The sequence below is a fragment of the Bos taurus genome, chromosome 23 (genome assembly GCF_002263795.3).
Source record: "Bos taurus isolate L1 Dominette 01449 registration number 42190680 breed Hereford chromosome 23, ARS-UCD2.0, whole genome shotgun sequence".
Lineage (NCBI taxonomy): Eukaryota > Metazoa > Chordata > Mammalia > Artiodactyla > Bovidae > Bos > Bos taurus.
The window spans coordinates 30379955-30520501 of NC_037350.1; the positions used below are offsets into that span (position 1 = coordinate 30379955).

General features: G+C 41.9%; 7 protein-coding genes and 2 non-coding genes across 15 annotated transcripts in view; 1 reads left to right on the forward strand and 8 right to left on the reverse strand.

The window, feature by feature from the left end:
- ZSCAN31 (zinc finger and SCAN domain containing 31) overlaps nt 1-193 on the forward strand; it is a 9031-nt gene extending 8838 nt beyond the window's left edge. The window contains 1 exon segment of the mRNA NM_001046237.1: nt 1-193. This exon segment is cut by the window's left edge and continues 913 nt beyond it. The gene's annotated coding sequence lies outside the window, so the exon portion shown is untranslated.
- A 21342-nt stretch (nt 194-21535) lies between these two features.
- Nucleotides 21536-21612, reverse strand: LOC112443904 (small nucleolar RNA SNORA31). The gene has a single exon (XR_003032309.1). It is a non-coding gene; the product is annotated as a small nucleolar RNA SNORA31 (small nucleolar RNA).
- Nucleotides 21613-29530: 7918 nt separating this feature from the next.
- PGBD1 (piggyBac transposable element derived 1) lies at nt 29531-32833 on the reverse strand. Its single transcript, NM_001076174.1, is given in 2 exon segments — nt 29531-30862; nt 32557-32833. A coding segment is annotated over 1 exon segment (462 nt). The 5' UTR covers nt 30811-30862; nt 32557-32833; the 3' UTR covers nt 29531-30348.
- A 3346-nt stretch (nt 32834-36179) lies between these two features.
- ZSCAN26 (zinc finger and SCAN domain containing 26) lies at nt 36180-47431 on the reverse strand. Of its 7 annotated transcripts, none has more exons than XM_005223719.5 (5): nt 47332-47431; nt 44096-44172; nt 41949-42430; nt 41522-41639; nt 36180-38061 (listed from the first exon to the last, which is right to left on the reverse strand). In XM_005223719.5, the coding sequence occupies exons 3-5, from the start codon at nt 42366-42368 to the stop codon at nt 37160-37162; spliced, it is 1440 nt and encodes a 479-aa protein (XP_005223776.1). In that variant the 5' UTR covers nt 42369-42430; nt 44096-44172; nt 47332-47431; the 3' UTR covers nt 36180-37159.
- A 6284-nt stretch (nt 47432-53715) lies between these two features.
- NKAPL (NFKB activating protein like) lies at nt 53716-55046 on the reverse strand. Its single transcript, NM_001435246.1, has one exon. It carries the CDS (start codon nt 54993-54995, stop codon nt 53796-53798), a length of 1200 nt encoding a protein of 399 aa, NP_001422175.1. The 5' UTR covers nt 54996-55046; the 3' UTR covers nt 53716-53795.
- Nucleotides 55047-58354: 3308 nt separating this feature from the next.
- ZKSCAN4 (zinc finger with KRAB and SCAN domains 4) lies at nt 58355-70287 on the reverse strand. Its single transcript, XM_002697448.7, has 5 exons — nt 69537-70287; nt 67866-68007; nt 66582-66664; nt 64665-64788; nt 58355-63403 (listed from the first exon to the last, which is right to left on the reverse strand). Exons 1-5 carry the CDS (start codon nt 69957-69959, stop codon nt 62544-62546), a joined length of 1632 nt encoding a protein of 543 aa, XP_002697494.2. The 5' UTR covers nt 69960-70287; the 3' UTR covers nt 58355-62543.
- Nucleotides 70288-78268: 7981 nt separating this feature from the next.
- ZSCAN9 (zinc finger and SCAN domain containing 9) lies at nt 78269-89715 on the reverse strand. Its single transcript, XM_015459942.3, is given in 7 exon segments — nt 78269-78955; nt 82837-83500; nt 84876-85015; nt 86323-86335; nt 87069-87176; nt 87179-87215; nt 87421-89715. Coding segments are annotated over 6 exon segments (1335 nt in total). The 5' UTR covers nt 87841-89715; the 3' UTR covers nt 78269-78955; nt 82837-82883.
- Nucleotides 89716-105853: 16138 nt separating this feature from the next.
- TRNAS-GCU (transfer RNA serine (anticodon GCU)) lies at nt 105854-105935 on the reverse strand. Its single transcript has one exon. It is a non-coding gene; the product is annotated as a tRNA-Ser (tRNA).
- A 7471-nt stretch (nt 105936-113406) lies between these two features.
- On the reverse strand, nt 113407-133112 carry LOC104975673 (pre-mRNA-splicing regulator WTAP). The gene is given in 7 exon segments (XM_015459939.3): nt 113407-113910; nt 113913-114891; nt 117951-118118; nt 119881-119986; nt 121459-121606; nt 122125-122573; nt 133012-133112. Coding segments are annotated over 3 exon segments (1452 nt in total). The 5' UTR covers nt 118044-118118; nt 119881-119986; nt 121459-121606; nt 122125-122573; nt 133012-133112; the 3' UTR covers nt 113407-113530.
- Nucleotides 133113-140547: the final 7435 nt, after the last annotated feature.

Consider the following 140547-nt stretch of genomic DNA (forward strand, 5'->3'; position numbering starts at 1 on the left):
GTCTCCTGAGTGGATGACTGTGGGTGTGAGCATGTGGGCACTTGCTGGGCAGCTTCCTTCTTCCCTATCCCTTGGTTCATTTCTAACAATTTCCCTTAAAGCACCAAATCTTACCAGGCTTTATTCCTGGTCAGGGAACTAGATCCCATGTGCCATGTGATGAGGCCAATAATAATAAACCCTTTGCAATGTGCCTGTTTTATTCATAGCCTTTTCTGTCACAGGCTTTAGAAGTTTAGCCATGTGGAAGGCCACTGTAAGCAGCATGATTGACATTATAAAGAAACGGAGCCTCTGACCTCAGGCAGCTTACGCTTACCTGGGGAGACCAGCAGGTCCAAGCCATTTACTGTCAGGGTTAAACACACAAGTCTGGCACCACACTGTCCAGGTTCAGTACCTGCCTCTCCATCTGTGAGCTCTGTGACCTTGGGCAGTTTAATTAAATGTCCCTATGCTACAGTCTCCCTATCTATAAATTTAATAGGGGGTAAGAGTACCTTTCTCATAGGATACATGAGATTAATACAGATTTGTAAAGCACTGAAAATATAACTCAATAAATGTACACTGTGATGTACCTAAGAAATAATACCATCTAATGAATGTAGGTGGAATTTTAAGTATCCTGTTTGAACTAAATGGAATGTTAAATGCCTCTGCTGACAATCTCATTATACTTTTCTCCACCGTCAAAATGTTAATCAGAATTTCAAAAGAAAGGAACTATAAGTTCAACTTAAAAATATACCGTGCTAAGTATGTCTTCAAAGTTTGTTTTAAAAAAGTTAAGCCTATATATGTGTGTATATATATATATTTGGTTTTCCTTATAGCTTGGGGACCATGACAACAACAAAAACTAAAATTCCTTGACTGTTTCATTTGGAAACAGAACATTGGCTAAATGCAGACTATTTAAAATAGTGCTTTTTTTTTTTTTTTAGCCTTACTTCAGGGCATGCAGGATCTTAATTCCCTGACCAGGGATGGAACTTCATGCCCCCTACAGTAGAAGCACAGAGGCTTAAACACTGGACCACCAGGGAAGTCCCAGAACAGTGCTTATTGAATTTTAGAGTACCTACAAATCATCTGGAATCTTGTTAAAGTAGATTCTAATTCAAAAGGTAATGGTGGAGCCCAGGAATCTGCATTTTCAACAAACTCCCAGTGATGCTGATGCTGCTGGTTCATGGAGCACATTTGAATATCAGGACCCCAGACAGTCCTGATGGTCCTTCTACAGCTAGAGGTGTCAGGCAAATCCATTTCCTTCTCATCCTCCCATTGCAACCCCTATGTCTGCATGCTCCCCACTGCCAGCCCCACCCTCAGAGGAGTGAGATGCCGTGAAGTGCAATGGGCAGGTGGCTGAGGTGGTTGGGAAACCAGGCGGCATTCTCTGCTCTGCACAGGCAGATTCATCACTTGGGAAGTCTAAGTGTTCCTGTAAATGTTTGTTTTAGGAAAAAGCCACTGCTCCAGAGCTTCCACGATGCCTCCTCTCTCCCCTTCACATGAACTCCCAGGGTGAGGGGAAAGGAACTGTCCATGTTTTACAGGCACAGTGCGGATCTGCAGTCCTCCCTGCCCCTGCCCCCTGCAGCATCTCTGGACACAAGGACAAGGACTCAGCGGCCTGTCCTTAGCTAGGGTGCTACTACAGACCACACTCACCCTCAACACAGACCTTCAGTTTGGTCCCTCTGAGATTCCAGCCCCAGGGCTCAGCCCTTTCCTATCTCACCTTTCCAGAAAGGCAAAGAAAAGCTCACAAAGGAGAAAGCAGCCATAAAAGAGAGGCCCAAGGCATAAAGGAGAATAGCACAGGGGAGGAGAGGAGAGATGGGAGGAAAGGGCCTGAAAGGGCAGGCCTGCGACCTAAGGAAACCAAAGGGAGAATTGGGGAATGTTGCTTTTTTGTTTTGTTTTTTTCAGTGTTTCTCTTTCATCAGTCTAGTCCAAAGTGTTCTAGTCGTTGATAACACACTCTGGCATTCAGCCTTAAGACAGTGACATGAAGGATTTTCAGTGCCTGTGAGCATAGGAGCATCTAGAAAAGAAGGGAAGTTCAGGCAGTAAGCAGAGCGCTCAGCCAGTCAGCAGCATCTGCTGAGCACCACTTTGGGCCAGTGGGCACTGTTGCAGGGACTTGGGACACATCAGGGAACCCTGCTTGAGAAAAACAACAAACAGTAAGTATAATAAATGAGGTTTCCCAGGTGGCGCAGTGGTAAAGGATACATCTGCCAGTGCAGGAGACAGAAGAGACACCAGTTCAATCCCTGGGTCCAGAAGTTCCCCTGGAGAAGGAGATGGCAACCCACTCCAGTATTCTTACCTGGAAAATTCCATGGACAGAAGAGCCTGGTGGGCAACAGTCTATGAGGTCACAAAGAGTCGGACATGACTAACGACTAAGCACAGCACATAATAAATAAATGACAGTGTAATAAAGGGTTTTGGAAACAGAAGACAATGGAGCAGGATAAAGGAGTGGGGTTTCATTATCTCAGGTGGTCAGGGAAGGCTTCACTGAGAAGGAGGCATTTGCGCTAAGATTTGGAGCAGGTGAGGGAGTTGGTGCTGCGTGGGAGGGTGACTCAGGAAGGGGTTGGGCTGGTGCAGAAGCCTTATGGTGTAGACCAAAAAGCTTTCCCCTGGGGTTTCACAGGTGCTCCTCACCATCCCCCTAGAAGAAGAAGACATGCTATTTACCATTTACATTCACTGGTGAGTGAGCTTGGTGACATAAAGTGATTGTCACCTCCCAAGCAGGCAAAGTTGAGCAAAGTATTTGGGACTGACTGACTGTTTAGTGCTCTTTCCTACTGCTGCTGCTGCTAAGTCGCCTCAGTCATGTCTGACTCTGCGATCCCATATATGGCAGCCCGCCAGGCTCCCCCGGCCCTGGGATTCTCCAGGCAAGAACACTGGAGTGGGTTGCCATTTCCTTGCCCAATGCATGAAAGTGAAAAATGAAAATGAAGTCGCTCAGTTGTGTCCGACTCTTTGCGACCCCATGGATGGCAGCCTACCAGGCTCCTCCATCCATGGGGTTTTTGCATCCAGAAACTTTGTCCTCCCCCAATCCCCCACAGCTGGGAAAGATTGAGGGCAGGAGAAGAGGGAGACAGGATGAGATGGTTGGATGGCATCACTAACTCAATGGACATGAGTTTAAGCAAACTCAGGGAGATAGTGAAAGACAGGGAAGCCTGGCGTGCTGCAGTTCATGGGGTCAAAAAGAATCAGTCACAGCATAGCGACTGAACAACAACAACCCACCCCAGCCCCCAGAAAGTTGTTCTCCCTTATCCAGAAAACGTAGGTGAAACCACTTAAGCAGGTGTCAAGTATTTTGTGTGACTAGCTCTGTCTTGAAAGCAATGGGAATGGGCATGGCGCAGATACCCTGGTGGTGCACAAGAGGAAGAAATGGATGGATTCCTGGAGGTCAGGAGATGCTAATGGTGGGGCGGGAGACCCAGGGAGTGATTACCTTATATTATTACATACCCAGTACGTGTTTGCATTCCAGTTCTTTATGTTAATATATATGGATGGACTCCTGGAGGTCAGGTGATGTTAATGATGACGGTGATAGGACGGGAGACACAGGGAGTGAGGGCAGCCAGGTGCAGGACCTCTGCAGGTGGCCAGAGCTGGATGGGAAGAGGAGCGGGGAAAGCTGAAGGGTGGGAGAAGGAGAGACACACTTGCTTCTTGGTGTCAGGGCGCTGCTGTGCTGTGGTTGGTTCCTGTCCACTGGTGTGGCTGTAGGTGAGTTACTTCACCTCTCTCTGCCCAAGTGGAAAGACATGAAGGGCATGTCTTTAAATGTTTGCTTAAATCAGGACCCCCATGATATCTGCCAAATGTGTTTGACTGATAGGTCTTGTCTCTTTCAATTAGATTTCCCCTTCATTTCTTTTTTCCTATTGCATCTTGTTTGCTGGGGCTCCCCAGGTGGTGCAATGGTAAGCACATCTTGCTTATCCATTCATCTATTAATGTACCTTCAGGTTTTCCATGTCCTGGCTATTGTAAATAGCACTGCAGTGAATGTTGGGGTGCATGTATCCTTTCAAACCATATTTTTTCTCCAGATATATGCCCAGGAGTGGGATTGAAGTATCATATGGTAGCTCTAGTTTTAGTTTCTTAAGCAATCTCCATACTGTTCTTCATAGTGGCTATACCAGTTTACATTGCCAACAACAGTGTGGAAAGGTTCCCTTTTCTCCACACCCTCTCCAGCATTTATTGTTTGTAGATTTTTTTGATGATGGCCGTTCTGACTGGTGTGAGGTGATACCTCATTGTATTACCTGTGTTTCTCTAATAATTAGTGATGATGAACACTTCATGTGCCTTTTGGCCATATGTATGTCATCTTTGGAGAAATGTCTGTCTAGATCTTCTGTCCATTTTTTGACTGGGTTGTTGTTATTGAGTTGCATGAACTGTTTGTTTATTTTGGAAATCATCCCTTATTGGTCATGTCATTTGCAACTATTCTCTTGCAGTCTATAAATTGTGTTTTGTTTAAATCATGATTGCTCGCTTCATCAAAATCCCCAGGGGTGAGCATCAGCCACGAAACAGAAATCACAGTGTTTTTGGTCACCTAGTCACAGAAGTGACATCCCCTCAACATTACTGTATATATTGGTTGTGTGTGCTTAGTTGCTCAGCCGTGTCTGCCTCTTTGTGACCCCATAGACTGTAGCCTGCCAGGCTCCTCTGTCCTTGGGGATTCCTCCAGGCAAGAACCCTGGAGTGGGTTACCATGCCTTCCTCCAGGGGATCTTCCCAACCCAGGGATCAAACCCAAGTCTCCTGCATTGCAAGCAGATTCTTTACCGTCTGAGCCACTAGGGAAGCCCATTCTGTTGGTTAGAAGCAAGCTATTTAGAGGTTGTGGGGATTATGTAAGGTTTTGAATACTGGGAACTGTGGTCACTGGAGGACATCTTAGAGCCTGCCTACTACACTTTCCTCCCAGGTTAAGACGTCTAGTTCTCAAGGACAGTGGGATGATAAAATTAACATATCACATCATTTATGCATTTAAATTTTTGATATTTAGTGCATCCAGATTGGCTGTGCCAATTTACATTCCATATCCCTGCCAATATTTTATTAAACTTTTAAATACTTGCCAATCTGTTAGGTGTGTAATGGTATCTTGTTTTTATTTTTAATCTCCAAATATTAATGGAATTATGCCTCTTTTTATATGTTTATTGGTCATTTGCATTTCTTCCTTTGTGAGTTTTTGATTCATATCCTTTGTCCAGCCTCCTTTTGGGCTTTTTAACTTTTTTTTCCCCCAGGCTATACCATGTGGATTGTGGAAGGTCTCTGTTCCCTGACCAGGGATCAAACCTGGACCCTGAACAGTGAGAGCATGGAGTCCTAACCCCTGGACTGCCAGGGAATTCCCTAACTTTTCCTTACTGATGTGTAGAAATTCTTTATAGTATATCTATTAACCCTATAATTAATATGTGTTAAGTAATCCATATTAATATGTGTGTACATTTGTGTATATGTATACATGTACGTGTGTGTATATATATGTGTCATTAAAAAACTGGACTACGTCTGGAGCATAAGATACTGAATGGGTGTTCTGCTGAATCCCAGACTTCAGGTGGAGTGCACCTGCCACTAAATTATGGACTATCTGGAGAAGCAAGAGAAGTCCCAGTTGTGGTCATGACAGTTCTGGAACAAAAAAGGGCTACATGAGTCAAAGTGGAAAAAAACAGCTTCATATAGAATCAGGAATCTAGCCTGCTAGGGAAGAGTCCCTCACAGCAGGAAGTCTGCAAACAGCACTTCTGCTACCAGGATTTCCTTGGGCCTGACTCTGACCATCTCTGGGAGATATAGGGGTAACAGAGACCCAACCTTCTCTCTCCCCAGGAGCAATGACTTCACCAAGATATAAGTTTAGGTCCTCACGTGTAAACTTTGGAGGAAGGTGATTGCCAGGGTTCTGTTCCAGCACTTAGGGAACTAGGTTCCTTCTAGCTTATTTCTCCATCACTTCCTGAGCAGGGACTGGTGTGTATAGCTAGCCTGGGCCAGTTCTGCCTTAGTCTTAGGACTAGAGTCCCTCACCATATCCCTTGGATCACTGATTGTTCTTAACTGTGGAGCCACTTTGAGGGTCATGAAAGAGTGTAGGCCAGGCTCAGAGAGGGTAATCTGCCCAAAGCAAAGACTTTCCAGTGCCACATTTATGCTGCTTTATAAATATTACTCACACTGTCTCTACCTCCTGCATAGCTGGTGCTGATTTGCTCTTTAGAACCCTCACTGTGGATGTGGTTCAGAGAAGGGCTTGGGTGGGGGGCATGGTGGTGGTGGAGGGAGGCTGTGGTGGGCAGTCAGGCCACATCACAGTGTCTGTGTGTGTGCGTGTGTGCACACGTGTTCAGGCAGCCAGGCTACATCACTGTGTGTGTGTATGTGTGCACGCGTGTGCTCAGTCCCTCAGTCGTGTCAGGCTCTGCGACCCCATGGATTATAGCCTGCCAGACACCTCTGTCTATGGGATTTCCCAGGGAAGAATACTGGAGTGGTTTGCCATTTCACCCTCCAGGGGATCTTCCGGACCCAGGGATCGAACCTGTGTCTCCTGCATTGGTAAGCAAATTCTTTACGACTGCACCACCTGGGAAGCCCTTGATATCACAGAACTGTGATCTAAATGATAGTCAGGGAAGCCACGTAGAGAGCTACAGACAGACTCAAGAGAGATTAAGAGGTGGGTGGTAGGAAGGAATCACAGATGACATCTGTGGTCCCTGGGTGGGTACTGAAGTCATTTATGTATTTAATTATGGGGCCCTTGAGAAGAACACATTTGGAAGGGGGAGATAATAAATACAACCTTTGATAACTGCCAAGTAGAGGATGGACAGAGGGCTCTAAAGATCAAGATAGAAAGTGAAATAAGAGTTTATTCTGTAAATAATTCCTGCCCACACTAGCAACCACTATCTGTACTAGTCATTTATCATTTATTTGTTCATTTATTGGCCATGTGGCACAGTGGGATTGAACCCATGGCCCCTGCATTGGAAACAGTCTTAACCATTGGACTGCCAGGGAAGTCCCTTATCATTTAATTGAAACCCACATTCTATTAATACTCTTGTAAGTGGGTATTTGTAGATACCAGTATTCTTGCCTGGGAAATTCCATGGACAGAGGATCCTGGAAGGCTACAGTCCATGGGGGTTGCAAAGAATTGGACACAGCTGAGTGGCTAACACTTTCACATAGATACCAGACATTCCACTGAAAGCAGGAGCCAATCCACTTTAGTGATGTATTTCACAAGGAATAACAGATTAAAGAAAATAACATTTGAGCATCTGAGTGTGGAGTAAATGAATCTGTTACTGTTATGCATGGCTTACACTTGCACCTCAGCATGTGGGTAATTTCACGCCTGTTGAAAGAATTCAAGTAGGACTACTTGCCATCCAGCCAGAATTGGGAAGGTACAGCTTAGGGTGAGAAGGGAATGCAATGTATGTCACACAGAAATGAGTGAGGTCTGTCTAAATCATCAATACTAAACTTCAGCACTAAAGAGTCACAGTTCACATCATTCACTTCCCGCCCCCGCCCCCGCCCCCTGCAAGTATTTCTCTTTGGTTACCTGCTCTGATGACTTGAATCCCGGACTCGTTTAATCTCCTTAGTAGTTTTCACCATAGGCTTTATGTTGACTTTACTGCTACCCTTGCCTTTCTTCTCATGATGATTCTATTGTTACCCTGATTTGCTCCTTATTTACTGTTTTCTTGACTCCTTTGGCTTCTGCTGCCAATTTCCACAGTCACAATAGGACACACTTTTCACTTCAGTACTCAAAGACACTGCTTCACCTCCAGTTTTCCCTTTACAGAACACTCCTTCAACATCCCTGCCTACACACAATCGGAAGTGGGTATACCAATGCTCAGGTCATCAGCCTCTGACACCTGTTTTATTTAGATCTTCCTGACCTCATGGGCTCTGTTTTGATTTTCAGCTATGGATTCAGCGCCATCCTGTGGTTATTTTTATGTTCCATTATCATTTATCTTGATATTGAATATAGTTCCCCGTGCTACATACAGTAGGACATTGCTGTTAACCTGTTTCATATCTGCTGTCTGCGTATCTGCTAATCCCAAACTCCTAATTTATCCCTCTCCCACTCTCTCCCCTTTGGTAACTATAAGTTTTCTGCATCAATGAGTCTGTTTTGTAAATAAGTTCATTTGTATCCTATTTTAGATTCCACATAAGTAATTTTGTGTTTCTCTGACCTACTTCACCTAGTATGATGATCTCTAGTTCTATCCATGTTGCTGCCAATGGAATTACTTCATTATTTTTTATGGCTGAGTAGTATTTCATTGTATATATGTAACACATCTTCTTTATCCATCCATTCAATGGACATTTAGTTGCTTCCATGGCTTGGCTACTGTAAATAGTGCTGCTATGAACACTGGGGTACATGTGTCTTTTTGAATTAGGGTTTTCTCTTGATATATGCCTAGGAGTGGGATTGCTGGATTATATTTTTAGCTTTTTAAGGAACCTCCATACTGTTCTCCATAGTGTGTACTCAGTTACATCTGACTCTTTGTGACCCCATGGACTGTAGCCCACCAGGCTCCTCTGTCCATGAAATTTTCCAGGCAGGAATACTGGAGTGGGTTGCCATTTCCTCCTCCAGGGGATTTTCCCAATTTAGGAAAATCTGCCCATGACTTCTACATTGGCAGGCAGATTCTTTACCACTGAGCCACCTGGGAAGCCCAGGGTCCATAGCGGCTGCACCAATTTACATTCCCATCAACAGTGTAGAAGGGTTCCCTTCACCCCATCATCTCCAACATTTGTTATTTGTAGTCTTTAAGATTTTTTATTTATTTTTGATTATGCTGGGTCTTCGTTGCTGCACACGCTTTCTCTAGTAGCAGTGTGTGGGCTTCTCATTGTGGTGGCTTCTCTTGTTGCAGACCATGGACTCGAGGCATGCGGGTGCTTCAGTAGTTGTGGCCTGCGGGCTTGAGAGCACAGGTTCAATAGTTGTGGTGCAAGGGGTTAGCTGCTCTGAGGCACTTACCAGACCAGGGGTCAAACCCCTGTCTCCTGTATTGGCAGATGGATTCTTATTCACTGTGCCCCAGCAAAGACCCATTTGTGGGCTTTTTGATGAAAGCCATTCTGACTGGTGTGAGGTGATACCTCATTGTAGCTTTACCTTGCATCTCTGTAATAATTAGCAACGTTGAGCATCTTTTCACACGTGCCTTTTGGACTTTTGTATGTCTTTTTTGGAGAAATGTCTATTTAGGTCTTCTGCCCATTTAGCAATTGAGTTATTTTTCTGTTACTGAGTTGTATGAGCTATTTGTATAGTTTGGAAGTTAAGCCAAATCTGTGGCTTGTCAGTCACATCATTTGCAAATATTTTCTCCTAGTCTATGGGTTGTCTTTTCATTTTGTTTATTGTTTGCTGTGCAAAAGTTTGTAAAGTTTGATTAGGCCCCATCTGTTTATTTTTGCTTTCATTTCTATTGACTTGGGGGACTGACCTAAGGAAAAAGTGCTATGATTTATGTCAGAGAATAAATTGTCTAGGTTCTCTTCTAGTTTTATGATGTCATGTCTTGTGTCTTTAAGCCACTTTGAGTTTATTTTTGGATGTGGTGTGAGGTATGTTCTAACCTTATTGATGTACGTATGACTGTCCAACTTTCCCAGTACCACCTGAAGACTGTTTTCTACTTTGTATATTCTTGCCTCTTGTCGAAGTTTGATCATAGGTGTAGGTTTATTTCTGGGCTCTTTATTCTGTTCCATTGATCCATGTGTCTGTTTTTTGTGCCAGTATTACATTGTTTTGGTTACTGTAGCTTTGTAGTATTGTCAGAAGTCTGGGAGGGTTATGCCTCTAGCTTTGTTCTTTTTCCTCAGGACTGCTTTGGCAATTCTGGGTCTTTAGTGGTTCCATATAAATTTTGGAATTATTTGTTCTAGTTCTGTGAAAATTTTTAATGAGTGATTTGATAGGGATTATATTAAATTCTGCCTGCATTTATAAATGGCATTCCCCAGAAAAAACCACCAAGAAAAAAAAAGGCAGGATTTCATTCTTTAAATGGATAATCAATTCAATGCAACTAATAAAGGGTTTCCCATATGTTTATATCAAAATTAGACATACACAAGGTACCAATGGATTTCAACATTTTTACAGATCATTTGTTCTAAGTTTTTGAAACTCTACATTTTTAACAGAAATATTAGTTATTTAATTGTATACATACATCATGTTTGCTTTGGGTACAATCTGCTGTATAGCTGTGACTTTTCTGTGTTTTATTAATGTCTTCATTGTGTCTGTTTCACCTGCCTTAATCTGACATATTCGCATTATGCTCCAAGTAGAAATGTGCAACGTATCTCCGAAAATCCCCGAGGTCTAGAGAGGCGCCTGGGTTACAGGCTCTGTGTAGCTGCCATGCGTTGCTCATGGCTATGTCAATCATATAGCTCACCAGAACTGAGTACCATTTCTTGCTTCTTATTCTTACCCTGTATTTGGAAGTGATCTGCTCCATTTTAGCTACACCTTCCCTGCATTCATCATACAGTTTTACTATGGATGGTTGACTTATCTGAGGGATCTCCTTGTCACTGGCAAAACAGTGTATCTCATCGACTGGCTCTATGCCAACAGCATTGGAACACAGACTGATAATACCATCACCATGCCAACGACACAAAATTATCTCATCATTTTCTTCTACTCGGAAATCACAGTACCCCTTCTTCATTGTTTTCATATGTTCTGCACTCATAAGGGGGCATTTTTCAGTCCTGCTCTCACGAATTGTCCCTGTGGCCCTCACCCCTTTCTTCTTCAAGGCTGACACCAATGTGACACTTGTAAAGAAGCCATCGAAGCACAGGTGATATGGATACTGACCCCTTGCTAAAAGAACATCAGCAAAATTCATCACGAGGTTTCCACCGAAACCAAGATCAGGATCCTTACCTGCCATCAGAGTTGCTTCTTCTTGATGAGGCTCAAACCAAACCAGATAACCCTCTGTGGTAGCACCACACCAGATTTTATAGCCAATTCTAATAGATTTACCATTCAGAAATTGGTCACTATCAAAGCACTCACACATTGTCTTATCAAAACAGTAGTATTCTTCGAGGGGAGCATATAGGAGAAAATTTTTATTCATTTGCTTTATGAGAGGCCTCAATTTTGTGAACTTATCATTCTGATCTAGATGGCTATTATCTGCAAAATGCAGGTATGAGAAAATCAATTCAAATCTATCCCTTCTGATTGCATCTCTAACCAGGTTCTGGTCAGCATCAGACGTTTCCCAGTACATTCCCCTTCTGGGACGCCGCACGAGTCCACTCAAAAGCAGGACACCAAACACACACCTCACTTCCTGAACTGTGACTTCCAAGTTGACATTTTTCTGAGAAGCATAATTATTGGTTTCACTGACAATCAGGTTGAATGTTTCATCATCAAAAAATAACTCAAAGAACTCTACTGGGTTCAACTTTTCACTCTTGAGATTCAAAAGTCCAGAATCCAGTGCTGACCAGCATGGAAAGCTGGGTTTAATATCTCTTTTGGTCCAGTGCTTCTCTGGGATACCTGGCCCTTTTGGCCGTTTTGGAGCAGGCTGGGTCTCAGGCCCGTTATCCTCCTCCACATCTGAATCACCAGAAAATGCAAGCCCTTGGAGCAGTTCACTCACTCGAGCTTTGTCTTTCTTCCTCCCTTTCCGGGTGATGTCTCCTGCAGCATATTCCAGGGAGGAGATGTGCATCCGAGCCCACAAGTCCCCCGGATGACGGTCCTTGAGAGTGTTCAAATGCACAAGTGTCCTTTCAGCAGGAACAGGGGTATCACAAGGGGTCTGGGGTACACAGTCTCTGAGAAAGAAAAAACATAGGCTGTAAAAATTCTCAGTCTTATTTACTGATACAGGATAAATCCACTGACACCTAAAGATTCTTCTGTGGGGAATACTTCTCACTCGTGTTTCTGTGGGGAGGGCTCTGGCCAGACTGAGCATTTCTGGCCTCCCTTCTTCCAACTCATTCCTCATGACTTAACTGTTGAATCTGGGAGAAGGAACTGGGCTGTCCTCTTTCTGAGCAGGCTGCAGACATTCCATGTTCCTTCCCCCAGCCAAGATGGATCAGGAAGGCCTATGCGGAAAGGATGCAGCCACTATGCATCCATTTAGCTCTGCCTCTGAGCGGCTTTATTGGTCTAGCTTCTCTCAGTCATAAAGCTGAGGTTTCTAGACTATCTGTTTTACTCCTATGTCTCTATCAATTGGTTCTGAATTTAGACAAAGAAATGGGTGATTATTTAACTGAGCCCCCTCATCTCTAACAGACTTTCTGAACAAAGAAGGATTTAGCCTCCTCTAGTTCTGCATTCATCTGGTGGATACACTGTTTTGGGGAGAAACAAAAGAGAAACTCAGACTGATTGCCCTTGAACTGATTTTTATGGGTTTCTCAAAGAAGTGTGCTAAAGTTACTAAGATGAAAACTATTACTTCATACAAGCTTCTTAAATTCTAGAAATCTGCGTTTTATTTACTAATGTCCTGTTGGTAAATGGTCTAATTTAAGAAGACATAAGGGAGAAAAAAGCAGTGAAAAACGTATGGTGTAATATAATTTACAGTACATATGTTTATCTGCTTAGAGCATTTATGCTCAGTCGTGTCTGACTCTCAGTGACCCCACCGACTTCTCTGTCCATTGGATTCTCCAGGCAAGAATACTGGGAGTGGGTTGCCATGCCCTACTCTAGGGGATCTTCCTGACTCAGGGATCAAACCCAAGTCTTCTGGGTCTCCTGCATTGCAGGCAGATTCTTTACCCACTGAGCCATCTAGGAAGCCCAATATAATTTACAGTATATATATTTATCTGCTTAGAGCATTTATCATCCTGAATGTCATTAATATGTGTGTATGATCCATTCAACACATCCATCTTAAGAGTTCCCTGACATCCTCAACTTCAGGGATCCTCCTTGAATCCTGTCACTTCACTACACTGAACTTTCCATTGCTGAAAACTCCAAAAGCTCACTCTCTGGTCCCAATTTCTTTTCACTCTAGGCCCCTCATAAAGTTGTCCCATGGTACTGGTTCTTCCCTCTCACTCTGGCTCCTCCATTCCCTCCTCATTTTACCTCTCTTGCTCTTCCATCTAGACTTCATGATCCACTGCCTTAGTCCCTCTCTTGCCAGGATCATCAGTCACCCTGCCCCAGTGTCTGTAGTCTGGACTGGCAAAATTCAGCACCCGATCAACCCCCTCCTCAGTCTTCTCTATTCCTCACCCAGGAGTGAGCAGTGCCACAGAATCACACAATGAGGTAGACTGATAACAGCTAATAATGATGGTCTCTGAAGTTCAGCTAGTTACTCAATACTGCCCAGAAATCCTTCTCATGTCCTCTTGTCCCTTTATTCCCAGTTCCCCACAATGGGTGTTTCATCACTCTTCTCAGATCTTCTTTGTACTCAGTTCTTGGTATCTCCAAACATGATCTCTTTTCCTACTCCAAAGAGGACCCAGAATTTTTCAGGCAGAAAGTTGCTCTTCAAAATGATCTGTGACTCTTCTCTCCCAGTTCTTCTAGCCTCTCTAGGCATTTGCATTTTCTTTCTCTCTCTGATCTGCCTCCTCTTTATTTGGTAAATGCCGGCTTACTCGTCAGGTTTTGTTTCAAATGTTACCTCTTCTGGGATACCCTCTCCAGTACCCAGATCTCAGTTGGGTTCTCTGCCGCAAGATCTATCATAGCTACAGGGCACGAAGTCATACCGCATTGTGTTCTGTGTTCACTTATCTGCTGTACCCTCACATGACTTACTGAAGGTAGGGTCTCTGTATTATATATGATTCTGAATATGAGTGATACTATGCTTACTGAATGAGTGAGGATGTTGGGGGTCACTCAATCTCTGATATCATGATGGAGCCTCAAACCTAGAACAGCCTACCCCTTCAGACTTCTTGTCACATCAAACAGTAAGATACTTTGATTCTCAGAGGCACTGTGAGTCATGGTTTCAGTTATCTGATGTAAATGTACCTGACAGACACATGAGCAGATTTGTATTATCTAATTATAGTCCTGAGCTAAGTCACAGTGTTACTTCTCGTTTAGTACAGCTTGGCTCAGACTTCACAAGCTTTATGAAAGATTTCACTTCTCAAGCTTTAAGACGTTTCTCTTTTAACTGAGATTGTGGTCCCTGTTTGCCTAAGATGAACAAATGTCAAGAAGAATTCTCATCCCCTGCCCTGCTCTTCAATATAATTATCCCAAGCTGTTTCCTTTTTCTTCTTTACTCAAGTCTCCAAGGAGTTGGTGGTCTCACCAGAAGCCCACCTTCTGCTCATGATCTGGTCTTTCTGCTTCAGGAGCACCTATGCTACACACTCATTCATTCCACAACCAGCACTCGTGTATGTACTCTTTTTTTTTTTTTTTAATTGATATTGGAGCACGGTTGAGTTACAACGTTATTAGTTTCTTTTGTACAGTAAAGTGAATCAGTTATACACATATCCACTGTTTTTTTTTTAAAGATTCCCTTCCCATTTAGGTCACTACAGAGCACTGACTACAGAGTTCCTTGTGCTATACAGTAGGTTCTCATTAGCTACCTATTTTACATACAGTAGCATATACATGTCAATCCCAATCTCCCAATTCATCCCACCCCTCACTTTCCCCATTCCTAACCATAAGTTTGTTTTCTACATCTGTGACTCTCTTTCTGCTTTGCAGATAAGTTCATCCATTTTTCCTGATTCTACATATAAGTGATATTATACAATATTTGTCTTTCTGGCTTACTTCACTGTGTATGACAGTCTCTAGGTCTCTGCAAATGGCATTATTTCATCCCTTTTTATGGCTAACATTGTATATATGTATGACATCTTTATACATTCCTGTTGATGGACATTTGGGTGTCTTCCATAACCTGGCTGTTGTAAATAGTGCTGCAGTGATCACTGGGGTGCATGTATCTTTTTGAATTACGGGTTTCTCAGGTATATGCCTGGGAATGGAATTGCAGGGTCATATGGCAACTCTGGTTTTTTGAGGAACCTCCATACTGTTCTCCATAGTGGCTGTACCACTTACATCCCCACTAACAGTGTAGGAGGGCTGCCTTTTCTCCACATCCTCTCCAGTATTTGTTGTTTGTAGGTTTTTGGATGATGGCCATTCTGACTAGTGTAGGTTGATGCCTCACTGTAGTTTTGATTTGCATTTCTCTAATACTTAGTGATGTTGAGCATTTTTTCATCTGTTTTTGGCCACCCGTGTGTCTTCTGTGGAGGAATATCTATTTAGATCTTCTGTCCATTTTTTCATTGTTTTGTTTTTTTAAAAAACTTTTAATTTTATATTGGGGAATAGCCAATTAACAATGTTGTGACAGTTCCAGGTGGACAGCAAAGGGACTCAGCCATACATATATGTGTATCCATTCTCCCCCAAACTCCCCTCCCATCCAGGCTGCCACATACCATTGAGCAGAGTTCCACGTGCTATATAGTAGGTCCTTGTTGGTTACGTTTTAAATATAGCAGCGTATACATGTCCATTCCAAACTCCCTAACTATCCATTGAGTTTTTTTAAAATATTGAATTGCATGAGCTGTTTGCATATTTTGGAGATTAATCCCTTCTCAGTTGCTTTGTTTGCAAATATTTTCTCCCTTCCTGAGGGCTGTCTAACTGTAGGTTTGCTGTATAATGGCCTTTTATTATGTTGAGGTACATTCCCTCTAAAACTACTAGAGTTTTAATCATAAATGGGTGTTGAATTTTGTCTAAAGTTTTTTTTTGCATCTATAGACATGATCATATGGTTTTTATTCTTCAATTTGTTAATGTGGTGTATCATATTGATTGGTTTGCATATATTGAAGAATCCATGTTGCATCCCTGGGATAAATCCAGCTTGATCAGGGTATATGATCCTTTTAATATGTTGTTGGATTCAGCTTGCTAGTATTTTATTGAGGATTTTTGCACCTATGTTCATGTGATATTGGTCTGTAATTTGTGTGTGTGTGTGTGTGATATCTTCGGTTTGGGTATCAGAGTGATGATAGCCTTGTAGAAGGAGCTTGGGAGTGTTCCTCTGCAATTTTCTGGAAGAGTTTCAGAAGGGTAGGTATTAACTCTTTTCTAAATGTTTGACAGAATTCACCTGTGAGGCCATCTGGTTCAGGACATTTGTTTGTAGGGATTTTTTTCCCACTTTGGGGCCGTTTTATCTTTTTATAAGATAATTTTTTATTTGTTTTATCTTTGGCTGTACTGGGTCTTCATTGCTGCATAGGCTTTTTTCTAGTTGCCGTGAGCAGGGGTTACTCTTGGTTGTGGTGCACAGGCTCCTCACTGTGGTGGCTTCTCTCGTTGCTGAGCACCGGTTCTAGGACACACGGGCTTCAGTAGTTGTGGCTCCTGGGCTCTAGAGCACAGGTTTAGTTGCTCCACGGCGTGTAGGATCTTCCCGGACCAAGGATCCAACTCATGTCTCCTACATTGTCAGGTGGATTCTTTACCCATGAGCTACCAGGGAAGCCCTGTTTGGAGTTTTTTAATTGAACTTTGTTTCCGTACTTGTGACTGGCCTGTTCATGTTTTCTACTTCTTCCTGGTTCAGTCTTAGAAGACCGTACCTAAGAATCTGTCCATTTCTTCCAGGTTGTCCATTTTATTGGCATACAGTTGCATAGTAGTCTCTTATGATCCTTTGTATTTCTGTGGTGTCAGTTGAAACTTTTTCATTTCTTTTTTTTTTTTTTTTTTACACCATTTTTAAAGATTCCACATATAAGCAACGTCATGGTATTTGTCTATTAGTTCATTCAGTGTGATCATCTCTAGGTCCGTTCCTGTTGCTGCAAATGGCATTTCATTCTTTTTATGACTAATATTCCATCGTGTATGTATAGATACACACACATATACATATGACATCTTCTTTGTCCATTCACCCATGGATGGACATTTAGGTTCCTTCCATGTCTTTGCTATTGTAAATAGTGCTGCACTGGGGTGAACATATCTTTCCAAATTAGTTTTCTCTAGATATATGCCCAGGAGTGATATTGCTGGATCATAAAGTGAAAGTGAAGTCGCTCAGTCGTGTCCGACTCTTTGCGACCCCATAGACGGCAGCCTCCCAGGCTCCGCGGTCCATGGGATCTTCCAGGTAAGAATACTGGAGTGGCCTGCCATTTCCTTCTCCACGGGATCTTCCCAACCCAGGGATCGAACCCGGGTCTCCTGCATTGCAGACAGACGCTTTACTGCCTGAGCCACTAGGGAAGCACTGGATCATAAGGTAGCTCTAATTTTAGTTTTTTAAGAAATAGTGCAAATTTTTTTTAATTGTCTTGGCCACATTGCATAGCAATGTGGGATTTTAGTTTCCCAACCAGGGATCAAACCCTTGCTTCCTGCATTGGAAGTAGTCTTAACCACTGAACCACCAGGTAAGTTATAGTACCGTAATCTCTTGACAGGTGATTGTGGCCTTAGCCCTCTCCCAGTGAGCTACTCCTTTGGATATTTGCTTCTTTCTACAACCTTTAACACTCCACTACTCCAAAGGAAAAGTCCTGGAGTAAAGGAGTTCAACATACGCAAGTGAGTTGCCTGGTATGAGTTCTCATTTCTCCTAAATGGTGAGTCATATATGCAAACGCACAGCTTACGGTGCTCCCCCTCCCTGCTCTACCTCAAAGCTCAGAAAAGTGCACCACGCATATATAAAGGAAAGCAGATGTCAGGTGTGCCCTGGAGCAGGAGTGGGGAGGTCATTGAAGGAAAAACCTCTGAGCAAGCAGTTACTTTGGAAAGAATCCCAACCCCTCCCCCAGGCCCATAGTTGGCATTTTTCTCACTAAGTTGTATGGACTCCTGCTAAAACCACATCCACTTGAGGCTTTCAGTGCATTTTTAGCAGCACAAATCCACAATGTGCTGTGCTTAGTCACTCAGTTGTGTCTGACTTTTTGTGACTCCATGGACTGTAGTGCTCCAGGCTCCTCTGTCCGTGGGGATTCTTCAGGTAAGAATACTGGAGTGGGTTGCCATTTCCTACTCCAGGGGATCTTTCCGATCCAGGGATTGAACCCAGGTCTCCTGCATTGCAGGCCGACTCTTGACCATCTGAGACACCAGGGAAGCCCTCAATGTACAAGCTCTCAAAAAATAAACTGGAACTTGCTGGTAGTTGAAAACATGCCCCCACAGTATCGGAAATCTGCTTTGGACAGCCAACAAGCATGCAGTCCACCAAACCACCACTGAACCAAAGGATGGACCTGAAGGACTTCAATCATTTTAAACTATCTGCAAAATCTATCAAGATGGCTGTCACAGCAGCTGCTTTAATTCAGTGAAAGGTGCATAGCATCTTTTTCTTGTGTATGCTAAAGTCCTTTAGTCAAGGACTTTTCCTTTGGAATAATACAATGTTAAAGGTTATAAAAAGAACCAAATATCCCAAGTAGCGCACATTTTTATACAGTATCAAAAGAAAACTTTTTCAATGCAGTGATTTTTAAGTATCCTCCACAACCCCAGAGGGTCATAAATCTAGCCCCAAAGCAGCAAGTTGGGCCCTCAGTTCTTATGGACAAAGTCTGTGGTAACAGGCACCAATTGCCACAAAATGAGCTTTTGCAAGAAAAGGCTTGTGGCCCATGAGGGGGTATTAGCCAGACTTTTCTCATAGAATTAAGAGTTGTATGGTATGACCTAAATGCAAGTCACCAGTCAGTAGGATGTCGTGTCAGTTAATTCAAGTCCCCTGGTTTACATTCTGTTACTGAGAGGGTTCTGGCTGCTAGCCCAGGTCGCAGCTCCAAGCACACGCATGCAGATGGTCAGAACTTTACAAGGAGGCTTTGTTTTCAGGATTGTTTTCAAGTTGGTTGAGATTTTTGCTGCTCTTCTTGGTTTTGCCAGTGTAGTTGTAGTTATTGGTTAAACCCTAAACCCTGCAGTTCAGATGGAACTTACATCAATGCAATGTTTACCAGTGACCTACTTAGGTTATTTTTAATATTTATATGGCTGCTCTGGGTCTTAGTTTCAACATGTGGGATCTTTAGTTGTGGCATTCGAACTCCCATAAGACGTCTGGGCCACCAGGGAAGCCCACTATGTACAAGCTCTCAAAAAATAAATTAGAATTTGCTGGTAGTTGAAAACATGCCCTCACAGTAGTGGTGACGCCACTTACGGGATCAGCTTCCCTGACCACGGATCGAATCCAGGCCCCTGCATTGGGAGTGGGGTCAGCCACTGGAGCACCAGAGAAGTCCCCCAATTAGATTTTAAGAAAATCATGTCTAATGGCTTCAATGAGTTCCTTACGTATCTATAGTTTAAGCAGAGGCACACGTAATAAGAACATGTACTCCTTGAATGATTACATCTCACGGGCAACGTGCTGCCCATGAGTTTGCTCTTCTCTTGAGCCAATCTCAAGTTTTCTTCCCTACAGCTGAAACCCACCCCCTGCCAAGTCTACCATTCTGTCACCTTACTTGACTCATTTACAACAGGCAACCCTGTGGACTTGCTCCTTCCCAAAATGGGTGTCCACTGGGCCTCCAGGCGGCCTCTCCCTTGGTTTTCCTACATCAAAGGCAGTTCCCTCATAATCACTTTGTAGGTTTTTCATGTTGACCAGTCTCCACGTTGGAGGGCTGAGTCCATCCCATCTAGGTGACCTCACTCCGTGTTTTAGCTTCAAATATCATGCATTTGTCCCAGCAGACATCCTTCTAGACAACTTTGCTTTTAGAAAAGACATAGCTACACTAGTACCTGATTCCACAAATCGAACAAAATCCAGAGAAAATTTCTTCTATAGAAAAAATAGGTTACAACTGAAAACAGCATTCAGCATTTCTTTTGCAGTGAGCCCTCAAGAGACAGCATGCACCCCACAACTACACTCAGCATCTCTGTATCAAGCTGCCATAGTGCTGATATATGAGCATCTGTGCTTATCTCAATTTATTCTATGCATCCATTAACAAGATGCAGCTGCCCTGAGTTTACTGCTTTGCTTTATACCATTTCTGCTCTAAGAAAGGTTTCATAGGAAGGCCCTACTTCAGAGCATGGGAAACCTGTATCTCTGGACAAATTCTCCAGCTCTCTTCCTGATTCACCTGAGTCAGCTTCCCAGTCTAGCCTGTTCAAAACTGAACCCTTGATTTCCTGTACGGTCTTCCCTGTGTTAACTCCTTTCTTCCAGATGATCAGGACAAGACACTTGCCATCCCCCTTGTATCTTTCACCTCATTCAACACCTTAGCAAATCCTCTTCTCTAACTTCGAATCACCTGTCCAACTACCACCTTAGACTAAGCCACTCTCTCATATTGTTCATCACTGTTCTCTTTGCTTTTACCTGGCCACCCAGCACCCAAAATGACCCTTTAGATCAGATCACATCACCCTGCCACACAAAGCCCTCTTGGGGCTTCGGTGTGATTTGGTTTCTTTTCCTGTGCACTTCCTTCTCTAGCTCAGGTCCTCCTGCTATCTTGGGCCCAGCATCCCGGCCACCTTGTCCCCTGAACCTGTCAACCACACTCTACTTCAATTTACTACTCTTTTGCCTGGCATGCTTTGCTCCCAGATACCCACATAATCTCCTTCCTTTTCAGCTTCCTCTTACTAGACAGTGACACAAAACACATGCCTTCTGATGTGTACAGGAAGTAGCTACCACCTGTTAGCCTCGCAGTTATCTTGACCCAGATGACACTAACTAGAAAACAATCCAAAATAAGCCTTCTTAGGCAACTCCAGTATTCTTGCCTGGAAAGCCCCATGGACAGAGGAGCCTGGTGGGCTACAGTCCACGGGGTCGCAGAGTTGGACACAACTGAGCTACTAATAGCAACCCACTCCAGTACTCGTGCCTGGAAAATCCCATGGGCAGAGGAGCCTGGTAGGCTGCAGTCCGTGGGGTCCCGAAGAGTCAGACACAATTGAGCGACTTCACTTTCACAGGCAACTACTTGGCCTCTCTTCACTCCTAGTCTCTGTATTGCTATTCCTTTCAGCCTTCTGCATGCAAGCTCACGCTATCAGGTCACAGCTTATGCTACTTCTCCCACTGTCTTGTCACCTTCATAGCACTGACCCCTGCCTGAACATTCTCCCACTAGTTTCAGAGGTGAGTGGTCTCCTGTATCACTGGCATGTTGTCTACACTATTTACAATAGAATGTCTAAAACTGCCTTCAGCATGACTGCGGTTTCCAAACAATCATTTGGACTGCCACCAGGGGGCACTACCAACCTGAGGCCCTGCACCATCCCATGGACTCCTTGTGTCCCTTGCTTGTAGGGTTCCAAGTTTGGCCCTGTGTTCCCCCATTCAATCTGGGCTGCCACAATCAGACAGGCAGAAAGCGCGAGGATGTTTTTCTTGCATCTGTAGTTCATTTCTAATTTTATTGAGTTCTCTCCTTTTTTCCTTGATGAGTCTGGCTAAAGGCTTATCCATTTCACCTTTTCAAAGAACAAGCTTTTAGTTCTTTGCTCTTGTTTTGTCTCTATTTCTGCTCTGATCTTCATGATTTATTTCCTTCTAAGTTTGGGTTTTGTTTGTTCTTCTTTTTTTAGTTGCTTTAAGTGTAAGGTTAGGTTGTTTGAGATTTTTTTTGTTTCTTGAGATAAGACTGTACTGCTATAAACTTCCCTCTTAGAATTGCTTTTGCTGCTTCTCATAGGTTTTGGATCAACATGTTTTCATTGTCATATGTCTCCAAGTATTTTTTAATTTTTCAGTGACTCATTGGCTATTTAATAACATTGTTTAGCCTCATGTGTTTGTGTTTCTTACAGGTTTTTTTCCTGTAATTTATTTCGAATCTCATAGCATTGTGGTCAGAAAAGATGCTTTTATGATTTCAATTTTCTTAAGCCTCAGTAAACTTGTGGCCCAAGATGTGATCTGTCTTGGAGAATGTTCTGTGTGCATTTGAGGAGAAAGTGTACTCTGCTGCTTTTGGATGGAATGCCCTCTGAATACCAATTAAGTCTATTTGGTCGAATCTCTCATTTAAGGTTTGTGCTTCCTTTGTTATTTTCTGTCTGGATGATCTGTCTGTTGTTGTTAATTGGGGGCTTAAAGTTCCCTACTACTATTGTGGTGCTGGTGATGTCCCCTTTCATGGCTGTTAAAGTGCAAGTGTAGTCATCTAGTCGTGTTTGACTCTTTGTGACCCCAGGGACTGTACCCTCTGTCCATGGAATTCTCCAGGTAAGAATACTGGAGTGGGTAGCCATTCCCTTCTCCAGGACCATGGCTGTTCAGAGCATCTCAATATATAAGGCAAATGCTATGTTGGGTGCATATGTGTTGTCTTCTTGTATTGATCCCTCAGTCATGACGTAGTGACCTTCCTTGTCTCTTGTCTATTTTGTCTGATATGAGTATTGCTACTTCAACTTTCTTTTGATTTCTATTTGTATGGATATCTTTTCCCGTCCCCTCACTTTTAGTCTGTATGTGTCCTTATGTCTGAGGTGGGTCTCTTGTAGATAGCATATATACAAGGCCTTGTTTTTGTATCCATTCAGTCAACCTGTGTCTCTTGGTTGAAACATTTAATCCATTTACATTTAAGGTAATTATTGATATATATGTTCCTATTTCCATTTTCTTAATTGTTTTGGGTTTGTTTTTGAAGGTCTTTTTTCTTCCCTTCCTCTCTTCCTCTTTTGTTCTTGTGTTTCCCACCTAGAGAGGTTCATTTAGCATTTGTATAAAGTTGGTTTGGTGCTGCTGAATTTTCACAGCTTTTGCTTGTCTGTAAAACTTTTGATTTCTGTCAAATGTGAATGAGAGCCTTGCTGTGTAGAGTATTCTTGGTTGTAGGTTTTCCCCTTTCATTACTTTAAATATATCTTGCCACTTCCTTCTGGCCTGCAGAGTTTCAGCTAAAAAATCAGCTGATAACCTTATGGGGATTCCCTTGTATGTGCTGCTTTTCCCTTGTTGCTTTAATATCTTTATTTATATTTAATTTTTGTTAGTTTGACACTGTGTGGTCTCAGCTTGTTCCTCCTTGGGTTTACCCTGTATGGGACTCTCCTTTCTGTGCTCCCTGGATTTGGGTGACTATCTCCTTCTCATGTTCAGGAAGCTTTCTGTTATTAGGCCCTTTCTCCTCTGGGGCTGTTCACCTGTGGGTATGCTCTGTTGTGTCCCCTTTTGTCTACTGTGCGAGTCCACAAACTACACTATTGTTGGTGCTGCTCTCAGTCCCACCTTATTAACCCTGGGTATGTGGGCAAATGGCTCTGGTGACTCTCAGGTGGTGTTTTCACCAGGTCACTGGTGCAAATCCTACTATTACCTTTAATTTGTCCATTATCAGCTTCACTCCTTTTGATTCTTGCTCAGGACTCCCCTAATGGAGGCTGAAAATACCCTACCTATCTTCCTGTCTTAAGTCCTTTTCCAGATCTGATATTTCTTTAACCATCATGACAACAGCCTCATCTGCAGCCCTCACTCTCCTATCTCAATCCTCTGCCTTCTCTATCTTCTTTTTCTGGCTTCAGTATCTATAGCTCCACAAAAACATAAGGGAGCCAGGGGAACAGTGATCAGGCAAGGAACTGAGAGGATTCTTGAAGGCAACCGTGTGCCAACTGAAGGTTTTGTGTAATTATGATATACCGACAGGTCAGTGTCTTGACGTGGGGCCTCCTCTGATCATAGAAGTGAGTGTTACTTTTTCTGTATTATTCCAGGGAAGCAGACGTTTACCAACTGGTTTCTCTGGTTTCATTCCAATTTTTTACTTTTGTAGGAGCTATTCTACGTGGACACTCACCTGTTCACTATTCCTGAGGCCTCAGCACCTCGTTCCATTTCTTCAGAAGTTTCTTGCTTTGCATTAAAAAATCCATCTTTAGTTACAACTTCTTCAGCTAAAATAACACATTGATAATTCAAATGTCATTGCCACCTGAATCTAGAAAATATCTCCAGGGTAGGGAATAGGATGTTTCAAATTAAAACCAAAAATCAACAGGTGTCCCAGGAACATACTCATAGCAATCCTAAAAACGTGGTGGAGTGTGGGAAGATAGTAAGAAAGGTCAGTTTCCAGGGGAGAAGGCCTAATGGGACAAAGACTATTTAAAGAAAATTACACATAACTTTTAGTGTTCTCAGAGTAAAGAGAACTTCCTCTGATGTGAAGAAGGAATAAGGCAGAGGTGTTTGTGGAATTTCCAGATATTAAGGGATGTGTGAAAATGACAAATTATATGGGACCCTTGCAAAGGGGGAAAAAAAGGAGCAGAGGAGGAGACATTGAGGGAATCAGGGAACACAGACGGATGATCAGAGAACAGCAAGAATCAGTAGGCTGAGTGTCTAGTAATAGAAGGTACTGTGATTGTGAGGGATACAAAATGACAGGCTGAGAGAAGTGTGGAGATCGAGCCCAGAAGAAGGGGAAAGAAGTGTGTGTAGGAAATGTGGGTTCATGATGGCTGAGTCAGGGTTAATGACGGGAAAGGTGGACACCAGTCAGAGGCCTGTCCTCACCCATGAGACTGACGTCTGTAGCCTCCTCCTGAGCCAGACTCGGAACTGGCCATTCCTCTGAGACAAGGAGCGGCGCTGCTTCCTCAGTCTTCACTGATGTCTACAAGGACAACAAATGGCCTCTTAGTCTTCACTGTGGTAAAGATAAAGGGACTGGTTGTGAAGGGTGCTGACTACCACACTGCACACCAGTAGGACCAACCAGCAGGGCCTGCTCTCTGAAGGTCTAGAGTAGCGTCCTGCCTCTCCTACCTTCTGAAGGTTGTCAGCAGTCCTGTGTCCCCTGGATGCATCACTCTGGTCTCTGCTTCTGTCCTTACATGGCCTTCTCTGTGTGTCTCTGTCATCACATGGCCTTCGTACAAGGACACTGACCACTGAACGCAGGGCCCACCCTGATGCAGTATGACCTCATCTTAACTTGATTACATCCACAAAGTCTATATCCAAATCAGATCAGTCACAGGCACCTGGGTTAGGACTTTAATATATCTTTTCCGGACACAATACAGCCCATAACTTCATCTTAGCCCTACTTCAGTTAATATGAATTTCCTCTTTCTCTGGCTGGTCTTTCATTATTTGACTCAACACTACTTTCATTCTACTGACCACCCATATCTCTGCCCTTTCATTGCCCAGACTGTTGATCTTCTTACTCCAACTTAATTCAAACTTGATTATGGTGCAACATTTAATTATTTCTTGGAGTTATTATGTTCAAATGTTTGCATTTTTTAAATTCATACACACACGGCTTATGGGATCTTAGTTCCTCGATGAGGGATCAAACCTGGGCCCAAGGCAGTGAGCATGCAAAGTCCTAACCCCGAACCACCAGGGAATTTTTTCTTTTCTTAATAAATTATTTTGTTTCTCCATTATGTTACATTTTAGGATAATTACATTGATTTAAATATACATAAGGGAAGTTTTACTTGCTATACATTTCACTTGCTATACACTGGTTTTCAGGAAGGTAAAGTATTAAGACTAGGAGGCCCAGGGTCTGACAGAGCCAATTAGAAATCACAGGTGAAAACAGAGAGGAGAGGACTGCATGAAAACCTGTCTGGAGGAAATGAACGCAGAGGAAAGGGCTTCAATGGGAGAGTTAAACACTTACAAACTAAACAACTCGGAAAATGACTGGACCACTAAAAATAAGGGGAAGAATGAACAAGAGTCCACTCTGTGAAGAAGATACACAGTACTGCCATTACCATCACCAAGTATGAATTGGGCATGTGCAGAACACTGGGAATATAAAGGAATATGAGAAAGAGGTTGGTTCTCAGACTGCGGAGAGAAACCAGAGGTTCCCCAAAAGAGAAAACATCTGTCACTGGGCATCAAATGAGTGGAGGCACTTTCGGAAACCAAGGGCCTCACTCTATCCCTTATACCTGAGATTTGGATGTGCCTTCTGCATATGGTGCGGAATGAGGCAACAGCGTGTATGTGTGAGCTCCCGGATGAGGCGCACATAGTGTGTGGTATTCGGTGACAAGGTGAAGGCAGAGGGATTGTGCCACCTGAAAGGCTCTCAGAGTGACCAGTGTGAGCCAAGAGAAGGGCCACGGATGGGTGGGCGGGGGAAGGAGGGCTACTACTGAGGTTCCCACAGCCTGGGCACCCTGCTCACCTGGGACCTGGCTGAGTTCAACCCCAGTACTGCAGCCTGGTCTCTGGGATTCTCTTCCTGGAGAGGGTCTGGTCTCTGGGGAGCTGGCCTTGTGGACGGAGCAGACAAGAGTCCTGAAGAGAAATAGTAGCTTTTACAAGAGCCCTTTGTGGGGGACCCAGACCCTAAATCTTATGTTTTTTAAACATCCAAGAACTAAGATACAGATCTTAAGCTAGAACATCACGTCTGTTTTCATTGTCAGGAATTCTAGAGCTTTAGCATCCCCCACCCACAGAATAAGTGGTGTTTATGAACTCATGAGATGCTTTCCAGTGATGCACTTTCACAGACATAAAAGAAAAATCAGAAATCACAGATGAAAAATAAGGAGAGGGAAGAAGAAGTTGGTGATTAAAGAAACATTAACCAGAGAACAAAGAAGAAAGGTAAGAAGTGGAGAACAGAGACAAAGCCAAGGGGCAACAGGAAAGCAGGTAAGAGAAAGATGAAAAGAGAAAGTGAGGATAAAAAAAATTGAGTTGATAATGGGGGAGGCTGGGTATGTGTGGGAGGCAGGGGGAGACGAGAAATCTTTCAATTTTGCTGTGAACCTAAAATGGCTCTAAAAAAGTCATACATGTACACTTGAAACTAATAGCACTGTAAATAAACTATACTTCAGTAAAAAATGTCAGACACACAGTCATACATAGAAGAGATGCTACCTGCAAACTAGGAGAACTTTTGAGAATCTGCTTCCTTGGAAACCATAATCCAAACAGTGATAATGACTGCACGTCACTGCACTGTTACTTAGAAAGATTCTTTCCCATTCCTTATCTGTATAAGGGGGAGAACACAGTCCACTTTACAGGGGCAATGAAGACTGAGATAACATAAAAGCCCTTTGTAAAGCCCTTTAAGACCCCATGCAAAGTAATGTACCACTGTTTGCCAAGACGGTAACAATAGAGGGAGTCCAGAATTACTAAACGAAGTGCACAGGGGATATTCTAACCCAGAACATAGCATTACTTTTCTTTGCTTCAACAGTGAATCACTGTGGAATCTTCTTGGTGCTGTTCCTTCATACTAGAGAGAATAAAGCTTGCTAGGAAAATAAAATAGCCTAGCCCATGATTCACTATTACCACCTAATCTCCCCGCAATGCATATATGCCAGAAAACCAACAGCTTAAAAAGCACAGTGTGAAGCCGGTCTGCTGTCAGAGAAAGGGCTAGGCTAAGGAGGGGCAGGATGGCAACAGAAAATGGAAGAGGGGCAAAGAGATCAAGAGCAATGGGAAATCTGAGCGCAAACGTCAGACCAGACTCTGTGATTGCTCCTTATCATCCTCCTGAGGTGGAAAAGCTTTAGGGTTAAGACTGGGAAGAAGGTAGAAGAATGTTTTCAAACATATTATGCTCACTACACACACCACACTGATCCCATTGCTCTATATTTCTGCCAAAGACAGAACAAGACAAAGTGGGCTTAAGTTGCCATGAGTAAGATGATACCAAGGTCTTTTCTACTTCTCCATCAACATATCTAAAATTTAACAATCTGTCTGACACTAAGAATCACAGCTGAGCATTAAGAGGCTAGTAAAACTCAAGTACTCGGTAGTTTTCATTTTAAACTAGTGTTCCATGACTTGTGGGAATGAAATACCAAATATACACAAATAACAGTCACTGTAAATCATACTTTTTACGGAAAAAAAAAAAGGCTTCAATGGTACCCAACTTTTTTTCAAGTCTGAACTTCCTGGTTTGAATTTAAACACCCCATAAAATGGCCCCAACTAACCTTCCCCCCCCGCCCTCCGCCTTTCCCCTAATAAACCCTACCCTCCAGCAGGAGGGGAGGGAAGGCAGGTAGCCTGGGGAATTGTTCTTCCGTTCATTTGGTCTCTGGTACCCTGGAGAAATGTGCTTGGGTTATGACTAGTAGGCACACAGGTCCTTGGCTAGAGCCTCCGGAATATTTGGGAGGGCCTATGAAGGTATAAAAAGCCCTTGTGAATGACAGGGAGTGCATCTTGAAGGAGGCCACTGAAGAAAACATTACCATGGGGAAAAAGACAAAGTTATGGAAAGCTACCAAGTAAATATTTAAATTCCAGGTGTGGAATTAGAAATGTAGAGACATATAGTAAAGAGAATCTTAGCCAGAAGGTCAGGTGACAACGCTGCCTCTGCTGACCCTGGGCAAGTCATTTAAACTCTGAGTTTTGGCTTTCCTAACTATTAAGGGTGTTGAAAAGATCTTAGATTTCTAACATTTTACAATTTCAGGTGTTCTTAAAAGCTTGCTTAGGTACAGGGCTGCTGCTGCTGCTGCTAAGTCGCTTCAGTCGTGTCCGACTCTGTGCGACCCCAGAGATGGCAGTCCACCAGGCTCCGCGATCCCTGGGATTCTGGGATTCCCTGGCATCTCCTGGGATGCCATTTCCTTCTCCGATTCATGAAAGAGAAAAGTTAAAGTGAAGTCGCTCAGTCATGTCCGACTCGTCACGACCCCATGGACTGCAGCCTACCAGGCTCCTCCGTCCATGGGATTTTCCAGGCAAGAGTACTGGAGTGGGTTGCCATTGTCTTCTCTGAGGTACAGGGTTAGACAAAAACAAAACTTGAGAACACAGATAAACAAGCTTTCACGTAGAAGGCCACACACCTGTCAGTGGCCTGTTCCCAGTATCTTTACTAACTTCGCCCTCTGGCACTCACCACTCACTTCTTGGGAGGTCTCCTGGAGGGACTCTGGAGGCTCACTCTTCAGGGTGGTTGCCCCCAACAGGAGCTGGGCGCTCTGACACTCTGAAGAGGTTCCTTGATATTCTGTCACCAGGAGGTGCAGGTCCTGTCCTACAGTGTAGACAGAAGCCTGCGGACAAAAGATTCACTTTGAAAAGGTGTCCTGGTGGGAACTGGACTGAACAGCAGTTAGGGACATTCCCCAAAGGAACACCAGACAAGCTTCATTTAGTCCTTAAGTAGCGAGTAAGACAAAGTAGCAAGACACAGACATTCACTCATTTGGCAAATATGGACTGAATGCCTACTAAAGCCAGATTCTGTTCTACATGCTAAGCAAAGAAGAGACACAATACAGGCAAAGAACCCCTACCTGGAAAACAAAACAAAACCCCAGATTGATGCTTAAACCAGTGTGTGGAAATTTAATGAGAAATAGGATATGTATACCATCTCCAAATGTCTCCCACAGATTACTAATTACAAAGGGAAAATGGTAACTTGATAGTGGAGAAATCTGACATATACCACCTTAACCTCATCAGCAACAGGATGATCCACCACCGTGTGCCTCCTGAAGTGATGCACTGAGGAGACCACAATGTCACTGCTGTGGTATTCCAGCCAAAATGTACTACCTGGGTCTTATCGTGAGAAAATACAAGACAAACCCAAATTGAGGGGCATTCCAAAAAGTAACAGATCTGTACTCTTCAAAAATGTCATTGTCATGACAGAGACTGAACAACTGTTCCAGATCTAAGAAGACTGAAGAGACAGCAACTAAAAAATGTGTGATGATGGAATCGGGGCAAAACTGTCATAAGGAACACTATTGGGCTATCACGGATACATCTGAACAAGGACTACTACTGAGGTGATAGTATCATAAAAATTTTAATTTCCCAAAACATGATAATCTATAATCTAGTTATACAAAAGAATGTCTTTCTTCTTCAGAAACACACTGAAGTGTTTAGAGATAAAAGGTATCTCCAACTAATTCCATTTTCAAATGGTTCAAGAAAAAAAACTGCATAAGCTGTATGGGGGTGTGTGCGTGCACACACAATATGTATGCATACAGAGAGAGGGAACACTTGCTCACACAAGAAGGGTGCACATTCCTGTAACAAATGTTAACATTTCGTTAACATGTGTGTGAATCATACACACAGTTCTCTGCACTACTCTCCCAAGTTATAAATTATTTCAGAGTTAAAAATTAACAGACAAATGTTCGCCATTACATCTCCCACACCACCACACACATTCTCTTCCCACCTGTTCTCCTGAGTCTCCTGTGTCTCTCTCTAGACTCTCCAGCGCTATCACTGCATCCTCCCCACTCTCCAAAGAACACGCCTGCACCCTGGCCTGGAGCTCCTCGGGTAGGATGGTCAGGAACTGCTCCAGCACCAGCAGCTCCAAGATCCGCTCCTTGCTGTGGGTCTCTGGGCTCAACCACTGATGGCAAAGTTCTCGGAGCTGGGCCAGAGCCTCCCGGGGCCCAGGTACCTCCTGGTAGCAGAAGTGCCGGAAGCGCAGGCGGCAAAGCTCCCGAGTATTGGGGACACTCTGCTGTGAGCTGCATGTCTGTTCCCATGTGGGGTCTTCCTCCTTCACTTTCACAAGGCCGTCTCCATTTTCAGGAGCGGAGTCCTGCAAAACTTCATCCATGGTGATCTTAAAAGCTTCGAAAACAGTTCACTTAGCTTTTCCAAATGTACACCTGAGGCGTAAGTATTGATCAGTAACATGAGAATAACAAGAGCTTCAAAAATCTATGTAACACATTTATCTTTTTGTCCCCACTCTAAGTGATGCTCAAAAACTGGGCCTGCTTGCCTGTTTTATCAATAAAGTATACCTTGACTCCTAAGGGAGTAGAGCCCAAAGGGAGGGGATATAAGAGAAGAAGGGTTAATAAGAATGCCTGAGCAGCTTATACTTTAGATGGAGGGTCATCTATCTCTGTGTCTTTCTCACAGAATACTTTACCTTAGGTGAAGCAGACTTTCAAAAGTCTCCAAGTCTCCATCGCCTAAGATCTGTTGTGATGAGATTTTGTTACTTTTCCCATTATGGGGTGGAGTCTTTTTCCTTCCCTTGAATCTGTGCTGGTCTGTGACTTGCTCTGACCGATAAAATATGGCAGATATGACACTGTAAGTGGAAGTGCTGTGTAGTGCCTGGCACACAGCCATGAGACTGCCTTGCTGTGAGAAGGCCCAAGCTAGCCATGCAGAGGTCACGTGGATGAGAACCACAGAGCCCCAGCTGAAGCGGAGCTGAGCCTAGTCCCCAGCCACATGAGTGAGTCCAGTAACACTGCCCAGTCAACCTACAGAATCATAAGAAATAATAAGCTGAAGTTGTCTTACACCACTAAGTTTGGGGCATTCTTTTTAAGGAAACAATAGATAAACAGCAGAAATATTTCAACTTCTGTTTCTCCCTCTCATTTTTCCTTTTGTTATCTTCATCAAAATTCAATATATCTCTGTTCTAAGAACACTATTATCTATCTGGTTCTGACTTGCTTTTCACATTCCAGACTCACATCTTGAAAAGCCACAGGATGCCTCCAGCCTTGGACCTTCCTTCCCTGTCATTTCAACACATCCCCAACTGAAATCAGCCTCCTCAAAGCTGCACTCACTCTGTATTTTTCTATTTCTATTGGCATCACCACCATCCTCCATGTATTCAGGCTCAAAGCCAGCCTACATATAGTGTACATAATCACCCTGGGTCCAGTCAGTTCTTCCTCCAAAAGGCCTCTTGCATCCACTCCTTCATCTTCCTTTTTACACCATTATGATTGACAGTCACTATTATCACAATATTATCTGTGTGGTATTCCTGCTCCACCACTTCCTCATCACTGGATTGGTATTTCTTAAAGCACAATTCGGACCATATCTGACAACCCCCCACCCCCAAATGCTAATTTCAATTGCTCCTGGTTGAACTAAATTCAAATTCCCCAGGATTCGATCTTAGAACTGAGTTTCACTTACGTGTTTGCCACTCGATAAACATTTATCGAGCACATCATTATTTTCCAGGAGCTATCCCCAGAATAAAAGACACAGACCCTACTTGCAAGAAAGCCATCGTCTTCTCAAACACCTCGTGTCACTGCCAGCTAATACTCAAATTTGTTCCACCCACCTTGTACTTTATGGCCACGATTAGTCTTCTTACCGTGAATCCCCAAGGTCCAGCGCAAATGCCACCCCCAAACCTAACGTACAGACAATCTTGTCCTCTGAGCCACTCAGGCGGAGGGCGTTCCCATGGAAAAGTGAGCCCAAGCCTGCCTCACCAACTCCCTTCATTCTCCAACTCACAGGTCACAGCCCTCATCACGACCATCACCCCTTGCTCCTTGAGGACAGGGTCTTATCTTTGCCGGCCTACCTGGTATTCAGCAAATACTGGTGGATGTCCTGCTGAATGCACGGAGATGTACTGGGATGCCAGGATGTCCCGCGGGCCCAGAACGTATCTTACTGCGATCGCATCCCAGCACTTGGAATACAGGGGGCACTTGGAATACAGGGGGCACTCGGTGAATGAGTGTCTTAACTGCTAACAGACCAAAAGTTTAAGGATCAAGCACAACAAAGACGTAGCTGACCCAGTGAAAAATCCCATCGGAGATGAGAGGCGCAGCTCTCCAGTCCAGAGAATCCAGCTACCTCGCCTGGTGGGCGTGCCCCCACTTCCTGCCGTCAGGATTCCGGGCTGCGGCCGAGCCGGCTCTGCGTCTCTCTAGGAACGCGGCCGCACATCTCTCTGGTGCGCCTGGAAGACTCCAGCTGCCACAGCCCAACAGGCTCAGTAGCATAGTCTCCGACAGACCATCCGGATATCCCCAAACTACCCCTCATTTTTGCAATTATTTCGATTAAAAACCAAATAGATGATGAAGACAAAACTGAGTTTCTGTCTTTAGAGTCCTCACAGGCTGCTGGGGAGACAGATGAATAAACATTGCAATAGAGCAAGCAGCACACATTTAAAAATTTAAATATACAGATTCAAATAACGCACAACTAAAACTCAAGTTGCATATAACTGCATATATAACTTAGTTAAGCCTGCTAATAATGTACCAATATATCAAAATATATTAAAAAGTCCCATAGTAAACAAAAACACCCTCATGTTGCACAGAGACTGAAATGAAAAGTATCCCAACTCCCCACAGTTAACCACTGTTAGTATTTTGTGTATACCCTCCCAGGACACCACCAGCCACACAATGCTGCTGCTGCTAAGTCACTTCAGTCGTGTCCGACTCTGTGGGACCCCATAGATGGCAACCCACCAGGCTCCCCCGTCTCTGGGATTCTCCAGGCAAGAACACTGGAATGGGTTGCCATTTCCTTCTCCAATGCATGAAAGTGAAAAGTGAAAGTGAAGTCGCTCAGTCGTGTCCGACCCTCAGCAACCCCATGGACTGCAGGCTTCCAGGCTCCTCCATCCATGGGATTTTCCAGGCAAGAGTACTGGAGTGGGGTGCCATTGCCTTCTCCGCAGCCACACAATAGCACTCAACAAACATTTGTTTAGTATGTATTTTAAACCACCCCTGGCATCATGATATTATTTTACATCTTATCTTTTTCAGTTAACTTGGCGATCTTCCCACACCAGTTCATCTTTTAAGAGCTAATTAGTATTCCAGTGTATGGGCTAATTTACTTAACTATCCCTACTATATTTTTTCTTTATAAGTAGAGAACACCACTGAATATCTTTATATGCTTTTATGAATATATTTCTAGGGTCAATACATACTGGAATATATTTGTCAAAGGGCATGTGCATTTAAATTTAAATCCCCTGTTTAATTTTTAAGGGCACTGCTGTTTAAGAGTAAAAGGAGAATCTAATAGAATAATTCAGCCCAGGTGAACATGGTGGCTCAAAATCAGAATTAATATTAACAACCAGTTAATATGTGAAAAGATGGTCATTTTTGACAGTAAAACTACTTAAAAACTCTAAAAGTAAACTCAAACAGAAATGGCCAATCAGAATATCGCTGCAATACAGTACAGTCTTCCTGACTTTCTGCTCTGAGTAGATTTTTAACTGCATTTTAGGGTGTCTAGGATGTTTTATTTTTTAAGCAAAACCCCAATTGAATCTAACATTTGCCCTTTGTTCAACGTTTCTATAATTTCCAGGAATAAGGAAAACATTATTTAAATATATCTCTATCCATCATTTGTGCCTAGGTGGTTATTTATGGGTCTGCCCCCAGGGTACAGATGAGTGCACCACTTCCTTTGGAATTGTAAGGAAGAATTAGGTTAAAGTGTCAATGAACTTAGGGTGCTTGTAATACCTATAATATAGAGTCATCATGAAAAGAAAAAGCCAAGATTAATTTTCCAGAGCGCTAAGAGTATGTACTGTTCATGGGGTTCTCAAGGCAAGAATACTGAAGTGATTTGCCATCCCTTTTCCAGTGGATCATGTTTTGTCAGAACTCTCCACTATGACCCGTCTGTCTTGGGTGACCCTAACACGGCATCTCATAGTTTCATTGAGTTAGACAAAGCTGTGATTCAAGTGATCAGTCTGGTTAGTTTTCTGTAACCATGGTTTCCATTCTCTCTGCCCTCTGAGGGATAAGGATAAGAGGCTTGTGGAAGCTTCAGTCAATCCTAAAGGAAGTCAGTACTGAATATTCACTGGAAGGACTGATTCTGAAGTTGAAGCTCCAATACTGTGGCCACCTGATGCAAAGAACTGACTTACTGGAAAAAAAAAAAAAAAACCCTGATGCTGGGAAAGATTGAAGGCAGGAGAAAGGGGCGACAGAGGATGAGATGACTGGATGGCATCACCGACTTGATGGACATGAATTTGAGCAAGTTCCGGGAGTTGGTGATGGACAGGGAAGCCTGGCGTGCCGTAGCCCATGGGGTCACAGAGTTGGATGTGACTGAGCGACTGAACTGAAGGATATATAATTCTTCATACTTTGAATCTTTTCATTATCATCGCTCTTTAATAGAGAATAAAGATATTTCAGGTCACTTCCTTAACTGAGCAGATTCAAACAGATCTAAACTATGATATAGAGCTAAATATTTAGGCATTAACCTCAGCACATCCCTCAAAACTCTTGGAAAACTCCCTGGTATCAACTTAATTTTACTAATAAAAGCAGAATAAAAGATACATACCTTATGGCTTAAGCAATGGAATATGACTGACTTTCCATAAAATTCAATTTCTTGAAAAATTACAGCTGCTTCTCCTGCAGATTTGGTCCTTCTCCAGAAAATGGCATTAACTGTAGCTTCTGGTCAGCTTGCACTAAGTCAGATCACAGTGGGAAGTGGATCAAAGACTCCTAAGTGCCTATTTCAACCTTCATTCTCCCCTTTACTCTTAGTGACAGAAGCCTGATTTTCAGCTGGACACTCTGAAACCCAGAATAAGATATACTTTCCAGTTTCCCTTTCTTTAGTTTTGGCCTATGATATATGTGCTGAAGTGATTTATGGGAAAGCTGCTTAAAAGGAGCTGACTGACGGGGAGGCATCTCTGTTCTTCTGCCTCTGTCCACATTTTGTATGTGATAGCTGGAGCTTCAGCAGCCATCAAGGATCATCATATGATGACTTTAAGGAATGATGGCATGAAAGGCAAAGGCTGGGGCCCCTAGTGATGTCAGAGAACCACTAGTGATGTCAGAGAACCACCTTCCAGGCCTGGGCTGCTGTCTCTGGCCTTTTCTATTTAAAGAAAAACAAACTTTTATTATGTTATTCCCACTTTTTGTGTTTAAATTATATGCAGCTGAACAAAACCTTAGCAAAACCTGAGGGCTCACCAGTCTTCTCAACCACATGACAGACTAACAAGTATTTTCCAGACAGCGGTACCCCAAGCAGCTGCCACCAATCAGCAAGTGATGTTTATCATCCTGGTGACATATTCAGAAGTCAGACTCCCCTAAGCTTACTAGTCTTCACCATTACCATGACATTTTGGCATTCACAATGTGACGAACATGATCTCTTCCAAGCTGATTTTATTACTTGACTTTCAAAATTCCAGAACAAACAGCATTTTAAAGTTACATCATCAGTATTAAAGGAAAAAAATCCAATCTCTTTCCCCAGACATTTATCAAAGTTGCTATGCAGCAGCCACTATACTAACACTGAAGTTATCAAGTAAGATAGTTGCTACTTGGATTAATTCAGCCTGGTTCATTCAAATAACTTACCAAATCTCTTCCATAGTCTAAATAAAACTTTAGTTTCTAATTTGAATCAATGAGGTATACATGGCAGGGATGGGGCTGGGAAATGGTAAAATTAGATCATCATTGCTTTCCAAAATGCTTCTGCTGATTGGGGTGGGGATGGGGTAGTAAAATCAGTGGAGTAAAATGTTTACCATTAATAACCTGGACTTTAAGATACCTTTGAGGGATTTCCCTGGCAGTCTGGTGGAAGTCTGCGCTCCCAATGCAGGGGGCATGGGTTTGATCCCTGGTCAGAGAACTAAGATCCCATGTATTGTGCAATGCAGCAAAAAAAAAAAAAAAAAAATTAAAAGGTACCTTTCAGTGTGGTATTCCAAAGTCTTTTTTTATTTTGTATAGGAGACTGCTGCTGCAGCATGTGCAAAAATATCAACCCTCTCTTCTTCTGCTTAAACCTATAAATTTATACATACTTGACTCATTGATGACTTCAAGCCCTTGATCATGAGGCTCTCTGCTACTTGGAGACACATAACTACACATTTACCATGTTAAAGCCTCTGAGAAGTCCTGCAGTGAAGAATGCTTTTACCTTTGATCCCATAGTACCATCTAGGGTCAAAATATTGTGGCCCAAAGCTGACTACAAGGAAAATAAGAGTGCAGGCAGAAAGCCTTCAACTTGGCCCCCAATTCTCTGCCAGAACTGGCTAGAATGACTTTTCCTGAAGTGCTGCTTATTAACGTACTGTCTCTGATGGTCTATAAGGAGAGGACACTTCATCAAGCCAGTCTGTTTTTGTGGTGGTATCTCTGATGTTGAAAAAGACCAGACCTCTGCCTGAAGGCTTCTCCACATTCATTACACTTGTAGGGTTTTTCCTCGTTGTGGATTCTCACATGCTGAGCGAGATGGGAGTTTAATCGGAAGGCTTTCTGGCAAATAGTACACTTGAAAGGTTTTTCTCCAGTGTGAATCCTGTGGTGTCGAATAAGGTCTGATGTCAAACTGAAGGTTTTCCCACACTCATTACACTGGTGGCTTCTGGAGTGGCTGTGGATTCTCTGATGGTGGGTGAGGAGAAGGGCCTGACTAAAGGTTTTTCCACACTCTTTGCACTGACAGGGCTCCTCCTGACTGTGAATTCTCTGGTGTCGATTAAGGTGGGAGCTGCGCCGAAAGTTCTTTCCACAGTGGATACATAGATAAGGTTTCTCTCCAGTATGGATTCTGAGATGTTCCAAAAGGCCTGCGTTCTGGCTAAAGACTTTTCCACACTCCTTGCACTGATAAGGCTTCTCACCAAGATGGATTTTCTGATGTCTGACAAGGTGTGAACTTCTCTGAAAGGCTTTCCCACATTCATGACACTGATGACCTTTTTCTCTAGAGCATATTTTCTGATGTCCAGGAAGACTCAAACTCTGACACACTTCAGCTTCACAGAGTTTTTCTTTCCTGTGTGAACTTTCATGCTTAATCAGGTCTGAGTGCTGGAAGAATGCCTGCCCATATTCTGAGCATTTACAGTCAGTCTTCTCCTTGGGCTCAGCCTGCTGCCTATCCAAGTTAGAGTCCTTGTAATGAACCTCCATGGGTTCAAATGGTTTCCCAGATGATTCCACTCTTCCACAGGAGTCTGTCTCTACAACCAGCTTCCCATTCTCAATCCTTTTCGCCTCCCCTGAAACATTAAGCATATAACACCAATTACTTGCTTTTTGGTGCTCAGGAGAAGGAATCTGCAATTAGGAGGATAAAACTGAATGTGTGAAAAATGGAAATGTGGATGTTTGTGTTTGTATATAACATATATGGAATGATACATAAGAAAATGTTTCTCAGTGGCTGCTTTGAGAGGATTATGGTGAGAGATGACTTATTTTAAATGGTTTGAAGTCATGTGATACATATGCATAAATACACACAGAGAGAAGTTAGCAAGCAAGTCAACAGTCATAAAGGGCAGGGCTCTATGTTCTTTTTTGTTTTTAAATCTGCTTATGGCTTCAGTGAAGAAAATACTGAACATTTTCCTGCCTTCATCCCTTCCTTCCTAAACCCATCCTAAATGCCAATCATTACTGTAGGCACTGAGGTTATCAAGTAGAATAAAAACTTATTTTTTATGAACTCTTTTTAAAGGAGAGACAGAATTATAAACAAGTAGTGGGAAAATAACGTAAAGTTTGTGCCAGACATGGCAGTGACACAGAAGAAAAAAATGATTGTTATAATTTTATCTTTGAGAACTTTTTGCTAATCTAGTTTTCTATAAATTACCATAAAACATCAACCACCAGGCAAAACCAGGAAATAAGAGTATATTATACAACTTAAGTTTTTGAATAATTTATAATGGCTATATTACTTTAAAAACTTCAGTTAACTTAGGCAAAATGATGAGATCACTGGTCTCAAAATTGAAGAAAAAGCATATAGAATTGCAGGGTCTGAAAAGAACATACAATTGGAAGTATTTAAAAGTGAGATTAAACAAATAAGGACCTACTGTATAGCACAGGGAACTCTACTCTGTAATGGCCTGTGTGGGAAAAGAATCCACAAAAGAACAGACATATGAATATGCATAACTGATTCACCAAACTGTATCCCTGAGACTAACATGACATTGTAAATCAACTAGACACCAATAAAAGAAATTTTTAAGTGTGGATATACATATAACTGATTCACTTTGCTGTACAGCTGACAGCTGTATGTTCTTGATAATGGTCTGCCATGTGGAAATTAGAAAGCTAGGTCAATTAAATACCCAGGGCAAATAAGAGAAAGGGATAGCACCAGAAATGAAGAAATGAACTGGAAATGAAGGCATGCAGACATGGTGCCAATTTTATCACCGATTAGCTGTGTTTCTTAGGTGATTTAAATCCCCTGGGCTCAATGTCCTCACCAATAAATCAAAAAAACACTGGGCCACAAGACCTTGAGGGTAACATGAAGTCCACAAAAATGTGTTAGCCTTTCCTGATCTCCTTGGACAGCAGAAACTGCTTTCCTGTGTGGTTCAGTAGATCCATTATAGTTCATTGCTTTAATCATTTGCTTATAGATGTGGCACAGAAGAGATAATAAACAATGTTTGCTGAATAAAAACTTAGCTCAGACACCAGGGAGAGGGTCAGAGGGAATACCAGATAGGAGCACGAAGTCCAGGAGCATGAATGGGATGGAAAGCAGAATGAGAGTAAAAGGAGAAGTGGATGGAGAAAATAGAAGAGAGAGAGTCTAAACAGCACTAATAACAAACAAATGAAGCTTACTCTGTGTGAGCAAGATAAAGATAGCAAGCAGAACATTTCAAAAGTGAGAGTCAGTGAGAAAGTGAAAATGAAGGGTGGGGGGAGGAGGTATCAGAGAGAGTAAAAGCACATGTTGGGGAGGCAGAGTAGAAACACGAGAAACCTGATCGGGTGTAAAGGCCTTTGGCAAGAGGATGAATAGCCCCCACGGGGAGGGAGTGAGAGAACAGCCTTTTCCATGAGGACAGAATGACACACACAACTAAAAGGGAATGCAGGGGCCTCCCAAACTGAAAAACAACCTGAACTCTGAGTGTAAAATAACATTTTTCAACAGATCTAGAAAGTAAGGAACAATTTCAAGAATCTACTGTTGTTAAATCTACTTTTTATATTTAAAATATATACCCATCATTGATTACATGGCATAAATTCATTTCTGCAAGGCTGTTTAGAAAAAGTAGGCCTGTCTCTTTTGGCTGCTTTACTCAGAAAGCTTCCAGAAGAAGAGGAATTCTGAAGTATACTCAGAAACTGCACAGGGGAACCAGGTAGTAAGTAAAAGAAGGCTTTACAATTGAAATCAGCCATGCATCAAATAGATATATACTGAAGGTCTACTCTAGGCGCGGGATGGTAGCAGACTCAGGAGACAAAACAAAGCCCTGTCCTTTGGTTCTGGCAGGAGAAAAAGAGAAGTAAACCAGCAATTCTAATATAATATGATCAGTTCTATGGTAGCTTTAGCAGCAGAGGTGGGGAAACTGATCTAGACTTGGGGGGATTTAGGAAGGACAGAGAAAGTGATATCTAAGCTAGCTGTGAAGGAGGAGTAGGAATTAGCCAGCGAGAGTGAGGAAAAAGTATTCCAGACAGACAAGGCGGGAAAGGGACTCAGCATGAGGAGAAACACACGTAAGAGCTGATGGAACCAAGGATGACTAATTGTCCCAGTGTGTCTGGGAATGAGGGGTTTCCCAGCACATGGAATAGTTGGAATGAAAAGTCTCCAGCAAACTGAAGCAAGCTGATTATGTCAGGGAATACGAGGCTGCAAGGTCTGCAAGTGCCAGAATATGCTAGGTGAGGCTTCTGTTAGGAGCTATTGGGAGTGACTGAAGGTGATGGGTTGTTTCTTAGTTCATTGAAGGTCTTCAAGGAGGGGAGCAACAGTAATGAATGTGTTTAAATGGTGGAGAATGAACAAGAGGTAATTTAACTTTAGCGGAAGCACCAAGATGAGAGACGGTAAAACAAAAAAGAGAAACAGGGCTTGTACCAGACTGGAAAGAGGAGAAGAAGAATGAAAGGGATAAATATTAGAAAGAGAGATTTCAGAGTCTAGAGCAAAAAGAAAAAAACAAAAGAAAATCCAGACAACATTTAGAAATAAAAGGCAGTAGTCATTTACAATAACTGAAAGGTGGTAAGAAAAAATAAGCAGTGAATCATGTGGCTGCCATTCTTTCCCTTGGGAGAGAAACAAGCACTCCTTTTTAATTCACACCCCCACCCCCCAGTAATGGGGAGAAGAGGAAGGTAAAGGTTCACACAGGAGAAGGATTCAGTTTTAATTAAACAGAAAAAACCAAACTAGAAACACTCAAAAACAGAAACAAGGGTTAGGGAAAAAGGAAATGTCTGGGGCGATGGAAACTTCTCTGTCTTGATTGTGGTGATGATTAGACAACTGTCATTATTTCATGTTTGTGAAAACTCATTGGCCTGTACACTTACAAAGAGTGAATTTTAGTGCATGTAAACTAACCTCAATAAACCTGACTCAAAACAAAAACAAAAAAGTAAAATGCCAAGGGTGCCGAGCAAGGCCTCCAGGCAGAACCACAAATCTCACATGCGAAGATGCAGTCTTCTTACCCTTCTCTCTCTCGGGCTGTGGAACGTCACCTTCAGGTTGGACCTGCCGCTCTGGCGTGGCTTTTCCAGGGGCTGTCTTCTCCATGAGCACTTCCTGTTTCTTTGCCTGGTTTGGGTCCTAGGGATGATTAGGTACACGTGGGTTTAGGCGGAAACTGCTGTTCAGAAAAACACTTCAATGTTTAGAAAAGGAAGTGAAGAGAAACCACAGAAAGGCAAAGAAAAGAGGCTGGAGAGCCTGGAGTACATTCAGTTTCCTCCCAGCAGAGGCAGGGTGGCTGAGGTAAGAGCTTCAGCAAGAAACAACCAGACTACAAAGAAACGGAACCCAAGCTGAGCAGTTCTTCCACTGCTGAAGTCATGGCTACAGCTCTGGCCCAGTGTGTCAACTCCTGCTTTCTTGCAAAGGGGGACACCTGACCCTTACCTCCTGTTGTCCTGTTCCTCCCAGCTCCAGCTGCAAATCCTCCAGGAAAACCACCGCATCTTCCCCGCTCTCCAGGTGATGCTCCCGCAACCGGGCCTGAAGCTCCTCAGGCAGGATGGTCAGGAACTGCTCCAGCACCAGCAGCTCCAGGATCTGCTCCTTGGTGTGGGTCTCAGGCTGTAGCCATTGTCGGCAGAGTTCCCGGAGCCGGCTCAGGGCCTCTCGAGGTCCTGTGGTCTCTTCATAGCGCAACTGCCTGAACCGCTTACACAGGGGCTCCTGCCTGAAGCCTGTGCCGTTTCCCTGAAGCTTGACTCCCTGTTCCCGAGCAGAGAGGTGATCCTCCTTTACCACCTGAAGCCCCTCCTTCTTCAGGTTCACAGGAGCCAGGGAAGGAACGGTTCCCCATGCTATCGCCATCCCCACCTTCAGACTGCTCTATTTGGGGCAACTTTCTTTTGACTGCCTCCTCAGGGATACCCCTGAAAATGTAATAACAAGAATCACAGAAACAGTAATAGTAGTAGTAATGATAATAACTGCAATAGAAATACCCCTTTGTTGGATTTATACATTTCCAATAATTACTATCCATTTCTTCTCTCTCTCTGAAACAACCATACAAAATGAGAAGACTGTTTTACAGAAGATCGCCAGCTAACAGCATAAATAACAGATTTGAAAAATCACCATTCTGTAGCCCTTGATGAAATAACTGATTCAATCAAGGACCACAAATGGGTGAAATCATTGGGTAAAAAGCAGTAAGGGGAAAGGATAATCTCAGCCTCAAAGAATCACCACGCTGATTGCTTATGAATTACAAAGGGAAGAATGGCGCTATCCGGCAGTCAAATGAAACCTAGCAACACCAACAGTAAGATAACTGACCTTGTGCCTTAATCACGTATGCAGCATTTTTACTAGATGTGTTTAACACGAATCTAATAATGAGGAAACTTTCAGATAAATCTAGAATGTCCAGAATGCAGCTTATCTACAAGAGGTATGCACTTTTCAAAACATCAATTTCATGAAAATAAAGAGTGAGTGTGGGAAAGGTATTTCTCTAGACTAAAGAGATACAGCAAAACGTAACAAGTGAAATTTGCTCTTGAATAAAAAAAATATACAAATGTTTTGAAGAATTCAGAAATCTGAATAATATATAGGCAAACCAAATAGAGCCCAAAGGCTGTATTTGTACTTAAAGTTTTACCAGAATACTGCTGCTGCTTAGGTGCACAGTCATGTCTGACTCTGCAGGGATTGAACCCGAGTCTCCCACATTAAAGGCAGACTCTTTACCCACCGAGCCAACAGGGAAGATTGATTTTTTTCTTGTTGAAATACAGCCAAACCCATTTAGTAGATAGTGTTTACATCTGCTTTCAGAAATACACTAGCAGGACTGAGGACTTGAACATTGGGGCACTGACCCCTGCTCAGTCAAAAATCCAAAATCTGTGTGCTACTTACTATCTCTGCTGCAAAAACAAAGGAACTGATAGATGAGCAAGGGTAGGAAGCTAAAACAGCTTCAACAGGATCAGGACTCAAACTCTAGTTCTTTTGACTCCACATGATCTTTAACCAAACACAAACTTTCCCCCACTTAAAGATCTGCAAAATGAAAATACATGTACTATATGCACTGAAAAAACCCACGTATAAGTGGACCCATGTAGTCCAAACCCTTTTGTTCAAGGGTCAACTGGAGTTACCACAGAGACTGCAGCACCTGCAAAGCTCAGCTATTCTGGCCCTTTACAGAAGAAGTGTGCAGACCTGAGAGTCTCCTCGGGTGGGATACAGTTTTGTGGTCATGTAAGAGAATAGCCTTATTCTCAGGAGACGGTACTAAAACTTATTTTCAAATGTTGCAAGAAAAGGGGAGTCTGTGGAGAGGTATGAGGAGAGAGGGAGAGAGAAAAAACACAAACGTAGCAGGAAGTTGACAAGAGCTGCTATATGTGGGGTTTATAGTGTTGACCATACTATTCTTACAACTTTTCACTAGATTTGAAAATTCTCCAAATGTTGAGAGGGAGACAAAAGACACAAAATGAACAAAACTGTTTGTATGTTCATTCATTAAAGCCAGTATCAGAATTAACTAAAAGAACATAAGGATATTCACAACTTACCTCATTTATTGTCTAGGTGCCACACTCTTAGTTGCTGGAGATACAGAGATGAAATAACCTCTGGCCTCTATAGCTCTCTGCCCCACAAGAAATCAAGTAAATAAGCAATTACAGTTGCATGTATTAAGTGCCACGGTGAAGGTAGACACAGGATGCTAGCAGAGCTCAGTGGTAAGACACTTAATCCCTGTTAGCAGGTCAGAAAAGGCCTCTTGAAGGTGAGCCCTTCTGACTCGTAAAAGACATGTGAAAGTCAGACAAGAAAATACAGAAAGGGTTTTCCAGACAGAGAAAAACCTGAGCGCAGAGCTGTTGGAAAACCTCACATGTTCAGGGTAGTTGTTAGTTATAGCTGGGAAAAGGGTGAGTGGGGCTGGAACCTGGGAAACACCTACGTGTAAGCAAGAGAAGAAGGAACAAGCAGGAAGGTAGAAAAACAAAGACAGTAGAATCCAGGAGACAAGGGGCCTGCATTCCATCCAATTCTGTCACTACACTGTTTACTCATTTGTAAAATGAAGATAATACCTAATTCAGAGACATGTTTTGAGGTAAATGAGGGCATCTCAACTGGAGAGTAGTCCTCACTCACTGCAACTAGAGAAAGCCTTGCACGCAGCAATGAAGACACATCCACAGCCAAAAATTAAAACCAAAACAAACAGAAAACCCCAAAACTTTCCATGTCTCCTTGTCCATAACTATACTGTGCTCAGTAGCATCCGACTTTTTGCAACCCTATGGACTGTAGACCGCCAGGCTTCTCTGTCCACAGGATTTTCCAGGCAAGAACACTGAAGCGGGCTGCCACGTCCTCCCTCCAGAGGATCTTCCTGACCCAGGAATCGAACCCATGTCTCTTGCATCTCCTGCACTGCAGGTGAATTCTTTACTGCTGAATCATCTGGGGAGCCCAGATGATTAGTATTTCTATTAGTATTTCTAAAAAACATACAAACAAAAACAAAAAAAAGTCAGTGACTTCCCTGACAGTCCAGCAGCCAAGACTCTTTGCAACAAATGCAGGGGTCCCGAGTTCAATCCCTGGTCAGAGAACTAGATCCCACATGCCACATCTAGAAGATCCAGCATGTCACAACTAAGACCCAGCAGAGCCATAAATACTTAAATAAATATTATTTAAAACAAACAAACAGAGGTCACTGCAACCTCTGTAAAGGCAATTCTGGTCATTGGATAGGGAGAACAGTCACCCAGCCACAGGAAAATGAGAAAAATGGCACAAGCAAAAATTACTCTTTCAAAAAACAGGACATTGAAAGGAAAAAGAGAAATAGGACCTAAGCTAGGAGAGGGTAACATACAGGACAGGTATGTTATGTACCATCTTTATGCCAATGATTTCCTTATTTTTCTGCCCAGACCTCTCAAGAGTGACAGATTTTTCTTCTGGCTATCTGGTTCCTGGACACCTTACAAAAGCCTATCAAACGCAACATGTCAAGATGAACTCAGAGAGGCTTCCTGGTGGCTCAGTGGTTAAGAAACTGCCTGCCAATGCAGGAGACAAGGGTTCAATCCCTGGTCTGGGAAGATCCCACACGCCTCAGAGCAACTAAGCCTGTGTCCCACAACTGTTGAGCCTGTGCTCTGGGGCCCAGGAACGGCAACTATTGAGCCCAAAAGCTGCACTACTGAAGCCCATGTACCCTTGAGCCTGTGCTCATAACAAGAGAAACCACCTCCGTGAGAACCCCATGCACTGCAATGCAGAGTACCCCCCATGCCCAGCAATGAAGACCCAACACAACCTTAAAAAAAAAAAAACTCAGAGAATTATACCATCAATCTTTTGAACAGGCTCTTGGTGTGTGGAGACTCTTGATTTTGATGACTCTTGAGTGACTCTAGAGATAAGTGAAATAGTATCTGCCAATTGTTGGCACACACTTCTGAATCAGCATGAATAAGGCTCACTCACTCAGTGGCTGTGTCCAGTTAGGTTCCAAATTCAGTTCGCTGTTATATAGTATCACTCCCAGCTGATACTTATTTGTCAAAACAGGATTTACAATCCAAAACGCCAATGCTGCTGCAGCTGACCCTTAAACAACAGGAGAGTGAACTACATGGGTCCACTTATACATGGATTTCTTTTTTTTCAAATAGGCCAAATCTGCAATGTGGCCCTGTGAGTAGACAGAGCAGACTGTAAAGTTATAGTTGGATTTCTGACTTCACTATGGGCCGCTAACCCATGTTGTTTAAGGGTCAACTGTATTCTTAAAAGAAGTGAAAAAATGTCCATGAAAGTAATGATGGTTAGCCAGAAAACAGTTTGGTACTATGATGGTGAATTTTATTTGACAACTTGACTGCACCATCAGGTACCCAGATATTTAGCCAAACATTACAGTGGGTGTTTCTGTGAGGGTGTTTCAGATGAGATTAACATTTAAAGGAGTCGACTGAGTAAAGCAGATGGCTTTCATTTATGTAAGTGGACTTCATCCAATCGGGTGAAAGCCAGGATAGAACAAAAAGGCTTTCCCCCAATAAGAGAAGTCACTTGCCTGACAGCCTTCAAGCTGAGAAATCAGCGTTTTTCCTGCCTCCAGTCACCCGATTCCAGTCTTGCCCTCCAGTCTGGTTTCATCTCGAGTTCCCGGCTGTAGATGCTTAAAAACCTGTCAGGTGTTTTTCCTTTGCTCAAAACCTTCCGAATACTCCTTCCACATCAAGAAATGAACAAATTCCTTACACAATACCCACTTTTTCTACAGGCCTCCTCCCACCCCCATCTCTCTGACAGCATTTTCTACACACTTTCCCCTTGTTGACTGTGCTCTAACCACTCTGGGCTCCCAGCTACTCCTCGAGTATGATAAGCAAGCTCCTGCTTTAGCGCCTTTGCATCTGCTGTTGCCCCTTACTAGAAAACTCGTGTCCGCAAAGGCCACGTAGGTTTTTTAAACCTCTCTCAGGCTTTTGCTCAAAAGTCACCTTCTAAGGCTTAACTTTATACATATTTAAAATTGAGCTCAGTGGATAGAATATATATATATACACACATGCAGAAGATTGTGCCTCTAGAACAAGATCCACAGCATCATTCCTCTCCTAGGCCCCAAGATTAACATCTCCTGTCCTCGCCCACTCAGAGTCCACAAGTCTCCTCCATGGGGTAAGGCTTCTCCGCACCTCCAAGGAAATCAGCTGCTTCCCAGCCCACGGGCCGCAGTTACTCCCCAAAATGGAGCACAATCACCACTCACCCCTCCAAGGACCCACGGGAAAAGCCAAAAGCTTTCAAGCAGCTTGTTAGCTCTTTACTGGGCGGCCGCTCTCGCTCCGCGGCGCACTTGACGGTCGCTCTAGGAATACTGGAGGACTGCGGCTCGATGGCCTCCTGCTCCCGCCTCCCAAGAGGAGGCCAAATTCAGGCTAGTTGGTTGAGCGGTCTCCGGTCTCCAAGTCCAGAGGCTGGGAGGGGCGTCCAGGTGTGTTTTTAGGTTTCTTAAATTTTTAACCCGAAATTTATTTCATTCATGTAGATGACACGCAAATTGGTGAAACCTTGCGTATTTGGGGGCTTTCCAGGTTGCCCTCCGGAGAAGGCAATGGCAAGCCACTCCAGTACTCTTGCCTAGAAAATCTCATGGACTGAGGAGCCTGGTGGGCTGCAGTCCATGGGGTCGCAGAGTCGGACACGACTGAGTGACTTCACTTTCACTTTTCACTTTCACGCATTGGAGAAGGCAATGGCAACCCACTCCAGTGTTCTTGCCTGGAGAATCCCAGGGACGGGGGAGCCTGGTGGGCTGCCCTCTATGGGGTCGCACAGAATCGGACACGACTGAAGCCGACTTAGGAGTAGCAGGTTGCCCTCAGTTCAGTTCAGTCGCTTAGTCGTGTCCAACTCTTTGCGATCCCATGGACTGCCGCACCCAGGCTTCCCTATCCATCACCAACCTTAGCGGTAATCCCCCTGCTAATGCAGAAGACTTCAGAGGCACAAGTTTGATCCTTAGGTTGGGAAGATCCTCTGGAGTAGGAGATGGCAACCCACTCCAGTATTCTTGCCTGGGAAATCCCAGGGACAGAGGAACCTGGTGGGCCTTAGTCCATGGGGTTGCAAAGAGTTGGACATGACTGAGCACACATATGCTATGCTATGCTAAGTCACTTCAGTTGTGTCCGACTCTGTGTGACCCCACAGACGGCAGCCACCAGGCTCCCCTGTCCCTGAGATTCTCCAGGTAAGAACACTGGAGTGGGTTGCCATTTTCTTCTCCAATGCATGAAAGTGAAAAGTGAAAGTGAAGTCACTCAGTCGTGTCCGACTCTTCCCGACCCCATGGACTGCAGCCCACCAGGCTCCTCCATTCATGGGACTCTCCGGGCAAGAGTACTGGAGTGGGGTGCCATTGCCTTCTCCAGAGCACACATATACAGGCACGGAAACAGGCCAGCTCACTTTAGTGTTATCACAGCCAGTATTCCACTTTGCTCACTCACCTAATTAAGACACGGACACATATTTTACCATTCTCCCCAATTAAAAAAATTATCAAATACAGTGGCAAAAATAAAAGTATTTTTAAGTTGAACATGTATGTATGTACATATGCAAATATACAATGAATGTATATTTGCAAGGTTTAAGGTAACAAAAACTTAAGGAATGTTACCAAACGCAAGGTTGTGTGCCAGATGCAGTAGGCCAAAGAAACCAAAATGTGGGCGTTGTGGAGCAGCGAGGTTTATTGCAGGACCAAGCAAGGAAAACTTCTGGTGTGTGCTCAAAAATACCCCCAACTCCTCAAAGGGTTTCACCAAAGCATTTTTTAAGGGTCAGGTGAGGTAGAGAAGGAAATGGCAACCCACTCCAGTATTCTTGCCTGGAGAATCCCAGGGCCAGAGGAGCCTGACAGGCTACAGTCCATGGGGTCACAAAGAGTCTGACATGACTCAGTGACTAAACCACCACCCCTCTTCAAAGAATCAGTCTAAAGCATGTAGAAGAGAACCTCTCTCCCAGCTGTAAGAACCATGAAGGGAACACCCAGAAAGACACTGATGTTGCCTATACTGAGGACATATGAAAAACACAATTTGACTTTCTGAGATGTGGTGTTAGAATTAAATTCAAGGGATGTGCAAATAAAATAAAATAAAAGTCAGGTGAGGGAGGCAGGGTTGTCAGGAACCTGATCAGCTCTTGCACAGTTCTCTGATTGGTTGGTGTTGAGGTAACAGAGTGGTTAACATTACTACTACTTAGGTTAAGTTGTCCATGAAATTCTCCAGGCAAGAATAACTGGGGTGGGTAGCCATACCCTTCTCCAGGGAATCTACCCGATCCAGGGATCCAAACCCAGTCTCCTGCGTTGCAGGCAGATTCTTTAACCAGGCAAATAAGGCAGTCTGAGTCACCTTATTGGTACTTTGGGACTGTAGGTCTAGAGGCATGATCATCAAGTATTTCATTTCTTTCATTTGGTGGTAATGTTAGCATCTGTAAGACAACCCAGGAGAGTGCATCAGATACTATTATCTATGTACATCAGAGAGGAGCTACAGCAGAGGATAGGAGGGAGGTGTTTGTACCAGGAAGATCCCATAGGGTCCTCCTCAATTACAGTCTATTACCATGGGAGAGAATAATCAACCATTATTCTCTGCAAAATATGTGAAGGGGGGAGGGGTAGGGTGGTGTCACTACCAAAATAAATTCTGCCAAAGAAAATAGAAGTATTCCCTCTCTTGCCCACATCATCATAAACTGTATTTTTATTATCTGTGAACAAAATAAACCCTTTAAAAAATCTGAACAAACTGGTTTAATCAGTTGGTTAATTTTGAAACATATATCTTACTAAACATTGTTTTATCACACAATTCATATTGTTTCAAGCCTGAAATTATCATAACAGAAAAAAAACTCCATTATCAACAGAGTTCTTTTTCCCCTTGTGTCTCAAAAACTTAAAAATATCTTTTAAAAGTTTAACTTAAAAAAAAAGTTAAAGTAAAATGTATATACTTAAAAACTTCCTTAGGCTAACAAATCCAATCAATGCGAATATTTTACTAATTAAAAGTTAATAATTCTGTCCTGAGAGGAAAATGCATATCTCATTTTTTTCAAGAGCTTTCCCTCAAAAAAATTATACAAGAGGTAAACATAAATTTCAATTTTAAAAGGAAGCAAATATATCCTAATTCATTCATTCCCACTTTCAAACTCCCTACCATGGTTGGCTTAAATGTCACCCATATTATCAAGGCTGAGATTATTGTCATTGCATTGGATATCATGAAAATAAAAACACAATGAAGCTAGACAAAGAGCTTTTTTAAAAGAATTCAAGGTGTGCATTTTTAAGTAGGCTGTATTTTTTGGAAGCGGTACAGGTAGATAAAGTGAGAATAAATCAAAATACCATTTTTACCAAGACAGAGCTACATTTCACTAATAATACAAATCAATTTTTGAACTTGCGATTTTCATTTTCTAAGATTATCCTCATTTCTGTAAACAAAATGGTCATCTATATGTTTCCATCAGAGGTCCAGGTCCATGATGTTTAAAATAAAAGCTTCCTTTTCTATATGATCAGTAGAGGCACTACTGCATTATAGCCATGAGATACAAGTATCTTTTTGTAATGATTCTTTCCACTATTCTCTCTGCTTCCACCCATACTCATTCATTACTGTGAATTATGGCATAGAAAAATTTGTAGTCAATCATTGTTTTAAATAATCAAAAACTTCCAAATGAATCTAATAAACAACACATAATTTAATTCTAGGAAATCCGTAACTTTAAAACCAGCATATTAATAGACTAATAACTACAAATGCTAAAACGTCATTTAATAAAATTCAACAAACATTTCTGAATAAATGGGGAAACTCCTAATAAAAGAGGAATAGATGGATACTTCCTTTATATGGAAAAACACACACATACACATATCTCAAACCAAAAAACCTCCCTCATGCTTGATAGTAAAACTTCATAAGTATCTTCATAAAAATGCAGCTGAATTTATTAGGTTAAGAGCAAAGAGATGAGGAATTCCCAAGGGATCCATGGGTCAGGACACCAGGCTTCCAGTGCAGAGGGAAATAAGATCCTGTATGCAGCCTGGTGCAGCCAAAAGAGAGAGGGACAGAAGTCCACCAGTCTTACCTTGGTTTACTTAGGAGCCACAGTTTCTGAGCTACATCCTTTCCTCACGTAAGAAAGACAATTCACTGAATGGCTACTAGAGTCTTTAGGGCTTAAAGGGCAATATGATCAAGTGTTTCCCAAAAAAGCAATTCAAAAGTCAAATAAGGGGAAAGTATCTTCAAGTTCTGTAATAAAGAACTGATTTATTTATTATTTGAAGAGTTCTTATGATCAATAAGAAAAAGATCAGAAACTCAATAGGAAAATACACAAATATATAATGTGGATAATTCACACACACAAAAGAATTACAATTATTATACATACTCAACCATACTCTTAAATAAAAGTGAAATGCCATTATCACCTATCAGATTGGCAAAGATTCAGATTCAAAAGGTTTAGAAATACAATATTAGCAGGTGAGTGTATAAACCAGTGCATCCTCTTTGGAAAGCAATGTTACAATGGCTATTAAAAGCACTTTAAGGTTAAATGTAATATTCTTAGACTTTGACCGCTCTACCAAAAACATCCACCATTTCTGGCTCTAGCCCCTTCTTTTCTTCATAGCATACTACAATTTATAATTATTTGTCTATTAACTATTTAAAGTCTGTCTCCCCAAGTTAGCATGTAAAATTCTATGATGGCAGGTATCAAGCTTAATTTGCTTTTTGGTTTATCCCTAGTATCTGCTATATTGCCTAGTACATGGAAAGCACTTATATTAGTAAATACCTTCCCTATGATCCAATAATTCCACTTCTAGGTGGCCATTTTTAGATGACACAAAGCATTCTTTTTTGCCCAATAATTAATTCTATTTTTAGATGAGCATGCTACAGATGATAACCCTCATACATCCACAAAGATTTTCACTACAAGTGTTGTATAATAGCAAAATACAAAAAACATCCTAAACATCAGATATAATATGGTTCATCCATAGACTGGAATACTATAGTCATTAAAAAGATCTATTTATATGCATTGATATAAAATATCTCCAAGCTATGTAGATTCTTCTGTATAGTGTGGTATAAATGGAAATGTACATACCTAACAAGAGGGCTTTCACTCAACTCTCTTTGGGAAAATCTCAAGCTAGTGTGATCCACTGTCAAGCTAGTGTGATCCAGGGTAAAAGTTCCTCTCTACATCAACTCTGCCCTGCCAGATTCTAGAGCCACATCCTTTCACTTTCAGCTCTGTGGTCTTTCCAGGGTCTTGTGGCTTGAAAAGGGGCTTATCCAAATTAGATAGTTTTCATTTGTACTGAAAGTCTAAGTTTGGTCAGATATCACTAGATGACAATAAAGGTCTTATCACAGACCACAAGTGCAGCTTGCTCTAAATGTCTTTCCAGCACTGGTGCTAACCAGTGTCTCCAGGTTAACTCTCTTGTCCACATGGTCCTTCCTGATCTGATCATTTCATGAGCTCTACCAACCATCTCTTTATACCTCCTCCTTTTGCTCTTTCTCTTCCTAGTCTAGCTGGCACCTAATCTACTCGTTGGAATACCCAAGCACTCTGGATCGTTATCTTTCTAATGTCTATTTTTATGGGTAAACCCCAGGACTCTTTCAATGAGGTCCTTGGCTTCTGACAGTCAAAGCCAAGTTTTTCAAAAAAATGTTGGCTTTCAGCACATGTACTATATTTTTTTAAAAAGTCATTCAGAACTGTAGTGGGCACCTGTTGGTTGCCTACCCCTGCCTTCCTAACATTACTCTAATATGGATACTCAGGTATCCATTCCTTACCCATAGTCCATAAGGTGAGCAACTCGGCAGATCAGGAGTAAGTCATTCTCTTTTCGTGGCAATGATATATCCGGAAATGGGGCGGGGGGAGGGCGGCAGCGGGGCATGTGACCTAAGCTAATCTAATTAGGCTGAGTCTCAGTAGTCTTATTTGGAATGCCAAGACAAAAATTTTCCTTCCCTCTTCATAAGTGGACCAGGAAATACATAACCAAACTCAGGAGCTTTGGCAGCCTATTATTTAAGGGAAACAAGCTAGAAGAGGAAAATGAGCCAATAAAACTAACTTTTAACTCTGTTAAATGCAAACCACAAGTATACACTCAATTGAATCCTTTGTTCTTTGTGGTGTTCTCCTGGTTGTCCCTGGGTAAATGAATGTCTCCATGAGGAAATGAAGCCCTGGAAGAGAGAAAAGTCAGAACAACAGGTAAACAACAACCCTTTAGGTTAATAGCTCCAACTTTTATCCTGCAATACACATGCTTGTACCTAAACAGGACTCATGGATAGATAAAGAAAATACCAAAAAGAGATTTCTTAGGAGGGAAGGATTAGGGATGGGGCTAGAAGACCCATATTTTACTGACTCTCCTCCTATAGTGTTTGAATATTTTTAAAAACACGTACACATATAATTTTTTCAGTTAAATTTAACAAAATTGTTAAAGAAATTTTAAAAAGCAGCTTTTTCTTAAGGAACTTACAGTTGGTACAGTAGCACCATAAAGCCTTTTAATTTTGGTCATATAAAATTGTTGAAAGTCCTGCCATGGAACAAAAGTCCTTATTTATCATCTTTTCCTTTTGTTTTTCGGTACACCATCTCTCGGAAACTAGTTAGAATCTTATTTTCTCTCTTCCGTCTCTCTTCTTGGTTAAACGATGCAAGGGCTCTCTTCTCATCAGCACTATAGATCTGATTCTCTTTACGCAGGCGCACAGCCTCCATTCTGCGATGTCTGCTACCACTCATAACATAACCTGAGCGTTCAAAAGAAGCAATCTCTTCACTTGTCAACCCAATTTCACCTCTTCGTGGGATACGCTTTCCGGCTTTTACATACTCAGCCATAGCTGCACCTTCACCTGGAAGCAGAGCATGGCCATAGTTCAAAGGTTTCTCATCTTGAGAGGTGTGTATAATAGGTGCCTCTGGACCTATTAGATCCATGTTATCTGCAATCTTTGACTGCTCAATCCAGACGTCTTCTGCCAACTCCCCTTCTGAATCCTTATAGCTTGAGTCACTGGATTCTTTTTTAGTCTTCTTAGTCTTCTTTTTCTTGGGCTTTTTAGCTCTGCGTTTCTTTTTCTTCTTGACTTTTTTTACTCTCCTTTTATCATCAGAGCTGGAATTAGTGTCGGAGTCCGAATCACTGTCACTATTATCAGAATATGTCCTATGTTTTCTTTTGGACTTTTTCTTTCTTTTCTTTTTATTTTTTGAACGACCGGCCTTTTTCCTTTTTTCTTCGGAGCTGGAATCTGAACTGCTGCTCTTCTTGGTCTTTACCTCTTCATCCTCAACCGGGGTGTGTTCATCAGAATCTGGCTCAGGAAACTTTGGAGACAGCCCCCATACCTCAGGAGCTCCCAACTCCCCAATCCTTTCTCTCTCTTTCAGCCGCCTCTGGCGATAGCTCTCCTCCTTCTCTTTCTCACAGTCCTCCGCCCACTGCCTGTTGCCCACATAGTGGTGTTGATGGTAACGGTACCCTCCACAGGAGAAAGAAGAGGATGAGAAGTCGTAGTTGCGGAGCCCGGGGGGCCGCTCTCGAGACCCAGGGCGGTTAAAGGGGTAAGAAGCTCCAACACCCGACCGACTCCACGAAGGCCTGAGGCCTTCGCGGTCGCGGGAGTGAGTACGGCTGACCCAAGGGGAGTGTCTGGCCTGTGCGGATGGCGGGCTCTTGGACGAGCTGCGTCGCTGTCTCCCAGAGCCCGGGGTGTCCTCTGGGTAGCTGGACTGGAACACTGGCGCCATGGGCCGGTCTTTCAAACTGGCGGTTATTACAGAGTTCCTCACTGGCCAGCAATTCTCGCCCACGCAGGCGCACTAGCAACGGTCCAGAGCACGACTTCCGGTCCAGAGCACGACTTCCGGTCCAGAGCACGACTTCCGGTCCAGAGCACGACTTCCGGTCCAGAGCACGACTTCCGGTCCAGAGCACGACTTCCGCTTCCGGCGGTTGCTAGGCGAGGATCTTAATCCGAGTGTGGGCTGTAAGGTCCGTTTTTAGGTGAGGCTGCAAGGAGGCCTCTTCTGGAGAGCAGATAAAGAGGGCGTGGAAACGCCTGTTTTGGGGATTTACATGTCCCATGTTGAGCCCCGTGGGAATATTTAGAAGAGGAATTCGCATCAGTGAATCCCTCTCCTGTTCAAACACTCCGTTCTCTACCTGGTTATTTGCCTTTAAGCATCTTAACACCATTCTCTTCTACCATTCTCACTCCGGCTCTCTTTATCTTTACCCCTTGGTGAAGGTTCCCCACTTCTCCCACTCCTCTTGTTTACCCCTTAAAAAGGACCTCGTCCACTATTTTCATAGCAGAGATACGTTTTTTAATGACTACCAAGTCCCACTTGGAAGCAAAACCCAGAACTTCTTTTAAAATAAAAAATTGAGCTTGGCCTGAGTTAAGTGAAGACTGGAATTATGATTTGTATTCTTAAATTCACAGAAACACAGGGAAGCATCCAACTCAGTCCAGATTCTCTCTTTACCTAGATGCTCTCTTCAGAAACTGTGGTTTGGGAATTACGCTCTGCATACATTTTGTTCGCTCTCTAAAATGGCAAATATTTCATGCAAAAGATTGTTTCCCCCGATCTTAAAATGTGTAGACACTACCGTCATTTTGGTTTTCTATAGTTAAGTTGACCTGCTCAGTTAGCAGACTTGAAATGTGACAGGAAAGCTAAGACAGAACTTCAGTTCAGTTCAGTTCAGTCGCTCAGTCGTCTCCGACTCTTTGCGACCCCATGAAGCACAGCACGCCAGGCCTCCCTATCCATCACCAACTCCCGGAGTTGACTCAGACTCATGTCCATTGAGTTGGTGATGCCATCCAGCCATCTCATCCTCTGTCGTCCCCTTCTCCTCCTGTCCCCAATCCCTCCCAGCATCAGGGTCTTTTCCAATGAGTCAACTCTTTGCATGAGGTGGCCGAAGTATTGGAGTTTCAACTTCAGCATCAGTCCTTCCAAAGAACACCCAGGACTGATCTCCTTTAGGATGGACTGGTTGGATCTCCTTGCAGTCCAAGGGATCTCAAGAGTCTTCTCTAACACCACAGTTCAAAAGCATCAATTCTTTGGTGCTCATCTATCTTCACAGTCCCTCTCACATCCGTACATGACCACTGGAAAAACCATAGCCTTGACTAGATGGACCTTTGTTGGCAAAGTAATATCTCTGCTTTTGAATATACTATCTAGGTTGGTCATAACTTTCCTTCCAAGGAGTAAGCGTCTTTTAATTTCATGGCTGCAATCACCATCTGCAGTGATTTTGGAGCCCCCAAAAAATAAAGTTTGATACTATTTCCGCTGTTTCCCCATCTATTTCCCATGAAGTGATGGGACCGGATGCCATGATCTTCGTTTTCTGAATGCTGAGCTTTAAGCCAACTTTTTCACTCTCCTTTTTCACTTTCATCAAGAGGCTTTTTAGTTCCTCTTCACTTTCTGTCATAAGGGTGGTGTCATCTGCATATCTGAGGTTATTGATATTTCTCCCGGCAATCTTGATTCCAGCTTGTGCTTCTTCCAGCCCAGTGTTTCTCATGATGTACTCTGCATAGAAGTTAAATAAGCAGGGTGACAATATATAGCCTTGATGTACTCCTTTTCCTATTTGGAACCAGTCTGTTGTTCCATGTCCAGTTCTAACTGTTGCTTCCTGACCTGCATATAGGTTTCTCAAGAGGCAGGTCAGGTGGTCTGGTATTCCCATCTCTTTCAGAATTTTCCACAGTTTATTGTGATCCACACAGTCAAAGGCTTTGGCATAGTCAATAAAGCAGAAATAGATGTTTTTCTGGAACTCTCTTGCTTTTTCCATGATCCAGCGGATGTTGGCAATTTGATCTCTGGTTCCTCTGCCTTTTCTAAAACCAGCTTGAACATCTGGAAGTTCACAGTTCACATATTGCTGCAGCCTGGCTTGGAGAATTTTGAGCATTACTTTACTTGCGTGTGAGATGAGTGCAATTGTGCGGTAGTTTGAGCATTCTTTGGCATTGCCTTTCTTTGGGATTGGAATGAAAACTGACCTTTTCCAGTCCTGTGGCCACTGCTGACAGAACTTAGCAATGGTGTTTTCCTGATGCTAGGGTCAACGAATAAAATGGAGAAATTAAACAGAACCAAGTTAGGTCATTTGATCCAAGTAGAATTTTAGTAATGTGATTTTAGGGGATAAGGACTGGCATGGTGCTCTGCCATAAAATATGATTTCTTCAGTTCAGTCGCTCAGTTGTGTCCAACTCTTTGTGACCCCATGGACAGCAGCACGCCAGGCTTCCCTGTCCTTCACCAACTCCCAGAGCTTGCTTAAACTCATGTCCATCAACTCCATGATGCTATCCAGCCATCTCATTCTCTGCCATCCCCTTTTCCTCCCACCTTCAATCATTCCCAGCATCAGGGTCTTTTCCAAGGATTCAGTTCATTGCATTAGGTGGCCAAAGTATTGGAGTTTCAGCTTCAGCATCCATCCCTTCCAATGAATATTCAGGACTGATTTCCTTTAGGATTAACTGGTTTGATTTCCTTGCAGTCCAAGGGACTCTATGCTGCCTTAGAAACTGGCAAATAGGAGGGAGTATTAAAAATGAATTGTCACATGTATTTCACCATACATATCACAATGGATAAGGTAAGTATTATAGATTATCTGTAAGCAAATATGTCTCAGCCCCACACCAGTCTGGGCTTCCCTTGTGGTTCAGCTGGTAAAGAATCCATCCACAATGTGGGAGGCCTGGGTTTGATCCCTGGGTTGGGAAGATCCCCTGGAGAAGGGAAAGGCTACCCACTCCAGTATTTTGGCCTGGAGAATTCCATGGACTGTATAGTCCATGGGGTCAAGAAGAGTCGGACACAACTAAGCAACTTTCACTTTCACCACACCAGTCCTATACCCTGAACTGTAGTGCATCAGAAAGGCTACAAATTCCATTTCACAGACTCCCAGTGCTGATGGGCAGAATTGGAGAACAGAGTGGAGGAAATGGTTCAAAGTGTTAACACTTTAGTTAATACCTGTAAGTACAGTTATTTTCTAACAGCCTGGAAATTATGCAGTGTTTTAGCTGTTTAAGAATTCACTGAGACAAAAGGAATAATCACATGATTTATTATTTTATACAAATAAGTTACATTAGGATTGCTCAGATTTTTTTTTAGACCCTCAAAAATTTGAAGTAGCTTAGAAATTAGAATAAAAACAGGAATTTGGAAAGTTGTGCATAGGCTTTTGGATGACAACTCAAATCCTAATAAACAAAAGACATGGAACAGGTAAGAATATATCATAATGTTCAGTCATTAATTGGGAAAAGAGACCAGGAATGCTTGCTGTGCTGAAATTCCAAGGTCTCAGTTGATGCAGTAAACAAAAAGGAATTGCTAATGCCATAGATAAAGTGAGAAATGTGGGTAGATGCAGAAATAAAAGGATATTTCTACAAATAATATGCTAACAAAAAAATTCACAGGAAAATACTCATCCCCAAGTATTTCTGTAGTAGCAACTCCACTTGAAACATTCAAAATAGGTACCACATCTACAGAACTGACCAAAAAAAAGTTTCCTCATTTGAACCCATCAGACCCAATGTTAATTATCATGAGGAATAACAAAAGACAGACTAAAAAGTGTGTTTAGTGAAATGTAGGTAAATTAAGTTTACTGAGTGGTTAAAGTTCTCATATGAATAACTGAGATGCAACCACACAGATGACTTGGGACATCATTACAAGATAAGATCAACACTGTTATATACTAGTATTAGGACACTTTTTTTTAAAGATAGCCTTTACTATTAAACAATTGTCATTCCAATATATAGATATTTCAGCTAACAGAGCATTTAATCTCCATTTCTCTATCAATGTTAATGTTTTCAGATTATTTACCCAGCACTTCTTTTTTGTAGGATAGATCCTCACAATTCTGTGAGGTAAGCTGGCACTCTATTCATTTTTTCCGTTAAAGAAGGCAGAGAAACAGAATCTTTTGTAGGATTACACACATATTTACCAAAATTAAGACTACGTCTAGGGGACTTCACTGGTGGTCCAGTGGCTAAGATGCCAAGCTCCTAATGTAGGGGGCCCAGTTTTAATCCCTGGTCAGGGAACAAGATCCCACATGCCACAACTAAAACTTGGTACAGCCAAGTAAATCCATTTAAAAAATAAGAACACATCTATGAGGGCTATTCATTAAAAATCTTTTTTCATTGTAGCTACTCATTTTACCCAAGTTAAAAAAAATTAGTTATAATTAGTTACTTATTCATGAAATGGAAGGAAAAATAAAATGGTAGATTTCAGCATTGCTTCAGTTGGAGAAGTGAATGGCCAGCTGACACTAAAATTCCTAGAAACAGTTTTTAAAAACATGAAAAGTGATATTTTATTTCACTTTATATACTGATTGTATCTTAACTAAGTAGCTTCTTTTACTGGGTCTAATTTTCATCTGAAAATAACTTTTTGACCATCCTTTTAAATAGGCTAGAGTTAAAACCCATTTTCTAATTCACTTATTTATAAACACACATCTATTATATACAAAAGTGGGGTGTCCAAAAGCCTATCAGAAAAATAATTTTTTAATCTGAAATCATACAATAGTGCCAGACAGCTTCCTAAATATTTTTATCATAAAAATGTCAGCGTTACTGAATAAAATTTAAGCCCCTTGCTCTGGCACTGAAGGCCCTTACAATGCACTACTTCTTCAAACTTGCCTTAGTTACTAAATCTGGTAACTCCTTTAGTCTCTGTAGCTAATGTATCAGCCTGTCAATGTAATAAAAATAGCACACAGCAGAAGTAACATTTCTCTCCTCTGAACTTTCACAGTATTCAGTTCATCATTCACAAGTCACTGATCAGAATATTGCCTTATTTAAAAAACAATTTTTTTTTTTTGGCTGTACTGCATGGCATGCAGGATCTTAAGTCCCCGACCAGGGATTGAAGCCATGCACCTAGCAGTGGAAGCATGGAGTCCCAACTCTGGCACTGTCTTATTTTTATGTGCAAGTCTTATCAATGTTATTATACTGAAAGTCTAAGCCCAAGTATGTATGCATGTGTATGTCTATGCTTTATCCCCTTCATTGTCAGGCACAGCAGGCACTGAAAAGTATTTTTCTATGATCCTCCCCTCCTCCCTGGAGAAGATTTTTAGCTTCAGAAGGAGCAGAAAGAGTGAAAGGAGGCACAGTGGTCCTTTGTTAATCTCAATAGATAATACTTATTGAGTAAGTGTATAATGCTTTCTGGTTTGTAAAAGGTTCTCATGTATATCTCTTCACATGACATAAGAAACAAATACCAAAAAAAAATCCCCAAAAAACAGTGTTTAAGATCAGGGCTATTAAAAAACATTTAGGAAAAATAAAGGTAAGGAGAGAAGAGGAAATGGTAAGCTTTATGGAGGTACCCAAAATACAGTTAATATAAAAGGAAAATTTTACAGGCTAGAAAAGGTTAACTGGAGAAAGTCTGCAAGTTCTTAGAAAAATAGTTTTAAATTATACTCCAATGAGGGAATAATGAAGGCAATGAAAGACCCAAGGGAAGTGATACTGGGAGAGGCCTACAGTTTGCAAAGTCCCTAGTCAGCCTGGGGTTCTTCAGAGAAGGAATCCAGCAAGGGACTGGAGAACAGAAAACGTTCTGCTGGTGACTGAACAAAACTGGTCCAGGATTTCATCAAAGCAGAATCCATTCTTGGCATAATCTGGTAAAGCTGGAAGCTGGGGAGAGGGCACTCGCACCTATGAAGATGGTATTGGTCTTTGAAGAGCTTCACAGAAGGTGATCTGAGTGAAAACAGGAGATTCCAAGAAATTCTTATTGACAGTCTTGACTTCACAGGTTGATACTTTGGACGTTGTGGAATCATTTCTGTCAGATCCCAGGACTCCCAATGTGTTTCCAAAAAGATGCATTTTCTCCTACCACCGATATTCAGGTCTCTATCATTGTTGGCTGCCTCTGACCCAGTCTTCCTCTCCCCAACCACAGGGCAGTTTTGAAAACATGAATGATACTTGTTATAAATATCTGGTGTGAATCCTCTAGCCTGGAAGAAGTTTAAGCCTAGCTGGCATAAGCCTTGATGCACCATGGGCTCTAAGTTGGGAGAGAGAGATATCAATGGTGTCTTGGTACTTGGTTAGGTCCAAGATAACCAAAAAGTGAGAAGCTGTTGAGCATCATAGGATTTATATCAAGATACATAACCATTTTGATCTGACTTGATCAATTGTTTTTTATTTACTTGACTGTGAAAGGTTTTCCCTAAAGAACAGCACAATTAATATGAACTAATGTCGTTAACGCTGACTACAGACTGCAGTTGTATGGATGCAACAGTCTCACAATGTCTTAATGATAAAGAAGCTATTTAAGGCATTCTTACTATAACTCCTATGCTGGTGAAGAAATGTGGATTCCTCTACCCCAACTCTCAGATGGTAAGAATCTGCCTGCAATACAGGAGACCCAGGTTTAATCCCTTGGTTGGGAAGATCCCCTGGAGAAGGGAATGGCAACCCACTCCAGTATTCTTGCCTGGAGAATCCCATGGGCAGAGGAGCCTGGCAGGCTACAGTCCATGGTGTGGCAAAGAGTCGGACATGACTGAGCGACTAACACACACACACTTCTCCAACTCTGACAATCTTATGTACTTGGCAGTAAATATACTAGATTGACCCAGAATCTAGACCCTCAGAGAATTAGACAAGCACAAATGGCCTTAAAAAGTCATCAGCAATGCAGACATTAGACTTTCAGAGCTATGAAAGTCGTTTCACTGGTATATTTCATAAATGTTTATAGCACCTGTATACAAGGCACAGTGGGGTGGGGATAAGACATCACTGATCCAACCAACAGGTGAGGGATTAATTATATGCAAAATGAGCAGTCAGAACACCAGCCCCCCAAATCAGAGAGCCATCCACCCAGAAGACATCATAAAATGCTGGCTGAGAGTGATTAATTAGACAGCCTGGAAGCCCATTTAAGTCTAAAAGGTGAGAACTATTTCAGGTCCAACCTCTTCCAGATAATGCTCCCATAGCTTCCTATCAAACAAGTTTTTTTTTTTTTCCCAATCACCTTCTAGGTTGTAGAAGATAATTCATCTCAGACTCTCTTTTCTAACAAACACCTGATGATATGTGGTGGGAAAACTCAGCTCAGTTTTCTAGTCAGCAAGGGTTCCAGGGTGGCTTCAGTTCAATGAGGAAGGAACATCAACTCTGGCATGTAAGACGTGGGTCACGGAGATAGAATTTTTTTCCCAACATGGCTTCTCTGATGTTGAATAAGGTATGAAGTTCGGGTGAAGCCTTTTCCACATGTATCACACTGAAAGGGTTTCTCACCCGTGTGGATCTTTTGATGCTCAATTAGGCTTCTATTCCTAGTGAAACTTCTCTCACACTCATTACATTTATAAGACACAGGAACCTCAACATTTTCCCACTGGCTTTCCTTCCTCCCCTGACTCTCCCAGGTCCGTCCAGGGTCAGGATTCTGAAGGTTTTTATTGCCGTGGATCCTCTGATGTCTCAGAAGATGTGAATTCCGCCTAAAGGCTTTACCACACATGTTGCACTGGTAAGGCTTCTCCCCGGTATGGATTTTGTGATGTTCAAGGAGGCTGCAGCTCTGGCTAAATGTTTTCCCACAGTCATCACACTCGTAGGGCTTCTCCCCAGTGTGAGTTCTCTGGTGTTTGATAAGGTTTGAACTGTGACTGAAGACCTTGCCACATTCTTCACATTCATATGGCTTCTCACCAGTGTGAACTCTCTGATGAATGACGAGAGCAGAGCTTCCAATGAAGGTCTTGCCACAGTCCTCACATTCATAGGGTTTCTCCCCAGTGTGGATTCTCCTGTGCTTAGTCAGGCCTGAACTCTGAGCAAAAGTCTTTCCACATTCATGGCAATAGTGCCGCCTGTTTCCTGCGGCAGTTTTCTTTCTTTGTAACCTGCCCTCCTGTTCACCAGCTTCTGCACAAGCAGGAATCTGGCCAGTGGCTTTACCCAGGTGGCATGGTATCTGCCCGGGCTCCTGTGTTGGATGATCCTCATCTGGAGGCAGCTCTCTGATCTTCGGTTGCACCACACCACCTGAACAACAAACGGCCAGCAACTGTCAGTTATGTCCTGCCATAGAGGAAAGCTTTGTGATGAGTCCCAGGGAGGCAAGAGTTACAAAGGTCTGTATATGGCAAGGATGAGGATGTAAGTATTAGAATGCAGATGGGAATAAAGGGGGAGAACAGGGATGCTGGGGAGGAGAGAGACCTGAGAATGAGAATGGGGCTGTTGGAAGAAGGGTGCAACCTGGGAAAGGAGAGACTGGAGGGAAGGTGGTGAGAAGTACCGAGGACTGTGCTGGGGATACACACAGAGGCTCTAAATTCTGTAAAGTAAGAAGGGCCATGAAAGTAAGGCAGGGCCATGTGCTTGGGGTTAGACACTAAAAGGGCTGAGCAGGGGGTGAGTAAACAAGGCAAGTAAAAGAATTTCTGAAATGTTCTGTGAGAAACAGGGAAAGCAGGAACTCAGAATTCAGTGACCACTGGAAGGTACAGTCATTTCTGGCTGGAACCCAGGCAGTGGCAGGGTCCACCAAGTAAAACTGGCATCAGTGCTGGGAGATCTGAGTTGGAGCCCCTACTGTGCTGCCAATGAGCTGTGTGAACTCAGACAAGCCAGGCAATCTTGTGTGTCTCTGCACCGCATCCTCATCTCTAAGGCCAGGCTCTGCAGTCAGTCTCTAGATCACTTCTAGCTCTCGCCCTATGGTTCCATGGTCCATTTCCTGAAGAGACCCCTCAGCTCTCCTCTCCTGTCAGGGCTAGCAACAGGAAGGGAAGGGGAAGAAATCAGCATTTACTGAGCATCTACTATGAGCTAGATCTAAACTAGAGGTTGTACCTACTTCATCCCACCTAAACTGACCAGAACACTGGCAGTACAGATAAAAATGCAAGGGTCATGGACTTCCCTAGTGGTTCAGTGGCTAAGGCTCCATGCTCCCAATGCTGGGGGCCTAGGTTGAGTCTCTGGTCAGGGAACTAGGTCCCACATGCCCTAAGAGTTCCCACGCTGCAACTAAAGAGTTCATATGCTGCAACTAAGGATCCCACATGCCACAACAAAGACTAGGCACAGCCAAATATTAATAGGTAAATACATTTTTTTTTAGAAAAAGCAAGGCTCAGAAGGATTAATAAACTAGTCACATAGCCAGTTAGTAGTTGGGATTCAGACATGGTGGTTCTAATGCTAAACATAATTCATACAGCTTCTAATAGCCTAGTAGATGCTAATATACAAAGGAAGCCAGGAAATCTTAGAAGAAATCAATGTCCATAAGTCTTACCCAAGGAGGTCAGGCTGCCATGGTTCTCTTGCCTTTTATCTCCATACAAGTTCACCTGAGATGAATCCAGCTGTGTCCATCCAGGGGAAACAGTCAGTGCCACATCTTCCATTTTAAATGGCCCCTAAAACAATAGAGTTAGTTCCATTTGCCCAAAATCACTCCCCAGGCACTCATACTGAGTACAAGTCAGTCAGACAGAGAAAGACAAACATCATATAATGTTGCTTATATGTGGAATATAAAAAAAGGGTACAAATGAACTTATCAGAAATAGAATTACAGGTGTAGAAAACAAACTGACAATTACTAGGGGATAAGAGGTAGGAAAGGATAAATTCGAAGATTGGGATTGACATATACATACTGCTGCTGCTGCTGCTAAGTCGCTTCAGTCGTGTCCAACTCTGTGAGACCCCATAGACGGCAGCCCATCAGGCTCCCCCATCCCTGGGATTCTCCAGACAGGAACACTGGAGTGGGTTGCCATTTCCTTCTCCAATGCATGAAAGTGAAAAGTCAAAGTGAAGTCGCTCAGTCGTGTCTGACTCCTAGCGACCCCATGCACTGCAGCCTACCAGGCTCCTCCGTCCATGGGATTTGCCAGGCAAGAACACTGGAGTGGGTTGCCATTGCCTTCTCCAACATATACATACTACTACATATAAAATAGATAACTAGTAAGGACCTACTTTATAGCATAGGGAATTCTAGTCAATACTCTGTAACAGCTTATATGGGAAAAGAATCTAAAAAGAGTGGAGAGGGATTTCCTTGATGGTCCAGTGGTTGAGACTCTACACTTCCACTGCAGGGGAGTGCAGGTTTGATCCCTGATCAGGGAACTAAGGTCCCATATGCTGTGTGGTGCAGCCAAAATATAAATTAATTTTTTAAAAAGAGTGGATATATGTATATGTATAACTGATTCACTTTGCTATATACCTGAAACTAACATATTATAAATCAACTATGCTCCAATAAAAAAAAAAAAAAAAAAAAACTGGGTACATGTAATGAAGGAACATTCCCTTTACATGGGCTATTTATAAAAAAACAAGTATGGTACATTTATGCCTACTTAACCCTGTCTCTAATAATATCTTCATCAAAAAAAATAACCATTAAAGGAAAGAAATACACACATTACAATAAGTACTTTCACATAAATATCTAAAAAGTCCAGAAAGTAAAAGGTTTGGAAAATAAGGACAAATGCAGTGGAAGGAGTGGAACCATATCCAAACTTTTCAAAATATATGTGATGTGCTTTGGCAAACCAGGGGTGGGGGCTTATTTATAGCAATGATTTTAAAATACAATGAAATCTAGGTCTGAGGTGAGGGAAAATGAAATCTAGGTCTGAGGTGAGGGAAAATAGATTCTACAGAGCCTCAAATACTGAGGTCTTCAAGCAGGACATGAAAGACCAGGTAAGAAATTAAAATCCAGGTTAAGCAAATGCTGTTCAGTATCTTGGACTAAAAGCACACACATTCTGTGTTCCTTTAAGTCTCTAGGGGACAGAGCATGACTTTATATTACTCACTAGCAGCACAGTTTTTGATACTTAAAAAAAAAAAAAAAATTACCATCACAACAAAATCTTCAGTTTGTATTTGCTAAATTTCCCTTGAAGAAGAAAATCTTGTTGATGAAAGAGTTGACCAAACAGATGGGGTAGGAAGAACCGAGAAGCACAGACATTCCCTCAGCTAGGAGTGAAACAGAAAAATCCTCTTAAGTGAACACCAAAATAATGACATATGGCAATCTTGGAATAGATGAGAAAACTCAAAACTCCAGATGCATATAGGATGAGGGTGGAGGAGGAATGGGGAGAAAGAGATCTACTGGGGAGCCCATCAGTAGTGAAGGGTGCTGGGTGCAGGGGGAGGGAGAGGGGCTCCAGCTCACCTGGGACCCTGGGGCGAACCTGGTGGCTATCACGGCATCTTCTCTGCAGCGCCCCCCAGGGGCAAGCCTTGGAACCTGGAGAACTGAGAAGGAAAGCACTTTGGATGAGATCTACCCGGCATTCAGCCTTCCTGCTCTGTGGAATCCAAGTTCAAAAACTGCATAGATAAATTGCCACAAAGAAGTTTATATAGCATGTGTGCCTTTCCAAAATTCCTGATCCTGGCCAGCTCAAATCCTTAGACCTAAAGAGATGTGGTGTGCTCCATAGAGGCACAGAATTGGTGGGCAGATCCTTGGTAAGAAATGGAAGCAGCATAAAGGCAAAACAAAGCATTCCATCTAAAGAGTCTTTCATCTTGAACATTCTGGAAAGAGTGGATAAGAGGATATTTGTTTTTGCTAAAATTTATTTAGAAGCTTAGAGTACTTTTTTTCTTAAGTTCTATTATAAAAGACTAAGAAGAGTCAGATTAGGCTGAGCCCAGAAAGAAGGAAATAGGAATCTGCTTATATAGAACTTGCTCAGATTCAAGAGAAGTAAAGGGGAACTTCAGGTTTTCCTATAAAAGGTGAACTTGGCAGGAGGCAGAAAATAGGTTAGGCTAGGATCTCTTTTGAGAAATAAAGATTTCATGTTGGCTGGCATATCCCAGTGTTATTTGCCTTGGAAATCTGCCCAAATGTTCACAGCACATGGGGAACACTCAGGAAAATATAGCAGTTTCCTACTGAGTGATTTTTCACCCTGTTCTAGTGACAGGTTTTGAAGATTTACACTCTTTGATTTGCACAAGTCCTACGATTCTGGAATATTCTGACAGGCTTTACACATTCTGTTTTATGTTCCTCATAGCACTCACCAATATCTGAAAGTGTATTATTAATTTATTTGCTATTCTTCTTACTAGAATGTAAGCTCCACAGGAGGAAGAAATCTATGCTGTGGACCATGCTATTCCTGATACCCACAACACCAATACTGGCTACCACATAGGGAGCCTCCAGAAATATATGTTGAATGAACGGAGATAACTGTGTTGCTAAAAAAAATCAACTCTTTCCAAACACCAATTTTAATAAAGTCTTATTTATCATGTCCAGTTTTGATTAGGAAAGCTTTCCACTATTGTTTGAAATTTCCCTACTGGTCTCAGTCTCAAAGAGAAGTAGATCTGTGATGGGCATATAAAGCACTTATCCACAAATCTGTCCTTTAGGGGATCCTTAAGTGAAACTGGGTGAAGTCTGTAGAATTCATACTGCCCAGAAGATAACACTCACCTCTGTCTGGAATGGATCCCAGAGATTCACGCTTGAGCAGAGCCTTCACTGGCTGGAACTGGATATTTTGTGGCCTCTGAATGGGTGTCAACACTGCCATCTTGCAACAGAGCAGTTCTTGCTCCTGGCCACCACCTAGGACCTAAAAGTCATTCATTTATTTATTCAGACACTTCTATAACATTCTCTATGTGCCAGTACTTTCTATTTCTCAGTACTTTCTATTTCCTTTCTATTCATTATTTCTAAGAGTTTTATGAATATTAACTTAATGCAGATAGCAACAACCTTAGCTAGGTATTTTTATTATCTGCATTCTTGTAATGGTGAAACTGAGGCACAGTGTTAAAGCAACTTGCCCAAGGTCATCCAGCTTAGGCAGAATGACTCCAGAGTCCACGTTCTTTACCATTACTCTGTGCTCCCTCATTATTTATATTTGTGATTTTGTGAAAACTCTTTGGGAACTGGTGCTAAGTTCTCAGAGAACACGAATATGTTTTCTTATCCTAAAAAAAAGATAATTTCTAGCTTGCAGGGCTTTGCAAACCAGCAAATAAGAACCCAGTGTGTGAAATCACCTAACACAGGGCCTAGTGATGGTACGTCCTCATTAAATGCAGGTTTCCTTCCAGACATTTGTAATTAATGGGTTTTCAAGCCACTGTCACAATCATTAGCTCATGTGCAGCTTAGAATTTCCCACAACAACTATAAAAAATGAAAAGCCTGAAGCTGAAACTTGAAGTGATTCTTCTATTACAGGGCTGCTGCTGCTGCTGCTGCTAAGTCGCTTCAGTCGTGTCCGACTCTGTACGACCCCATAGACGGCAGCCCACCAGGCTCCCCCGTCCCTGGGATTCTCCAGGCAAGAACACTGGAGTGGGTTACCATTTCCTTCTCCAATGCATGAAAGTGAGAAGTGAAAGTGAAGTCGCTCAGTCGTGTCCAACTCTTCACGACCCCATGGACTGCAGCCTACCAGGCTCCTCCATCCATGGGATTTTCCAGGCAAGAGTACTGGAGTGGGGTGCCATTGCCTTCTCTGAAACGGAACTTAGTCTTACACAATATTCAGGAAGATGTAAATAAATACAAACCCAGGGGTTTCTAACTTGTGGTCCACAGATTCGCTCCTAAGTATTCCATGAATATGAATAGGAAAAATTATTTTTACTAGACTCTAAGCAAAATTCATTATTTCATTCAATCATGAGCAGAAGCAACAAACCAAGATGTTACAGACAGTACAAAAGACTGTCACCAATTGAAACTGGAGGTGTTTTCACATCACATTACAACCAAGTAAATGTTAATAAAAGATATTCACCACCACTTTGAAATTATACTAGAGTTATTAGGCCTGTCCCTCGATCTCACTCTTTAGTGCATTAATTTTTAAAAGCATATATATAACGTTACCATACATTTACTACTTTGCTAACTGTATTTCAATATAATTGAGTTGCTTTTAATTCTTTATATTTTACTTCAGGTATTTAATAAATACTATTATGTGAAGGAGTCCAGAGACTTCACCTTACTGTCAAAGAGGTTTATAGTACCAAAAGAGACGGAGAATTTCTGGATCTTAAAGAAAAGCCCCTCACTCTGATCTTGAGATTTCAGGAAGAAGCCGACCACAGCTTGCAGACACTAAACCTGTTCTACCTGCGGCATCGGCCCATCCGGCTGCCTCTCCAGATACTCCAAGAGCGCCACCACCTCCTCCCCGCTCTCTGGATGCTGCTCCCGCATCCAGCTCTGCAGGTCCGTCGGCAGGATGGTCAGGAACTGCTCCAGCACCAACAGCTCCAGCATCTGCTCCTTGCTGTGCGTCTCAGGCCGCAGCCACAGTCGGCAGAGCTCCCGAAGTCGGCTCAGCGCCTCGCGGGGCCCCTCAGCCTCCGGGTAGCGGAAGCCTCGGAAGCGCTGGCGGGAGTGCTCGGGGCTCGGAGCCGGGCTGCCTGGGGCGCGCGCCTCTGCAGCCAAGACGGAGGCGTCCTCTTTTTCCACCTTCACGGTCAGGATCCCCGTCCGGTCCTCTGCAGACTGGGCGTCCAAAGCTGCGCTTTCCTTCGATTCCCTAGCCATCGTGGACCAAGGCAGTACTTGAGCCTCACTCTACTTGGGAGCTATATGTCTTCGGAAAATTATTGAAACGTGGGCAATCACTATAGGACCGTAAAACTGCAGCGGTCCCCTTCCGCGTGTCCAGGGGCGAGGACACACCTGGGGAGCAGCTTCACAGGTTGCCCCCTGCAGTCCGCGCCTCTGCAGCGTCCTCCTCTGCACCCCACCCTGAATCCCACAATAAGTATCCCCAACGATGTCTTGGTGCAATGAACAGCCTCCAGATGCTGGAGAAGAATTGAGACTGTGGGGCACAGGAAGCCCAAGTGGGAATCAATACCACTTCCCGGGCCCTCTAGGAAGAGCCTCTCGGTGGTTGTCCCCGAGTTAACCCATTAGCAACCATGCCCTTACCTCCAAGTGAAGCAGTTAGGGGAGGAGAAAGAAGGATGACAGGCTCTGAATCATAAGAAATAAGACTAGATCTTTCGATCGTGTAAGGATGCTGTTGTGGCCTATACCATGCTCTGATGTAAGCTTGACTAAAGAGCGGCATAAAACTGTCACTAAAGTTCAGTAGAAAGCAGGGTTTTCTCAGAGCTCCAGGCAGGAGGACACTCCCTTTCTCTCAGAAACATCAAAGAAGCAGAACATATTACCAAGCCCTTGCTCGAAGAAACAGTGGCTGCCCCTGGGTGCTGCCCCACTCCAGTTACCACTCTCTTTCCTCCCCTTCAAGGCTAAACTATTAAACTTCAAAGGAAGCCCTCCTATCTCTGATTCTAGTCCTCAATTTCCATTCATCCATAACACACTGTAGGTGGCAAACTGCCAGCAAAGCCATTGAGATTGCTCCTGCAAAAGTAACTAAAGTTTCCACTCCCCCTCCCCCTCTGCAGGTAAGTTATCCCTTTCTATTTTCCATGGCTTCTTCTCAGCCAAGCAGGCTTTCAGGCTTCCCACTTCCAGAAACTCTCTAGTCCTGTTATCTCCTTTCTTTGCTCTTGTTTCTTCCTAGCCCTCATTTACCATCTGGCATAATAGTTAGATCTGCAGATTTTCAAGCCAAGTTATCTGAGTAATCCTGGCTTTACCACATACTAACTGGGTGACCTTGGTAAATTATTTCAGCTTTCTGTGCCTGACTTTCCCAATCTATAAATGGGGATAGTAACAGTAGATAGTGATGGAAGGAAATTTCACCTATTGAGGCATAGGGAAGTTAGTCTGATTTGCAAGATGTACATCTGCTTTAACCACTTAAAAAAATGCATTTACCTTATTGTTCACAATGTCCACTTTGAAGATAGAGATAAATGTCCCCCCCCCCCCATCAGGCCAATGTTATTTGTTCTCACAAGAACAAATATCTCATCACAAGATATGAAACTGTGGTTCAAGCACAGTTGGAACCGGGCGGGGGTGGGGGGACGCATTGTGGATATGGTTTCAGACACGTTCCTGCATCACTGAGAACTTGAATTTTCTGAACTGTATCAAACTCAAGGATACTACCAGCCATTCTCAAAACAGTATCTGCTACTAGCTGCCAGCTGCAATCTTATGGTGTCAAGGTCTCTCCTTGCAACTATACAACCATGAGCCAGATTCCTCATGTCAGAAAAGCAGTTACAAACATGAAAAAGAGAAAGGCCAAAATGATCCTGTGGTGTTGGATTGGAATCTAAGGTATCAACATGAACTCAAGTCCCAAAATCTACAGTTACTTATAGAAATAAATACAAATGTACACAAGTCAGTGTATAAGTGTACATATATAGTATTTGATAAATGGCACTGCAATGTTTTGAGATAAATGGAAAAATAAAACAAATTCTAATTGTTTAAAGACATAAAAGTCAAATAGCAAAACTTTCACATTTTTATAAAAAAATTAGAAGCATTTCTTTATGCTCTTGAGTATAAAATGCACAGACTGCACAAAATGTGAAGGAAAAATGTAGTACATTTGACATTAAAATTTAAAACCACATCAAAAGATACCAGAAACAAGTGGAAACTACAAACAGAAGACTGATGGAAGATATTTGCGAGCCATATGACCAACAAGGATCAATACCCAGATTATACAAAGAGCATAAACAAATAAACAAGAAAAAAGCCAACAGTCAAACAGAATAATTGACAAGAACTATGCACAGGCAATTTACAGATAAAGAGTCTGGAGTGACCAACAAACAAGCAAAGATCTTTAACTTCATTAGTTACTCAGTTCAGTTCAGTCAGTTCAGTCGCTCAGTCATGTCCAGCTCTTTGTGACCCCATGAACCGCAGCACGCCAGGCATCCCTGTCCATCACCAACTCCCGGAGTTCACTCAAACTCATGTCCATCGAGTTGGTGATGCCATCCAGCCATCTCATCCTATGTCGTCCCCTTCTCCTCTTGCCCCCAATCCCTCCAAGCATCAGAGTCTTTTCCAATGAGTCAACTCTTCGCATGAGGTGGCCAAAGTACTGGAGTTTCAGCTTTAGCATCATTCCTTCCAAAGAACACCCAGGACTGATCTCCTATAGAATGGACTGGTTGGATCTCCTTGCAGTCCAAGGGACTCTCAAGAGTCTTCTCCAACACTACAGTTCAAAAGCATCAATTCTTTGGCGCTCAGCCTTCTTCACAGTCCAACTCTCACATCCATACATGACTACTGGAAAAACCATAGCCTTGACTAGACGAACCTTTGTTGGCAAAGTAATGTCTCTGCTTTTGAATATGCTATCTAGGTTGGTCATAACTTTCCTTCCAAAGAGTAAGCATCTTTTAATTTCATGGCTGCAGTCACCATCTGCAGTGATTTTGGAGCCCCCAAAAATAAAGTCTGACACTGTTTTCACTGTTTCCCCATCTATTTCCCATGAAGTGATCAGACCAGATGCCATGATCGTAGTTTTCTGAACCTTGAGTTTTAAGCCAACTTTTTCACTCTCCTCTTTCACTTTCAACAAGAGGCTTTTTAGTTCCTCTTCACTTTCTGCCATAAGGGTGGTGTCATCTGCATATCTGAGGTTACTGATATTTCTCCCAGCAATCTTGATGCCAGCTTGTGCTTCTTCCAGCCCAGCGTTTCTCATGATGTACTCTGCATAGAAGGTAAATAAGCAGGGTGACACTATACAGCCTTGATGTACTCCTTTTCCTATTTGGAACCAGTCTGTTGTTCCATGTCCAGTTCTAACTGTTGCTTCCTGACCTACATATAGGTTTCTCAAGAGGCAGGTCAGGTGGTCTGGTATTCCCATCTCTTTCAGAATTTTCCACAGTTTATTGTGATTCTCACAGTCAAAGGCTTTGGCATAGTCAATAAAGCAGAAATAGATGTTTTTCTGGAACTCTCTTGCTTTTTCTATGATCCAGCAGATGTTGGCAATTTGATCTCTTGTTCCTCTGCCTTTTCTAAAACCAGAAAATTTTAATACATTTCATACCAATACCTCAGCAAAATTTTGCAGTTTCAGTAATATTTGCTAATAAGAATGTGAAAAAATTTGAACTCATATACAGCTGATGGATGTGTAAGCTGGTGTGCTCATCTTAAAAGGCAATGTCAATATATACTGTAAAGTTGAGAATGATATACACATGGACTTAACAGCTTTAAATTATTTAACTTGTATGAGTCTTGAACATGAACAATTTTGTTAATTGAGTCACTTTTCAGAGCCAGACACTGTTTTAGGTATTCAGGATACAACATTGACAAAATAGGACAAAGATTTCTGACTTTATGAAATTTATATTCCAGTGGGGACTGACAAAAGATAAACAATGAGAAGAATACATAAATTTTAATAGGACATTATGAGAATGATGGTTTTTTAATAAAGGAATAAAAGTATAAGGACAAGACCTTGATCTTTTTTTTTTTTTTTAACCAGTCTATTCTACAGGATTGTTTATGTAGTTGGTCATCTTGAAAGATGAGATAACATATCCCAATGGTCAATTAGCAAGCTTGCTGCTAAGTCACTTCAGTCGTGTCTGACTCTGTGCGACCCCATGGACGGCAGCCCACCAGGCTCCCCCGTCCCTGGGATTCTCCAGGCAAGAACACTGGAGTGGGTTGCCATTTCCTTCTCCAATGCAGGAAAGTGAAAAGTGAAAGTGAAGTCGTTCAGTCTCGTCTGACTTTTAGCGACCCCATGGACTGCAGCCTACCAGGCTCCTCCATCCATGGGATTTTCCAGGCAAGAGTACTGGAGTGGGGTGCCATTGTCTTCTCCGATTAGCAAGCTTACTTACTGCTTATTATAAAAGCTGAGCATTTTGTAAATTCAGATTTCCTGGATGCAACATAGGCACATTGTGTGTATAGCACCCACCTGAGCCCATCATGTCACCTCCTTGGGACTTGGGGGCAAGGGAAACTGATGCAAATATGATGATCTCATGCTGCTCGCCATCTATGAATAACAAGTGTTAGGCTTGTGATCTATAAGAAATGGGCTAAAGAAGTAATGATTAGGGCCTTATAACCTGAACCCATGCAACAAGACATGTAGAAGCACTGAAGACCCAAGGAGGACTGTCATAATAAGAAGGTTTTTGAGAATTGGAGAAGAAAAACAATTATGACTTTGAAACAGTATGGCTATAGGTGGCGGAGGATGTGGACATCCATGCGCTGGAGAAACACAATGAAATTCTGAGGGCAAAATGTGAAAGGCATTGGGCCTCCATGGAATCATATAAAATTCTTTCTTTCTGACCCAGGAAACTCATATTTTATGCCAGATTCCATGAAAGAATCACAGGCTAAATTAATTAGCTTGTTGAAAGTGAAAGTTGCTCAGTCATGTCTGACTCTTTGCGACCATGACCCCATGGATGACACAGTCCATAGCATTCTCCAGGCAGAATACTGGAGTGGGTAGCCTTTCCCTTCTCCAGGGCATCTTCTCAACCCAGGGATTGAATCTAGGTCTCCCACATCGCAGACAGATTCTTTACCAGCTGAGCCACCAGGGAAGCCCAAGAATACTGGAATGGGTAGCCTATCCCTTCTCCAGCAGATCTTCCCAACCCAGGAATTGAACCAGGATCTCCTGCATTGCAGGCAGATTCTTTACCAGCTGAGCTACCAGGGAAGCCCTAATTACTTGTTAGTAGAGTGAAATCCCAGACCCCCAAAATCTGAGAAAATATGTCCACCAGTCCTTGTTGATGTCCTTCTGGGCTTGTTTAGTCTTGGGTCAAGACCCTATTATGCATACACATAAATCTCAAGATTTGGAGCATTACTTATGAATTTTCCTCAGACATATATTCCCTTTCAATATTATGGTGATAAAGCTTTGCATGCATAACTGTTTTTTAAATAATTCTAATTTCCTCAAGGTATATACATACATACACTGGCATAGAAGGCCAGCACTCACTCTAGACACATTTTAACTCTCACACTGCTTTCACCTCTTGAGGAACAGTCACCTCGCTGCCAAACAAAATTAAAGATATTATGGCTAATTTGTAGACGCTTTAAAAATAGTTTATGAACTCCTCTCTGCAGTCAATTTTAAAGACCCCCTAAAAGCTAAAAGACTCACTTCTCTGCTGAAACATAGAGAAATTCAGGGAGCTCAAGTTCCCCCATCTAATTAGTAGAAAAATTAGGATAGAAGCTTTGTACACAGAGTTTCAGTTATCCAGTAAGATTTTTACCCACCTATATGGTCAGAGGAGCCTGTCCATGGGGTTGCAAAGAGTTGGACACAATTGAGCGACTAAACACATAGACACACACTCACACACACACATTGTTTCTCGTGAACAGTACCCCTCACCTATATCAATCAGCTGTTGTGCAGGTAACAATGGTGACTATCCTGGCTTGGGTAGTCCAGAGTCTCATAAATAAGACTGGAATTTCAGTCATACTTAAGGAAACAGATTCAGGAAAGTAAATAATAGAATCTGAGGAAGTTGGAAAGGGGCAAATGACACCAATCACTTGGATAGGTACTGCCACTGTGAAAGGATACAATTATGAGCTGTAATAAAAGCCAGTCTTTGATGCAATCTCAAAGAGAAGTCCAGTATATTCCTTCTCTCTCCATTTCTCTACTTTTCTCCCAAAGGAATAGGGGCAAACCTGGAAACACCCCCGTTCAGTTCATTCAGTTCAGTCGCTCAGTCCTGTCCAACTCTTTGTGACCCCATGAATCGTAGCACGCCAGGCCTCCCTGTCCATCGTCAACTCCTGGAATTCACTCAGACTCATGTCCATTGAGTCAGTGATGCCATCCAGCCATCTCATCCTCTCTCATCCCCTTCTCCTCCTGCCCCCAATCCCTCCCAGCATCAGAGTCTTTTCCAATGAGTCAACTCTTCGCATGAGGTGGCCAAAGTACTGGAGTTTCAGCTTTAGCATCATTCCTTCCAAAGAAATCCCAGGGCTGATCTCCTTCAGAATGGACTGGTTGGATCTCCTTACAGTCCAAGGGACTCTCAAGAGTCTTCTCCAACACCACACTTCAAAAGCATCAATTATTTGGTGCTCAGCCTTCTTCACAGTCTTGAATTCTATGAATCAAAGAAAGGTTTCTAGGGGTGAACAGAATGTAGAAGACATCTAGATTTTTCTGAATTGAGGGTTGAATTCTGAGTTAACTTCTTGCTGGGTGAGCCTCAGAGAATCTTCTGCTTATAGCCTTCAACTAGCTCATCTGATATTAATAACTGTGACTTCCCTGGTGGCTCAGATGGTAAAGTGTCTGTCTACAATGTGGGAGACCTGGGTTCGATCCCTAGGTTGGGAAGTTCCCTGGAGAAGGAAATGGCGACCCACTCCAGTATTCCTGCCTAGAAAATCCCATGGACGGAGGAGCCTGATGTCCATGGGGTCACAAAGAGTCAGACATGACTGAGCGACTTCAGTTCACTTCACTTCATTCAACAATTAGTTCTATACCTTAAAAGTACTCCCAAAGCACTGGCTTCTGCTGCACTGGATATCATTTTGTCAGGATAGGCAGGGTGACCAGCAACTGGTCTGAGGGTGAGGACATCATCCAGAATATGAAGAGGAAATGGTGATTGTGCTGGAGGATCTGGAGAGAGAACCTGGTAAACCAGGAGAGCCGATGAAAATGTTGATGTGGGACTGTGCGTGTGTGTGTGTGTGTCGGGGGGCGGGAGGTGTACGTGTGAAAAAAATCAAAGTTGGAGTCAGGGCTCTCTCTGAAAAGGCTCCACCACACCTGTTTCTTGTCATTCCACCACACATCAGGCAGTAGTTCTTAACTTTGTTTAGTTTTTGGACCCTTTTGAAAATATGATGGACACTATAGACCCTCAGTGTATTAAAATTAACCACTACCATAGTAATATCCTTTTGTATCTAAACATTTTTAATTACTCATAGATCCCAGCTGTTCCTCTCTGGCAGGAAGTAGGCAAGAAAGAGTTGTATGTTTCCAAACAGATTAGGAATCCCTGAAATTTCACCTCAGGTCCCACAAACCACACCCCCTTCAAGAGTCTAGTGAGGGGACAGGCTGCCTCTGGGAGCTCACCTCTTCTAGAAAGTCTCAGCTGACTTCAGTGGGAGGTGAGCCACTCTGCAGTAGTGAGACAGTTTCAGGTAGTCAAATGGACAGGTATGGATTTTTTTTTTAAACAGGTATGGATTTTTTGCTTTTTCTCGTTATATACATTTGTTTAAAAATGGATTGAATGCTAAATTCATACTTACTCCTTAGTTTACAAGGATAGAGCAACTAGAATCAGATGATAAAGTATCTCCTGAATTGATTCTCTTTAAACAGTTGTAATTAAAAAAAAATCTTGACTGTTGTTGATGTTTGACAGATCACTGACAGCTTTCACCTCCTATTTTCCCCTTCCTTTCTCCCCACATCTGAGTAAGTTTATAAGAAATATGCTTCCTCAGTTGGCACCTCAAGCTATGCAAGTCCTTACCTTATCTGTGTGTAAGAAGTATTTCCTGGGCCCATCCCCTAACCACAATAAAAACCAGGGCCACTAGCTCTTACCCTCCTTTGCACTGCTCGTGATGGTTTAGTCGCTAAGTCTTGTCTGCCTCTTGTGATACCATGAACTGTTATTTCCTTCTCCAGGAAGCTCCTTTTCTGAGCTTCCCTGGCTGTCTGCAATGCAGGAGACCTGGGCTTAATCCCTGTGTTGGGAAGATCCCCTGGAAGGAAATAGCAACCCACTCCAGTATTCTTGCCTAGAGAATTTCATGGACAGGGAAGCCTGGTGGCTACGTCCTTGGGGTCACAAAGAGTCGAATACAACTGAGTAACTAACACTTTAATATATCTGATAGAAAGCAAAATTTCAAATTCTGCCTTGGAAGTTTCAGTCTCAGCTCTCTTAACCTGTGACATCCTTTGCACTATTCAAGTCAATTCTGGACCAGCTTGGGTGCTGCCCTACTATCCCCCAAAAGTTCCTTGATTAGAATAAAACATTTTTCATTCATTCTTCATAGCATCATCCCTAGTAATTGGAAGGGGGAGTCATACCACCTCTGTACAATAAGCACATTCACAGCTCAAAGAGAGGTAACACAAAGGGAAAGGGTCATGTAGTCCTCCATCTACCCCAGTTACCATGTTGACAGTCTGTTGCATATTTCCCCTACACGATCAAATCTTGACACATCCATAGCATTCTGGACCATTCTGGGTATATTCCTAGGCCCATCTTCATTCCTTCTACTAACAGATGTCCACTGTTTGAACTTTTCTTTCCTTATCCCACATACCTGTTCTGTGTCTGACCATTACTTCTTTTGGCCCCTGGCATCACAGATTTCATATTTCTCATGCCCTCCTCAAATTATTCCCTCTTCATATACTTTTCAGATACATACCAACTTCATATTCTTGCATTTCATTTGGAAGATTTTCTCCCTCCTAACAGGTCCCTTCTTTATACTGGATTATTATTTCAGATGGAAAACTCAGCAGTTCCAAAGAAAATATAGGGTTATACAGGACGGTATGTAGAACACTGGGAGCGTTCACCAGCATCCTAAGTGTGAAAAAAAAAAAAATGGACACAAGATCAGATTAGAACATCAGCAGACAACTCCAGACCTAAGTAACACAACAGAAAGGAAAGATTCAGGAGATTTAAGATGGTAGTTTTTAAAGCATCTATGGATGATGATCCAATGCTCTGATGTCTTATATTAATACTCAGGATACTGACGACTTTTTGTAATGCTGAAGATTGATGGGAGAGCACTAAGGGAATTTTGGGTGACTGAGCTTAAATGAGGAAATCTAAGAATACCAATATGAAGCATGACATTGTAAACAGTGGGATTTGGATTCAAAAGTCAAGGGTTTAACTGAAAAGCCCCGATGTAAGATGTTAACATTAGGGGAAGCTGGGTGAAGGGTACATGAGAACTCTACCACTTTTGTGGGGGGAGGGAAGTGACAAACAGCTTGTGGGATATTAGTTCCCCGACCATGGACTGAACTGGGGCCATGGCAGTGAAAGCCCCAGGTCCTAACCACTGGACTGCCAGGGAACTCCCTCTCTGCAACTTTTTTTATAAGTCTAAAATTATTCCATAAGTTAAAAGTTTACTAAAAATAAAAGTCCAAAGGTTAAGCCTTGGCTCTAAGGTTTGGAACTTCTGAGTCTTCAATTCCTCATCTGTAAAACAGGATAATAATACTCATTTTCCTGTGTGGTTGTTGTGAGAAGCAACTGTGGTGAAGTAAATGGAAGCACTCTTTGTGTCCAACTCTTTGTGACCCCCTTTTTTTCTTTTTTTATTTTTTATTAAATTTAAAAAAAAATTTTTTTTCTTTTTTTAAAATTTTTTTTATTTTTTAAAGAAAAAAATTTTTTTTATTTTTTATTTAAAAAACAAAAGAAAAAAAAAAAATGGAAGCACTCTGAGAACAGCGAAGCATCCAGCCAATGCTGGTCAGTGATCCAAGGGAGGATCACGCAGGTGTCAGAGGGACGCAGCAGGCAGAAACAGTGTTTACTATGTGCGTACCAGTCACGGGGAACACCAAAGACCCCTTTATTGTAAAACATCAGCAGCACTCTATGTGATCTTTAGGAATTAAACACAGATATAGGTCTATTCCAAATCCTGAAAGATGACGCACTCAATATGCCAGCAAATTTGGAAAACTCAGCAGTGGCCACAGGACTGGAAAAGATCCGTTTTCATTCCAATCCCAAACAAAGGCAATGCCAAAGAATGCTCAAACTACTGCACAATTGCACTCATCTCACACATTAGTAAAGTAATGCTCAAAATTCTCCAAGCCAGGCTGCAGCAATATGTGAACTGTGAACTTCCTGATGTTCAAGCTGGTTTTAGAAAAGGCAGAGGAACCAGAGATCAAATTGCCAACATCCGCTGGATCATGGAAAAAGCAAGAGAGTTCCAGAAAAGCATCTATTTCTGCTTTATTGACTATGCCAAAGCCTTTGACTGTGTGGATCACAATAAACTGGAAAATTCTGAAAGAGATGGGAATACCAGACCACCTGACCTGCCTCTTGAGAAATTTGTATGCAGGTCAGGAAGCAACAGTTAGAACTGGACATGGAACAACAGACTGGTTCCAAATAGGAAAAGGAGTACATCAAGGCTGTATATTGTCACCCTGTTTATTTAACTTCTATGCAGAGTACATCATGAGAAACGCTGGACTGGAATCAAGATTGCCGGGAGAAATATCAATAACCTCAGATATGCAGATGACACCACCCTTATGGCAGAAAGTGAAGAGGAACTAAAAAGCCTCTTGATGAAAGTGAAAGTAAGAGAGTGAAAAAGTTGGCTTAAAGCTCAACATTCAGAAAACGAAGATCATGGCATCCGGTCCCATCACTTCATGGGAAATAGATGGGGAAACAGTGGAAACAGTGTCAGACTTTATTTTTTTAGGCTCCAAAATCACTGCAGATGGTGACTGCAGCCATGAAATTAAAAGATGCTTACTCTTTGGAAGGAAAGTTATGACCAACCTAGATCGCATATTCAAAAGCAGAGACATTACTTTGCCAACAAAGGTCCATCTAGTCAAGGCTATGGTTTTTCCAGTAGTCATGTATGGATGTGAGAGTTGGACTGTGAAGAAGGCTGAGCATCAAAGAATTGATGCTTTTGAACTGTGGTGTTGGAGAAGACTCTTGAGAGTCCCTTGGACTGCAAGGAGATCCAACCAGTCCATTCTGAAGGAGATCAGCCCTGGGTGTTCTTTGGAAGGAACGATGCTAAAGCTGAAACTCCAGTACTTTGGCCACCTCATGCGAAGAGTTGACTCATTGGAAAAGACTCTGATGCTGGGAAGGATTGGGGGCAAGAGGAGAAGGGGATGAGAGAGGATGAGATGGCTGGATGGCATCACTGACTCGATGGACATGAGTCTGAGTGAACTCCGGGAGTTGGTGATGGACAGGGAGGCCTGGAGTGCTGCGATTCATGGGGTCGCAAAGAGTCGGACACGACTGAGGGACTGATCTGATCTGATCTGATAGGTCGTCCTAGTATGTTGGCTGTGGCACTGCCATTTATTAATACATTTTTAGAAAATGTTAGCAGTCATCTCAAAGAGAATAAATAAGAGGGATGGGGCTAGTAAGAAACAGGAAAGGGCAAAGGAACCAAAGGGAAATCAGCAGCTTCAAAACCCCAAACATTCCTTTTATGGATGTCCCCAGATCAAAACACCAATATCCACTGGATCATTGAAAAAACAAGAGAGTTTCAAAAAGAAAATCTACTTCTGCTTTATTGACTATGCCAAAGCCTTTGAGTGTGTGGATCAAAACAAACTGTGGAAAATTGTTCAAGAGATGGGAATACCAGACCCCCTGATCTGCCTCCTGAGAAATCTGTATGCAGATCAAGAAGCAAGTTAGAACTGGACATGGAACAACAGACTGGTTCCAAATTGGGAACGGAGTAGGTCAAGTCTGTATATTGTCACCCTGCTTATTTAACTTATATGCAGAGTACATCATGCAAAATGCTGGGCTGGATGAAGCACAAGCTGGAATCAAGATTGCCAGGAGAAATATCAATAACCTCAGATATGCAGATGACACCATGCTGATGGCACAAAGTGAAGAAGAACTAAAGAGGCTCTTGATGCAAGTGAAAGAGGACAGTGGAAAAGTTGGCTTAAAGGTCAACATTCAGAAAACTAAGATCATGGCATCTGGTCCCATCACTTCATGGAAGATAGTTGGGGAAATAATGGAAACAGTGACAGACTTTATATTTTTGGGCTCCAAAATCACTGCAGATGGTGACAGCAGCCCTGAAATTAAAAGACGCTTGCTCCTTGGAAGAAAAGTCATGACCAACATAGACAGAATATTAAAAAGCAGAGACATTACTTTGCTGACAAAGGTCCGTCTAGTCAAAGCTATGGTTTTTCCAGTAGTCATATATGGATGTGAGAGTCAGACTCTAAAGAAAGCTGGGTACTGAAGCATTGATGCTTTTGAACTGTGGTGCTGGAGAAGACTCTTGAGAATCCCTTGGTCAGCAAGGAGATCCAACCAGTCCATCCTAAAGGAAATCAGTCCTGAATGTTCATTGGAAGGACTGATGCTGAAGCTGGAACTCCAATACTTTGGCCACCTGATGCGAAGAACTGACTCATTTGAAAAGACCCTGCCTCTGGGAAAGACTGAAGGTGGGAGGAGAAGGGGATGACAGAGGATGAGATGGTTGGATGGCATCACCAACTCAATGGACATTGAGTTTGCATAAACTCTGGGAGTTGGTGATGTACAGGGAGGCCTGGCGTGCTGTAGTCCATGGGGTCGCAAAGAGTCAGACACAACTGAGCAACTGAACTGAACTGAGACCAAAACACATTTTGTGGAGACAGGAAGAAAGGTGTTTTCTAGTCTTTACCTACCCCACGTGACTTGGTGAGTGATCCGGAAAACTTGCACACAGCTTGTATTAGGCCAGCTCAGCCACCAGGTGGATCTTCTGATGGCGGATGAGGTTGCAGTGGTGGTTAAAGCTCTTCCCACACTGGTTGCAATGATGAGGGCGCTCCCCAGTGTGGCTTCTCTGATGCTCGATGAGAAATGAGTGCTGACTGTAGCTCTTGTTGCACTGGCTGCACTGATATGGCTTTTCTCCCTTGTGGATTCTCTTATGCTGGATGAGACCGGCACTCTGGCTGAAGGCCTTTCCACACTCCTTACAGTGGTACCGTTTCTGAATATTGTGGATTCCTCTGTGATTTAAAAGACCCGAACTCCGACTGAAGGTTTTCCCACACTCATTACACTCATAGGGTCTTTCTCCAGTGTGAACTCTTTGATGTCGAACCAGACCCGAGCTCTGAGCAAAGCTCTTTCCACATTCCTCGTATCTGTGTGGTCCGGTTCCTACAGGACTTCCCCAGTGCCTCTCTACCCCACCCTTATGTTCACTGACTTCTCCATGTTGGGGCCCCTGCTGTGATTCCTCCCAGGTTAGTCCATAAGACACTTTCCCACATGGTTCCACTCTCTTAGGACAATGTTTCCTTAGCACCAACTCCCTGTCCTCAGTCTGGGTCATTCCACCTGAAACAAACAAAAAAAAAGACCAGGTAAATGTCACTTGTTCCCTGAGCCTAGTGATGAATGGGCTGCTATGTGAACAGAAATGCAAGGTGCTGCTGCTTCTTTTTCTTTTTAATCTATGTATTTATTTGGCTGCAGGGGTCTTAGTTGTGGCACATGAGATCTTTGATCTTCATTGTGGCATGCAGAATCTTTTTTTTTAGCTGTGGCATATGAACTCTTAGGTGCTGCACGTGGGATCTAGTTCCCTGACCAGAGATCAAACCCAGGTCCCTGCATTGGGAGCACAGAATCTTAGCCACTGGACAATCAAGGAAGTCCCAAGTGAGGTACTTCTATTCTGATGTCACAGAGTCGGAAGGAGGTTACAAACTGAGGGGCCAGTGTGGCAACACCTTCTTCCCTACAAACGAGGGAAGTTTGCCCTCTTTGGCAAAATGCAGCTAGGTGTCCCCACATGGATGAGGCCTGAAGAAATTTTTTAAATATTCTTCACAAGAAGAGAATGGTCAGGATCTGAGTGGCTTCTCTGGAGTCTTCCCTGAGAATTCCCTCCACACTGTGATGCAGGGAACCTCACAGTGACCCTTTCTAAAGAAAGTTATTTTGTGTAGACCTCCGATCATTTGGTCATTTACGGAAAAAGTGCTGAGCTTCTCCTATTCTAGGTGCTGTAGGAAGTACTTTACTCTTTCTAATCTGTAATCATCCTGGGTGCATCCCCAGGACAAAGCCTCAGCTCTAGTGCTTCTCTCTTCCTGGAAACTCTGACCTCAGAGCTCATTCTCCCACTTCCTTGAAGTTTTCACTCAATTCTCACCTTCTCAATTCTTCCACTTAAAACTACACTCTGTGTGCCCCATCCATAGCAGTCAGATTCCCTGTATGCTCTATTTGTGCTTTATTCTGTAACACCACCTTGTAACAAATTGTATCATCTTATTTACATGCTTATTATTTGTCTCCCCCTTGCTATATACAATCTTATCTCCATGGGAACAAGATCTTTCTGGTTTATTCCCTGAGAATCTTGGCTGGTGCACAGTGGTGGCTCAATAAATATTTGTTGAATATTTAGAGAAATGATTAAAATCAATGTTACTACTATGGCCTGAACTGACTGACCCAGGGGCTGGTGCTGAGGCAAAGGCTGTTCCACAGAACTGGTTCACGATGGACAATAGTCAACCAACCTAATTAGCCCGCCTCTATTTAGATGAGTTGAAGGTGAGGATGGAGAAGGGCTGCTGTGAATCCTTAGGATGTCTTGGGTTCCCCACATGTGATCACCACTTTGCAACTCAGAAAAACCCAAAACATTAGACTCTTTCTCTGACATCTAACTGCACTGTCCCTCACACTCCTGGATAGGTACCTCTTAGGACTCCTCTGGGATGAGACCAGGGTTCTCCACTTCCTTTTAGCTGGGAGATGACAACAGGTTTGCAAAACAGAAATGTGTCTGCAGAGAAGAAATGGGCCACAAGTGAGACCAGTACTGCCCTTTTGCTCAAACTTTACATTTACATCTGAAATGTACAAGGGGACTGGGTAGAATATAAAAGCCAAGACATTTCCCACTTTTTAATAATTATCATTTATACAGTGTTCCATGAGTTACAAAGCACTTTCATGTATATTATCGAACTAACCACAAAACCTGTTCATGTTAGTATCCCACTTCTTAAAAGAACTAAAGATATGCAAAGGAGTCTGTCTATAGCTAGACAGACTATATTTAGAAAGAAATCTGGAAAACACACAGCAATTTGACAAGAGTATTTACTCCTGCTGAGTTGGACTTGAAGGAGAACTTTTACTTTTTACTATGTAAACTTGTGTATTTGGGGGATTCTTTACTATCTGTACGCATTTTAAAAGAAACTCAAATTCAATGATATAAAGTAACTTTAAATGTTGCTTGGCTAAAAAACTGAAGAGCTGGAACTTGGATTTGGTCCTTGTAATCTGAAGTACTTCCTACATTGCTTTTACAAAATGGGCTTTTCCTGAATGTACAACACACGTGTGTACTGACACTGCTGTAGGGAGCACTCTCTGATCTGTAGAAGCCCTCTGGATACTCTCCTGTAGCCACTGTAGATGCTTAACACATATTAGTTGAATGAATGAATGACCAGATGGATGGATGGATGGATAGATGGATGAAGGACTTACTCAGATGTGCCGTGGAAGAAGGGTTCTCAGCAGGGTTCTAGATGCAGGCTTGGAAGGTAGAAGAAAGGAAAAAATGGCCGAAAAATGAGAAGTCCAAGTTCATGGGGAGAGGAAGAAGAAAGTAACAAAGGAACTGACTGGAAAGATGCCCATTAAGGAGGAAGATGAAACCAGAAGGAATTTTAGTAAGATGAGGTCATGGGAGTCAGAGGAAGGTCTGCAGCAGGCACAGAATTACTCATCAAATATAGTTTTAATTTAAATTAAGAGATGTATTCCAAAATCATAACTGTGTGATTGCTAGGGTAAATGAAATAAATAGAAGCTGGAAACAGAACGACAAGAGAAGTTGTAGCTTTGATACACATGGGGTAATGTGAAAATGAAAACAGGAGACCTCTGCTGTGGATGGATTACCAGAAGGATAACAAAAAGTCAGTAAGAGGCTGTGATGTTATATGTGGGCAATTAGATTGGATTTGGAGCCAATTGTGCAGGGAGAGTTAGAATGGGAAGGCAACTGACTCAGCCCCAAGTACCTAGTTCTATACCCACTGGTGCCCAGGGCTGATGCCACTAAGAAGATTACATACCAAAAAAATGGCAAGGTCTATTCCATTGGATTCTCTCATCCGGTCTGCCACCTACTAAGTATATCTCATATCTCTTGACTGCAAATGTAAACCCAAATCGACAAGGGTGGCCCTGGTAATTTCTGATAACAGTTACAATATATTAAGCATAATGTGTGCCACGTGTTTTTCACAAATTGTGTTCAATGTTAGCAGCGACCTTTTGAGGTACATATTTGTTATTGACTGAACTGTGTCATGCCTACCCCAAATTCATCTATTGAAGCCTTAACTGTATTTGAAGATAGGGTTTTCAGAGAGGTAATTAAGGTAATTAAAGGTGGGGTCCTAATCCCATAGGACTGATGTCCTTATAATAAGAAGAGATACCCGAGTACTTTCTTGCTCTCTCTCTCCTCTTCTCTCCACGGGCATGGGTAGAGAGAAATGCCCATGTGAGGACATAGCGAGAAGGCAGCTCTCTACAGTCCAGGAATAGAAGTCTCACTAGATACCAACTCTGATGGCATCCTGATCTTGAATTTCTAGCCTCCAAAACTATGAGAAAATAAACTTCTGTTGCTTAAGCCAGTCAGTCTGTGATATTCTGTTATGGCAGCCTGAGCAGACTTTTTGCAGATGAAGAAACCTTGATGAACTGGTTAAGTAACCTGCCCAAGTAAAAGCAGCTTCCAGAAACTCTTAGCATTGCTGGTAGAGCATTTTGTCACCCCCTGGTTTCCCAGCTCTGGTTTTTCTGTCCGTCTGTGCTTGACCAGGTGGGATATGTTCAACACCAGATAAATCCTGTCCCTCACCTGTCTCTCCGATAGGGTGGGGCTCCTGAGCAGAGACAAGCGTGAGTTGGGGCTCCTTAGGCTGGGACTGAAGGGCCAGTGACATATGTGCTTCCAGAGACACTGCCCTTTAGAAAGGACTTCTTGTTCCTGTCTGTAGGCTACCATCTAGAAACAAAGAAACAAGATTTATTTTTTTTAAGATATAAGATTTGAACTCTGAAGAAATTAACTGTCTAAAGAAACACTTTTCAGAAAGACACAGAAAGCAAGGTCTTATTTAATCACCAAAGTCAAGGGGATACAAAGCAGAGGACACAGAGATCCTTGGTGATCGACACATATTCTTTCCCTGGTGAATCTCCCTTCCTACCTCGTGTTGCGGTTCATCGAGCTCTCTCTCCAGATCCTCTAGCAAAATCACTGCTTCTTCCCCACTCTCTGGACAGTGTTCCCGCATCCAGCCCTGCAGCTCTTGGGGCAGGATGGACAGGAACTGCTCCAGCACTAGCAGGTCCAGGATCTGTTTCTTCGTGCTCACATGTGGCCTTAAGCACTGGTAGCAAAGTTTCCGGAGTCGAGTGAGAGCCTGTCTTGGTCCAGGAGTCTCCTGGTAGCAGAGCTGTCGAAAGTGCCTTCGGGAGATCTCTCTTGCCAGTGAATTACTGCGTTTCAGTCTGGATTCCTGTTTTTGAGGATGACTTTCTGCCTCCACTTTTTCTGTCAGAAGTTCCTCCCAAACCTTGGGAGCTTGCATATCCAGGCATAAAATCTCCTTGGAGTCTATATTCATCTTGACCTTGAATAGCTTAAAAGGCACCCTCTAGCTGGAGTTATGAGTTAGAAACACCTTTGGAAGTTCCCTCCTTTTAATCAGTAAAAGTCATTGTTTAGGTAGAAAAATGGCAACAGTTAATGATAGAAACTTATAATCAATTGTTATAGATCTAAACCTCTCCACTGAAAGTAGTGACTTGCTGACCAAAGAATGAAATAATGGGATAAATAAGGTCATAATGTACAAAAAGCAGACTTTCAAGTTACCAAGACCTCAGTTTTATTCTGATTCTTTTACCAATTGTGCAATCTTGTGCCAATTTCTTATCTTCTTTCAATCTCAGTTTTTTAATGTGAAAAAGAAATAGCAATAATATCTTACAGAGTTCCTGGAGGAATTAGGGACCAAACAGATCACTCAGAATGGTTAAAAAGTTCAGACTCATTGTAAAAAAGTTAAATTAGAGAGGAAAAAAAAAGAAAACTGTTTCTTGTCTTAGACTAAATGAATGAACTTACTTTTACTGAAATCTTTACATGAGTTTTTAAAATTAGTCTTCAAAACAACCACTAAGGACAGTTTCATTTTCACTAAATTTACAGAAAGGAAAGCTTAGGTAGACTGCAAATTCTCTAAGTTTTCCACACTGCTCCGCTGATTCTCAGAGTAACAGCCAACACTGCACAACACCCTACAACATGCTTTCAGATACAAGACCACATTTAATTCTCACAATTACCCTCTGAGGTTTGATTACAACCACTATTCACTAGATAAGAAATGGGGGCCAAGGGAAGTTAAGGAGGTTGCTTATGGTTAAATTATTTATCAGGACAGTCCTAGGAATCTACAGAAGCCCAAGGGAGAAGTCTGCTCACACCCAGGCAGGGCCTGATTCCCAAGAGGGCTGTCTCCAAAACGTCAGGAAGAGCAGCCCAGCAGCAGAATTTCAGCGTTACTGGCCCTGGGGCAGACATCTGGGGAATCGGAATCCAGGGTTAAGCGGTGGGAGGGGGAGGATAGGGAGCCCTGATAATGTATCTTTAATCCCTAGGCTCCCCAGGGATTTATATGCACTCCAAGGTTTGGGAATCAGTGAACCATGGGAAAGGGAATTGGAAAACGTCACATTCTTCACTGGAAAATCAGTCCATTCAACGCCCCTTTATCTGCTTTTAGAACCAAAGAGTGAGAGTATTACACACCGGCTGTCCAAGAGGAAGGCCAGAAATTTGTCCTCAACTTCCTTGTACCCAGATATTTTCCCAGACTTCAGGCATTTCCTGTCCTGAGTCCTAATCCTGCTGCGGTTATTCACAGGGAAGACCCTTCGTCCCGGCAACCCTCTCCCGCGCAAGGTATTCCCAGCCTGGGAGACTGATCGGCTCTAGGTCTCCAGCCTCGACCACCGCCCGCTCCCCTCCAGCCTCCCCGAGCCGAGGTCCACTTTTCACATCCCTTTCTCAGCCACACCCACTCCACCCAGGTTCTCCAGACCGTCTCTGCAGACCTGGAAAAGGCGAGGGGGTGGGGTGGTGGGGTGTCCCGCCCCAGCACTGGGAGGAGCACGCCGGGAACAGCAGCCCGGCGGGGAAGAAGCCAGCCCACCTCGGGGCCCACTGCGCACAGGCACTTCCGGTCGGTCTAGGATTCCGAGTCTCATTTCCTACCTCCTGCGCGTGCCTCACCTGGAAAAGTGAAAGTGAAGTCGCTCAGTCGTGTCCGACTCTTTGCGACCCCATGGACTGTAGTCTACCAGGCTCCTCCGTCCATGGGGTTTTCCAGGCAAGAATACTGGAGTGGGTTGCTATTTCCTTCTCCCCCAATTTCCTGAGCATCCATGTGGTATCAATGGTGAATCACATAATCAGAATTCCATACGTGTGTGGACCCCAGTTAGGTTTTAAACTGAAAACAGAGAGGAAGCACAGACCATAATTATTGAACATGATTTAAAAAAAAAACCAACATTAAAAAAAGTAATACACGAATTACGGTTTTTAAAAAACCTAAGACAATGCCAAAATTAATAAAGGGTGGGAATCCCCCCTGTCCCTCTTTAGCCTCACTTCCTTGAGGTAAACAGTCAACTGCCGTTAGCTTGGAATTTTCATATATAGTTCTGATTTCTCACATACATTAGGAGATAGATGGATAGATAGGCATTAAGCTATTTTACAATTAGCTTCCCCCACCCCCATCACTTACTTTAACGTTTTCGTGTCATGTATCTCAGACATCTTTATGGGTCATGTTGGTCTAGCTCATTTAGTGGCTGTGTAATAGTACATCAAGCACCTGCCTCCCAATTTATTTGCCCAGACCCCTACATATTGATAGAGGTCTTCTTTCCTTCCTCCCGCTGGACCCTCCCCCTACCCCCAACAGTTGTCTGGATTTCCAGTAGTGTTGGGTTGCCAAAAAGTATTGGGTTCCGAAAAATTTTTTTGGCCAATGCAACAAATACAAAATCAATCCAAAATCAGTTACATTAGGTTTACTGGTACAAAGGAGTACAATTATAAGTAGTTAGTCATTCTTCAATTTTATTATGCCAACAGAACAGCGGCATTTCATAGATTAAACTATGTTTTGTTTTAACAGGACCTCATTATTTATTTTATCACAGCAGTAAGAAAGCATCTTGCATGCATGCTAATGGAGGTTCCATGATGGGTTTTAACTCCAAAACTGCAGCTGTATAAATTTCTTTAGTTGTTTTCCTCAATGTTGCCACCTGAAGGCATTAAATAAACTCAGGCTTCATCCTTTACTTTGACTTCTTCCAAATATCCAATAACTGTGTAATCATTGGAGAAGGCAATGGCACCCCACTCCAGTACTCTTGCCTGGAAAATCCCATGGATGGAGGAGCCTGGTAGGCTGCAGTCCATGGGGTCGCTAAGAGTCAGACACGACTGAGTGACTTCATTTTCACTTTCATGCATTGGAGAAGGAAATGGCAACCCACTCCAGTGTTCTTGCCTGGAGAATCCCAGGGACGACGGGCTGCCGTCTATGGGGGCGCACAGAGTTGGACACGACTGAAGTGACTTAGCAGCAGCAGTGTAATCATTAAGAGCACCAGCATGAAGAAAATTTGCCCCAAATTCTGATCACTTTCTCCAATATACCTCACATGCAAAGCCCTCAGTACAACTTTCCTAAAAACTATATAATGAGAATAAATGCTCACCTTCTCTTGGGCTTTAAATATATTATTCTCTTCCATTTTTTATGCCCATCTGCAACAAGTAAGCACAGTTACCATATGCTTAAATATCTCATTGACAGTTGATTAGGCTCTATAACTGGTTTGTGTGATTTTTAAGTAGATACATTATGGGACTCAGGCCAATTCGACTTAGGGTCAAGTGAACAGCACGCTGGACTTCCTTATAGTTAAACAGCTAGGAGAATGTCTCTCTCCTGCTTTTCTGTCTGGAGGAAGATTGGCCTGCAGCAGTACCTTGATGAGTATCCTAGGACAGAAGGGATTATTTTTAACTTAGAATTGGGAACCTCTACTGAAAATATTTAAAATGCCACTCAACTTAAGGACAAGAAGAAATGCTGATTACTCAGCTAGCAAAAACATTGAGGGTCATCTGAACCTGGAAACAGGCATATTGGGATACTGACTCTACTGTGTGTTTTATCATAAGTTCAAAAAGAAGAAGAATGAGAAGGAAGAGAAAATATTTGGAGGATTGGTAGCAAAGAAAAGTAAGGAACTAGCTGGCAGGTGAATAGACTCAAGTGTAAAAATATTTGTGTCCCATATGAATCTTCACTAACCCACCATGTGAGAGGTTTCAGTAAGAAGTGGGGAAGCTGATCTCCCCATGGATGTCAGCAACTGCTTATTTAGCTACTTCAGGTTTTGGTCAAGGAACTTTTGAACATGGTGACCTTGACTACCATGATGGAAGATGTGCATAGACTAAAAAGAAAGAAGCTTTATTTCACTAAAGCTAATCCAGACATCACCACTGTTGAGCTGCAACCACAGTATGGTATAATATCCCAGTAGGAACAGCCAGTCACCTAGGGTCAAATTGATTACATTGGACTCTCTATGAATCTGCCAGCCAATGCAAGAGGCACTGGAGGGGCAGGTTCAATCCCTGGGTGGGAAAGATCTCCTGGAGAAAGAAATAGCAACCCACTCCAGTATGCTTGCTGGGAAAATCCCAGGGACAGAGGAGCCTGGTGGGCTACAGTCCATGGGGTCTTAAAAAGTCGGACACGACTGAGTACCTGAGCACATACTCTGTGACAGAGAAAACAAAATTTTACTTCAAAGCAGTAGACATTTGTGTCAGGTGTCTATTGGCTTTCTGTGCCATGTTTCTGTCAGTACTGACCTGATGAAAGCCCTATTCATGCCAGCCCCAAATTAGTTGGGTATTAACATGAAACGATTTTCCCCCAATCTCTATTTTTAATTGGGTATTTGTGAATCCTTTCTTGTCCTTTACTGATAGTTTGACAGATCCCATAGCTTTCTGGCTAATTTTCTCTATTAAAGGTCTCATCCAAATTTGTTTCTAATTTAAAATTGCATTATCTATTGAAATAGTTATAGAGCCATGGTTTCAAAGAACAAAAAGTACAGAAGAGACTACATTGAAACATTTCCCTTTGATTTTTCTCTTCTGTTGAGCTTGACAATGGTATCGTTGTTCCACAGGAGAATGTTCTTGTTTATTAAAGATGAGAACTGAAGAACAAGGGTGGTATGTCATGATGTCTATAATTTACTATAAAGTACTTCGGCAGAGAGTGTGTGAGAGAGAGCACAAATATGGCAAAAAGAACACTTATAAATGTAGGTGAGTATATGGATGTGACTGGTGATAGAAGCAAGGGCCGATGCTGTAAAGAGCAATATTGCATAGGAACCTGGAATGTCAGGTCCATGAATCAAGGCAAATTGGAAGTGGTCAAACAAGAGATGGCAAGAGTGAATGTTGACATTCTAGGAATCAGTGAACTGAAATGGACTGGAATGGGTGAATTTAACTCAGATGACCATTATATCTACTACTGCGGGCAGGAATCCCTCAGAAGAAATGGAGTGGCCATCATGGTCAACAAAAGAGTTCGAAATGCAGTACTTGGATGCAATCTCAAAAACGACAGAATGATCTCTGTTCGTTTCCAAGGCAAATCATTCAATATCACAGTAATCCAAGTCTATGCCCCAACCAGTAATGCTGAAGAAACTGAAGTTGAATGGTTCTATGAAGACCTACAAGACCTTTTAGAACTAACACCCAAAAAAGATGTCCTTTTCATTATAGGGGACTGGAATGCAAAAGTAGGAAGTCAAGAAATACCTGGAGTAACAGGCAAATTTGGCCATGGAATACAGAATGAAGCAGGGCAAAGACTAATAGAGTTTTGCCAAGAAAATGCACTGGTCAGAACAAACACCCTCTTCCAACAACACAAGAGAAGACTCTATACATGGACACCACCAGATGGTTAATACCGAAATCAGATTGATTATATTCTTTGCAGCCAAAGATGCAGAAGCTCTATACAGTCAGCAAAAACAAAACCAGGAGCTGACTGTGGCTCAGACCATGAACCCCTTATTGCCAAATTCAGACTTAAATTGAAGAAAGTAGGGAAAACCACTAGACCATTCAGGTATGACCTAAATCAAATCCCTTATGATTATACAGTGGAAGTGAGAAATAGATTTAAGGGCCTAGATCTGATAGATAGAGTGCCTGATGAACTATGGAATGAGGTTCGTGACATTGTACATGAGACAGGGATCAAGACCATTCCCATAGAAAAGAAATGCAAAAAAGCAAAATGGCTGTCTGGGGAGGCCTTACAAATAGCTGTGAAAAGAAGAGAAGCGAAAAGCAAAGGAGAAAAGGAAAGATATAAACATCTGAATGCTGAGCTCCAAAGAATAGCAAGGAGAGATAAGAAAGCCTTCTTCAGCGATCAATGCAAAGAAATAGAGGAAAACAACAGAATGGGAAAGACTAGGGATCTCTTCAAGAAAATCAGAGATACCAAAGGAACATTTCATGCAAAGATGAGCTTGATAAAGGACAGAAATGGTATGGACTTAACAGAAGCAGAAGATATTAAGAAGAGATGGCAAGAATACACAGAAGAACTGTACAAAAAAGATCTTCATGACCCAGATAATCACAATGGTGTGATCACTGACCTAGAGCCAGACATCCTGGAATGTGAAGTCAAGTGGGCCTTAGAAAGCATCACTACGAATAAAGCTAGTGGAGGCGATGGAATTCCAGTTGAGCTATTCCAAATCCTGAAAGATGATGCTGTGAAAGTGCTGCACTCAATATGCCAGCAAATCTGGAAAACTCAGCAGTGGCCACAGGACTGGAAAAGATCCGTTTTCATTCCAATCCTAAAGAAAGGCAATGCCAAAGAATGCTCAAACTACCGCACAATTGCACTCATCTCAAACGCTAGTAAAGTTATGCTCAAAATTCTCCAAGCCAGGCTGCAGCAATATGTGAACCGTGAACTTCCTGATGTTCAAGCTGGTTTTAGAAAAGGCAGAGGAACCAGAGATCAAATTGCCAACATCTGCTGGATCATGGAAAAAGCAAGAGAGTTCCAGAAAAACATCTATTTCTGCTTTATTGACTGTGTCAAAGCCTTTGACTGTGTGGATCACAATCAACTGTGGAAAATTCTGAAAGAGATGGGAATACCAGACCACCTGACCTGCCTCTTGAGAAATTTGTATGCAGGTCAGGAAGCAACAGTTAGAACTGGACATGGAACAACAGACTGGTTCCAAATAGGAAAAGGAGTACATCAAGGCTGTATATTGTCACCCTGTTTATCTAACTTATATGCAGAGTACATCATGAGAAATGCTGGACTAGAAGAAGCACAAGCTGGAATCAAGATTGCCGGGAGAAATATCAATAACTTCAGATATGCAGATGACACCACCCTTATGGCAGAAAGTGAAGAGGAACTCAAAAGCCTCTTGATGAAAGTGAAAGTGGAGAGTGAAAAAATTGGCTTAAAGCTCAACATTCAGAAAACGAAGATCACGGCATCCGGTCCCATCACTTCATGGGAAATAGATGGGGAAACAGTGGAAACAGTGTCAGACTTTATTTTTCTGGACTCCAAAATCACTGCAGATGGTGACTGCAGCCATGAAATTAAAAGGCACTTACTCCTTGGAAGGAAAGTTATGACCAACCTAGATAGCATATTCAAAAGCGGAGATATTACTTTGCCAACAAAGGTTCGTCTAGTCAAGGCTATGGTTTTTCTGTGGTCATATATGGATGTGAGAGTTGGACTGTGAAGAAGGCTGAGCGCCGAAGAATTGATGCTTTTGAACTGTGGTGTTGGAGAAGACTCTTGAGAGTCCCTTGGACTGCAAGGAGATCCAACCAGTCCATTCTGAAGGAGATCAGCCCTGGGATTTCTTTGGAAGGAATGATGCTGAAGCTGAAACTCCAGTACTTTGGCCACCTCATGCAAAGAGTTGACTCATTGGAAAAGACTCTGATGCTGGGAGGGATTGGGGGCAGGAGGAGAAGGGGACAACAGAGGATGAGATGGCTGGATGGCATCACTGACTCAATGGACGTGAGTCTGAGTGAACTCCAGGAGTTGGTGATGGACAGGGAGGCCTGGCATGCTGGGATTCATTGGGTTGCAAAGAGTCGGACACGACTGAGCGACTGATCTTATCTGATCTGATCTGATATGGTGTTCATTATATAATCACACATAGACCTTTGGGAGTAACTATGTTTCAAAATTCAGATTTTTTAAGACTATTAAAAAAATCCCAGTTCAGTTCACCTTGAGATTTGCCTCAGATGAGTTTTACTGCCAAATTTATGGGGGGAAAAGAGTTCAGAATTGTATGGATTTTAGAACTGTGGACGGAGAAGATCACTCCAGTGATCTTGCCTGGAAAATCCCAGGGGTGGGGGAGCCTGGTGGGCTGCCATCTATGGGGTTGCACAGAGTCAGACTCGACTGAAGTGACTTAGCAGCAGCAGCAGTAGAACTGTGGATAAGAGATCCTGGATATGTACTAAAGTCTCTCTCTCATCTATTTAAACATTTTCAAATTTAAGAAATTTTTAATAAAAAATTTCATCTTACTCCTACCTCTAGTCACTTAATTTCACTCCCTAGAAACAGCCAAAGCTCTTGATTTCTTTTGTAGGTTTTCAGGGATATTTTATACATGTAGAAGCAATTATTTATTTTTAATTTAACTCCATTATTTTATACAGATAGTAGGACATTATGCACACAGCTCCTCTGTTTGCTTGTTTAATTTTGGAGTTTTTCCCATAGCCATAGGCATAGATCTCTTTGTTTTTGACAGCTGAATAATATTCTATTATATAGATTCATTTAGCCAGTCCTCTATTGATGAGCAATTAGATTATTTCCAAATATTTTCTATTTATAAATACTGTACTAAATGTTTATATATATATATACATCATCTTACACATATATGAGTATATCTGTAGGATAAATTCCTAAAAGTAGAATTTCTGAGTCAAAGAATTTTCATTTATTATAGACTACTAAATTGTTTTCAAAAGTAGTTATGAAAATTTCCAGCTCTCCAACACTATCTGAAAGTGATATCACCCCCAATCTTCATCAAACTTTTTGATTTTTGCCAATATACTAATCCCTTATGTTTTCTGTGATGCCAAGAAAGGCCTCCATTGTGCCAAGACTATAAAAGAAAATTCTCATGTGGTTTTTTCTAGGACTTTTACAGCTTTATTTTTTTCCTATTTAAATTCCTAACCACCTAGAAATAACTCAGTTGTAAAATATGAGATGTGGATTGCACTCTGTTTTTTTTTTTTAAATGTTTGTCTACTCAGACATCAGTTTTCATCCCAATCCCAAAGAAGGGCAATGGCAAAGAATGTTCAAACTACTGCACAATTGCACTCATTTCACATGCTAGCAAAGTAATACTCAAAATTCTCCAAACCAGGCTTCAGCAATACATGAACCGTGAACTTCCTGATATTCAAGCTGGATTTAGAAAAGGCAGAGGGACCAGAGATCAAATTGCCAACATCCCCTGGATTATCGAAAAAGCAAGAGAATTCCAGAAAAACATCTACTTCTGCTTTATTGATTATGCCAAAGCCTTTGACTTTGTAGATCAAAACAAACTGTGGCAAATTCTTAAAGAGATGGGAATACCAGACCACCTTACCTGCTTCCTGAGAAATCTGTATGGAGGTCAAGAAGCAACAGTTGGAACTGGACATGGAACAACACTCTGGTTCCAAATTTGGAAAGGAGTACATCAAGACTGTATACTGTCACCCCGCTCATTTAACATTGATGCAGAGTATATCATGCGAAATGCTGGGCTGGATGAACTACAAGCTGGAATCAAGATTGCTGGGAGAAATATCAATAACCTCAGAAATGCAAATGATACCACTCTTATAGCAGAAAGTGAAGAGGAACTAAAGAGCCTCTTGAAAGTGAAAGAGGAGAGTGAAAAAGCTGACATAAAACTCAACATTCAGAAAATGAAGATCATGGCATCCGGTCCCATCACTTCATGGCCAATAGATGGGGAGACAATGGAAATAGTGAGAGACTTTATTTTGGGGGGCTCCAAAATCACTGCAGATGGTGACTGCAGCCCTGAAATTAAAAGATGCTTGCTCCTTGGAAGAAAAGCTGTGACCAACCTAGACAACATATTAAAAAATAGAGACATTACTTTGCTGACAAAGGTCCATCTAGTCAAAGCTAAGGTTTTTCCAGTAGTCATGTATGGATATGAGAGTTGGACTATAAAGAAAGCTGAGCACTGAAGAATTGATGCTTTTGAACTGTGGTGTTGGAGATGATTCTTGAGAGTCCCTTGGACTGCAAGGAGATCCAACCAGTCCATCTTAAAGGAAATCAGTCCAAATATTCATTGGAAGGACTGATGCTGAGGCTGAAACTCCAATATTTTGGCCACCTGATGTGAAGAACTGACTCACTGGAAAAGACCCTGGTGCTGGGAAAGATTGAAGGCAGGAGGAGAAGGGGATGACAGAGGACGAGATGGTTGGATGGCATCATGGAGTTGATAGACATGAGTTTGAGCAAGCTCCAGAGTTGGTGATGGACAGGGAAGCCTGGCATGCTGCAGTCCATGGGGTCACACAGTCGGACACAACTAAGCGACTGAACTGAACTGATCTACCCAGATGTCCCAGTACCACTTATTGAGTGATCTGTCTTTTCTCCACTGACTTGAAATACCATTTTTATCAAATTCTTAAATATTTGTGCTTACTTCTGAATTTCCTATCCTGTTCATACTATAATGTTTTTTTCATTGAAGTTTGTTTTAAAACCCCAAAGGCTTGTTCTTTCTTGTTATTCTTCTTGAATTTTCCTGGCTACTAATGCTTGTTTACTTTTCACACAAACTTTTGAAGGTATTTATCCAGTTTGAAAACAAAATTCTATGTTAATATTTATTGGCATTGTATTAACACCTAGACTAATGATAGATGAAAGCTGACATTTTGTTTTGGGATCCCGGATGAAGCCCCAAGATGATAGCTTACGTGAATGGTGCTGCTGGATTTGTGACTTTGGAAGAGGATTTAACTCTGGCACCAAAGACGGTCTCTGTCACTCAGAGCTTTGGGTAGATTTTATTAAAGCAACAGGGATAAAGAAAGCTTCCAACAATAGGGGGCAGGAGAGTACCCCCCCCCCCTGCCAGTTTTTGCAAGGCATCTTATACTCATTAGCAAGCTGTTGATCATAGATAAACACCTCAAGGCTGACAGAGTTGCACCAGGTGCAGCTCTCTCCCACAACATACATATTTGCACAAAGGGAGTCCTCTGTGGGTGAGATACATTGTATAAGTCTTGAAGGAAAACAGACTTTTAAACAAGATACATAGTTTCATTAATATAACTTAAGAAAAACTTTTCCAGAGTAAGATGTACTATTTTGTTGGGCAATTAGCAGCTCAAGGTTGGAAAAAAGTTACTTTCAGGCAGAACCCATCCTCCTTATAGCAACACAGAACTAAAGGCCCCTGCTAAGTAGTTGAAGTGGGAGCAAAGGAATGCAGGGGAAAAAAGTTTGGCGGCTTGCCAGTTTGTCTCCTCCTGGGGCTTGGGGACCACAGGCCTCCCTAGGCAGACTTGCCTAGCCGTTAACCCTTTCACTAACATGTAGAGAAAATTGATATGACTTTCTCTCCATATATGGCTTCAGTAAACAAGATTTTAAGTTTTCTTATTATTGACCTAGTATTTTCCTCTTAAATTTATTTCTCAACAAAACAAAAAGACAACCTACTGAATGAGAGAAAACATTGGCATATGATGTGATTGATAACTGGTCAGTGCCCAAATATATAAGTAGCTCATTTAACTCAAAGCAAACTAAAGAAACCAAAAAACCCAACCTGATTAAATGATGAGCAGGAGACCAGAAGAGACATTTTTCCAAAGAAGACATACAGATGGTCAACAGGCACCTGAAAAGATGCTCAACCTTGCTAATCATCAAGGAATTGTTAATTAAGACCACAATGAGATATCTCACACCTGTCAGAATGGTTATCCTCAAAAAGTGTACAAATAACAAATGGAGAAAATATGGAGGAAAGGAACCCTTTTCACAGTTGGTGGGAATGTAAATTGGTGAACCCACTATGAAAAACAATATGGAGGTGCCTCAAAAACTAAAAATAGAACTACCATGGTGGTGGTGGTTTAGTCACCAAGTCATGTCTGACTCTTGAGACCCCATGGATTGTAGCCTGCCAGGCTTCTCTGTCCATGGGATTCTCCAGGCAAAAATATTGGAGTGGGTTGCCATTTCCTTCTACAAGAACTACCATATGATCCAGCAATTCCATTCCTAGATATATACCCAAACAAAATAAAAACACTAATTCAAAAATATACATGCACACAAATGTTCATAGCAGCATTATTTATAATAGTCAAGATGTGGAAGCAGCCTAAGTATCAATTAACAGGTAAATGAATAAAGAAGATGTGGTATATATACACAATGGAATATTATTTAGCCATAAAAAGAATGAAATTCTGCTATTTCAAAAATGTGGATGGACCTAGATGCTACTATGCTTAGTGAAATGTTAGACAGAGAAAGATAAATACTTTATATTATCACTTATATATGGAAACTTAAAAAGAAACCAAATGAATAAATATAGCAAAATAGAAAAAAATTATTTGTTTTATCTCTTTTGTTGCTATTGAAAGCAGAGATGTTTTCTTTTATTCTGTGTGTGTGAAGGCAATTGATTTCTCTTGTTTATTTTTATAAGTATATTTAGCTTTATAAACAAATCCTTGGATACCTTTATATAATTTTAACTCTTTTCTAACTTATTTCTCATTAAATGCATTGTCTAGTTCCTGCAGAGCAATATAAAATAATAGTAATCAGAATGGACATTTTTCTAACATATTGCTAACTTCAAAGAGAAGCCATAAGATGTTTCCTCTGAAAGCAGGATGGTGTTGATGTAAGTTAGATATGTTTATCACAGTTAAGTAAGGAAATATCTATTCTTTTATTTAAATGTTTATCAAAATGGATGTTAACAAAATAAAATGCCTTTTCCATATCTACTAAATGTAGATGTTTCTAGTGAGATATGCTAATATGGTGAATTGTGTTTAAAAGTTTTAAAATTTTAAACAATTTTAATGCTCATCTCCATCTTGCCATAGAAAAAATTTTACTCCTCTAATGTGCTGCTGGATTCTGTTTACTCTGATTTTATTTAGGATTCAGCATAAATAAAAATATGTGGTTTTCTTTTTTAATTAATTGATTTTTGGTTGCATGGGTCTTGTCTCTACTCAATAGTTGTGGTCCACGGGGCCTTTGCTCTTTGGCATGTGGAATCTTCCCAAGACTGTGTCCCCACATTGGCAGGCGGATTCTTATCCACTGCACCACCAGGGGAGAACTAGGTGGGTTTTCTTATTGGTAATCAGTTTTAGTTTAAAGATCATTATTTGTTCCCCATCCCCATCCAAGATTGACTATTCTCTTCTTTTTCTATATTCTAACAGTTTTAAATGCATTAGAATTATCTGTTCTGTAATAGTTTATTAAAATTCATCTGTGAAACTTATGTCTGATATTTTTTCAGGGTAGTTTGTTGACAGCTTTATGTCTTCAATTGTAACTGGTCTGTTCGGATTTTTTATTTCTTCTAGGGTCATTTCCGTATGTTATATTTTCCAGAAATACACATATCCAGGTTCTTAAAATTACTCTGCATAGCGTTGATTAGGGTAGTATCTTTTAGTTTTACCTGAACTTGAAATTATGAACATTCTTTCCACACTGGACTGTGCCCTGCGACCAAGAGAGTTGCAGAAACTCTCCCAAAAGAGAAAGCGAACCTCTGGACTGAACGAAACTGGAGTGGACGGGGCAACGCATCTCCTCTAGACTCACACCGTTTCAATGCCCGCGCCGTTCCAGCCAGGTTATTTGAAGATCCGCGGGAGCTGGAGAGGCAAGAGAATGAAGAACCCAAAGAACTGGAGCAAATAAGGGGGACTGAGAGAGCAGACGGCGCAGGTCAGGGGATTCCTCCAAGGCAGTGGGAGAGCAGGAGCCGCAGCCAAGGCTGCCAGTCCTTTTCACTTAAACATCACAAACACCACCTGATAACTGTCCTACTGTGTAACAGCGTTCTGGTCTTTGAATCTGACGATCGGAGTTCATATCCTCCATATCATATCTCGAAGCGACCTTTGGGTCCAGTTTAGCTTTGGCTCTCGGGTAAGTGACTAGGACGAGCTCGTTTCTGCGCCCCTCCCCCGCCAGCCCACCCCGCTTTTTATTTTTTTCCCCCTTTTTGAGTAACACCCCGTTCCGACATAACAATACGCTTAGTTTCAACGAGAGAGTTATATTTCAAAGCGAAGGAGTTCTCAAGTCATCATTTAATGCCTCTTTCTGTGATTCCCAAGTGGCCCGAGCCCTGGAGAAGTCAGAAACGAGCATTTTCTCTTGGAAGTTTACAAATTCCTGGGGAGCCGGTGAAAAGGAAGGGTGAGTGAGATTTCCTGAGATGAAGACGCTCTCTGGCCTCAGAATCGTCAAGAACCCTCCTCGCCGCCCGCCTTGCCCTGAAGGCTGCTCACAGATGTGCAACCACTATCTAGGTTTTCCACACCTGTATACAAAAAAATTGCTCATTATCTGAAAGTCACATATAGCTGGGCGTTGTATTTCATCTGGCACCCTATCGCCTACCTCCAGCGGGGGGCGCTTTCTTCTCCGCGGGGCATGTGCGGGAAGCGACCTCCCTGTTCGCTGGGATAATTCTCGAGAGGCGGCCTTCGGTTCTGCTTTCCTTACCGACCCCCACCCCAACCCTAGCCTGGAAAGACCTCAAAGCAGCAGCAGGCAGAGAAGGCGGGAGCGCAAGTTCGTCCCCCTCTGCAGGCCGTTCTCCCGCGCCTCCTCTCTTAGGTGCTTTGGACTGGGGTTAAAAGGAGGAAATCTCGGCCTGCTTCCTCTCCGAAGTCTCCTGAAAGTCCACAGTCAAAGAAACCTCCCCTGAAAGAGTAAAAGCCTGTCTAGATGGAAAGGAAGAAAACCTACTCCGATTGAAAAAGAACAACAACAAAAAAAGGAGGATGGTGGGGATGGCTGCTGTTATCAGGCTGGGAGGAAAGATACAGGTAATGCCAGCTACAAAGTCAACAAGAATCAGTGTTTTCTCCAAGATCAAGCAGCAACTGTGAAAAGCCACCACGGTCCGCTCTTTGAGTGATTACTGCCTTCTTACGATGTCCCAGACCCACTCGGCTACGTCCCATCTATTACTGGAATACCTAAAACCACCCTCTTTTCAAGACTATACCTAATCCCCAGATAATCTGCGCTTCTTCTAATCCCTCCTCAGAAATAGCTATCAACCCAGACCCGCTTCTCGCTCCCTTTAGAGCCTCTTTAGAGTCATCCGGGAGTTGGTGATGGACAGGGAGGACTGGCGTGCTGCGATTCATGGGGTCGCAAAGAGTCGGACACGACTGAGCGACTGAACTCAACGGAACTGAACTGAAAGTAACTAGGTTCTTAATAAAGGAGGTTTTCTCTCACTTCTCTTGTTGAGCGGTGTTTCCCGGAGTATCCTGTCGCTGTATTAATTCATTACACTGATTTTGTCAGGTTTGTTCCTGGTGGTCTTTGGCCGGTGTCTTTAACACCACCTTAGCTTGCTCTGTGAGTCCTAGCTGTGTGGGTAGAGGAGGGGTTAGAACAATTAATCCTGGCAGAGCAGGGAAAAAATCAGGATAGACACTCATGTTGATGCTGGAATGACAGGAGAAATGTGGGTCTTGAGGAAAAAAGATTTTACCAAGATGGACAGCAACTAGGATAACCATGTTTTAAAACAAAACAAAACAGAATAAAACTAGAGTTTCAAACTTCAGCATTTATCAGGATTACCCCAGAATTTGTTCAAGCACAAATTGTTGGGCCCCAGTCCTGGAGTTTGTATTTCTAACAAGTTTGCAGGTGACGATGATGCTGGTGTTGCTTGGGAGAAATACACTTTTGAGAACTGTTGAACTAGAGTAATCTCTTGGATTGCATAGGAGTTAATCCAGTGATCCAACATGAGACCTCTGATTCAGACATTTAAAATTTTCATTCTAATAAAACAATCCACCCTAAAACCACAGAAAGCTCAATTTCACCAGTCCCTAAAATCCATTAAATCATTAATCAGTCCAATTTATAAACTGCCACTGGACATCCAGAAAATCTGTAATAAACAAAAGCCACCAAGCTTATGAGAAATCAGGACTCCTATTTCCTTCTCACTGCGGGTGCTTGTGCTTCCATTTAGATGATCTGTGACAATGCTAGTTGAAATAAAAATTCCCCTTATAGGGCTGCAGGAGCAGATGTGGTCTGGTCTCCTTTCTACTTATTTGGTTGGGGGGCTTCCCAGATGGGGCTAGTGGTAAAGAACCTGCTTCCCAATGCAGGAAATGTAAGAGACACGTTCTCCATCCCCAGGTTGGCAAGATCCCCAGGAGGAGGGCATGGCAACCCACTCCAGTATTCTTGCCTTGAGAATCCCATGGATACAGGAGCGTGACAGGCTACAGTGCATAGGGTCACACAGAGTCAGACATAACTGAAGTGACTTAGCAGGCACTGCTGCTGCTACTAAGTCGCTTCAGTTGTGTCCGACTCTGTGCGATCCCATAGATGGCACACGTGCATAAATTAATATAATCCCTATGGAGGAAATTGGAAAATATCTTACAAATGACTACACCCTAGAACACAGCTTATCTCCTAGACATTTATATTACAGCTATAGACACATATGCAAAATGGTGTATAAATTTAGATGCAGATATATTTACCTTTTAAAATAAGTAGCATTATATACATTGTCTTGCACTATGCTCTTTTTCATTGAACATTATATTTTGGATACATGCACTCATATGGTCAAAGCAGCACTATTCACAATAGCCAAGACATGGAAACCACCTAAATGTCCATCAACAGATGAATTGCTAAAGAAGATGTGGTACTTATATACTATGGAATACTACTCAGCCATAAAAAGAATAAAATAATGCCATTGGACCAACGTAGCTGGAACTAGAGATTATCATAAGTGAAGTAAGTCAGAAAGAGAAAGACAAATGTTATATGACATCACTTACATGTGGACTCTAAAATATGATACAAATGAATTCATTTACAAAATAGAAATGGACTCAAAGACATAGAGAACAGACTTGTGGTTGCTGGGGATTGGGGAGGGAAGGATTGGGAGTTTGGGGTTAGCAGAGGCAAACTATTATATATAGAAGGGTTAAAAACAAGGTCCTACTGTACAGTACAGGGAACTATATTGTGATACACCATAATGGAAAAGAATATATGAATAAAAAGAATATAGATATGTAACTGTATCACTTTGCTGTATAGTAGAAATTAATACAACATTGTAAATTAACTATACTTCAATAAAAATGTATCTTGGAGAGCTTAGTACTATATATGCATACTGTGTTTCTGGAATGACACATTGGGGCCAATAATGTCCTACTGGTGGGAAGGGTAATTGGTGACAAAATTTGCTATATAGATTTTTATAGTTTTTGAATCATATGAACATAATACTTACTCCAAAATGGCAATAAATAAAATAAGTAATAAAATGAAAAAGTACATTATATTTTTTCCTCCCAAATTCTGTCAAGATGGAAGTCACAAGTAGAAACTGCATGTTACTTTGGGGGGGAGTGCATCACAGGGCATTCGGGGATCTTAGTGCTTTGAGCAGGGATCAAACCTGTGCCCTCTGCAGTGGAAGTGAAGAGTCTTAACTGCTGGGCCAACAGGGAAGTCCCAGATTTTTATGACCTTTTCTCAGGGAGAAATACTTAGCTTTAACTGAGAATATTGTAGTGTGTACTTTTTAGTTTTGTCATATCTCTAAGAGATACATATTCTTCTTCCTTGTCAATGATAGGAATCCTTAGAAATGGTTGCTTTTAAAGTTAAAAGATAGTAGACAAAAATTCTCTAAAGATAAACCTGATAATGCCTTAAATAACCCATAATTTTGTGTACACTTCTCTATAAACAACTTTATACGCTCCTCTAAATTTATTAGGCAATGTTTTTCTATGGTCTTCAATTAATTCTTCAGTGATTTCCTCAGTGGAAAATCTCTGCTAAGCAAAACTTGGAATGAAAATTTCACGGGAGAATGGGAGAATGAAACACTAATCAAACGTATCATTTAACAAAGTTCACAGCTATGACAAAATGCTACCAAGGAAGTCGGGAACGGGGCGGGGCGGGGGTGGGGGTGGTGGGGTAGGTGGAATAGAAGGAATTAATTTACTTCACTCAACTGAATGAGTAACTCAGTTACGAATTACCTCGCCAAAACAAGTAACCACCCCTCACAAACTCAGCCAGTCGACGAGGATGGGATTCGAACCCACGCGTGCAGAGCACAATGGATTAGCAGTCCATCGCCTTAACCACTCGGCCACCTCGTCTCATGTTAAGTCTTCCTTTTTCAACATCTTCTGGCAGGCGTTTTATAGTAATGCATCTAATCGTTCTTTTCCCGGCTTAATCGTCACAACCACAGTGTGAGTTAGGTGTCTTAAAGTAAATTTCACAACGGACAGTAATTGACAGCGCTTGGAGTGGTGAAGTTACTTGGCAAATACCTGATAACAGGTAAAACCAAGCATAATACACGTTGTTGGACACAGGCCAACACTGTCTTGTCAACTCAGCTCTGCGTCCCCAGGGAAACACTCAACCGACTTTCACAAGGTCCCTCGACCGCTGCATTTCGCATTGAAGGGACAGATTTCCCCACCTCTTGATCAGAACTCCCAGGATTCCCGTTTTCTACGTGGTACCAGAATCCCGATTCCTTTCTATTTACTTTTGTGATATCCTCGCCAGCCAGGAGATGCCCTCATTTGTCTTTTGTTTTACTCTCTTGGCATTGATCAGTCTGAAAAATCAGCAACGCAGGAGAACGTGTTTTGGAAAAAAAAAAAAAGTAGAAAAGAGCGAGAGTCCTAATGGGAAGTCGTTTGCATCGTAGCACAAGATTGGTTTAGCCTGACTCCTATCAACCAACGGTGGGGTGGGCAAATAATCCCTGATGCGGGAGTCAAGGTGCAGGTCCCGGTTGTGGCTCTTTCCTAAACCCCACAGTGCGGGCCGGATTGAGTAGCCCCTAATGTCCCTTCTGGTTCTGACAACCTCTGAGATAAAATGACAATCAAGAAACCTTTTCCACTCATAGGAGTTCGTGTACTTTTAAAGGTGGCTTAACGGTAAAGAATCCGCCCGCAATGCGGGAGATGAAGGTTCGATTCCTGAGTCAAGAAGATGCCCTGGAGAACGAAACGGCAAACCCACACTTGCCTGAGAAATCCCACCGATAGAGGAGCGTGGCAGGCTACAAGCCTTGGGGTCTCAAAAGTCAGACACTAGACAACGAAAAACAAAATGTAGTGCAGAAGTTTGAAGGTTGAAATGTTCTTTTCTACCAAAAATGTTGGTCCCTTTTTCCTCTCTATTAAATTTCTTAGCTCAGCCCTTAGCTTTGTTGGGAGGAACTCCTTTCTCAACTGATTCACCGAATTTCCAAATGCCATTGATGGGCACAAAACCCTTAGAGGTACTTCATCTAAAATACCAAATAAAACCATCTTATTTATTCCTTTGAGTGGAGCGAGTAAATTGTTACCCTTTGTGTCATCGGCTACCACTCACACCTACCTTTCAGAGACTCAAAGGCAACCTTATTTCACACCAGTGACTTCAGAACTATTCCTAGTGGAAGCTCAGGGGTGAGGGTGGATTTCTGCTGTTAACTAAGAGTTTCACTGAAGTTTAACTTAAACCACTCTCCCTGCAGCAAGAGGTCAAGGAATGTATTTGTTTTGGTCTTATTACACCAATGTCAGTGTAAGTAAACAATAACTATTGTTAACAAATTTAATAACAAATATAAGCATTAGAATTAAGGTAACTAGAAAGCATATTTTTAATTAATTAAAACTTTTGGGTTGATAATCTTAGTTTTTTTAAACCATAAAATTATGGTATTAAATTAGTGAAACATCAAATTAGTTAACATTAAATTAGTTAACATCAGTGAAATGCTTAGAAACTTGTTTTACAAATAGTTATTGCTGTGTAAATCATTTGATATTATGGTAGTTGTAATACTAGCAAAATAAATAATAAACTAATAATTACATTAAATTGTATTCAAGTAGAAAATAAAACCCAGTGGGGGGAAAACCCCCCAAAATATTCATGATGGAATTCCTTGGCAGTCTAGTGGAGAAAACAAAATGATCATTGTAAGAAAATTAACACACTGATGAAAATAAAGTGAGATGAAGAAAAAAAAAAAAAAATCTGAAGAAACCATCTTCCCCCTACTAGACATGTCCATAAATAAATGAGCAGGACATATATTTTAAAATTCTGTCTCCTTTATGTATTGAAGTCTTGATGGGTAAAATGATATTATGCCTTGATTTTCTTTAAAATACAGGAGGAAAAAGGTTGGGAAATACATATATGTATATACACATACATATATATTTAGAGAGAGAGATTGGCAAAAATACTAATTTTTACAGTTGGGTGATGAACACATTAGACTACATTATATTTTCTTTGTGTTTTTAAATGTCCATTATAAAAGTTATAATATATTTAACCTCACTTTATTGAATAAGCAAGGAAGAATTAATGCAACGGTCAGGGAGTCAGAGTCAGTCAGTTCAGTCGCTCAGTCGTGTCTGACTCTGTGACCCCATGGACTGCAGCACACCAGGCTTCCCTGTCCATAACCAACTCCTGGAGCTTGCTCATACTCATGTCCATCAAGTTGGTGATGCCATTCAACCATGCCATCAGGGATGACCATGCCATCCAACGGTCAGGGAGCGTATAAGTAAATAAGCAAAGACACATATAACTGTGTTGACAAGAAAAGATGAAGTAGGGGTTAATACCCTATTTGTAGGAAATTCCTTATCCATAATTTAAAGGCATGTAGGTAAAAGTGCGAAATTGAAAAACATCTGCGGTCCCAGGCTGACAGCTCCGTGAGAAGTACTCACCCGCCCGCATTCCCCAAACTTTTCCATTCAGTGACAGTGTAGACTCCTCACCAGCAAAAACCCCTACCCCTTCCCCGCCCCACCCTCCAACCCACGCTCTAAGCTTCAGCTTTTACTTATTCCCTGGAAGTGCAGACCGTCGGTCGTGGAGCACAAGTTGGTGGCATTAAACCTGTCATGCTTCTTATTGGGGGAGGTGGGGACCTCTCTCTAGGTTTAAAAAATTTTGGTTTCCACCTTCTTTATAGCTGGGTAATGATAATAATGGCAAACTCCTACACAGCTCCTACTCTGTGGAGCACTAGCCTAAGTGCTTTACACACAGTATTAAATAAGAGAATTCCTAGCAGATGCAAAGTTATAAATAGAATGTATAAACAACAGTCTTACTGTACAGCACAGGGAACTATATTCAATATCCTGTGATAGGGCATAAAATAAAAGAATATATGTGTGTGTAACTGCATTACTTTGCAGTACAGCAGAAATTAATGCAACGTGGTAAATCAATCATGAAAGTTACTCAGTCATCTTCGACTCCTTGTGACCCCATAGACTATACAGTTCATGGAATTCTCCAGGCCAGAATACTGGAGTGGGTAGCCTTTCCCTTCTCCAGGAGATCTTCCCAACCCAGGGATCAAACCCAGGTCTCCTGCATTGCAGGCAGAGTCTTTGCCAGCTGAGCCACTATCAACCTTACTTCAGTAAAATAAATTAAAAAAAAATTAAGGCAATCCCAGTACCGCCCTTTCAAGATGGGTGCCTGCCCAGGGTCCCACGCAGAGTTGCCCGGCCGAGGTTTAAACGGAGCACTCTTGTCTCCACAGCCCAATGCTGTTACCTCTCATGCAGTATTTCAAACGAGAAGGTTGCAAATTATTTCCCCTTAAAATCCAGTGGAGACGTGATCAAGTTTCATTGACTGGTTTGTTTTAGGCTTGACAAGCAAGGGAGAAGGTGAAACCAGTGGTGTCAAAAGTCTTCAAAAGAAACAGAACGCTGGAAAAACCAGAAGCCATTCTTAGGACCTAAATTGCCAAATACCAAACCAAAAGCCGGGAAACAAAATCTGCTCAGTGCGCAGGTGAAGTCTTCCCTCGATTTTCCTGGAGGCTTTTGAAGGATGTTGCTCTGGACTTCGGTTCTCTAGATGGGGAAAGCCGTGATTACAACTAGCTCTATGACGCGCTTCTCTTGGCTCTTCTATCCCTGCTCACAATCCCCACGTCCATTCAAATCAGCTGCCCAGAGTTGAACCTTTCCCATCTGAAAGAGAATCTTAGCTAATATTTCAAAACTGCCCTCTCTGCATCCTGGAGGAATCAGGGGACCAGGAACTGTTCACTTTCTCCAAGAACTGTGTCCCCAGGCTCACGGAGAAGAAAAGGCAAGGCGGTGTGAATTGTGCGAAATTTAGGCTGTGGTAACACGGTTGCAACCTTTTCCGCTCCCACTGGGATGCACGCTTGAGTTTCTGAGTCTATAGAAATTCCAGGAAAGCAGCCTCTCTTTGGCTGTATACCCTCCCTTTCTGTCAGTAGGTAAACAAGCCACATAAACAAGGTGTTAGACAATACTGGGATGACAAACTCAAGGTTGGGGTATTAGGGTGGATAATGACAGGAAGAGGTTCCAACATTTTCCCATGTTAAGATCTGGATCCTAGCAGGGTCATAATTTTCACCCATCCAAGTAGCTTTCAGCCATTCCCAAGGCCACAGACCTTTCTTTCAGATTGCCCCCCTCCTGTTTCCAGACCAGATATTGGGAAAATCTGGTGGGGAGTGTGGCTGACTTTTCCTCTTACCAGGGAATCCTAAGAAGCTGGATGCAGTAAGAGTTTCATGGAAACTGGTCTAGTGCTGGAACACTGCCTGGGTATTGCTTGGACCTTGAGATTAAGTCCCCTATCCCTCTGCCAAGGGAGACCTTTGTGGTTGAAGGAATTGCTTTCCTAGAGTCTCTAATGAATCAATGCTCTGATGAATCAATCTTTTAAAAAAAGATTATTTAATAATTGAAGTACAGTTGATGTATAATGTTGCTACAGGTGTATGATACAGCAATTTAAAAGTTTTAAAGGTTTTAAAAGTTTTAAATTCCATTTATAGTTACTATATTGATATAATATCTTATAGTAATATATATCCTTGTAACTTATTTTATACACAATACTTATAAAATAAGTACATAAGTATCTTATTTGATAAGTAACTTATTTTTTATAAGTAACTTATTTATAAGTGTTATAAAATAAGTAACTTATTTTATACACAATACTTATAAAATCAGTACAATATATCCTTGTAACTTATTTTATACACAATAGTTTGTACCTCTTAATCCTCTATCCCTACATTACCCTTCCCTGCTTCCCTCTCCCCACTGGTAACAGCTAGTTTGTTCTTTATTTCTGTGTTCCTTTTATTATATTCATTACTTTTTTAGATTTCACATGTAAGTAATATCATAGTCTTTCTCTGATTTCACTTAGCTTAATATCCTTCAGGTCCATGTTGCTGCAAGCACATATCTGTTGATGCTTAGGTTGCTTTCATATCTGAGCAACTGTAAATATGAACATTGGGGTGCATGTTATGTTTTTGACTTAGTGTTTTAACTTTTTTCAGGTATATACGCAGGAGTGGAATTGCTGGGTCATATGGTAGTCTTGCTTTCTCAGAGTCTGATGAATCAATACAGTACTTGTTTTTTTCCCTACATTTACTTTTAAAACAAATTACAAACATTCCTGAAATTTATCTTTATCATCACTTTAAAGAGAATATAAGCTAGCCTTCCAAGGGTTAAAAAACAGAATCCCCCTCAAATCCTTTTTTCCATTTTCTGGAAGTGACTAGTTATCCTTATTGAGGGTCTTCAGAATCCCTTACAAGATTTTACTGTCCATGGGTCAGGCTGTGCCTATCAAGGGTTTGTGTTGGTTGATAACCCAGTGCTGAAGGCTGGGAACCAATATTTTCACTGAGGTAAGATCTTTTGAGAAGCTACTTTAGATTTTGACACTGTACTATACAATTCAAAGCAATCTGGAGATTCAGTGCAATCCCTACCAAAATTCCAATGATATTTTTCACAGATATAGAACAAACAATCCTAGAATTCATATGGAACCAAAATAGACCCCAAATAGCCAAAGTGATGTTGAAAAAGAAGAATGAAGCTGGAAGCATCACACTTTCTGATTTTAAACTATATTACAAAACCATAATAATCAAAACAGTATGTTATTTGCATATAACAGACATACAGATCAATGGAACAGAGTCCAAAAATAAACCCATACATATATGGTCAATTTATTTACAACAAAGGAACCAAGAGTATACAATGGGGAAAGGACAGTCCCTTCAATGAACAGTGTTAAGGAAACTGGAACATAAGCAAAAGAATGAAACTGGGCCACTCTCTTACACCATACACAAAAATTGTCAAAATGGATTAAAGAGTTGAACATTAAGACCGGAAACGTAAAACTTCTAGAAGAAAACATGAGGGGTAATCTACTTGATATTGGTCTTCGTGATGAAAAATGCCAAAAAAAAAAAAAAAAAAAGACCACATTACATTAAAAAAGCTTTTGCTCAGCAAAGGCCTGGCATGCTGGAATTCATGGGGTCACTAAGAATCGGACACGACTGAGCGACTGAACTGAACTGAGAACTCAGCAAAGAAAACCATCAACAAAATGAAAAGGCAACCAACCTACATAATGGGAGAAAATACTTGCAAAACCACATGGCTGATGGGGGAGTTAGTATTGAAAAGTATAAAGAACTTATACAACTCAAAAGAAAAAAAAAAACAATTAAAAAAATGGGCAGAGGATCTGAATAGACATTTTTGCAAAGAAGACATACAGATGGCTGACAGATAACATGAAAAGGTGCTCTGTATCACCAATCATTAGGAAAATGCAAATTGAAACCACAATGATACCACCTCAAATCTGTTTGAGTGGCAATTACCAAGAGACAAGAAATAAATGTTGGTGAGGATGTGGTGAAAAGAGAGTGCTTGTACACTGCTGGTGGGAATGTAAATAGGTACTGTCACTATGGGAAACAGTATGGAGATTCATCAACATGATCCAGCAATTCTATTCCTTGGTATTTACCCAAATGAACAAAAACACCAACTCAAAAAGATGCCTGTACCCCCCTGTTCACTACAACATTACTTACAATAACCAACAGATGAAAGCAACCTAAGTGCCCATCGACAGATAAATGGATAAAGAAAATGTGGGTGTGTATACAGTTCAGCCAAGAAAAAGGAAATCTTTTTTTTTTTTTTTTAAGGAGTTACAATAAAAATCTTTATTTAAGTTTGGTCAGTACAGGTAAGATATACTGTAGTCACAGAGCAATATGCATTAACAGGATACAACAATTCATAAAAACTGAGTAACTATGCACACAAATTTCTTAAACATTCAATCACCTAAAGAGAAAATGCATAGATGTATGGTGGGAAAAACTGTATCTAACACTGAAACTACTATAGGACTCCTTCAACAAGTCCAACTTTTAGTGATAAAACTACTGTACTGGGCAAACTTGGCAGTCATAAACCCACATCTACTCTGACAAGTCTGAATGGTGCATAAGCATAGTAACAGCATGAGTAAGAATGCCCTCACACAGCACAGGTTCTAGGGTAGACACAGATTCACACAGACATCACTGTGTTATACTTTAAGCAAAAAGTTCCATTTACAACTTCACATTAACTCATATAAAAATAACCTGACCCTACACAAAATGTCCTTTTAGCAACATTCAAAGTAATTAACTGTTACAATTTCCAAAGTGGCAGAAGTATTGAAGCAAAAAGGAAAAAAAAAAACCACCCACAAAAAAGGCAAATTGTGACAAAAGTATGCGTTAATTAACTGCACAGTATCCTCTTCCAAATTAAATGACACTGTATAAAAATTTGCTGGAAATTTTTTTGTTTTTTTACAAAACTGAACCCTGTACATTTACACTTGAGTTCAAGCCATTCTGAACGTGGCGGGAAGCCGCAGTTCGGTTACCTTTCCCACTCACGGGTTTCTCCTCTTGCGGGTCATGACTGGAGTCTGTGTCATTTGAGTGGTGTGTGAGAGAGTTTTCACTGCCCGTGGGAGAGTCTACACTTTCATACCCCGCACTGAGTTGGTTTACGTAACTACTACCTCCTCTGCCAGTTCTCTCCTCCGAGCTGCTGGAGGCCTTATTCCCATTCCCTGGAGAAGAAGGAAAGTCATCTTCGGCTGTGTCCCCCTCCCTGTGAAATCCAGACCCAGACGTCCTCTGCCGGGAGGAACTGCCATTACTTGGTCCGTTGGCCAGACGATGCAGTCTTTACCTGTGGCCTCTGCCTGTCCTACAGGCTCCGAAGATGTAGTCCTGCTGGTACTCGGGCCTGCGGCTTGAGACTGCTGCTGTTGGTACTGAGCCAACTGCTGGCGCGTCTCCTTCAGTTGTTGCTGAAGAACTAGAATGGTACTCTGCATACCCTCTACTTCTTCGTCAAGTTGAATGATGAAGTCATTCAGTTCATCCTGACTGCTTTTAAGCTCCTCCCTATATTTCTTCTGTAAAGCCAACTCTGCTTCAAGTTGTGCAATACGTCCCTGGGACAGCTGCCTTCCAAGCTCTTGATTCTCCTGGATAAGCATTCGACACTTCGCCATTAACTTTTTGCCTGTTTGGCTATCACGCGTAAACTTCCAGGCACTCAGTTCATTTTGGGCTTGTTCCAGTTTGTCTTTAGTCTGTTCCAGTTCACTTTTCATTTTTAGGAATAACAAGTTGATCGCTGGGTCCACCATTGCTGATCTCAGTTGTGCAACACTAGGCTGCTGGACTTGCTTGAGGTACTGGATCTGAGTAGTACACTCTTGCATTTCTTGCTCCTTGGTTGCTAGTCGCATTACAAGAATGTTTTCCCTGCGTGCAGATTCTTGCTGCTGCTGCTTTAGTTTTTCTTCAGATTCCCTTAAGCCAGTTACATCATTAGAGTTGAGATCTGTGTACTTGCCCTCCAAAGCTTGCACATAGGCTTCATACTGTTTCCACCTTAGAATTAATTCATCTCGTGCCATAACTTTGAAGTCTGTTTCACTCAGTCGAACCTTTTTGGGAAGAGGTTCTTCGTTGGTCATCTTGAATCCTCTCCAGACGGAGGCCGCGCCGGCGCCCACCCAGTCACATAGGCAGACCCCGCGCTGTCCTCTCGCCGCCCAGGCCGTCGGACCGCGCCGCCGCCGCCGGCCCCCGCGCTCCTCCTCCGAAAAAGGAAATCTTGCCATTTCCAACAACTTGAGGACATTATGCTGAGTGAAGTAAGTCAGAGAAAGACAAATACCATATGATCTCACTTCTACATGCAATCTAAAACAACAGGAAAAAAATAAAATTCACAGAGAAGAGGTAGGTGGTTGCCAGAGTTGGGGGAGAGGGTAGGGGTGAAACGGGTGAAGGCGGTCAAAGGCACAACCTTACATTATAAAATAAAGTCATCGGGATGTAATATACAACACGGTGACTATAGTTAATACTGTATTGCATACTTGAAAGTTGCTAAGAGGGTTGATCTTAACTGTTCTCATCAAAAGAAGAAAATTTTGTTATCTGTGTTGATGGATATTAAATGTTATCCATGTTGATGGATATTAATGGATATTGACTAGACATTTTTGTGGTGATTATTTCATAATATATATGAATATTGAATAATTTTGTTGTAGATCTGAATATGCAAATTACACCTAAAAAAAAGTGTTGGACTAGTGAGTCACACTTGACTTGGGCTTCAAGGACTGACACAACATTTAATAACTTTTAATGCTCCATATTTGCCATTTAAGAAAACACTGTATTTATATGAATAGGCTGGAGCCTGAAGATAGTTAAATATCATTGGCCTAAAAGAGAAATGATAGTTTTATTCACCTTGGAAGTGAGAGGTAGTAACTACAAAAAGAGACAAGGGGAAACATTCTCTGTGAACAGGAAAGTTTTGAGTCTTATTTTCAGAGGATTAAAGGCAGTAGAGCGAAAAAGCAACAGAATGACAAATCAGCAAACTAGGTAGCTTAAGAGGGACTTAAATAAACCAGTATTTTTACCATGGTTGGGCCAGATTTTCTTGCTTTTGACAGGGAATTCTATTGCCCTAAAAATATTATAAAATCCAACAGAAGTCAAGTGCAGTCACAAAACCGAGGAAATATTCTTCCAGTGCTTGAAAGCTATTACCAGCTTCAGCAAAGTTCCTCACTACATTGACTGAGGGAGATAGGCAGTGCTGAAGCTGAAGGAGATTTCAGTTGTGTTAATGTAATTTGTAAGAGATGGAAAATGCTGAAATGAAAGGCTTACTTTATCCTCTTCTCTTCTGTCCTCTGTTTGAGCTCAAGGAGCTGTGTTCACAATAAAAAATGTGTGCTCTGGGCTTTAGCCATGATGGCCACACTAGATTTTGATGTACTGTGGGCCCAAACCTTTATGCCCTCCACATCACTTAGAAGGTAACACATCTTTTTCCCATCAGGAAATGCTAGTTTGGGGGGGGCGGGTTGCGGGGAAGAGGTCACGATCAGGAAGGGTCTGCAGGTCACTCAATTCTGGTCAGAGGCTTGGTTAGGAAGACAAGGTAGTAGAGAAACAGACAGCTGATCTCACACATTCCAAGCTCTTGGATACTCCAGTGACTGCAACTGGTACCGTGAAAAGCAATTTCAACATTAGACTAGGGTAAGGCTACTCAGAAATCAAAATGATTTCAAAAAGCAAAACATAAAAACTCATGAATTCAGTATAAAAAATAATTTTTTAACAGAAGCCCTTATTTACCTTTTCATGGTGTTAACTGACACTTCACTGCATTTAACAAAGGTAGTAACAGGTAAATTTCTTGCTAATGTTAATTTTCCCAAATTCTCAACTTTTCCAGCATTTATGACTTTTAAACAACTTTTCAACACAGTATCTCTGACATTCTTTAAGTAATGAAGTTTAAGAAACATTTCATCTCAATTGAAAAAAATTCTGAATTCTACTTGAAGTTGTCACCAGACATCTTGGCAAGGAGTCATTTTAGTGGATTCTCTGGTGACTAATCAAAGCTGAGCTTCTAGGCTTTACCTCATTCACGCCACTGCTGAGGCTTAGCAGGATGTGGCCTCTCTGATGTTGGATTAGCAATGCTCTCTGCCTAATAGGCCTTCCTACACTATTTATATGTATAGGATTTTTCCTCAGAGTGGACTCTCTTATGTTTATTGAGATTTGATTTACAGCTGAAGTCTCGCCCACATTCAGAACATTCAAAAGGTTTCTCTCCTGTGTGGATTTTGATATGATAACTAAGACCTGTCTTCTGACTGAAGGCTTTGCCACACTCTTTACATTGATAAGGTGAATCCCCTGATGTTCAATAAGATGCTCTCCCCTTGTAAAGGCCTTGCCACACTCAGGACACTGGGAAGTCTTATCCCCAGTATGGATTCTTTTGTGGTTTCTCAGGCCAGTTAACTGTGTGAAGGTCTTCCCATACTCATCACATGTGTATTTTCTTAGTTTAGGACGGTTTCTGTGCTTTCCTCCTAACTTGTGTTTGTTAAGGCCTAAGTGTTGACTGAAGGCTTCACCACATTCATCACATTTATAGGGCTTTTCCCCAGTGTGACTCCTCTGATGTATGATGAGGGTTGAGTTCACTCTAAAGGTTTTTCCACACTCAGCACATTCATAAGGTTTTTCCCCTGAGTGAATTCTGTGATGTATTATAAGTTCTGAGCTTCGGCTAAAAGCTCAACCACATACAAGACATTCAAAATGTTTCTCTCCAGAGTGGATTCTCTGGTGTTGGTTAAGTCCTGCATACTGAGTGAAGGCTTTTCCACATACTTTACATTCATAAAGTTTTTCTTTACTGTGAATTCGCTGATGCTCACTAAGATTTGAACGCTGCCTGAAGGTTTTCCCACATTCACTACATTCATAAGGCTTCTCTCTGTTGTGCAACTGTTTATGTTCAGTGAGGTCTGCACTATGGCAGGTTTTCCCACAGTATATACATTCAAAAGGCTTCTTTTCAGTGTGGAGACTTTGATGTTTTGAAAGAATTGATCTTTGACTAAAACATCTGCCACATTTATTACACTGATGAGCCTTTTCTACAATGTGGATTTTGAGATGTTGAGAGAGGCCTGCTTTCTGACTGAAGTCTTTGCCACTCTTTACACTGATAAGGCTTTTCCTTGCTGTGAAGCCCAAATTCTGTACTGGAGTATGGTTTCTTTCCATTGTGGATCCTTTTGTGCATATGAAGGCCTCTCATCCAGGTGAAGATTTTCTTACATTCATCACATTCGTGTATTTTTCTCACCTGTGGCATCCCCATTCTGCATTTCCAAACTTTCACTAGGCTCATTGTCTCCTCTCTGTATGGCATGCTGACATATAGTTTCATGATGTCCATCCCTACACCATTCTGTTTCTTCACAAGGTTCCCGTTTCACTTCTAATGTCAAATTCTCAGTCCTCATCTCACCATCTGAAACAATATACCACACAATTTGAGGAGAAAAGGCAACTCAAAAATGATTTAACAGACAGAGTGCTAGGAGGGTTAATGTGTATTTCAGATTTAACAGAGGACTTTCTATCTTTATTTAGTGTCAGGGATTCAGAGAAATAGGTGAGCCAAGTAAAAGGAATGGGAGTAATACAGGTGTGGGAGTGAGATAGAATAAAGCATGGCTGATTTACCAATACAATATGGTAAAATTGATAGGATGTCACTTCTGTGATTACCCAAGACTATAATTTCTACCTACCATAAGACTTTCTCTATTGACACCCTTCCTTCCTGGTTCGCTGGCTTTGATTAAGAATGCCACCATACAGAGAAGCCCACACGGCAAGGAACTGAAGCTGGGTTCTGGTCAGCAACCAGGAAGTAAGGAAGGCCCTCTGTCTGTGTGACTGACAGAGAACTGAGTCCTGCCAACATCCATGTGAGGTTGGAAGTGGATCCTTCCTCAGTCACAACTCAGGTGAGAACCTATCTTTGGCTGCAACCTTGTAAGAGACCCAGAAGTGGAGGATCCAGCTAAGCCACATACCCAGACTCTTGACCCATAGAAACTATGATATAATAAATGCGTGTGGTTTAATTGCTAACTTTGTGGTCATTAATCAAGCAGAGAAAAATTCAACTACACTAAATATACAAGAGACACATCTAAAATAAAATGATTGAGTAAAGTTATGAATAAAGGATGAGCAAGAGAAAATTGAGCAAATGCAAATAAGAAAGGCATCATGATCTCAATTTCAGAAAAAAGGTGAGATTCAAGCCAAGAGCATGAAATGAGACAAAGAAAAATATAACGATAAATAAACATTACAATTTATAGTGATCATGGATCAGACCTGAATAATTATATAGAAAATAACAAAGGAACAAATTTTCTAGAGCAGAAATTATAGATGAGATAAAGAGACAAAACAAATAACAGACTTTAATCATTCTTTCTGTCTAGAAAAAAACCACCAAATGGACCAAAAAATAAACATTCAGAAGATTTACAAGATTATTAAATCTATGGATAAACATGTATATGAAGTTCTGTATCTGGAAAATAGAACATCTTCTCAGATGTGCAGTGACCTTTAATGAAAACTAATTTTGGGGTCATAGGAAAACCATAATAAACTCCAAAAGGTGTAAACAACACAAACATTCTCTGATAACGATAAATCTAGAATTAGTAACAAAATCAGAAAATAAGCCCTCCCATCTGAAAATTTTATAACTTTCAATTCTTGGTTCAAAGGAAAAATACGTTTCAGATTTTCTAGAAAATAACTAAAATGCTACATTTCAAAACATTTGGGATTCATCAAAACCAGTGTTCAATGAAATATTTGTAGCATCAAATATTTATATTAGTAATAGATATACAGATCGATACAGCCAGCTCAAAATTTAAAAAAGGACAACTAATTAACCAAGAGAATCTGCTCATTTAGGAACACTTTTCTCTCTTCTGTCTCATTCCCCCTGCTTATGCTTCCTGGGAACACTTCCGATACAAACTACTACAATCTAAAATAAATAAATTTTAAAAACAAGGGAGAACATAAGGATGGAATTAACTAAAGTAAATGCAGGGACAAAACATGATATAGAAAAATAATGGAACATTGTAGTGGTAAAACAAAACTGAATACACCAATATGAACTCATAATTTTTAGAAAAAAAAAAAGTACATCTAGCTCCACCCATAAAATGTGCTAGAAGTATCGTTACCCGAGGGAAAAAGAACACTCCCAGCATCCAGATTTTGTACTTCAATAGCGTTCTCCATTATGAAAAACTGAAGCTCCTTCAGAAAGGGTTGATACCAAATCTGGGTCTAGGGAAAGTAAAGTACACGGTAAGCATGGAATAATTAATTTTGTTCAGAAAGCAAGGATTCAAAATTCATAGGGTCATGGCAAAAAGAGTTAGGAACAGGGTGGAAGACATCCAAACTAGGCAAAGATGTATCAATCTGAGCTTTAAAATAAGTAATAACTGTGGTAGATTGAAACACACTGACTCAATGAAAATTACTAAACCCATAATGATATTATATTAACACAAAGAAAGTCCTAAAATCCCATGTTGTCATTTGAGGTGCCTATTAAACTATTCTTTGAATTTGAAAATTGGTAAATACAGGGGGAAAACTAAGCATCAATCTTGTCTGTCTAATATGAAGTGATCAAACAGACGATTTGATGATTTCTTCACTATAAAGAAGACTAACAGTTAATAACATAGAAGGAATGAAAGAGTCACAAAATCATTCTGCAACACTTAATAAAATGATTGACCCATAGAAGAATTCTCAAACATTTTGTATTTTGTTGCTGGGAAACGAGCCAATCACATACTGCCAAAGTGACACCACACAGTTATAAAGGGGAAAAATTAGCTGTTCAATGGAGGGATCATATTGCCATGTCTTTCAATCTTTTTTCCATTTTATGGAAATACAGCATACATGGGCAGCAAAATAAATGATTCCATGAGGAAGCAACCAGAAAGCTTCACAGAGTAAGAAACTGGCCCAGGGTCATGAAAATGTCTGGGCCATGAAAGGGAAAATGGGAAAGAGAAACTGTTCTAAAGTAAAAGAGAATTAAAAGGCACAACAACCAGATGTCTCCCACAGCCATGGATTCTATCCTGGTTTGCACAAATCAGCTTTAAAGACATTTTGGAAAAAATGGACAATCTGAATTTGCATTGAGTTTAGATAACATTAAAATGTATTGCCAGGGAAAAGGGAAATTATTAACTGAACAAAATAGATTACAAAATAGCACATAGAAATGATCTCTTTTCAGTGAAAGGAATGTGTGTATACACATACATGCACATAAAAGATATTCAAATATATAATAAAAAGTCACTGTAATCTCTGGATGATAGAATATTATGCTTGTTTTCTTATTTTGCAACTGTATTTTCTAACTTTCTACAATGCATATATACTTCTCTGGTAATAATAAGAGGTAACTTTCAAAAAAGTCAATATAGTTTTACAATGTTAATGTCCTATCAGAGTCTACTTAAGGATGTAAGCATCAAAATACTTGAAAGTAACACTTGCTACAGACGATCTGCAGAAAATTCAACTACGGATATTTAAAATTAACATACTACAGAAGCTGTTCTGAGATGACTTATCACCTTTTAATCATTATTACCTAAAATGTCAGCTTTGTCATATCCTTTAACAACTCTCATTACAAGGAATTAACATGTCATACTTCACAAAAAAAAACCAATGGGGGACTTCATTTCACTCCAAATTTCCTAGAGAAATTCTTGCCTCACCTGTTTCCTCTGATGGTTGGGGCTCAGGTCTTTCGCCCTTGAACTGGACTGCTGGGGGCTGAGCTCGGGTATATGAAGATTCTTCATCTAGTGTTTGAAGGGTCATTGTCTGCAAAAGTATCTTCTGTTCCAGAGAACAAGCTGAAACCTAGAGACAAGTGGCACTCATTAGGCCTGAATTTAACAGGAACTAAACCTCAGAGAGGAGTTTCTAAGAAACATCCCTGGAGAGACTAGAAGAGAAACCAGGGCATTAGGGTGCTAAAGGGTAGCCAGAAAGGTAAGTGATGCTTACCTTTTGATCAGAAAGTCTGATCAAATCCTGTCTCTATCACTTCATTTATTGGCTATGTCTCCTCTGCTAAGTTACACAACCTCTCTGAACTTAGTTCCATGTGTGATACCACCTAGTTCTTTGTTGCTGTGAATGTTGAAATGACCAGTAGAGTACACAGCATGATACTTACAGAATGCCTTCAGCATCTTTACTCCATCCCCGAATCTCCTGTTTCCCACCCTTCCCCTCCTTACAGGACTGGCTTAGGAAGAAGCTCAGTTCCCTGCTGAATGCTAGGTTTTCCCACTGTTCTCAGAGCTTCCACACTTGAGAAAGTTTTGCTCCCAGTTCCCCACAACCACATCACACTTGTCCCTTCCTATATGTACATTTCTCTTTCTTTCCAGATTCTCCAGTATGGTCACTGCCTCTTCCCCACTCTCTGGATGATGCTCCCGAACTGGGACCTGGAACTCCTGGGGCAGGATGGACAGGAACTGCTCCAGCACCAGCAGGTCCAGGATCTCCTTGGTGTGTGTCTCTGGTCTGAGCCACTGATGGCAGAGCTCCTGGAGCCGGCTCAGGGCCAGCCGGGGTCCAGGGGAAATCCTGGTAGCATAAGTGCCTAAACTTTATGGCTGCCTGAAGATCTCCCAGGCAGGAGGCTGGTTCTCTGGAAGGCTGAGACCCTGATTCCTGGGGTGGTCTTCCTCCAGCTTCACTGTCACCATCATAGGGCCCTGCTGACCCCATGGGGCTTGGAACAGCTGACCAGTAGACTTTCTTGTGTCCACAGCCATCATGCCTGGAGTTTCAACTGAAGGCTTCTGAGGGCACCCTGGGGAATAAGAATTAAGTGATAAAGTGATACATGGCAAATACTTCAAAGAACCCACACAAGAAAGAAGACGACCTGTAACCAAGATAACTAGTTTTATTAATTCACTAAATCCACAAATATTTTTTAGAAGCGTACCTTGCACAGAAACTGTTCAAGGTATTTGAAATGCATTAGCAGAGAGTCCATTCTAGTTGAAACAGTAAAATAAACACAACCAATATGAAAAGTGTATAATATGTGAAGGAGATAAGTAAAAATATATAATTGCCGGGGGTAGAGTAGAATGAAGACTTGCACTTAATGGAACATTTCTCGAAAATTCGGCGTTAAGTACATGGATGTGGCCCCAGCCTAAAACAAAAATTTCTAATCACTTGGCACAGTTTCTCCACATTTGAGTACATACGATCCAACCTGTGGGAAAGGAAAAGTTACGAATCACAGCCAGAAAATTACTAATGTTTTCGTGCTAATCTTGCAAAATAGCAAAATTCTACTTCGTTCATACAGTAGTGGTGGCCCTGGTTTCGTCAGAGCGTGGGAAGCACGGTTGCCAAAAAGGGGACCCCCAAACCCAGGACAGGGTCCTGTATGAGGGGCTTGGGGCCAGCCTTTCCAAAGTCTCTCAGACAGATGCCTGCTGCCAGCCTCTCCGGGCACCGGGTGTCCCCGGGCTGGAACCAGGGCCGGTGCTGGCTGTTCCAGGCAGCCCAGTAAGTCTGGGGTCTCACGGTGCTGAACCCGAGAACAAGGCGGAAGGACGCCACAGGACACTCACCAGACAGCAGTGCTGGAACTCGGCTCCCGGAACTGGACGCTCAGATGCGCCTGGCTTCCGGCGTCTCCAGGAGGTCACGTCCCTGAGCGTGCCCCCGTGACCTGCCTCCGCGCACGTGCCCGGCGTCTCCCGGTTACCTTGCAGTGCAAGGACACTACATGTTCGTTTCTAGCGGTTCAGGACTAAAGGCGTTGACGGATACCACTAAACCCAGTTACTGGAGGAGAAGGCAATGGCACCCCACTCCAGTACTCTTGCCTGGAAAATCCCATGGATGGAGGAGGCTGGTGGGCTGCAGTCCATGGGGTCGCTAGGAGTCGGACACAACTGAGAGACTTCACTTTCACTTTTCACTTTCATGCATTGGAGGAGGAAATGGCAACCCACTCCAGTATTCTTGCCTGGAGAATCCCAGGGACGGCGGAGCCTGGTGGGCTGCCATCTATGGGGTCACACAGAGTTGGACACGACTGAAGCGACTTAGCAGCTTAGCAGTTACTGAATCTCTGAGAGTTAAAAAAAAAAAAAAAAAGTTTTGGACACTCGCTCTTGTGAAACCGGCAGGATACGTTTCTTAACTGAAAGTGTATGGGAAGAGTGCTTGGTGACGACATAGAAAAAAATGATTGCCCTCTTCCTTAATGGAGGTAGGCCATTGGCAGTCGGCATCGCTACCAGTTTGTCTCCCTTCTGCCTTTTCCTGGGTGTTTTCATCTCCTCTGTCCTGCGCCCAGAACAGGGCTTCCCTCAAAGAGGGAACTGTGCCTTCCCTCTAAGGAAGGAACATGATGGCTATCCTTTAGGACCTCGTCAATATGCTGAAACCAAGAAGAAACACTAAGAAAATAGAGATGGTAGAGAAGAAATAAGTACAGATGTGGGAAAGAGCTTGGGCCAGAAAGCAATGGAAATTTCAGAAGGCAGTGGGAAGTTCAGGAGTTGGGGAAACCATCCTAGAACAAGAAATGGAAAAGAGGTTTGTGAATTGAACTAGTTCAGTTCAGTCGCTCAGTCGTGTCCGACTCTTTGCGACCCCATGAATCGCAGCACTCCAGGCCTCCCTGTCCATCACCAACTCCCGGAGTTTACTTAAACTCATGTCCATCGAATTGGTGATGCCATCCAACCATCTCATCCTCTGTCCTCCTATTCTCCCCCTGCCCCCAATCCCTCTCAGCATCAGAGTCTTTTCCAATGAGTCAACTCTTCGCATGAGGTGGCCAGAGTACTGGAGTTTCCGCTTCAGCATCAGTCCTTCCAATGAACACCCAGGACTGATCTTTAGGATGGACTGGTTGGATTTCCTTGCAGTCCAAAGGACTCTCAAGAGTCTTCTCCAACACGACAGTTCAAAAGCATCAATTCTTCGACCCTCAGCCTTCTTCACAGTCCAACTCTCACATCCATACATGACCACTGGAAAAACCATAGCCTTGACTAGACGGACCTTTGTTGGCAAAGTAATGTCTCTGCTTTTGAATATGCTATCTAGATTGGTCATAACTTTTCTTCAAAGGAGTAAGCGTCTTTTAATTTCATGGCTGCTATCACCATCTGCAGTGATTGTGGAGCCCCCCAAAATTAAGTCTGACATTGTTTCCCCATCTATTTCCCATGACGTGATGGGACTGGATGCCATGATCTTAGTTTTCTGAATGCTGAGCTTTAAGCCAACTATTTCACTCTCCTCTTTCACTTTCATCAAGAGGCTTTTTAGTTCCTCTTTCTGCCATAAGGGTGGTGTCATCTGCATATCTGAGGTTATTGATATTTCTCCCGGCAATCTTGATTCCAGCTTGTGCTTCTTCCAGCCCAGCATTTCTCATAATGTACTCTGCATGTAAGTTAAATAAGCAGGGAGACAATATACAGCCTTGATGTACTCCTTTCCCAATTTGGAACCAGTCTGTTGTTCCATGTCCGTTCTAACTGTTGCTTCCTGACCTGCATATAGGTTTCTTAAGTCAGTTCAGGTGGTCTGGTATTCCCATCTCTTTCAGAATTTTCCTCAGTTTATTGTGAGGAGGCTGGCAAACAGCAGTTGGCCAGAGGCCATCCAGATAGACGAGATCACCAGCAGGGCACAGTCTGCATGAAGGCTATCAAAGGTCTGCTCTGGGACTTCCCATCATCAAGCTGTTGACTTTAAGCAAAGGATATTACCCTCCATAATGGGTGGGCCTCATCCAATCAGCTGAAGTCCTTGAGACAAAACTGAGATATCCTCAAGAGGGAATTTTGCCTTAAAACTGTAACATAGGAATCCTGCTTGCATTCCCTGCCAGCCTACCTTATATATTTTGAAATTAGTAGTTCCCCAGTTGTCTGAAAAAGAAATGCAAAAAAGCAAAATGGCTGTCTGAGGAGGCCTTACAAAAAGCTGTGAAGAGAAGCGAAAAGCAAAGGAGAGAAGGAAAGATATACTCATTTGAATACAGAGTTCCAAAGAATAGCAAGGAGAGATAAGAAAGCCTTCCTCAGTGATCAATGCAAAGAAATAGAGGAAAACAATAGAATGGGAAAGACTAGAGATCTCTTCAAGAAAATTAGAGATACCAAGGGAACATTTCATGCAAAGATGGGCTCAATGAAGGACAGAAATAGTATGGACCTAACAGAAGCAGAAGATGTGAAGAAGAGGTGGCAAGAATACACAGAACTGTACAAAAAAGATCTTCATGACCCAGATAATCACGATGGTATGATCACTCACACTCACCTAGAGCCAGACATTCTGGAATGTGAAGTCAAGTGGGCCGTAGGAAGCATCACTATGAACAAAGCTAGTGGAGGTGATGGAATTCTAGCTGAGCTATTTGAAATCCTAAAAGATGATGCTGTGAAAGTGCTACACTCAATATGTCAGCAAATTTGGAAAACTCAGCAGTGGCCACAGGACTGGAAAAGGTCAGTTTTCATCCCAATCCCAAAAAAGCCAATGCCAAAGAATGCTCACACTACTGCACAATTGCACTCATCTCACATGCTAGTAAAGTAATGCTCAAAATTCTCCAAGCCAGGCTTCAGCAATATGTGAACCGTGAACTTCCCGATGTTCCAGCTGGTTTTAGAAAAGGCAGAGGAACCAGAGATCAAATTGCCAACATCCGCTGAATCATTGAAAAAGCAAGAGAGTTCCAGAAAAACATCTATTTCTGCTTTATTGACTGTGTCAAAGCCTTTGACTGTGTGGATCACAATAAACTGTGGAAAATTCTGAAAGAGATGGGAATACCAGACCACCTGACCTGCCTCTTGAGAAACCTGTATGCAAGTCAGGAAGCAACAGTTAGATCTGGATATAGAACAACAGACTGATTCCAAATAGGAAAAGGAGTTAGTCAAGGCTGTATATTATCACCCTGCTTATTTAACTTCTATGCAGAGTACATTATGAGAAATGCTGGGCTGGAAGAAGCACAAGCTGGAATCAAGATTGCTGGGAGAAATTTTAATGACCTCATATATGCAGATGACACCACCCTTATGGCAGAAAGTGAAGAGGAACTAAAAAGCCTCTTGATGAAAGTGAAAGAGGAGAGTGAAATAGTTGGCTTAAAGCTCAACATTCAGAAAACAAAGATCATGGCATCCGGTCCCATCACTTCATGGGAAATAGATGGGGAAGCAATGGTTGACTTTATTTTTGGGGGCTCCAGAATCACTGCAGAAGGTGATTGCAGCCATGAAACTAAAAGACACTTACTCCTTGGAAGGAAAGTTATAACCAACCTAGAAAAATGGTTGCTCAGTTGTGTCTGACTCTTTGCAACCCTGTGGACTGTAGATGACCAGGCTCCTCTGTCCATGGGATTTTCCAGGCAATAGTACTGGAGTGGATTGCCATTTCCTTCTCCAGGGGATCTTCCCAACCCAGGGATCAAACCTGGGTCTCCCACATTGTAGACAGACGCTTAACGGTCTGAGCCAAAGCAGAGACATTACTTTGCCAACAAAGGTCTGTCTAGTCAAGGCTATGGTTTTTCCAGTAGTCATGTATGAATGTTAAGAGTTGGACTATAAAGCAAGCTGAGTGCCGAAGAACTGATGCTTTTGAACTGTGGTATTGGAGAATCCCTTGAGAGTCCCTTGGACTGCAAGAAGATCCAACCAGTCCATCCTAAAGGAGATCAGTCCTGGGTGTCCATCGGAAAGACTGATGTTGAAGCTGAAACTCCAATATTTTGGCCATCTAATGGGAAGAGCTGACTCATTTGAAAAGACCCTGATGCTGGGAAAGATTGAGGGCAGGAAGAGAAGGGGATGACAGAGGATGAGATGGTTGGCTGGCATCACCGACTCAATGGACATGGGTTTGGATAGACTCTGGGAGTTGGTGATGGACAGGGAGGCATGGCATGCTGCGGTTCATGGGGTCGCAAAGAGTCAGACACACCTGAGCAACTGAACTGAACTGAACAATTGTCTGAGTCAATTCTTAAAAAATATATATATATATATATATATATATTTTGTCTGAGTCAATATATATATATATATTTTTTCTGAGAATATTGACTAAAATACCAAAATCCTACTAATCCTTAATGTCCAACAAATGTCCACCTTTATATACTTTCCTAATTCTCCCAGGCAGAATTGTTTTTGATTTGTCTTTATCTGTCCTTTTTGTTTTGTATTATAATTATTTTTTCTTGTATATACGCTTAAAATGCATGACACATTTGTAGACAATAACCATTCTTTAAACACAGTATAAATATAACACATCTTTTGTAAAAATGTCCCTAACTCTAAGGTTAGGAAGGCCACAAAGGTCAAATTATTGATATTTAAAGTACGTTTTTAGTATTTGTATTTAAACTAAATCAAGAAATACAAGTATCCCCTGCCTTTTGAAAATCTGCATTATGCCACTTTGCCTTTACAAATAAAGACCTACATTAGTATCTGCTTTTGCTAAATAAAACTGAAGAGGATTTTACCAAAAAAAAGTGAAAAGTGAAAACAATGTTGAGCATTTGCGTTGCTGCCCATCCTTGTAGAAAGGCATCATGCACCTCAAGCAGCAAGAGTGATGTCACTGGCTCCTTCTCTGGGAACTATACTCAGCATCTCAGCATTAAGCCACTATAGCTTTGAACTGTGTCTGTGCCTTACCTTGATTCTGTCCATTTGTTAGCAAGATGTGTCCTAAGGTAACTCCCTCTGCTTTATGCCATTTCAGCTTATGAAAAATTTCATAGCTCTCAGGTATTTCCTACTTGAGCCGCGAAACAAGGCAGAATAAAATAGAAGTGGTATGATGGTAGTAAGAATGAACAACTAGCACCTCCAGAGTTTTTCTTGGGTGGCTATTTACTTATACCATCCTCATAAAAATATGAATATAGTAAATATCTCACATTTATACACTTTCTACCTTATAAACTTTCCAGTTTCTCAAGTCCTCACAACAGTGGAAAGTATATTTCATTCAAAGAAGACAATACGAATGTTTTTTAGACTGCCTGTTCCAAAGGTTGCAAAGTTAAACCAAAGCATAGTGAGGACATAAACATCCAGATGATTATGTGTGAAGGACAGTGATGGAGCTGAGCTTGAGATAACTACTGGTTTTTAGCATAAATCAGAAAGATGTAGGAAAAGCAGTAAAGATACTCTGCTACCTGATGTCTCTTCAATCCTACTACCAACATGGAATCAAGTCCAACTGTCATGCTGGATGGTCAAAGGTATTTCTGAGATTTTTTGCTAGAGGTAACTGGAGGAGTGGGTATCACTGGGATTCAGAAAGAAAGGGAGAAAAAAGAGGACATACCAATAAAGAGTGGAATTTGAGGGCACAGATATACATTTTAACTCTTTCCTAAACACTATGCCTTTTTTCTAAGTTGACAAAGGGAGCAGCAAGGCCTAAAACTTCATATGCTGCCTTGACATCTTTGAGCCTCATGCATGTGTACTCAGTCGTGTCCAAATCTTTGTGACCTACGGACTGTAGCCCACCAGGCTCCTCTGTCCATGGGATTTTCCAGGCAAGTATACTGGAGTGGGTTGCCATTTCCTCCTCCAGGAGATCTTTCAACACAAAGATCAAACCTGCATTTCCTGTATTGTCAGGTGGATTCTTTCCCACTGAGCCACCTAGCCCTCTTTGAGCATCAGAGGGACCAAAAGCCTAACCATCAATTCCTCCACTCTTGCTGTATATGCCTCCCACCCAGCAGGAAGTGACCCCACTTGGCTAGTTCCTCATCAGCTGGACTAGCTACACTCTACTTGGTTCTCAACCTACTGGGTTTCACCACCTTGCCCACCCCCACAATGAAATTATTTAAACAAGCCAACCACATCCTCCCAAGGAAACCAGGCATCACCTCATCTTATTACTATGAAGCCTGTATTGCAAAGCTCCTGTTTGTTTATTCTGCTCCCAAGTGGCCCTCCTCCCCTAGGCTGTGAGTACACATGACTAATAAACTCTTGTCAATCCCGTCTGTCCAGAGTCAGGTGTCATGTGTTTGGCCATCCCCAGAATCTTAGGGTGGGACTTCCTCTCTCACCAATAGGGTGAAGAGGAGGCAAACAAAACAGCAAGCTATGTCATTGAGTAGTTGCTTTTAAACTTAACTTACCTAGTTAAATAAGTACCTAGCTTACCCCTAATTTAGGTAACTTTAAAAACAATGTCAGTCTCCTCACTCATCCTGCTAAAGTTCTCCTTTGCACTGTATACACACTTAACAGTCTCAGTGGTCCTCCGTTCAAAATATGAGAGCCACTGTGTCATCAGGATATTCAGGGTATGTGATGACAGTGACTTCAAGGAACAAAAGTGCTGAAGGACCACAAAGGAGAAGGATCAAAAGAATGGGAGAAAGAAATAGCAGCATCCATAAAAGACTCACCCCAAAATGTGGTCTGCTCCAGTGACAAGCTACCAGCTTCTTTCAATCTGATGGATAATACCAAAATGTCTTCTAGTTTGACTACCTAGAATAACAATGATAATGAAGACACCACATCCCCAATTTCTTCAATTTATTACAAAATGATTAGGTCTGTATTCAGCATAGCTTTCTAAAGTGTTCAGTAAGGCCTGATTGAAGGCTTTCTTACACTTAGGATATAGACACAGACTTCTGCCCTCTTTGGATCCTCTGATGACAAACAAGGTTTGACCTCTGAATGAAGGCTCGGCCATGCTCCTCACACTGGTAGGGCTTCTCCCCAGTGTGGATCCTCAGGTGTTGAGTAAGACTGGTGCTCCCTCGGAAAGTTTTCCCACATTCCTTACACATGTAGGGTTTTTCTCCATTGTGACTTCTCTGATGTTCCATGAGTCCTGACCTCTGAGTGAAGGCCCTCTCACACTCATTACATTTGAAGGGTTTCTCTCCAGTGTGGATCCTCAGATGTCCAATAAGATGTGAACTTTGACTAAAGCATTTTCCGCACTCTTTACACCCATAAGGTCTCTTTCCAGTATGGATCCTCTGATGAAGAACCAGGCTTGTGTTTTGACTAAAGGCTTTCCCACATTCATTACACTGATAGCATTTTATTTTATTATGAATTTCCTCATGTGAAAGAAGGGCTGATTTATAACTGATGGCTTTTCCACATTGATTGCATTTATAAGGTTTCTCTCCAGTGTGAATTCTCCAGTGTTGAACAAGCCCTGAGCTCTGAGAAAAGGCCTTGCCACATTCCTTACACTTGTGTCGTTTTACTCTTGTGGGGTTGACCTTTTGGTGTTCTGATTTACCCCTATATTGAAAAGTTTCTCCACACTTTGGATCCTGGAAAGAATCCAGTGAATTCCTTTCTGCAGAAATCTGCTTTGGGGCAAATTCACCAGTTGTATTCCTGGCCTTATCAGCTGAAAGAGCAAGTCGATTATTTAAGAGTTGCATATCCCACATAAGGGTTTGAAAGTAAGGTTAGTAATAATAATTGATAACATTACTAAATGCTTATTAACATCAAGGATTATGCTAAATAATCAAGAACTATCATCCTAAGGGTTTGACAGTTACTGTACTTATGAGTCTTAGAGAATAAAAATAAATAAATAAAAGGCTTTTGGGCCTCAGTCCAGATCTAAAAACTCAGAATGGCAGGAATGAAATGTAAATTTCCCAAGAGTCTTCAAAGGGTCCCTAATGAACATACCCTCTTGTATTCATCCCTTGTGTAGTCCAACCCCTTCCCACATAAGATCTACGCTGGCCTGTGACTTGCTTTATCCAACAGAATATGGTGAAAGTGATGATATATCAGTTCAAGGACTAAGATTCTAAAAGATGCTTTTGAGATCCCTGAGTTACCATGTTAAGAAGTCTAGTTACTCACTAAAGAGATACATGGAGACTGAGAGAATGAGATAGCCTGAGGCCCATCCATCTCATAATCTTGCTAAGCCCAGTTTTCTAGCCATCTCCTGATCAGCTATGAGATGTGAGTGAAGTATCTCGAGCATCACAGTCCAGGCAAGTCCTCAATACCTACAGCTTCATTTGATATCACATACAGCAGCAGAACCACCCTCTTAATCCCAATCAATCCACAGAATTGTAAGAGATAACATAATGGTTGTTCCTTTTAGCCACTAAGTTCTGGAGTGGTTTGTTCCATGGAAATAGATAGCTAAAACACCAAGTGATCAGTCAGTTTGTGGTGATGCTCACAGCAACACAATAAGCTAGGTAATAGAAACAGAAACTGAAACACAGAAATTAAATAACTGGTCCGTGATCACATGACTAGCCTGGCCTGGAGTTAATCTGAATCTAAAGACTGTGCTCTTTATTTTTATTACAAAAAGAATAGATACTCAAGGTAAAAATTTCAACAGTATAAAAGGCATAAAAGTAGAAAGCCCAAATCACAATTCCTTCTCCATCACCTTGTGTAATCACTATAACCTTGTTGCCTATGTAATAAATAGCCTATTTTAATCTAATGACTGTTAATTTCTTACTGCATTTATAGAAATATTTTTCCTTCAATATTTTCACACAATGGCCAAAAGATTTTTACATAAAGACATCCACTGATCATTGTTTAAAATAACAAAAATACTGGAAAAAGTCTAAATGTACATCAGTAGGAGACAATTAATTACAATACATGTATGCAACAGAAAACTAAACATTAAAAAGAATAAAATAACTCTACTGATAAGATTGGTGTGTGAAAGCTTGATAAAGGAGATAATTAGGGGACTGGGCTCTGGATTGGCTGGATTGTATATGAAAGGCCCACAGTTGTTAATTCTTAGGAATGGAACTTTTATTTTCATTTTATATCTTTCTACAGTACTTGACTTTTTAAAATATAAACTACCATTATTGTTCTATAATAGCTAATTAAAATATATAATACTAGGGCCCATTGTGGTAAATCTATGGTAGATCTGGGCATCAGTATTTCTTAAACAGTTCCATAATGATTTGGATTCACAGAATTGTAAACCACTATAACAGCGCAGTTAAAAAATACCACATAGCCCAATTCAAAGTGAAATCAACTCTAGATATGCTCACTTTGTAAATAACCTTTTGGTGTTAAATTTATTCTGCTATTTCTAGATAACACTTTTTTTTTTTCCCCCACCAGAAATACTTCTTTTAGCAGATGCTATGCTCAGTGCTTCTAAAAGATCACAAAGATTCATGGTGTAAAGATTACCATTCTCTTGCAGAAGAAAGTGCTCCCAAGGATCACACTTTAGCTGGACGATCAGTGACTGATTTGTAAGGCTTGCAGGTCTCACTTCCTTCCAGAGCGCTTCTTGTTTGCAATGTGCACTGGCTTGGACCTAAGGACATACCAATAGATCTGGTTTTACGAAAGGACCAGAAAGATGGCAATAGCTAACTAAACCTCAGAGTTTGATTAAAAATACAATTTCATACAAGTATAGAAAGTAGAATAAAGAAACCAGTGTCTTAGTCAGCAGAGTTTTAAAGGGTAAACAGAAAGATAATGCTTCAGCCCAGAAAATAATGGTCATAAGTCCCTCTCCTCTTGCTTACTCATGGCCCCTGTCTTTGCTGGTAGACCCCTGGTGAGCTCACAAATGAACAATGGATTACCCTTTTCCCACCTGTTGTTCTTTGCCTTCAAGTTCTGTCTCCAGATTTTCCAGCACAGTCACCACTTCCTCTCTACTCCTTGGATGATACTCCCATACCCTGGCCTGAACCACCTCTGGCAGGATGCTCAGGAGCTGCTCCAACACCAGCCGCTCCAGGATCTGCTCCTTGCTGTGCCTCTCAGGCTGCAGCCACTTTTGGCAGAGTTCCTGGAGCCATCTCAGTGCCTCTCGAGGTCCAGGGGCCTCTTGATAGCAGAATTGTCTGAAGCGCTGACAGAGAAGCTCCTCATAAGTGTGCACATTCCCTAGACGTCCAGGCTTCTGCTCCTAAGTATGGTTCTCCTCTTCCTCTACCTTCACTATTCTCAGACCCTCTGGTTCCTCTGGAGTGTGCACCACAGGAGTCAAGACTGGATCTTCTCTCAACTTGGTAGACATCTTAGACTGCAACGGCTCAGGATAGGATTCACTTGGCTTACATCCCAGGAATCAGGAAGAACCTTAGAATCACATAACTCCTGTGGGAGAAGAACCCACTATTAAAACAGCAAAATAACCAAAGCAGTCAAGAACCTATGTTATTAGTAATGCAGACTCACTGCCAAGGTGATACTCCTGAGTAGTGAACTATTGTAAGACAATATTCCTGAGACCCACAAAAACAGATAATTATTGAGAAAGTGCACTTTGCTGCTGATATACAAAAAGCGACATAAATATTAGTATCAGAACTTCTATTATGGGAAATAAGGCCACATTCTTAGAATTTAAAGACTTTTTAGTTTATAAAAACTACATTACAGGAAGAAAAGCACATGAGCCAGAGGCTGTGGGATCACCATAGGCCATTTGCTAAGGCTTTCTTCCATGAATATTCATAACCTACCATCCCTTCCTAGAACTGCTTCAGCAGGAAGGGATGGATTTTGGGACACTCCTGTAGAGTCAAAGCACATGAGCAGAGTCAAAGTTATTTTTCCGGTAAAACCTTTATCATCTTTAGAGGAATCAAGTTACTTACACAGATGAGTAAAACACAAGTTCCATAAACTGGTTATATTCTTCGTTCAGGGAGTAAAGCAATAAGCACCTCACCGTCGGATGAGACACCCCCAGCATCCATAGTGTATGAAATAATGAGAATTAGCAAGCAAAATCTGAGTCGTTTGTGCTACACTATAAAGTTAAAAACAACAACAACAACAAAAAAAAAAACAGCTACAAATCCGAATCTAACGATAGAGACAAATCGTCACTGAAGCTCATTACCAAGCACCGTGTACACTTGTTGGGGGGAGAACAGGACACCCACGCTGCAAAGAGCCCTCCCTGTCCCACTTGTGCCCCTCGGGACAACAGAGATTGGAAATTCTTCAGCTTGGCTGGGGAGAAGTACGACCGCTCACCCGCAGCTCAGGGGATGGCTGGCGCTCCCCAGAGACTAGCCCTGGCAAGTAGTTAAGAGAAAACTGTAATCACCATCTCGCCGGACCAACCAGGAACCAGAACCGCAGAGCAAAAGGCGCCCAGAACCACGAGGCCGCTTCCGATGCCCGCCTAGGAATACGGAGGCGTGGTCCTCTCTATGATCTTCTTGATCGCGGGTTTTGCTACCTTCTCCTGGTTCGGCCAAGGTGGGGGCAGCACTTGACTCTGGCAGTTTGAATTTTTACTCCCTTCTCTCTCCCACTGCCTCCTGAAGAAATCCGAGCCGATGCATAAAGGTTAAATCACCCACAAAGTTGCTGCGGGTTAGCTACCAGCCCTTTTTGTAGTGTCTTTATTATTGATGAGTGAAAAGTTCTTTTTACATTCTGGGTATGAGCTGTTATATGAACACCAGATACTGGCTCCCACTTCCCTTTTTATTCCCAGTTATGTCTTTTTGCTGAAAAATAGCTTTAAAAAACGTTATAGTTTTTAAAGAGTACTTTTAGGTTTATAGAAAAAGCTTCCCGTATGTCCCCTCCAAACCCCTTTCCTGGCTACATACAAACCCTATTATTAACATCTTGCATTAGTGAGGTATCTTTGTTACAGTTAGTGAGCCAATATTGATCAAGTATTATTAACTGAAGTCCATAGTTAATATTAAGTTTAATATCAACTGTGTAGTCCATTCTATGGGTTTTGGAAAATATACAACATGCATCAACTGTTACAAGTATCATACTCAACAGTTTAATTGTCCTAAAATTTCCCTATGCTCCACACATTGATCTTTCCCACACTCCCCAACCCCAACAGCCCCTGATCTTCCTACTGTCACCATACTTTTGCCTATTCTACAATGTCATGTATTAATAGTTGGAAAAAGTTTGTAGCCTTTTCAGACTGGTCCCTTCACTTAGCAAAATGTATATAACCTTTTCCCGTGAGTTTTCTTCTTTCTGGCCACACCATGCAATATGTGGGATTTTAGTTCCCTGACCAGGGATCAAACTCAGGATCCTTGCACTGGGAACAGGGAGTCTTTACCACTGAACTACCAGGGAAGGAAGTCTCTCACCATGGATTTTCATGGCATGATAGTTTATTTCTTTTTACTGCTGAATATTCTATTATCTGGATGTACCAGTTTGTTAATTCACGAAACTACTAAAGGAAACCTTGCTTGCTTCCACGTTTTAACAATCATGAATAAAGCTTCTAAGAACACCCTTGTGCAGGTTATTTTGTGGACATGTTTTCAGTTCATTGGGATAAAATCCAAGGAGTGAAAACTGCTGAGTAAAAGAGTATGTTTACTTTTGTAAGACACTGCTGAACTGTTTGCTGAAGTGACTACCATTTTGGATTCCCACCAGGAATGTATGAGAATTCGTTGCTCCACATCCTCATCAGCATTTGGAGTTGTCACTGTTTAGCACTTCAGCTCGGAGAAGGCCATGGCACCCCACTCCAGTACCCTTGCCTGGAAAATCCCATGGATGGAGGAGCCTGGTAGGCTGCAGTCCATGGGGTCACAAAGAGTCACACAGACTGAGCAACTTCACTTTCACTTTTCATGCATTGGAGAAGGAAATGGCAACCCACTCCAGTGTTCTTGCCTGGAGAATCCCAGGGACAGGGGAGCCTGGTGGGCTGCCGTCTATGGGGTCGCACAGAGTTGGACATGACTGAAGTGACTTAGCAGCAGCAGCAGCACTTTAGCTATTCTAATAGGTGTGTGGTGGTATCCTAACTTGCAATTTCCTAATGACATATGATTTGGAGCATCTATTCATGATTATTTGCCATTTGTGTATCTTCTCTGGTAAAGTGTCTGTTCAGATCTTTTGCCCATTTAAACAACTGAATTATTTTCTTATTGTTCAGTTTTAGGAGTTCTTTATATATTTCAGATGCCAGTATCTTTTCTTTTCTTTTTGGCTGCACTGCATGGCATGTGGGGTCTTAGTTACTGGGCCAGGGATCAAACCCATGCCCACTGTGTTGGAAGGGTGGAATCCTAACCATTGACCACAAGTTAAGTCCTCCAGGTTTTTGTTTTTTTTTTTAAATCTATTTTATTATAGTTGATTTACAAAGCCATATTTAGTTTCAGGTATACAGCACAGTGATTCAGTTATATACATATCCATACAAAATAATGTATATAAGATATACATAGGGTTTTGTTCCAGTATGGATTTTCCAGTGTATAAGATAAAGTTTTTAAGTGAAGGTCTTCTCACATTTTAATATTGATGGGTTTTCTGGTAATAAATTCTGGCTTCCAAATGAAGGCATTCCCCCACTCACTATATTCATAATGGTGTTCTCCACTGTGGGTTCTTTGGTGAGTGACCAGACTTAAAACACAATGAATCCATATACTCTTGAACACCGCTAAGTTTTCTCTTCACTGTGGATTCTCTGATGTTTAGCAAGGCTATCACAGAACTTAAAGGCTTTGCCACACTCATGACACAAATAAGGCTCCTGTCCAAAATGAATTTGCTTACGTTTAATGAGGTATAAGCTCATATACGGAGAAGGCAATGACACCCCACTCCAGTACTCTTGCCTGGAAAATCCCATGGACGGAGGAGCCTGGTAGGCTGCAGTCCATGGAGTCGCTAAGAGTCGGACACGACTGAGCGACTTCCCTTTCGCTTTTCACTTTCATGCATTGGAGGAGGAAATGGCAACCCACTCCATTGATCTTGCCTGGAGAATCCCATGGACAGAGGAGCCTGGTGGGCTGCTGTCTATGGGGTCACACAGAGTCGGACACGACTGAAATGATTTAGCAGCAGCAGCAGCAGCAAGCTCATACAGAAGGCTTCTGACACTGAAGATATCCCTAAAGTTTCTCTTGTCTGACAATATCATTCCAGTGTCTGAAAATTTTGCCACATTCTTTATTCTCATCAAACTCTTCTCAGGATGGCTTCTCTGTTGTTTAATGAGACTTGGATTACACAAAGGTCATTCCAAGTTGAGGATCTATAAGGCTTTCTTTAACTTTGGACATGCTGGTGCTTGGTCAGGGCTGCTGGGGTGCCAGGGTTCATTTTATTAGGGAGGGGGTATTTTTGAATGACTGATTTCCACTCCCTTTACAATGAGTGGCTGCTACTTTTATTACAGTTGAAGTTGGAAACTCTACACAAGCTGAACGGAGAATTTCCCACACCCGGAGCATTGACAAGACTGAGTGAAGCTAAAGTCACTCAGTCATGTCTGACTCTGACTATACAGTCTGTGGAATTCTCCAGGCCACAATACTGGAGTCAGTAGCCTTTCCCTTCTCCAGGGGACTGTCCCAACCCAGGGATTGAACCCATTTCCCACATTGTGGGCAGATTCTTTACCACCTGAGCCACAAGGGACTGAAATTCAGAGTAAATTCTCCCAGGTGTTCTTAGGCCTTTTTATCTGAGTACTGTTCTCCCTGGTTTGAGGCAAAGTAAATTGTGTGTCCACAAACGGGCTCTTCCCTCACTTGGGTAAATTATTCAGAAGCTTATGAACTTGTCCAATGTGGAGCCCCTGATGATGCTCCCATTTGATCTTCTGAACATCTCCTTCTGTGTTAGACTTCTGGAAAATTCTGCTTTGAAACAGACTCCTTGTTTAAGGCCAGGAGTTACCATCTGAAAGAACAGGTTGATCATGATATTAGCACCTTTTCCCAGAGCAGAAAAAGTGTCAAATGTAACATATATGAGAGTAGCCTACAGAGAGAAGTTACAAAAAACAAAACTCTTTCTGTGCTTAAGTTCTAAGTAAGAAAATACACTTGCTATTCCTTTAATTGCAGCTTTTCAGTATTTTCTTCTGTTTCTTGGGTTTATTTTACTGTGCTCTAAGATCTCAAAATGGATGTTTAGAGCAATTTTCTTTTTTTCAGCTTTGCTTTTAAATATAGCATCTAAACTTTTAAATGAAATAATTTAACCTAAGGAGCCTGAAAAAGTACCTGCAACAGATTAGATAAATGCAAACTACTCATTATTAGTATTATCACTAATGTAAAGCAGAAAGGAGGAACTGGTGCAGAGACTCATTTATTCAAGAGCTCTTGTGAACGTAACAATACATAAAGTAGTAGATTAAAAAAGAAGTCATCACATAACAAAGCATTTTACAATCTATTTGGAGAGATTATAAAAATCTCAAAGCTGTAGGGGATATCAGAGAATACCTGGCCTCTCTCCTTATTTTTAAGGATGTAAAACTGAGACCCAGCCAGGTGGATTAGCCTAAGTAATCCTAAATGGATTACCTCTAAAAGTTACTTAGAGATAGAGACAGGTTGAGACTGCTGCTGCTGCTAAGTCACTTCAGTTGTGTCCGACTCTGTGCGACCCCATGGACGGCAGCCCACCAGGCTCCCCCGTCCCTGGGATTCTCCAGGCAAGAACACTGGAGTGGGTTGCCATTTCCTTCTCCAATGCATGAAAGTGAAACGTGAAAGTGAAGTCGCTCAGTCGTGTCTGACTCCTAGCAACCCCATGGACTGCAGCCTGCCAGGCTCTGCTGTCCATGGTATTCTCCAGGAAAGAATACTGGAGTGGGTTGCCATTTGCTTCTCCAGGGGATGTTCCCAACCTTTTAAGGCCCACTGTAGTATGTAAACATCTTTCAGATTCAGGTTGTAGCACAGCGGTTAAGAGAAAAGATTGTCAAGTTAAACTTCTGGTTTCAGTTCCCTGCTCTACCATTTCTAGCTGCATGACCTTGGACAAATTACTTAATGTCTCTGTTTCTCAATTTCTTTAGCTGTAAAATGGGAGTATAGTTAAGTCCCCTACATACAAATGAGTTCCATTCTAAGAGCATGTTTCTAAGTCCAGTTTGTTCTTAAGTCCAACAAAGTTAGCCTAGGTATCCGACTAACAGTCGGCTATATAATACTGTAGTGTAATAGGTTTATAATACCTTCCACACAAATAATACATAAAAACAAACACAAAAAATAGAACATTTTAATATTATAGTAAAGTATCTTGAAAAGTACAGTACAGCAACAGTTACATCACTGTTGCTTTTATGCTTGCTTCTGGACATTTTGGGCTTGAAATAAAGATACTATATTACTGTACTCTATACAGTACTGTAAAGTACACAAAAGCATAACCACTTGTAGAGGATGCACATACATGACAATGTACATCAGACAGGTGAACTAACTTACATGACTGGGAGAAAGTCAATGCTTAGGTAGGTTGATAAGGAGTCCAGGCTCCCAGAGGAGGAGGAGGAGGAAGGGGAGGGGGAGAGGGAGGAAGAGAAAGAGGTCTGGAGTTCTTGAGGAGTCATGTTTCTCCTTCTTGAGAACCTTCTGACTAATCCTGTAATCTTAAAATGTAAATTGTGGGAGTGGGTCTAGTAAGACCTTTCTATTGTTAGTTCTAATCCTGTCATCTTAAAATGTAAGTTGTGGGAATGACCTTTACAATCTTGGAGACATTCTTTTGATTTACTGTAATAACAATTGAAAAAGTATATAGCTCTCTTGCTAAGACTAGTGAGGGGGCACTCTCTGCCTGCTTCTAATGTCTATGTCAGAAGCTGTCTCTGTCCTTTTTCTCTGTAATAAAACTTCTGCCACACAAAAGCCCTGAGTGGTCAACCCTGGTCCCTGATCCTGAAGCTAAATTTTCTTCTTCAGAGATCATGAATCCAACACCATTCAC

Bases quoted from the DNA above. Each gene is read 5' to 3' on its own strand.
- ZSCAN26 (XM_005223721.5), bottom strand. From the start codon at position 42,368: ATGGCGATAGCATGGGGAACCGTTCCTTCCCTGGCTCCTGTGAACCTG. The intron at 41,640-41,948 runs GTAAGGGTCAGG...AATCATCCCTAG, and splicing joins GAGGAACAGGACAACAGGAG to GACCCAAACCAGGCAAAGAA. The intron at 38,062-41,521 runs GTAAGAAGACTG...TTAATGTTTCAG, and splicing joins ACAGCCCGAGAGAGAGAAGG to GGGAGGCGAAAAGGATTGAG.
- NKAPL (NM_001435246.1), bottom strand. From the start codon at position 54,995: ATGGCGCCAGTGTTCCAGTCCAGCTACCCAGAGGACACCCCGGGCTCT.
- ZKSCAN4 (XM_002697448.7), bottom strand. From the start codon at position 69,959: ATGGCTAGGGAATCGAAGGAAAGCGCAGCTTTGGACGCCCAGTCTGCA. The intron at 66,665-67,865 runs GTGAGTGTTATC...TTTCCTTCTCAG, and splicing joins GGGATCCATTCCAGACAGAG to TTCTCCAGGTTCCAAGGCTT. The intron at 63,404-64,664 runs GTAAGACTTATG...TTTGTTGTTCAG, and splicing joins TGGCAGCCTGACCTCCTTGG to GTGGTGTGGTGCAACCGAAG.